Genomic DNA, 144179 nt, shown 5'->3' with positions numbered 1-144179 from the left:
TGACATTCTGGAAAAGGCAAAATTATAAAAACAATAAAAAGATTGGTGGTTGCCAGGGGCTGGGAGGAGAGGGCAAATAGGTGAAGCATAGTGGGGTTTAGGGCATTGAATCTATTCTGTATCATACCATAATGGTGGATACATGACCTTATGCATTTGAGAGTACTCACAGAACAGTAGAACACAAAGAGTGAACCCTCAGTTAAACACACTTTAGTTAGTAACAATGTATCAGTCTTGGCTCATCCATTGTAACAAGCATGCCACAGTTAGTTCAGTTCAGTTCAGTCCAGTTGCTCAGTCATGTCTGACTCTTTGCAACCCAATGAATTGCAGCACGCCAGGCCTCCCTGTCCATCACCAACTCCCACTCAAGCTCATGTCCATCAAGTCAGTGATGCCATCCAGCCATCTCATTCTCTGTTGTCCCCTTCTCCTCCTGCCCCCAATCCCTCCCAGCATCAGTCTTTTCCAATGAGTCAACTCTTTGCATGAGGTGGCCAAAGTACTGGAGTTTCAGCTCTAGCATCATTCCTTCCAAAGAACACCCAGGACTGATCTCATTTTGAATGGATTGGTTGGATCTCCTTGCAGTCCAAGGGACTCTCAAGAGTCTCTCCAACACCACAGTTCAAAAGCATCAATTCTTTGGCGCTCAGCTTTCTTCACAGTCCAACTCTCACATCCATACATGACTGCTGGAAAAACCATAGCCTTGACTAGACAGACCTTTGTTGGCAAAGTAATGTCTCTGCTTTTGAATATGCTATCTAGGTTGGTCATAACTTTCCTTCCAAGGAGTAAGCATCTTTTAATTTCATGGCTGCAATCACCATCTGCAGTGATTTTGGAGCCCCCCAAAATAGTCTGACAGTTTCTACTGTTTCCCCGTCTATTTCCCATGAAGTGATGGGATCAGATGCCATGATCTTAGTTTTCTGAATGTTGAGTAATGCAATGCTATTAATACTCAGGGACAGACTTCCCTGATGGTCCAGTAGCTAAGACTCTGCACTGCCAGTGCAGGAGGCCCAGATTTGATCCCTGGTCAGGGAACTAGATCCCACATATTGCAACTAAGAGTTTGCATGCTGCCGCTATTTATAAAAAATACCACATGCCACAACTAAAAAAGAAAAAGAACCTGCATGCTGCAACAAAAACCAAAGATTTTGCATGCCTGAAAATAAGACCCAGTGTAGCCAAATAAATAAATAAATAAAAATAAAACAAAAAAATGAGGGAAATTGTACGGGAAGGGAAAGTTGGCATACTGGAGTTCTCTACACTTTCTGTTCAAGTTTTCTGTAAACTTAAAGCTGCTCCAAAATAAAGACAATTAACTTTAAAAAAGTTGCATCTCCTCCTAACTCCTTCTTGTAAACCCAGAGTTCTTTGGAGAACATCATGACTACTTGAGATGGGATCTGGAAAGACAACATCCTGCTCTTGAATCCTGGGAGCTCCAAGAGAAAGTTGGATCAGAATCTCATTAACACTGGAAACCAAGAAAATCTGGATGTGTGATTCAGAGTGAAAGAGAAGCAAGTGACTCAGAATGCCAGATAGGGAAAAAAGTCTATTTACATACTTGATGAATTTCTATTGAGTGCCAGCTATATGTCAGAAACTGATTTAAAGGCTTAAGAGACAACAGTAAACAGATGAATTCCCTGTCTTTGTGGGGCTCGTGTTCCAGTGCGGGGAAATAAAAAATAAATATGTAAATGATGTTAATCTATAGTAGATCATCAGATGGCAATACATCCTATGGAGATGAATATACCAAGTGGAGATTATGGCAGAAACTTTTAACTATTCCACAGAATTCATTCCCCTTTTCATTTTTTAGAAACAGAACCCCTATCTCAGCTTTTAACTGATAACATGGCCATGGCATTAGAGTCTGCATTTCCCCTGCCTTCATTTTGCACCTGGATATATAGTGCTGTGACCAAGTTCAGTTCAGTGGAGTATGAGTGGAAGTGTTTTGTGTAACTTTCAGGTCATTAACTGAAGGATAAAGCCACTTGCCTCATATCCTCTCTTTCTCCTTCCAGCTGGCTAGATGACACTGACTGGAGCATCCTTGGAAGCCAACTATGGAAGATGACAGAGCACCCAGATTTAGAGTGCTCAATTACTGACTATTACACAAGAAGGAAGTAAACTAACATAAGCCACTTTGGGTTTAGATCTCATTTCTGGGCCAGGAAGATCTGTCGGGCTACTTACTCCAGTATTCTTGGTCTTCCCTGGTGGCTCAGCTGGTAAAGAATCCGCCTGCAATGTAGGAGACCTGGGTTCAATCCCTGGTTGGGAAGATCCCCTGGAGAAGGAAATGGCTACCCACTCCAGTATTCTGGCCTGGAGAATTCCATAGACTGCATAGTCCATGGAGTCGCAAAGAGTCGGAGATGACTGAGCAACTTTCACTTTCATTGCCGCTTAGCTGGTACTTGATTTGGAGAGCACCAGAGCAAAGTGGGGAGGATTTGCAATGTTGTATAAGGTAATCGGGGAAACAGAAGCATGAAGGAAATAGAGGGAGGGAACCATGGACATGAAGACAATTCCAGGCAGAAGAACAACAAGTGCAAAGGCCCTGAGGCAGTATTGAGCTTCAGTCTGGTCCAGGAATAGCCAGAGGTCTAGCATGTCAGGAACACAGCAAGTAGGAGAGGAAGTCAGAGGGTTGAGGAGCAAGCAGATCGCATATAGCGAGTTATAGATCATACTAGGAGATTGCTGAAATGGCCTCTTAAGAAAGAGTGGCCAAGGTCCAAGGGCAAGGACAATGAAAGAAGACCCATGGAAGAAGAAATCACCAGATGTCTTATAGGAGCAGTGAAAGAAGACTGCTATGCATTTCTCGATCAACTATAAGTTGATTTATGCTTATATTCATGGGGAATTATAGAGACAAAGACAACTCTTGGATGTATTCTATTAAACAGATACTGTATTTGTAATCAAATGCTGTCTGGGCAGGTGTGTTTTCCAGAGATCCAGTGGGGATTTAATCTAAGTGGTGAGTAATCTTCCACCAAGAATAACCACAACCCAATGCCCAGGAACATCTTTGTCACAAGAGCTATGCAGTCACATTGTTACAGGCATTCCCCATTTTACAGGCTAGGGTAACCCAGAGAAAGCATATGACTCATTTGAGATGACACAGGAAATTAATGGCAGAATTGGGAACTAGAATCCAGGTGTCCTGACCCCCAATTTAATACGCTTCCCATTACAATTAACTTTACTTCATGCTAACTACAAAAGGTGATGGTGGATTTGGCAGTATTCTTGCTTGGAAAATCCCATGAATGAAGGAGCCTGGTGGGCTTGGCGGGCTACAGTCCATAGGGTCGCAAAGAGTTGGATACAACTGAACGACTTAACAACACTTTGGTTGAGGAATCCATTATTTTGTCAGCAACGGATTTTCTTCCTCTAATGATTCTTTGTCCAAAGCACCGTGGAATGAAAAACTGCCTTGATTGCACACAGTTAGATAATCTTGATGGAGATAGTGTTAATAAGGCCTTTTATTTATAAAGGACTTGAAGATTTGTAAAGAATTTAACATCTGTCAACTCCTCTGATCCTTACAGCATCCCTGCAATGTAAACAGGGTAGATATAAGTTCTGTCACATTACAGATGAAATAAAATAATCCCAGAGATGAGAAGTGACTCAGCTGAGGTCACGCATCTCTAACTGATGATGCCAGATTTTCTCCTCCAGGTTCAAAAGACTTCTTGCAACATGTATCCACCCAGATGGTTAATAGCTGATACTTTACAGCTCTTGCTATGAATCAGGTACTCTTCTGTGTTTTGCATATTATGACTCATTTACTTGTCTTACAAGGTAAATTTTATTGTTATTCCCATTAGTGATGGGAAAACTGAGACTGAGTTACTTACCCAAAGTCACAGTTTCATAAAGCAGTCAGAGCTGGAACCCAGATATATGTAGACTGTATCCAGAACCTGTGCTTTTGGCCACTGCACTGTGCTGCCTCTCCAGTTACGACTCTGAAGCAATTTTATGATTCAGGTAGTTCATGGGCACACATCAGGAGTCTGTGAGATGAAATTAAGATACCTCATAGTTCAAGTGACTGTCCTAAGCCCTTCTTTAATGTGAATGGCCTCTTGATCATTACCTACTTATATGATAGATGTAATCAAGATTTGATTTGTAGACCATTCTTCTGGGTGGGATGGAAGAAAACTTGTGCCTAACAATAGCTATTTTGGCATCAGTGTTGAAAAGTTTTTACAGATAGAGAACCACATATATTCTGCAAAAGAATGAGTGCTGAGAAGTCATTGCTTCACTCTCTTTTTCTTTAATTCATTAGTAATATGAAGGAGTAGAGAAGAATATAGACAAGTACAGAAGTCTATTCAATAGAATACAGCGGAAGTAGCATGTGACAGTTCTGAACCTAGGTCTTGCACTGTTCCAGGCTCTCTCAGGCCTCTACCAGGGCCATCAGAAAGCCCAAGCTAGCCTTTTGGGTGATGAGAGACTACATGAAGAAAGCCTTGTAGCCAAGTCATCTAAAGCCAAGGCCATGCACGCATACATGCTAAGTTGCTTCAGCCGTGTCTGACTCTTTGCAACCCTGTGGACTGTAATCTGTCAGGCTCCTTTGTCCATTGGCTTCTCCAGGCAAGAATACTAGAGTGGGTTGCCATGCCTTCCTCTAAGGGATCTTCCTGACCCAGGGATTGAACCTGCATCTTTTATTTCTCCTGCATTGGCAGGTGGGTTCTTTACCATTAGTGCCACCTAGGAAGCCAAGGTCATGCACAGTATTCATTAGTCTTTTGATAGCACTACTTTACTTTTCTTTTAGGGAACCCCCTCTTTATTTATTCTCAGTCCATGTGTTTTTATCACCACCCCATCTCCTATCTCCAGGTTGGATGAAAGTGATCCAGACCCAGGCACAGTGTATCACCCTAAAAAAACAAAGTGGTTGATCAGGGATAGGTGTGTGATCCTAGTCAGTCCAGTGAAAGTTGTCCCTCATATGTTTACCTGAACTATTAGAATATAGGCATCCCTGGTGGCTCAAGCCATAAAGAGTGTGTCTGCAATGCAGGAGACCCAGGTTTGATCCCTGGGTCAGGAAGGTCCCCTGGAGAAGGAAATTGCAACCCCCTCCAGGACTCTTGTCTGAAAAATCCCATGGACAGAGGAGCCTGGTGAGCTACAGCCCTTGGAGTCACAGAGTCAGACACGACTGACACACACACACACATTAGAGAACAGAAACTCTCTTTCTACTTAACTAACAGAATATAACCTAGAGGCTGCTGGTGGCCATCCTGATCCATGAGGGAATATTTGCGTGAAAATGAAACTAAGACAGATAAAAGTAGAGCCAAGAGTGGAGAGAATCAAGTTCCCAGTGACAAACTAGGGTATCTAGATCTAGCTGTGTCTACTCTTGGACTTTTAAATAATGTGTGTGCATGCTCAGTCATGTCTGACTCTTTGCGACTTGACCCCATTGACTGCAGCTCGCCAGGCTTCTCTGTCCATGGAGTTTTCCAGGCAAGAAGACTGGAGTGGGTTGCCATGCCCTTCTCCAGGGGATCTTCCTGACACAGGGGTTGAACCCATGTCTCCTGTGTCTCCTGCATTGATAGGTGGATTCTTTACCACTGAACCACTTGGGAAGCCCATATGAACCAATAAATTCCCTGGTGTGTTTAAGCAAATCTTAGTCAGATTTCTGTCACTTGCAACCTAGATTAATTTTCCTGATTAACTGTTCTGGTTAATACTGGCATAATTCATACACTAGCCTTTCTGCTTTGCCTGAAAGCAAACTGTGTCAGTTAACTATTGACACAAGAAAGCTGCATAAAAAACAGCCACAGTGGCATGCAACAAGCTTATGGCTGGATGGTTCTCATGTTCTGGGTTGGTTGTGGCTGATCTTGGCTGGGCTCGTTGGTGCTGGTGGTCTGCTGACCAGTTAGGGGCTGGCTAATCTAGCATGGCCTTGGCTTGGATGACTTGGCTACATACCTCTGCTTCATGTGGTCTCTCTTCATCAAGCAAGCCGGCTAGCTTGGGCTTGACGCATGGCCAAGAAGAGGCCTGAGAGAGCCTGAAAGAATGCAAGACCTAGGCTCAGAACTTGACACACCACTGTCACCTTACTCTGTTTGGCAAAGCAAGTCTCAAGAATAGCCCATATTCAGTGGGTGGGGAAATAGCTCATCTCTTGATGGAAAGAGCTACAAATTCCCATTGCAAAGGGCAAAGCTACAGGGAGGAGCCAAGGAATACAGCCATTTTTGCAGTCAGTCACCACACTCGTCCTTGTTACATTTGATACAATGGTAGTAGAGAGATATGGAGAAGGCAATGGCAACCCACTCTAGTGTGCTTGCCTGGAAAATCCCAGGGGCGGAGGAGCCTGGTAGGCTGCCGTCTATGGAGTCGCACAGAGTCAGACACAACTGAAGCAACTTAGCGGCAGCAGCAGCAGTAAAGAGATAAAATAAATAAATGGGGACTGGCACTTACCAGTTGCTCACCAAAGGTAGCATGTTCTTTCAGTACAGGAGACTATGCTCCCCTGTCCTAACTTCACTCATTTAGCATGTGTGATTTTTCTGTAAGTTGGAAATAGATACAGCAACTGTATTCTGAAGAGATTTTGAAGGTCATCTGGCCTAACCACCACATTTTTTAGGAGAGACAGACTCCAAAGTTAGGGAACTTCCTGGGGGTCCTGCAGAGGCAGATGTAGACCCTTATCTGGTGACAGCGGCAGGCTTTCCATCATCTGTGCTGTTCCCTTCCCCAGGACAGTACAAGCGTGAACTCTGGAGTCAGTCAGCATGCGTTCTAAGCCTGGCCTTATTACTTATGAGCTGCAAGACTGGACAAATTATTCAACCCCTCACTGGATGATGGCAGTAGCGTGCACCACATAGGGTTGTCACGAGGGTTCAATGAGAGAAGGTAAATAAAAACACATTATTCTTCAGTCACCCAGTCATGTCTGACACTTTGCGACCCTATGGACTGCAGCATACCAGGCCTCCCTGTCCCTCACCATCTCCCAGAGTTTCCCCAATTCGTATCTATTGTGTTGGTGATGCCATCCAGGTATCTCATCCTCTGATGCCCTCTTCTTCTGCCCTCAATCTTTCCCAGCATCAGGGACTTTTCCAATGAGTTGTTCTCATCAGGTGACCAAAATACTGGAGCTTCAGCTTCAGCATCAGTCCTTCCAATGAGTATGTAGGGTTGCTCTCCTTGCTGTCCAGTGGACCCCCAGGAGTCTTCTCGAGCACCACAGTTCGAAGGCATCAATTCGTCAGTGCTTTACCTTCTTTATGGTCCAGCTCTCACAGCTGTATGTGACCACTGGGAAGACCATAGCCTTGACTACATGGACCTTTGTGGGCAGAGTGATGTCTCTGCTTTTCAACACACTGTCTAGGTTTGTCGTAGCTTTCCTGCCCAGATGGTAGCAGATCTCTGGCTCTGAGGCAATGAAGTTGAAAGTTAGGATCCCCCTGAATTTTGCTTCTCAAGTCTTTCTGCCAGTTCCGTGAACACACAGTTTCCTGTATTAAATACCCTTCTGCTTGAAATATCTAGAGTGATATCTGTTTTCCCTATAGGAATCTACATGATACAAACTTCAAATTCTGGACTCTAAACGGTCATCTCTCACATTTGTTAACCTTATTATTTTCCACTTTTTTCATGTTCCTGGCCTGCTGGCTCACAGCCTACCCTCTTGCCCACACACCTAGCATACCCTTAGGAAAAGAGCTCTGCTTCTTATTGCTGAGAAAAAAGAAGATGTTAGGTATGACCTCCTTCAGCTATTCTGTCTATCCACTTGGAACTGTAGCTACACTTTTTGGTTCCTTCTGCTCCATCTGTACTTCTGGGGTAAAAAAAGGATAAGACTTTTGTGTGGTACATGGCACCTTTTATTTACCATTTAAACCTAATTTTCTGCCATTTTTCATATGTGCCTATACTAACTATGGTAGACTGACTGCACTGAAAAATAAAAAAGATGGAAATGTTTCTGTAACAAAAGACCCAAAAAGCTGTAGTAGCTCAAACACAGTAAAAGTTTATTTCTTGCTCAAATAACAGTGCTGGGCACATGAATAATCAATGGGACAAGCCCTCTTCTATTTAGGGACCCAAATTGATGGAGACCTAACCATTTTCAAGATGTGCTTTTCAATGTCACCTTTCCAGACATCCAGGAGGGGAAAAGCATATGAGGGATATATATATATATGGAGTTTTTTGTGGGTCATGTCTATAAATGTCTTTTCTATTCCCATTCCATTAGCTAGAATTCAGTCACATGGCTACATCTAACTGCAAAGGAGGTTGGGAAATGTAGTCTAGCTATGTGAAAACTGAGTGCTGAATAATTGATGTTTTTGAATTGTGGTGTTGGAGAAGACTCTTGAAAGTCCCTTGGACTGCAAGGAGATCAAACCAGTCAATCCTAAAGGAAATCAGTCCTGAATATTCATTGAAAGCTCCAATACTTTGGCCACCTGATGTGAAGAACTGACTCACTGGAAAAAACCCTGATGCTGGGAAAGATTGAAGGCAGGAGAAGAAGGGGACAACAGAGAATGGGATGGTTGGATGGCATCACTGATTCGATGGACATGAGTTTGAGCAGGCTCTGGGAGTTAGTGATGGACAGGGAAGCCTGAGGTGCTTCAGTCCATAGGGTCACAAAGAATCAGACATGACTGAACCAATGAACTATGTGTCCAGGAGGAAGGAAAAAAATGGATTTTGATGAATATCAGTTTGTGCCATTAAGGCTTAAACCTTGGAAAACTTAATTTTTCAACTGTTCAACTTTGTCTCTTCTAAATTAAGGATAATGAAAGTATCTCTTTAGGGCTGTTGTAAGAATTAAGTGTATTATACTATAATTCTTAGAATAGGGCCGGCACATAGGCAGCATCCATCCATAACCATCAATGTTACCTGTTGTCATTGTTATCATTATCATCATCACCATCCTTAGAGACTCAGCTTAAATATTACTTCCTAAGTAAAGCCTTGGTTCTCTCCTTCTTCTCCTGCCCATTTCTTGCCCAGAGTTACATTGTATTATAACTGTTTTATGATTGGTGCCTCCCCTACATGCTTCTTGAGGGCAAGAAGTGTGTTTAGTTCTTTTTATATCTCAAGTATCTAGCATAGTCCCTGGGGTATGATAGACATTCACTAATATTTATTGAAGGAGGAAAAGGGGAAGGGGAGAGAGGGAAAAAAGGGAGAAGGAGGGAGAAAGGGAAGGAGGGAGGGAATAACGAAGAAAGGAAGGAAAACCATGCAAGGGTCAACATCTTGCCAAAGGTAGATTCATGAAAGGGCAGCCTGGTACACTGCATAGCGGCTTTAGTTGCTACCATATCCCAGATCCCAGTGACTCTCAGCTCCTGCCAGCTCAGTGTCCAAGCTTCACACCCTGTGCTGGCTGCCCTGTGAACCACCTCTCGTTCTCTCAGCCCAGCTTTACTCCAGCCATTGCTGCAGCCCTCAGGCTGCCAGAGGTATGAGCCTACCGTCCCTCATCTCAGATGTTTGCATCTCATTCTGCCCTGGGCCTGCTGTCCGTTTCTTTCTTGGACACCCGCAGAAATGTGTTTTGACTTTCACATATGCAAACAACGCAAGTGTGAGGGAGGTGGCATCTTGTGAGGCAACTTAATCATCGAAGGACAGGAGCTGGTGGATAAATGTTCCTTTTTTCCAGCTCTTGGGCAGTTGATTCTGGTAGGGTGACCAACTTGTTCTGATTTCCCTAGCACTTTTCTGGTTTTTACTCTGAGAGTCCCACGTGGCAGGAACCCCCTAATTCTGAAAGGAATTCTACAACACTCTTCATGAGGTTCCAGTGGGGATCAAGTCCCAGGTGCCCAGAGCTCAGTAACACACCTGGACTGCCTTTCCCTACTTCGATGCAAGCCCTGTCTCAGTCTCTGCTTTCTGTTGGTGTTTGAATTGGGCAGCCCTGAGCTTCCCTGTGTAGTGATGTGTTCCCAGCTCTAGAAAAGTAAACAGGGCAGGGCCAGAGGAAATGAGTCAGGGCCCCAAACAGCCAAATTATCACTTTCCTGATGTTGCTACAAAATTAATCTGGAAGAGATGGTATCATTTAAAGATATCCTGAAACAAAAACAAAAAACCTATTCATTCAGTAAAAAAAAAAAAAAGGAAAAAGATATCATCGTGAAGTGTTTATTAATTGTGCAAACAGCAGGGTGTTGGAGAGAATATCAGAAGACTTGGCTTTCCTTTTTTTAAATATTTTTTATTTATTTGGCTGCATTGGGTCTTAGTTGCAGCCTGCTAGATATTTGTTTCATCATTCAGGACCTTTTTTTGTGGCACATGGGCATAGTTACCCCGCAGCATGTGGGATCTTAGTTCACCAGCCAGGGATCCAACCTGCATCCCCTGCACTGCAAGGCAGATTCTTAATCACCAGACCACCAGCGAAGTCCTGGGAGACTTAGCTTTTAGCCCCACTTGAAGCCCCTCCTTGTGGCTCAGATGGTAAAGAGTCTGCCTGCAGTGCAGAAGACCCAGGTTCAATCCCTGAGTTGGGAAGATCCCCTGGAGAAGGAAATGGCAACCTACTCCAGTGATCTTGCCTGGAAAATCCCATGGATGGAGGAGCCTGGCAGGTACAGTCCATGGGGTTGCAAAAAGTTGGACATGACTAAGCGACTTCACTTTCACTTTCTAGCATCATAATCCTACATGACCTTTGTTGCTTTTCTTCTCCTTGGGCCTCAGTTCCCCATCTATAAAATGAGGATGCTGGACTTATCCCTTTTTGCTTTTACAGTTGTCCTGTCCTTGGCTGTTGCAGTTACTCGTGGGGTTCTGTGGGGAGGACAGAGGCTCCAGGGGTGTCAATAGGTCAAGCAAATAGAGAAGGGGACAGGAGCCGAGGTTCATACCTGCATCAATAGTTGAGTACCTGTTGCAGAAAGACTATATAAATGGATCACGGTGGATGGTGAAGGTCCCCTAATGAGTGTCCCTAAAGCTCTGCAGCCATAATATTAAAAGACGCTTACTCCTTGGAAGAAAAGTTATGACCAACCTAGATAGCGTATTCAAAAGCAGAGACATTACTTTGCCAACAAAGGTCCGTCTAGTCAAGGCTATGGTTTTTCCAGTGGTCATGTATGGATGTGAGAGTTGGACTGTGAAGAAATCTGAGCACCGAAGAATTGATGCATTTGAACTGTGATGTTTGGAGAAGACTCTTGAGAGTCCCTTGGACTGCAAGGAGATCCAACCAATCCATTCTGAAGGAGATCAGCCCTGGGTGTTCCTTGGAAGGAATGATGCCAGAGCTGAAACTCCAGTACTTTGGCCACCTCATGCGAAGAGTTGACTCATTGGAAAAGACTCTGATGCTGGGAGGGATTGAGGGCAGGAGGAGAAGGGGAAGACAGAGGATGAGATGGCTGGATGGCATCACTGACTCGATGGACGCGAGTCTGAGTGAACTCCGGGAGGTGGTGATGGACAGGGAGGCCTGGTGTGCTGCGATTCATGGGGTCGCAAAGAGTCGGACACGACTGAGCGACTGAACTGAACTGAATGTTCTTAAGATTTATCAATTAATCAAAAACCCTCTACCTACCTAGACAAGATTTCAGGGCCAAGAAGATTTGCCTTTAACTTTTTTTTTTTTTTGGCCATATCTCTTAGCAGGAGGGATCTTAAGTTCCCCAACAAGGGATGGAGCCCGTGTCCCCTGCAGTGGAAGTGCAGAGTGTTAGCAACTGGACCACCCAGGGAACTCCCTTCCTTTAACTTTTAAGAAAGATCTTCATAAAAACTGAACAGCTTGAGGCCATGACCTTGATAGCCAGATGGAAAACCCAGCCAGTGGTGTGCTAGAGTACCTTGTACCTACTTGTAAGAGGTGATTGTGAAATATTCAGGAATTCTGTGAGCCTAACAACTATTGGTAGTTTGAAACCAGTCTTGGGAAGAGCACTGACACCATAGAAATTGGCTGATGCTAAAACTGGGGCTCTCTCTGCCCCCTGAGTTGTTTTACCAGCCCTTCACTGCATCCAGCTTTGATCACTGTTAGCTTCTTATCCAGGATTGTGTTTTTTTTTCTCCTGTGTGTCTTTTTTTTTTGGATTGTGGATACAGTGATTAGAGTCATTAAAACCTGTCTTTCTCTCTCCCTTCACAGAGGTTTTCTTTATAGATTCTGTGAATTTGAAAGATGCGAATCCCTGCAGAGCTGTCTGGCAGGATTCCATACCCCCAAGACCTGCAGATCCTGGCAGGGCCCAGCTCTGCCTGTGCTCCTCAGAACCACATCAGGGTGTCATGGTGGTGCTTCAAGAGTGTTTGTCCTCATGTATTGCCTCTTTGGGGGCTTTGGGCAATTCTTGAAGGACTTTGAAAGCTTGATTGGCATCCTGGTTGTGCCACTTTGTACTTTGAAAGTTTGGTTGGCATCCTGGTTGTGCTACTTGGTAACTCTGTGACTGGGCAAGTTACCTAACCTCACTGAACTTCCTTATATGGAGACTGAAAATGCCTACTTGAATTTAACTTCTGGGCTTAACTAGAAGCTAAGGAAGTTTAAGTGTTGAGGTACCTCACTTGTGTGAGCCTCTCATGGAGGAGCCTTAGGCATGTTGTCATTCTTTTTAATATTTATTTGTTTGGCTGCACCTGGTCTTAGTTGCGGCATGCAGGATCTTCTACCTTCGATGTGGCATGCCAGTTCTTTAGTTGCCACATGTAGAATATTTTAGTTGCAGCATGTGAACTCTTAGATGTGGCCTGTGGGATCTAGTTCCCTGACCAGGGATTGGACCCAGGCCCTCTGCACTGGGAGCACAGAGTATTAACACTGGGCCTCCAGGGAAGTGCCTGCATGTTCCATTTTAATCTCGTCATCTAAACCCAACCCCTCACCCCTACCACAAAGTGCATCATCTTCAGAGATTCACACAACTTGGATCAGCTACTGCTTGTGGAAATGAATCAGGCAACACATGTAAAACGCTTCACCCAGCGTCTGACCCATTGGAAGAGCTTCATTAACAGTCCCTATCGTAATGCAGACGCTTTCCCTCTATCACCACACATCCCATGTCATTTTTCTCCTGTCCCGAAATGTCAGCACTCGTCCACATTCTGTTCGTAGTTTGCTTCTACTCCACCCACCACACTGGCTTCTTGCCAGTTACTTGCCACTTGGCCAAACTTATTCCAAGAGGTGCAACATGCAGCGTCTCACTGCCGCGATTGTAATGGTGAGAAAACAATGTTTAGCAATCACGTTCTTCATCTCCTTGCGATGTGATGGCAAGGAGAAACCATAAGTGAATTGCCCGAGGCTCCTTGGTGTGATGGGGAATCAAAGACATATTAATACTTAACAAAACATCCAACAGGACAGGAAAACAAAGGGCAATTGAGGCAAGGCTCTGATGCTCTGCCAGTTGTTAAAATAAGAGGCTGATTGTCAGTCCACCATGAGGTAGAGAGCTTCCCTTAACAGCATAAGTATCTCATAGTTATCAAAAGGCTCTAAGTCCCCATAATGATCAGTTTTTATCACAGGTAGAGGGAAGGTAAACCACATTTAGTGTATTTGGCACTGCAGGTGTAACAAGAATTTCAGAGCCATGTCTTTACTCATGGTGAGTTAGGGAGTGGTTGGTGTGCCTATGAGCCCGATGTGCACTCCTTCCCTGAGCTGGAAGAAGGGACCTTGAGTCAGATGAAACTTAGGTGCAGCCATTACTGACAGACTGTTGTTTGCAAGGCACCTGGAGGGGTGCTTTCTATTACACAGTGTTGAAAGCTGTCTAGTCAGGCAGAGAGAGTGAGGCCATTGGGATCAGATGAATCTGATTTAATCCGGCACTGCTTTGTGTTGTTACATGATTTAGACTATTTCTGCAACCTCTGATCCTCAAGTTTCCTCATCTGTAAAATGGGAAAAATACCACTCACCTTGAAATATTGCTAAGTTTGTAATAAATGTTCATTGTCTTACCCCCTTCTGAAAGCATAGAATCCAAGTGCAATTTTGGTATTCTCACAATCTGTTCATGTAGCTTTTCTGAGTCTTTTATTATGTTAGTAGTTGAAACATTTTGTCCTGTTATATTTTTGTGGCACAAGAATTAGAATATTTAGATGAGTATGATAAAGAATCTACCTGCATGCAGGAGACCCGGGTTTGATCCCTAGGCTGGAAGATCCTTTGAAGGAGGAAATGGCAGCCCACTACAGTATTGTTGCCTGGGAAGTCCCATGGACAGAGGAGCCTGGCAGGCAACAGCCAGTTGGGTTGCGAAGAGTCAGACACGACTGAGCAACTAACACTTTCACTTTCTTTCAAAAGAGATTACACATAATTCCAACATGTAGTTATAGCTTCTGTTAAAACCCTTGGAGGTAACCTTCCAGAATATTTTTATGCATATAAATACTCGTATTATTGAAATTTAATTATATAATGCATATTATTCTATAACCTGCTCTTTTAAAAAAGACGATAGATCTTATTTATAGGAATCCTTGGGGAAAATCTCTTCCCTGACAAGCCAGGTAACAACTCTTCCTTGTCATGGGAAACAGTTGAGATTAACACACTATTACAATTGTCTACCATTATTAAATAAGTTATAGTAAAACTTCAGTGCCTTTTTCCCAGAGAAATGCCTTCCCAGAGAAAGGCCATACAGCTGCTATAATGAAGGAAAACAAGTGACATTTACAAATCCCACTGCTGAAACTCCTTGGTTTAGAAATCATGTTGGTTTTTTTTTTTTTTAACAATTTTATAAAAACTAGAAAGAAACTTATCCCTTTGTATTCAAAACAAGGCAAAAAGAGATTTGTAATTGGATATCGTCCTTGATCAGGCTGCTATATCAAAATACCATGGACTGGGAAGCTTAAACAATGGACATTTATTTTCTCACAGTTCTGGGGAATGGAGGTCTGAGATTAGGGGACCAGCAGATCTGGTTCCCAATAAGAATGTCACTCCTGTCTTGCAGATGCCCAGCTGCCTTTCAGCTGCAGCCCTGCATGGTGGAGAGAGAGTGTGCTCTGGTGTATTCTTCTGCTTATAAGGTCATTAATCTTAACTGTGGGGCCCTACTCTCATGACACTCTCATGACCTCATCTAAATCTAATTACCTCCAAAGGCCTGCCTCCTAATACCATCACACTGAGAGTGAGGGCTTCAACATATGGATGATGGGTAAGGGTAGAAACAAGTAGAACAGAACAAATATTGTTACAGGCCCATAACATCTGCCCTAAAGAAGATAATGGACTTCTCTGGTGGCTCAGATGGTAAAAGAATCTGCCTGCAATGCATGAGACCCAGGTTCGATCCCTGGTTCAGAAAGATCCCCTGGAGGAGGGAATGGCAATCCAATCCAGTACTCTTGCCTGGAGAATTCCATGGACAGAGGAGGCTGGCAGGCTACAGTCCGTGGAGTCAGAGTCTCACATGACTGAGCAACTAACGCTTTCACTTTTCTGTAGGGAAAATAATAAAAGGGAGCAAATTACCTATACCCTAACACTGTACTGGCACTTAGAAAATGCTCCATGTTTGTTAGATTCCTGTTCTGCCCTCGTTCCTCATGACAGTGATACAAAACTTCCACAGGCTTTGGAATCAGACCAGGGTTTGAACACTGGCTTATCACTGAATACTGGCTTTATTTATCATTATCACTGGCTTATTTGAACACTGGCTTATTATTTGGTGGAGCATCTCGAATCCTCATTTTATATTTGAGGATGTCTCTTTCTGGGATAGGGTGACTATCCACTCTTCTTTTAGGCCTCTGGCCCATACCTCAAGGATTTCAGTTCAGTTGAGATGCTCAGTCATGTCCAACTCTTTGCAACCCCATGAATCGCAGCACGCCAGGCCTCCCTGTCCATCACCAACTCCCGCAGTTCACTCATACTCGCGTCCATCGAGTCAGTGATGCCATCCAGCCATCTCATCCTCTGTCGCCCCCTTCTCCTCCTGCCCCCAATCCCTCCAAAGCATCAGAGTCTTTTCCAATGAGTCAACTCTTCGCATGAGGTGGCCAAAGTACTGGAGTTTCAGCTCTAGCATCATTCCTTCCAAAGAACACCCAGGGCTGATCTCCTTCAGAATGGATTGGTTGGATCTCCTTGCAGTCCAAGGGACTCTCAAGAGTCTTCACCAACACCACAGTTCAAAAACATCAATTCTTTGGTGCTCAGCCTTCTTCACAGTCCAACTCTCACATCCATACATGACCACAGGAAAAATCATACCCTTGACTAGACGGACCTTAGTCAGCAAAGTAATGTCTCTGCTTTTGAATATGCTGTCTAGGTTGGTCATAACTTTTCTTCCAAGGAGCAAGCGTCTTTTAATTTCATGGCTGCAATCACCATCTGCAGTGATTTTGGAGCCCCCTAAAATAAAGTTGCTTTATAAATTTGGCATTTCCTGAGCAATAGAAATTTCTTAGACATGTAGTTAACTGCAGCTGCTGCAGCTGCTAAGTCGCTTCAGTCATGTCTGACTCTGTGCGGCCCCATAGATGGCAACCTACCAGGCTCCCCCATCCCTGAGATTCTCCAGGCAAGAACACTGGAGTGGGTTGCCATTTCCTTCTCCAATGCACGAAAGTGAAAAGTAAAAGTGAAGTCGCTCAGTCGTGTCTGACTCTTAGCAACCCCATGGACTGAAGCCTACTAAGCTCCTCCGTCCATGGGATTTTCCAGGCAAAAGAGTACTGGAGTGCGGTGCCATTGCCTTCTCCAGTTATCTGCAGAGAAAATTTTAAATAAATATGCAAAAAACTGAGTTTGCACGTTTTGTTATTTCAACCTCTGTAAAGCTAGTGGAGGTGATGGAATTCCAGTTGAGCTATTTCAAATCCTAAAAGAGGATGCTGTGAAAGTGCTGTACTCAATGTAAATTTGGAAAACTCAGCAGTGGCCACAGAACTGGAAAAGGTTGGTTTTCATTCCAATCCCAAAGAAAGGCAATGCCAAAGAGTGCTCAAACTACCACACAATTGCACTCATTTGACATGCAGGTAAAGTAATGTTCAAAATTCTCCAAGCCAGGCTTCAACAATACCTGAACCATGAACTTCCAGATGTTCAAGAAAACATCTGGATTTTAGAAAACATCTCTGATCTTAGAAAAGTCAGAGGAATCAGAGATCAAACTGCCAACATACACTGGACCATCGAAAAAGCAAGAGAGTTCCAGAAAAACATCTATTTCTGCTTTATTGACTATGCCAAAGCCTTTGATTGTGTGGATCACAACAAACTGTGGAAAAATCTTCAAGAGATGGGAATACCAGACCACCTGACCTGCCTCTTGAGAAATCTGTATGCAGGCCAGGAAGTAACAGTTAGAACTGGACATGGAACAACAGACGGGTTCCAAATAGGAAAAAGAGTACGTCAAGGCTGTATATTGTCACCCTGCTTATTTAACTTATATGCAGGGTGTATCATGAGAAATGCTGGGCTGGATGAAGCACAAGCTGGAATCAAGATTGCAGGCAGAAATATCAATAACCTCAGATATGAAGATTACACCATCCTTTTGGCAGAAAGCGAAGGAGAACTAAAGATCCTCTTGATGAAAGTGAAAGAGGAGAGTGAAAAAGTTGGCTTAAAGCTCAACATTCAGAAAACGAAGATCATGGCATCTGGTCCCATCACTTCATGGCAAATGGATGGGGAAACAGTGGAAACAGTGTCAGACTTTATTTTGAGGGGCTCCAAAATACTGCAGATGGTGATTGCAGCCATGAAATTAAAAGACGCTTACTCCTTGGAAGAAAAGTTATGAGCAACCTAGACAGCATATTAAATAGCAGAGACACGACTTTGCCAACAAAGGTCCATCTCATCAAGGGTATGGTTTTTCCAGTGGTCATGTACGGATGTGAGAGTTGGACTATGAAGAAAGCTGAGTGCCGAAGAATTGATGCATTTGAACTCTGATGTTGGAGAAGACTTTTGAGAGTCCCTTGGACTGCAAGGAGATCCAGCCAGTCCATCCTAAAGGAGATCAGTCCTGAATATTCATTGTAAGGACTGATGTTGAAGCTGAAACTCCAATTCTTTGGCCAATTCTTTGATGTGAAGAGCTGACTCATTGGGAAAGATCCTGATGCTGGGAAAGATTGAAGGCGGGAGGAAACGGGTATGATAGTGGATGAGGTGGTTGGATGGCATCACTGACTCAACGGACATGAGTTTGAGTAAACTCCAGGAGTTTATGATGGACAGGGAGGCCTGGCGTGCTGCAGTCCATGGGGTCGCAAAGAGTTGGGTATGACCAGGCAACTGAACTGAACTGAACTGAAAGTGTCAAGAGATCCTAGACTAGGATCCCTTTCCTACCCCTGTCCCTGAAAGTAGTTTCTAAAGTCCTGCCTGAACAGCAAGCAGCTTTTCCTTCATTGACATATTCAATAGTTTGAAAATCAATGATACCTGAAATAGTGGTAAAATCAAAAATGTGACCTAACAAAGTCAAACTTTGTGAGCTGAAAAATGTGGCCTCAGAGGTCTGAGTGGGTATTTGGAGAGCACTGATGTTCCAGTGGTCAGTGAGAGAAGCAGAGAGGATTAAACCAAGTTTCTGTGCTTACGTCTTTAGTAAAATGAGAGTTGGCATGGTTTTCTTTGGCTCTGAATCCCAGCTGTATCCTGAAAACAAGGTGGAAGCCACTGCCAAAAATAACCTGCTTTTTGTTTGACCATTGCACATAAAGTAACATAATACTTTTTGCAAATGTCACAGGACTTCTAATCTCATATGGGTCTCCTACTGTTTGGGCTGAATATGTCCCTTTAAAATGTATGTGTTAAGTATGTTGAAGTCCCAGTCCTTAGTATCTCCGAATGTGACTTCATATGGAGAAAGAGTATTTACAGAGGTGACTGAGTCAAAGTGACATCATTAGGACAGACCCTAATCCAATATGACTGATGTTTTTGTAAAAAGTTTGAAAATTTGGGACTTCCCTGGTGCTCCAGTGGTTAAGAATCTGCCTGCCAATGCAGGAGACACAGGTTCGAACCCTAGTCCAGGAAAGATTCCACATGCCACAGAACAACCAAGCCCAGGTGCCACAACTACTGAGCCCATGTGTCCTGTAGCCTTTGTTCCACAACAAGAGAAGCCTCCACAATGAGAATCCTTCACATTGCAGCAAGAGACTAGCACCTTCTGGCTGCATCTGGAGAAAGCCCATGCTCAGCACCAAAGACCAAGCACAGTTTAAAGAAAAGAAGGGCCATCCCTGCCAACACTTTGATTTTGGACTGCAGCCTCACTCAGTTTTTTTATTTTGTTACAGCAGCCCTAACAGCCTAGTATATCTGCCTAGATGGACTCTTACCCATTCCCCACAGAGGCAGTTATAGACTCTATGGGAGGGGTCTTCTGGTAGTAGGTGATAGAACTGAAGTGAAAAGTGAGAGTCTATTGTAATGGCAGATGGTCATCTTAGAAAAGCAAGGGCAGAGGTATGGGATGGGCCTCAGCCAGGGACAAATTGGAACCAGGGACTCATTTTCTGTCAGGGCTGGTCACATCTCTGCCAATGGACTGATTCTGAGCCTCCAGACCTTATAGTAGGACAGACAGATAGATTCTCATACATAGTTGAGGTCCAGTTACTTAAGAACCTCCAAAACGATCTGGGGGAAGGGACACTGGCTCAGCTGCTATTGCTGGTTTAATTTCTGGTGTCCCTGTCTCAGAGCAATCATATATCTAAAACTTTGCCAAAAGCATCCTGTGTAACCATGGAGATTTTGGAGGGAAAGAGTTAGACCAATTAGTTCACTATGGTGTAGTCTCCCAGGGCTGCTGTAACGTATGACCACAGACAGAAATTCATTCTTTCACAGGTCTAGAGGCTGGAAGTCCAAGATTAAGGTGTCAGAGGGCTCCCGCTCCCTCCAATAGCTCTAGAGAACCCTTCATTACCTCTCCCTAGTTTCTGCTGGTGCCATCAGTGCTGGCATTCCTTGAATTGTAGCTGCAGCACCCTAACCTTTGCCCATGTCTTTACATGCATTCTCCTCTCTGTGTTCAAATTTCCTTCTTATAAGGATGCCAGCCACTGGATTAGGGCTCACACTAATCAGGTATCACTTAATCTTAACTTGGTTACATCTGTAACAACCACATTTCCAAATACAGTCACATTCACAGGGACTGGCGCTTAGGACTCGAACAGATATTTGCAGGGGATGGGTGATGGGTGGGACACAATTCAACCCACAACCAATCAGTATTCACTACACAAACTGATAACAATTTTACTAGTTCTCTTCCTGCTTTGACTTTTTTTATCCCTGAAGTTTCACTGGGGACCTTCCTGAGTCAACAGCCTAACTTTTTCTACCCCAGATGTGCTGTGCAGCATGTGGGATCTTAGTTACCCCACTAAGGGCTGAAACTGTTCCCCAGGCAGTAGAAGCATGGAGTCTTAACCACTCGACCACCAGGGAAGTCCCATATAGGCGAACTTTTCAACTCCTCTGTCTGTATTGTCACTCATCTCTACCTTCTTCCTTCTTATCTTGGAAGAAGTGTATAAACAGGGTTGTCAGATAAAATACAGAACACTTGATTAAATTTGAATTTCGGATAAACAATGAGTAAATTTTTAGTGTTAGAATTTCCCAAATATTGCCTTATGTCTTGAACTTTTATTTGCTAAATCTCGCAGTCCAAGTTATGCTCCTACTATAAAGATCTGGAAGTTCTTTAGATAAAGTATGGATTTTCCATTTGACCACCACACCAAAATATCTACACCTGACTCACTTTATTTAATTAAGTTTTGTACTTGGCGCCAGTGGATGTTTCAGTTTGCAGCCCCTGTTCTGGAATTAGTGGTCAGTTAGAAGGTTGAAAGTCAGGTGAAAGATGACCAGAGGCTGAACTAAGGCAAAAACACAGAGGTGAAGAGGAGAAGGATGGATTTGAGAGCGGGTAGGATGCAGAATAAAGAATTTTGATATCTGTCTGAATGACTCCAGCTTTATAACCCAAGCTACCAAGTGAAATTAGTAATTGAAATGGGAATACAGGAAGAAAGGGAATTGTAAGGCAAAGTGGTAGCTTTGTAGTTGGACATGCTGGGTTTGGGATGTCCTTTAGATGGTTGGCTATGGGGCACTCAGGAAAGAGGTAGGAACTGAAATGTAAATTGAGAGGTGTAAGCATGTGGATAGTAATTGAGATGTGAAAGTAGTTGAGATTTCCTATAGAGAAACAACAGTATTAGAAAAAAAATAATAAAACCCTGTGGAAGACCAAATTTTAAAGTGCACAGTGGAAGGAATCCAGGAAGGAAATAGACATGGTTAGGAAGTAAATGATTTGGAGTCAGCAGTTTGGGCTGGGTTCTGTGGGGTGGCTATTCTGCTGGCCTCACCTGGGCTTACTGCGTCTGCAGACAGATGCCGTTCCGTCAGGTGCTCTGCTTCTGCAAGTGCTCTACAAGCATCTGTCACATTTGATGCTGTGTCACATTTGCCATTGGTGCATTGGCCAAAGAAAGTCACAGAGCCAACCCAGACTCAAGGGTTGGAGAAACAGATTCCACATCTATGCAGAGGCAGAGATGGAGGGAGGAGAAGAATTTGTGGTCATCTTAACAATCTACAAGATGGTCTTATTGCCTCCATTTTATAGAAGGGATACTGAAGCACAGAGAATTTAAATAACTTGCTTATGCTCACAGGGCTCCAAAGTAGCAGATCCAGAATTTGAACCCAGCGACTTCACTTTCACTTTTCACTTTCATGCATTGGAGAAGGAAATGGGAACCCACTCCAGTGTTCTTGCCTGGAGAATTCCAGGGATGAGGGAGCCTGGTGGACTGCCTTCTATGGGGTCGCACAGAGTCAGATATGACTGAAGTGACTTAGTAGCAGCAGCACCAGTCTATCTCCAGTCTATACTCTTAACTGTGTGACACTATCTGACATAATAAACACCTTGCAATAATAGGCACTCAACAAAAGTTGGCTCTTCTTTTCATAACATAAAAGGCAGCATAAAGAAGGACCTCAGAAACCCTTATTAATAGAAATGTTTGTGGAAAAACACTATGCATCCCTGTCAACGGTGGTTGTCATTGATTGATACTGATGTTTTTAAAGAAACAGCATTAACTGTTCTACACTTTATTTGGCCAAAGGCATAGAACAACAAATGTTGCTCTCAGACTGCAAGAGTTGTATTAAAATACAGAAATTAAAACCAATGCTAAACTGAGGAAAACAAGACAAGTAGCACTTTGAAGATAAGTTGGTTATTTATTTACCCAGTAATCATTTATGACCTATACTTCATATATTAACTTGGAACTTGCAAACTGACTCAATTGTAAATCAGTTAGTTCAGTTCAGTTCAATCACTCAGACCAGTCTGATTTTTTATGACCCCCATGGACTACAGCACGCCAGGCCTCCCTGTTCATCACCAACTCCCAGAGTTTACTCAAACTCATGTCCATTGAGTTAGTGATGCCATCCAACTATCTCATCCTCTGTTGTCCCCTTCTCCTCCCACATCTTTCCCAGCATCAGGGTCTTTTCAAATGGGTCAGCTCTTTGCATCAGGTGGCCAAAGTATTGGAGTTTCAGCTTCAACATCAGTCCTTCCAATGAACACTCAGGACTGATCTCCTTTAAGGTGGACTGGTTGGATCTCTGCAGTCCAAGGGACTCTCAAGAGTCTTCTCCAACACCATAGTTCAAAAGCATAAATTCTTTGGCACTCAGCTTTCTTTGTAGTCCAACTCTCACATCCATACATGACCACTGGAAAAACCATAGCCTTGACTAGATGGACCTTTGTTGGCAAAGGAATGTCTCCGCTTTTTAATATGCTGTCTAGGTTGGTCACTGGAGAAGGAAATGGCAACCCACTCCAGTACTCTTGCCTGGAGAATCTCATGGATGGAGGAGCCTGGTGGGCTACAGTCCATGGGGTCGCAAAGAGTCAGACACGACTGAGCGACTTCACTTTTCACTTAGGTTGGTCATAAATTTTCTTCCAAGGAGTAAGCGTCTTTTAATTTCATGGCTGCAGTCGCCATCTGCAGTGATTTTGGAGCCCCCCAAAATAAAGTCTGACACTGTTTCCACTGTTTCCCCATCTATTTGCCATGAAGTGATGGGACCAGATGCCATGATCTTCGTTTTCTGAATGTTGAGCTTTAAGCCAACTTTTTCACTCTCCTCTTTCACTTTCATCAATAAGCTTTTCAGTTCTTCTTCACTTTCTTCCATAAGGGTGGTGTCATCTGCATATCTGAGGTTATTGATATTTCTGCCTGCAATCTTGATTCCAGCTTGTGCTTCATCCAGCCCAGCATTTCTCATGATGTACTCTACACAGAAGTTAAATAAGCAGGGTGACAATATACAGCCTTGACATACTCCTTTTCCTACTTGGAACCAGTCTGTTGTTCCATGTCCATTTCTAACTGTTACTTCTTGACCTGCATACAGATTTCTCGAGAGGCAGGTCAGGTGGTCTGGTATTCCCATCTCTTGAAGATTTTCCACAGTTTGTGGTGATCCACACAATCAAAGGCTTTGGCATAGTCAATAAAGCAAAGGTAGATTTTTTCTGGAACTCTCTTGCTTTTTCAATGATCCAACGGATGTTGACACTTTGATATCTGGTTCCTCTGCCTTTTCAAAATCCAGCTTGAACATCTGGAAGTTCACGGTTCATGTACTGTTGAAGCCTGGCTAGGAGAATTTTGAGCATCACTCTGCTAGCGTGTGAGATGAGTGCAAGTGTGTGGTAGTTTGTGCATTCTTTGGCATTTTAGATTTTTCACATTTACAAATGTACAAATTTTACATTTTAGTGTGAAATTAAAACCTTAAGTAAAGACCACATCCCAAGACTTGCAGAATACAACTTAGAGTTCAGCTGTGCATTTCTCTTCTAAGTCACAGCAAAACAGTGAGAGGGAAGTCAGTGCTCTAAGTGAATTTACAGAAGACAAGCAGCATTCAGGGATTCAGAGGAGGGCACTTATGCCCTTGAAGGGGCCTCAAGGACACAGGTAATATTAGCCACAGTGAGGACTTTGTGTACATATGAATTATGACTCAAGGAGGAGGCAGTTGTCTAAAATGCATGTTCCCAGGCCCCATCCTTACATATCCTGATTCATCAGGTCTGGAATAGGCTCCAGCAAGCCAGATTTTCTCATCCTCACTCCCACGTGATTCTGATACAGGTAAGCCACAGAGCAGGTTTTTTTGCTTTTGTCTTTCTTAAGAGCCACAGTATTTTTTTTTTAATTAAATCATTTATTTATTTATGGCTATACTGCTTTTTGTTTTTGTTTTTGGCTTCACTTGTTTCAGTGCTCAGGCAGGCTTCAGTAGCTGTGGTACACGGGCTTAATTTCCCCATGACATTCATGTGCAATCTTCCCAGACCAGGGATCAAACCTGTGTTCCTTGCATTGGCAGGCAGATTCTTAACAACTGGACCACCAGGTGAGTCTATCACAGAGGACATTTTAAAAATAAGTGACAGTAGACACAGCCTTGGGGGAGTTGAACAACAGAAAGGAGGCTAGAAAAAGATAAGGCTATTGTAGATGGGTACTTGATTACAAAGTTCTTTTAGTTGGGTCATATTTCCTACATTATCAAAGATAATTTCATGTTTTGAAAGGGGGGGGAGTCTTTGTTTATTAGCTCCTAAGAAAGGCAATGCCAAAGAATGCTCAAACTACCACACAATTGCACTCATCTCACACACTAGTAAAGTAATGCTCAAAATTCTCCAAGCCAGGCTTCAGCAGTATGTGAACCATGAACTTCCAGATGTACAAGCTGGATTTTGAAAAGGCAGAGGAACCAGAGATCATATTGCCAACATCCATTGGATCATCGAAAAAGCAAGAGTTCCAGAAAAACATCTATTTCTGCTTTATTGACTATGCCAAAGCCTTTGACTGTGTGGATCACAATAAACTGTGGAAAATTCTGAAAGAGATGGGAATACCAGACCACCTGACCCGCCTCTTGAGAAACCTATATGCAGGTCAGGAAGCAACAGCTAGAACTGGACATGGAAGAACAGACTGGTTCCAAATAGGAAAAGGAGTACGTCAAGGCTATATATTGTCACCCTGCTTATTTAATTTATATGCAGAGTACATCATGAGAAATGCTGGACTGGATGAAGCACAAGCTGGAATCAAAATTGATGGGAGAAATATCAATAACCACAGATATGCAGATGACACCACCCTTATGGCAGAAAGTGAAGAGAAGCTAAAAAGCATTTTGATGAAAGTGAACGAGGAGAGTGAAAAAGTTGGCTTAAAGCTCAACATTCAGAAAATGAAGATCATGGCATCCGGTCCCATCACTTCATGTGAAATAGATGGGGAAACAGTGGAAACGGTGTCAGACTTTATTTTGGGGGGCTCCAAAATCACTGCAGATGGTGACTGCAGCCATGAAATTAGGAAACACTTACTCCTTGGAAGGAAAGTTATGACCAACCTAGATAGTATATTGAAAAGCAGAGATATTACTTTGCTGACTAAGGTCCGTCTAGTCAAGGCTATGGTTTTTCCAGTGGTCATGTATGGATGTGAGAGTTGGACTGTGAAGTAGGCTGAGCACTGAAGAAGTGATGCTTTTGAACTGTGGTGTTGGTGAAGACTCTTGAGAGTCCCTTGGACTGCAAGGAGATCCAACTAGTCCATCCTAAAGGAGATCAGTCCTAGATGTTCATTACAAGGACTGATGCTGAAGCTGAAACTCCAATACTTTGGCCACCTCATGCAAAGAGTTGACTCATTGGAAAAGACTCTGATGCTGGGAGGGATTGGGGGCAGGAGAAGAAGGGGACGACAGAGGATGAGATGGCTGGATGGCATCACCGACTTGAGTGATGTGAGTCTGAGTGAACTCTGGGAGTTGGTGATGGAGGCCTGGTGTGCTGTGATTCATGGGGTTGCAAGGAGTCTGACACGACTGAGTGACTGAACTGAACTGAATGTTCTTCAATAAGTTTTCTTTACACAAGTAAAAGGATTGATGGCATATTTGTACATTGTAATATTGTAGGAAATGAGAAAATTATGGGATAGACAAATACTCATCAATAGGGCATTGTCAAAATAGGTTTTGCAACATGCATACAATGGAATATTTTGCAGCTATGCAAAGAATGAGGAAGCTTTTTATGTACTGATATGGAGGAAATTCAAAGGCATAATGTTTTTCGTTTCTTGTTTTGGCTGTGCTGGGTCTTTGTTGCTGTGCAAGGTCTTTCTCTTGTTACAAAGCACACACTCCAGAGCACACAGGCTTCAGTATTTGTGGCACACAAGCTTAGTTGCCCTGTGGAATGTGAAATCTTCCTGGACCAGGGATCAAACCTGTGTCCCTTGCATTGGCACATGGATTCTTAGCCACTGGTCCATCAGAGAAGTCCAAAGACATACTGTTACCTGAAGAAAGCAACACAGAGGGATATCTATAGGATGCTGTGAATTTAGGTATAAGGAGGGGAGATATATATTGGTATTCACTTGTATATACAGAAAAAAATTTCTAGAATATTCCTCAAAGAACTAGTGAGAGTGGTCATTTATTGGAGGAAGGTGGGAACTGGCTGGATGGGGGGCAGAGGTGGGAGAGAGAATTTTGACTGTAATTGCTTTTAGATTTTTTTGTTCAGGTGAACACATAATGATATATAATCTCTTTGAAATGTTAAATGAGCAGAAGGAAGGAAGGGAGTGCCATGTGTAGATTCCAATAGGATGCGGGTTCAATTCCTGCACCAGGAAGATCCCCTGGAGTAGGAAATGGCAACCTGCTGCAGGTTGTAAGTCTACAAGGTTGTGGGAAGGCCATTTGGTTCAGGGCATGACATTCAAAAACAATCTCAAAATTCTACCTCCAAATGAGATTTTATGTGCATTCACAAAGACTGCATTTACCAACAACTAACAACTTTCAACTGTGTCTCATTATTGAGTCACATCATCTATTGTGCATCTTGAACTAATATTTTTATAAACTCTACCCTGGACAAAAATTAGTTATTTGGCTCTTCTGGGTCTTAGTTGTGGCCCTCAGGATCTTGATCTTCATTGTGGCATCCAGGTTCTTTCATTGTGGCATGTGGGATCTAGTTCCCTGACCAGGGATCGAACCCAGCCCCCTGCATTGGGAACATGGAGTCTTAGCCACTGGACCACTAGCTAAGTCCCAAACTCTATCTTTTAAATAACATGATTTGTACTCCATATTATATTCTGTTTAGAAATTAACTTGTTAAATTATTAACTTGTAAATATTTAAGATCAAGTGGGGCTTCCCAGGTGGCCTAGTGATAAAGAATCCGCCTGCCAATACAGGAGATACAAAAGATGCGGGTTCAATTCCTGCATCAGGAAGATGCCCTGGAGTAGGAAATGGCAACCTGCTGCAGCGTTCTTTCCTGGAGAATTCTATGGGCAGAGAAGCCTGGAGAGCTACACAGTCCACGGGACCCTAAAGGGTCGGACATGACTGAGCAACTGAACATACACATGTAGACATCAAGTAACCATGTGTTTGCCTTTCTTTACTGTCTTATACTGTTGGGAGCTTCAAGATGTAGTAGTAACCTGGACTTCTTTCTATATGGCTCTGTATCAGCCCACATCTGTTTGGAGTTAATGACTGCAGTCAGGAAGGCAGTCTAGGGTCTTCCATAAATTACATTTATGATTATTCTTCATAGTAGGTTCTCAAGCCAAAGTCTGGTTCATGAATTTCTATGTGTGGGTAGTATGTAAATGTGTGTATATTAGTTTGGACTGTGAGGTTTTTTCCTCCCTAATCCAGTTGAAAGAGGCTGTATATTGGGTTGGTTAAAAACTTTGTTTGGGTTTTTCCATAACATGAGTGAACTTTTTGGCCAACTCAATATTTGTAAATTCTGTACCCCTCATAGAAAATAAGTGTTAGTTATCATTCTCTTAGTGTTCTAACAGGTCTGTCAAACAGAAGTGGCAGTTTTCCAAGTGACACTTTTAGTTCATTCATTATTCAGACAACACACAATATCCTGATGCCTGGACATGTCAGGTATTAGGATGGGCTTTGGGCAACGTCCATTTTTCTATTTCCTTTAAAAAGAAAAGCTGACTCTCCCTGTTTTCTCAAGAACCTTTGTGACTTGGCATTCCTGGAACTAGAGCGGGAATCCTGGGAGTGTGGCCATGCTCTGTGGCTCACCAGCAGAGACCTCTGTCCCTGAGCAAGAATCACCTGTGTGGGGAGTGGACTGGGATTGCCCAATGCCAGCTCTTTCCTAAATCCACATCTACATCAGCCCTGCAGTGGTCAGGACTGCCTGTTCTGACAGTGTACGGTGACATCAGGCTGGGGCTTGGTGTGTGGGGACACAGAGTTCCTGGCATTTGTCCTGATGGTCTTCCATGAGGTGTCATCTGTCTTACTTTCCAAACCCTTTCCTTCAGGTAATCCAAAGCCAGGATAAGGAGGTTACAGATTATTTACTCTGAAAATTCTGACTCTCTTCCAGCTTCATACATGTTCAATGGCTTGCGTTACGAGAAAAGCCAAGGGACTCTAGCAGTGCATTTCTTTTCATTTTATTTAAAGAGAAATTCATGAGGCCCTTTCACTTCACATTAAGGATGAGAAGGTGGAAAGGGGAGAGTGGTAAGAAAACTCACATTTATTTAGCACTTGCTCTGTGCCAGGAAGTTTATATATGTTGGTTTTTGGGGAACCTGAACTTGACTAAGGTCTGCAAGGTCAGGGGCCATGGATGCCTTTATTTATCTGTTAGCGTAGTTCCTTATCTCATGTTACTAAATGAAATGAATATATATATATATTGTGAGCCCATGTCTATCTGTCTATCTATCTGTTTAATCTTTGCCAAAGCTCACATCATTTAAAAATTACATTGACCTTTGTCAACCGGAAAAAAAAAATGTACATGACAGCTGTGAGTTCACTTCTATTTGGGGCTTACTGTGGACTATAGTCCAAGAGATAGCCTTTCTGGTAGCTCTGAGAACTGCCGCACAAAGAGGAGTAGAGAGGGGGAGGTCAGTATATACACATGGTTTGGCCAAGGGGCAGGGGGAGGTCTGTGCAAACAAGCATCAATCTTATTGGAAGGTTGCTGCCAGTCACAGGAAGGTTGCTGCTAGTCACAAGGAGCAGATGATTTTAGTGCCTTTCTAGGAATGAGAAGATGCAAGAAATTGGATTCATAGAATTTTCTCCTGAAAATATCTGAGTGTCTGAAGACTATTCTGTTTTTCCCAAAGCACATTCCTGAGTCTCATTCCTGATCCTTGCCTGAACTCTTCTCAGGATGCCTTAAAAATCAGCAACTGCAGGGCGAGTGACTTCAATTCTTTTAAAAACCAGATGGCAAGTGACATTCTTTAGTTTGCACTTTGGTCTGAGTTGAAGACCATCTCATCATTTCTATATCCAATATTTGGTTTTATATTTCTTATCATATAAGCACAGAGCTAATTAACTTATTGTTATAGTCTTTTGAACCTGAAGATATTTTCAGAAGTGTAAATTGAATACCTCTATGGGTTTGATGAAACTGTTACTTTTTAATTAAAATGGTTACATTCATCTTATTTTCACTTGGCTTCCCAGGTGGCACTAGTGGTAACGAACTTGCCTGCCAATGCAGGAGATGTAAGAGACACAGCTTCGATCCCTGGGTTGAGAAGATTCCCTGGAGGAGGGAATGGAAACCCACCCCAGTATTTTTGTCTGGAGAAGCCCATGGACAGAGGAGCCTGGCGGGCTATAGTCCATGGAGTTGCAAAGAGTCAGACACAACTGAATTGACAGCACAACCTAAAACAGAATTCCTCTGTCTTCTTACAGTGACATTTTAGCATTAAGAGCAGCTCGAAGTTGAATGGGGAGGGAGAGAGAAAGTGGAATCAGAGGAGGGAGCAGATTGGCTTAGCATTCACCCTCCCTACACTTCTTAGATCTTTAGTCAGGATTTAGAATTAAGATGAACTAATTGGAAACATCCTTCTTGGAATTGTTTATGCTTTGTAATACTTTAAATATATTAGGTCACTGATTCTCAAAGTTTAGTTATTCTGCAGGTTTGCTGTAAATTCACAGTATTTGCTATGTTTTTGTATCACCTGTACTTGTATTGATATTTAAATCAACTCACTTTTGTGTGTGTGTGTGTAGCAGAGTTTTATTAAAGTGAAAAAGGGACAGAGAAAGCTTCTGACATAGACATCAGAGGGGGGATGGAGAGTGCCCTGCTTACTAGTCTTAGCAAGGGAATTATATACTTTTTAAAACTTCCCTGGTGGTTCAGATGGTAAAGCCTCTGTCTACAATGAGGGAGACCCGGGTTCAAGCCCTGGGTTGGGAAGATCACCTGGAGAAGGAAATGGCAATCCACTCCAGTACTATTGCCTAGAAAGTCCTATGGACAGAGGAGCCTGGCAGGCTGCAGTCTATGGGGTCGCAAAGAGTTGGACACGACTGAGTGACTTCACTTCACTTCACTAAATTGGTTATTACAATAAATCAAAAGAATGTCTCAAGGTTGTAAAAATTTTACTAGACCCACCCCCACAATTTACGTTTTAAGATGACAGGATAAGAACTAACAATACAAAGATTTTACCAGACCCACTCCTATAATATGCATTTTAAGATAACAGGATTAGTCAGGTTTTCAGGAAGGAGAAACTGCCCTCAAGCAAGATACATTGTTGTTATATAATCTTTAGTACAAAGTTTGAACTGAGTTGTTTGTTGTGTAGTCATCAGTTCCAGGCTTAAAGAAAAAAAAAAAAACACATAAGACTAAGACTAAAAAATGTAGAGAAGAGAAAAAAAAAAAAAAACCCTTCTGTCATTTCCTCCTCCTTGAGAACTCCAAACCCCTTTCTCCTCCTTGGTGACACCGGACTTCTTATCAATCTGCCTAGGAACTGACTCTCATTCCCCCCTTTTCTTTCAGGAGAATATGGCTGCCAAGGGAAAAGGGGCGTCTCTCTCATTCTGTAACTACTTCCTGCTGTGATGGGGCACTGTCCCTAAATTGTTGAGGCAACATATTTTCCTAACCCTAATAATGAGGGTCTCTGATCCAGGGGCCCCAAGTAATAGTTGGAAGAAGCTGTGGTACTCATAGGAGCCTGGACAACCATTTGTAACTTAAAAGCTTTCAGATGGTTAGAAACAAACCCATTTATACAGTTACAGATGTAAGGCAAAATAGTCATTAAACCAAGTTAGAACATTATCAAAATTAATTCACATTATGTCCATAGTTAAGGTACAATATGTTATACCAGTCCATCTTAGGATTGTTAGATGTCATTGAAGAACCTAAGCTACCTCATTTTGTTAACAGAAAAACTCCATTTTGTAAGGTTCCGGGAAGAAGAGATAAGAACGCCTTCTTCAGCGATCAATGCAAAGAAATAGAGGAAAACAACAGATTGGGAAAGACTAGAGATCTCTTCAAGAAAATTAGAGACACCAAGGGAACATTTCATGCAAAGATGAGCTCAATAAAGGACAGAAATGATATGGACCTAACAGAAGCAGAAGATATTAAGAAGAGGTGGCAAGAATACACAGAAGAACTGTACAAAAAAGATCTTCATGACCCCGATAGTCATGATGATGTGATCACTAATCTAGAACCAGACATCTTGGAATGTGAAGTCAAGTGGGCCTCAGAAAGCATCACTATGAACAAAGCTAGTGGAGGTGATGGAATTCCAACTGAGCTGTTTCAAATCCTGAAAGATGATGCTGTGAAAGTGCTGCACTCAATATGCCAGCAAATTTGGAAATCTCAGCAGTGGCCACAGGACGGGAAAAGGTCAGTTTTCATTCCAATCCCAAAGAAAGGCAATGCCGAAGAATGCTCAAACTACCGCACAATTGCACTCATCTCACATGCTAGTAAAGTAATGCTCAAAATTCTCTAAGCCAGGCTTCAGCAATACGTGAACCATGAACTCCCTGATGTTCAAGCTGGTTTTAGAAAAGGCAGAGGAACCAGAGATCAAATTGCCAACATCCGCTGGATCATGGAAAAAGCAAGAGAGTTCCAGAAAAACATCTATTTGTGCTTTATTGACTATGCCAAAGCCTTTGACTGTGTGGATCACAATAAACTGTGGAAAATTCTGAAAGAGATGGGAAGACCAGACCACCTAACCTGCCTCTTGAGAAACCTGTATGCAGGTCAGGAAGCAACAGTTAGAACTGGACATGGAACAACAGACTGCTTCCAAATAGGAAAAGGAGTACGTCAAGGCTGTATATTGTCACCCTGCTTATTTAACTTCTATGCAGACTACATCATGAGAAACACTGGGCTGGAAGAAACACAAGCTGGAATCAAGATTGCCGGGAGAAATATCAATAACCTCAGATATGCAGAGGACAGCACCCTTATGGCAGAAAGTGAAGAGGAGCTAAAAAGCCTCTTGATGAAAGTGAAAGAGGAGAGTGAAAAAGTTGGCCTAAAGCTCAACATTCAGAAAATGAAGATCATGGCATCCAGTTCCATCACTTCATGGGAAATAGATGGGGAAACAGTGGAAACGGTGTCAGACTTTATTTTGGGGGGCTCCAAAATCACTGCAGATGGTGATTGCAGCCATGAAATTAAAAGACGCTTACTCCTTGGAATGCAAGTTATGACCAACCTAGATAGCATATTCAAAAGCAGAGACATTACTTTGCCGATTAAGGTCCGTCTAGTCAAGGCTATGGTTTCTCCAGTGGTCATGTATGAATGTGAGAGTTGGACTGTGAAGAAGGCTGAGGGCCGAAGAATTGATGCTTTTGAACTGTGCTGTTGAAGAAGACTCTTGCGAGTCCCTTGGACTGCAAGGAGATTCAACCAGTCCATTCTGAAGGAGATCAGCCCTGGGGTTTCTTTGGAAGGAATGATGCTAAAGCTGAAACTCCAGTACTTTGGCCACCTTGTGGGAAGAGTTGACTCATTGGAAAAAACTCTGATGCTGGGAGGGATTGGGGGCAGGAGGACAAGGGGACGACCAAGGATGAGATGACTGAATGGCATCATGGACTCGATGGACGTGAGTCTGAGTGAACTCCGGGTGATGGTGATGAACAGGGAGGCCTGGCGTGTTGCGATTCATGGGGTCGCAAAGAGTCGGACACGACTGAGTGACTGAACTGAACTGAACACCCCACCACCCACGAGCCAATCGGACCCCAGACTAGAATCTCCTGACTTAACGTTCAGGAACTTGTGGTCCTTCTAGGTAATAGGGACCAATCAGAAACCAACACACAACTCTTTGAAAGAAAGTGACCAATCAGACGTCCCCCTACCTAGAAATTCTTTTTTCTTCATGAACACTCCCTATATACGCAATGTAATCCGAAACCCAGGGCTCCTCCCTATAGCCGCTGCATCAGTAACGGTGGGAGCCCCAGCTCAAGCTTGGTAATAAAAACTCTCTTGCTTTTGCATCGGATATTGGCTCCCTGGTGGTCATTGGGAGATTTCGCGACTTGAGCATAACATCATCAGATCAAGAAGAGGTGTCACACATGATTGTTGTTGGTGAAGGTATTTTCAGAGCTGAAGAAAGTCCTTTCCTTGAAGCAGAGAAACCCACCACGCAAAGCCTTCAATTGATGAGGAGGTTGAAAAGCTGAAAGCTGAGTCACATAGTTAATTTTAAGGCTTCAGGATCTATGACAATGTCAGTCAGTTCAGTCACTCAGTTGTGTCCGACTCTGAGACCCCATGGACTGCAGTATGCCAGGCTTCTCTGTCCATAACCAACTCCCAGAGCTTACTCAAACTCATGTCCATTGAGTTGGTGATGCCATCCAACCATCTCATCCTCTGTCTTCCCCTTCTCCTCCCACCTTCAATCTTCCCCAGCATCAGAGTCTTTTCCAATGAGTCAGTTCTTTGCATCAGGTGGCCAAAGTATTATCTGTGCACAAATACAGTCTGCCATAGAGACAGTCCTTTCTTCTTAAGAACAGTTCGAGCTCTCATTAAAGCTATGGGTAAAACTTTAAACCAACTGTCTTGTTTCCTGAGTTAGCTTACACAGATATCTTTTAATAATGTCACTAGCCTTTTGAATCTTTCCTGAAGATTGGGGTCTCAAGGAGCAGTGTAAATGATATTCTATTCCTAGAACTTTTGACACCTCTGGAGTTACAGTAGATTTAAAGATGGAGCATTGTTGCTCTGAACTTTAGAGTTTAAGATCCCTCTTACATCATGAGAAGTCAGTACAGGAAGATTTTGCCCATTAGTAAACTTGTGAGCTTTAGGCATTAGCAAAACAGTAGTAGCAATTACCCTCAAACATTGTGGCCATAGCCTTTTTTCAGTAACAAACTAAACTCTGATCCTGTGGGCAAGCTCAAAGGTGAAGCCTACAGGAGAGCAGTTTGAAGAGCTTCAGAAGCCTTTTGAGTCTCTGGGGACCAAACCAGCTTGTTGGTTTGGGCCTGCTGAGTCACAGTTATAAGTTTATATAAAGGCTGGGCAAGTTCCCCATAACCTGGAATCCAAATATGGCAGTGGCCAGTAATGCCCAAGAATCTTCTCAATTTTCTTAAGGTCATAGGTAGAGTATGATTTATGATAGGTTTAACTCTAGAAAGTATCCTTCAAATCAGTGACTGAAAAATATTTGGCTCCTTTAGGAATTTCAGATAATAAAGTATAAGGATTAGGTACTTATTATTCATATATCTTGAACAAGTCTCCATTTATCATTTGACTTTTTTTACACCCAAAATAGGAGTGTTGCATGGACTATTAGAATTAATAGCCCTTGTTCCTTTAAATTTTCAATGATGGGTTTTAACTCTTCCTTAACCTCAGGCTTTAGTGGGTACTGCTTTTGATGTGGAAACAGGTGAGGGTCATTGAGCTTGATAACCACAGGAGTAGCACTTTGTGCTCGACCCACAGTTTTTTCATCAGCCCACACTTTAGGATTTACATTTTGTTCAATTAAAAAGAGCAGGTTCCATATTCATGAAAACAGAAGCCTGGACTTTTCTCAGTGTATCCTTCCCCAGAAAGGGTGAGGGAGACTCTGGGACAATTAGAAACCCGTGAGAAAAATAGCACAGAGTCCTAGCTGCAGCTTAAAGGATGACTGAAATAATAGCGTTTGGCTCATCCTGACAGTCCCATTACAGTAGTGGATCAGGAGGAAAGTGAATTAGGGGCTTCAGTGAGCACAAAGTTGCCCCAGTGTGGCAAAGAAAATGGACTTATTGGCCCCTCACAGTTATTAATACCTTGGGTTTCTCAGGTGTAATTAGGATGGGGACCCCTGGGCACCTTCAGTCTCGATTGTCTTGAGAATCTGACCCCTGGGGCCTAAACCTCAGAGGGCAGTCTCTTTTCCAGTATGGTCCTTTGCAGACATGGAGCCTTGGGTGGCTTAGAAGCCTGAGGGCAATCCCGCTTGAGATACCCCTGCTTTCTACAGTAATAACAAGTCCTTCCATTTTCACCTGGGTCCCTCTGGGCATTTTTCCTCAGGCTGTTTCAGAGTGGATGTAGCAGCTATTGTAGGGCCTTTAGTCTTTTGTCTGGTTCTTTTTTTGCCTATTTGCCTCCTCATATTCTCTACCACAATATACCATCTGAGCCAGCTGCAACAGTTTTTCTAAAGACTGATTTGGTCTGAAAGCCTGTTTTTGTATCTTGAGGCAGATATCTGGAGCTGACTGAGTAAGAAATCTATCTTTTAAGATCATTCCCCCTCTGCACTTTCTTCTCTCTCTGTTCTATATCAGCCAACTTAGTATAGTCTAAAGTCTCAGCACGCACTTGCTTGAGTCCTTCAAGATTACTTCTAGCAAAGTGGTTCTGATATGGGAACTGCTTGCCTCCTAGTAGGGAGGAGAGCTATTTCATGTTCTCTCTTTCCCCTTATCTCATGTTCAAGCCATTCATCTCCAAAAGTAGTAGCTTCCCCCAAAACTCAAGCTCTCGAGTCAGGAGTCAGTGTCTGTCCCAAGACATACATCTCTCCAAGCAAGGTCATAAAGTAAAGTTAGTCCTGTAAAGTCTTCTGTGTACTGTTGGGATCTTCTTAATAGTCTTGACCACAATTGGGACTGTTTGAATTTCTACCTAGACTGAGGTAACTCCTCCTGGAAGGGTGCCCTGATTCTCAGCCTGTTCAGTTGGGAGCCCCAGATACAGGGGCAAAGTAAGTGGATAGGAGGCCGCTGAAGGCTTCACACCCACATCTGCACCCTTAGGACATAAGTTCTAGCATGTCTGCAGAGAGATAAAGAGCAACATATACGTCACTTATACTCACTTCTCTTGTTTTCTATAGAACCGGTCTAGTTGTAAAACAGTATTGTAAGTAAGATCCTACAACTGGCCAGCATTCCTTGTCTTCCAAAGGATACTGTGGCATTCAGTATCACAGAGGAATATCAGGCATGTATTTTTAAACTCTGGGGATCAAACTTGTCCTGGTTTTTAAAAAATACATTGTAAAAAAAAAAAAACATTGTAAAGGAATGGTTCTGGAACTGCTAGCTCCCATCTATAAAAGAAAAAACCAGCATCCACAGCCGTGGCTTCTTTACACTAGAGGCATCCCTCCCTGCTCTAGATGGAGGTGTAGACAGACTTTCCACTGAAGCTTTCCTTCCCTGGTCAGACTAGTCTGTCTCTTACAGATGCAGGCATCTTACTCATCCCTCCTGGTTCTACGACCAAGGTGGGGTGGAGATACACCAAGGGTAGACCTGATGGCATCTCAGGTTGATTTTTAGTTCCTTATCACCAATATGCTACTGGAGATCAGTGGAGAAATAACTCCAAAAAGAATGAAGGGATAGAGCAAAAGCAAAAACAAAACCCAGTTGAAGATGTGACTGGTGATGGAAGCAGGGTCCGATGCTGTAAAGAGCAATATTGCATAGGAAACTGGAATGTTAGGTCCATGAATCAAGGCAAATTGGAAGTGGTCAAACAGGAGATGGCAAGAATGAATGTCAACATTCTAGGAATCAGAGAACTAAGGTGGACTGGGATGGGGGAATTTAACTCAGATGACTATTTTATCTACTAGTGTGGACAGGAATCCCTTAGAAGAAATGAAGTAGCCATCATAGTCAACAAAAGTGTCCAAAATGCAGTACTTGGATACAATCTTAAAAATGACAGAATGATCTCTGTTCCTTTCCAAGGCAAACCATTCAATATCATGGTAATCCAAGTCTATTCCCTGACCAGAAATGCTGAAGAAGCTGAAGTTAGACAGTTCTACAAAGACCTGCAAGACCTTTTAGAGCTAAAACCGAAAAAAGATGTCCTTTTCATTATAGGGGACTGGAATGCAAAAGTAGGAAGTCAAGAAACACCTGGAGTAACAGGCAAATTTGGCCTTGGTGTACAGAATGAAGAAGGGCAAAGGCTAATAGAGTTCTTCCAAGAGAACGCATTGGTCATAGCAAACACCCTCTTCCAACAACACAAGAGAAGACTCTACACATGGACATCACCAGATGGTCAACACCAAAATCAGATTGATTATATTCTTTGAAGCCAAAGATGGAGAAGCTCTATACAGTCAGCAAAAACAAGATGGGGAGCTGACTGTGGCTCAGATCATGATCTCCAAATTCAGACAAATTGAAGAAAGTGGGAAAACCATTGATTTATGACCTAAATCAAATCCCTTATGATTATACAATGGAACTGAGAAATAGAGTTAAGGGACTAGATCTGATAGAGTGCTTGATGAACTATGGATGGAGGTTTGTGACATTTTACAGGAGACAGGGATCAAGACCATCCCCAAGAAAAAGAAATGCAAAAAAGGAAAATGGCTGTTTGAGAAGGCCTTACAAATAGCTGTGAAAAGAAGAGAAGTGAAAAGCAAAGGAGAAAAGGAAAGATATACCCATTTGAATGCAGAGTTCCAAAGAATAGCAAGGAGAAATAAGAAAGTCTTCTTCAGTGTTCAATGCAAAGAAATAGAGGAAAACAATAGAATGGGAAGGACTAGAGATCTCTTCAAGAAAATTAGAGATAGCAAGGGAAAATTTATGCAAAGATGGGCTCGATAAAGGACAGAAATGGTATGGAAGCAGAAGATATTAAGAAGAGGTGACAAGAATACACAGAAGAACTGTACAAAAAGGTCTTCATGACCCAGATAATCACAATGGTGTGATCACTCATCTAGAGCCAGACATCCTGGAATGTGAAGTCAAGTGGGCCTTAGGAAGTATCACTACGAACAAAGATAGTGGAGGTGATGGAATTCCAGTAGAGCTGTTTCAAATCCTGAAAGATGATGCTGTGAAAGTGATGCACTCAATATGCCAGCAAATTTGGAAAACTCAGCAGTGGCCACAGGACTGGAAAAGGTCAGTTTTCATTCCAATCCCAAAGAAAGGCAATGCCGAAGAATGCTCAAACGACTGCACAATTGCACTCATCTCACATGCTAGTAAAGTAATGCTCAAAATTCTCCAAGCCAGGCTTCCGCAATACGTGAACCATGAACTTCCAGATGTTCAAGCTGGTTTTAGAAAAGGCAGAGGAACCAGAGATCAAATTGCCAACATTCGATGGATCATCAAAAAAGCAAGAGTTCCAGAAAAAAATCTACTTCTGCTTTACTGACTATGCCAAAGCCTTTGACTGTGTGGACACAATAAACTGTGGAAAATTGTGAAAGAGATGGGAATACCAGACCACCTGACTTGCCTCTTGAGACACCTGTATGCAGGTCAGGATGTAACAGTTAGAACTGGACATGGAACAACAGACTGGTTCCAAATCAGGAAAGGAGTACGTCAAGGCTATATATTGTCACCCTGCTTATTTAACTTCTATGCAGAGTACATCATGAGAAACACTGGGCTGGAAGAAGTACAAGCTGGAATCGAGATTGCGGGGAGAAATATCAATAACCTCAGATATGCAGATGACACCACCCTTATGGCAGAAAGCGAAGAAGAACTAAAGAGCCTCTTGAGAAAGTGAAAGAGGAGAGTGAAAAGTTGGCTTAAAGCTCAACATTCAGAAAACTAAGATCATGGCATCTGGTCCCATCACTTCATAGCAAATAGGTGGGGAAACAGTGGAAACAGGGTCAGACTTTATTTTTTTGGGCTCCAAAATCACTGCAGATGGCGATTGCAGCCATGAAATTGAGACGCTTATCCTTTGAAGGAAAGTTATGATCAACCTAGACAGCATATTAAAAAGCAGACACATTACTTAGTCAACAAAAGTCCATCTATTCAAGGCTATGGCTTTTCCAGTCGTCATGTATGGATGTGACAGTTGGACTATAAGGAAAGCTGAGAGCCGAAGAATTGATACTTTTGAACTGTGATGTTGGAGAAGACTCTTGAGAGTCCCTTGGACTGCAAGGAGGTCCAACCAGTCCATCCTAAAGGAGAGCAGTCTTGGGTGTTCATTGGAAGGACTGATGTTGAAGCTGAAACTCCAATACTTTGGCCACCTGATGCAAAGAGCTAATTCATCGGAAAAGACCCTGATACTAGGAAAGATTGAGGGCAGGAGGAGAAGGGGACAATAGAGGATGAGATGGTTGGATGGTGTCACCAACTCAGTGTACATAATTTTGAGCAAACTTTGGGAGATAGTGAAGGTTAGGGAAGCCTGGTGTGCTGCAGTCCATGGGGTCACAAAGAGTTGGACATGACTTAGTGACTCATTTTAAAAGACCTTGGTGCTGGGAAAGATTGAGGGCAGCAGGAGAAGGGGACGACAGAGGATGAGATTGTTGGATGGCATCTCTGACTCAATGGGCATGAGTTGGGGTAAACTCCAGGAGTTGGTGATGGACAGGGAGGCCTGGGGTGCTGCCCTTCATGGGGTCACAAAGAGTCGGACATGACTGAGCGACTGAATTGAACTGATCACCAAGACCTTTGTTTGATTTGCCCTTTTACTGATGCCACGCAGAGTGTAACAGAATAGCTCTCCTGGAATGTTTCCCAAGCTAGGACTACTAGGGGAACCATCCATCTTTCATGTGCCTTTGGACATCCCTGAGTACAATCCTGACCACAGTAGAAGCAGTGAATCACTGCCACATAGTATATGTGATAGTGAAAGTGTCAGCCAGTGAGGAAAAAGTGACTTTGTCCTCAAGCTACTAGGGCCAATCCTTCCATTTGATTTCTGGAAGTCTTGAGTTCAATTTCTGGAGGGGTCTGGAATATCCCTTGGAGAAAGAAATGGCAACCCACTCTGGTAATCTTTCCAAGAAAATCCCATGGACAGAGGAGCCTGGTACGCTATAGTCCATGGGGTTGCAAAAGAGTTGGACACAATTAAGTGACTGAACACACTGTCAGGGACAACCATTGTCCTGATCTGCTAGCAACATTGATTAGTTTCACCTATTTTAATATTTTATATTAAGGGAACAACACTACATGTTGTCTTTCCTGTTTGGTTCTTTGGCCAACATTGTTTTTCTTCTTTTGTAAAGATATTTATTTACTTGGCTGCATTAGGTCTTTGTTTCAACATGTGAACTCTTAGTTGTGGCATGTGGGATCTAGTTCCCTGACCAGGGATTGAATCTGGGCTGCCTGCATTGAGAGCACAGAGTCTTAGCCACCAGACCACCAGCGAAGTCCCTCAACATTGTAGTTAAGATTCATCCATATTGTTGTCATAGTCATAAATCACTCATTCACATTTCTGCATGTAACTTCACTGTGTGAAATACCACAATGTGTTTATCCATTCTGCTGTTTGAGGGTGTTTGGGAAATTGCCATTCGAGGGCTGCTATTTAGAGTGCTGGGGCTTCCCTAGTGACTCAGAGATGCAGATTCAATTCCTGAATTGGAAAGATGCCCTGGAGAAGGAACTGGCAATACACTCCAGTATTCTTGCCTGGGAAATCCCTTGGACAGAGGAGCCTGATGGGCTACAATTCATGGGGCTCACAAAAGAGTTGGACACAACTCAGTGACTAAATGACAACAGTTTAGAGTGCAGCTACAAACATGCTAGTGCCTGTCTTTTGGTGAACACATGGATGCATTTATCTTGTATGTATACATAGGAATAGAATTACTGCATCTTAGGGATTGCCTCCATTCTTTTGTTTGGTAGAACAGTTTTCCAAAGGATTGCACCAGTTTATACTCCCAACAGTGTTGTATGTGGATTCTGGTTGCTGTATATCCTTGCCAAACCTTGGTATTTTCCATCTTTTTCATTTTAGCATTCCTGATGGGTGAGTAGTAATGTTACACTATGGCTTTTAATTTGTAATTTTCTGGTGACTTATGAAGAAGAATACTTTAAAATATTTCTTAGCTATTTGTATATATATATTTAGACTATTTTGGCCTCTGTTCTATTAAGTATCTTTTCTTATTGATTTATAGAAGTTCTTTATATATTCTAGATCTGATCAGGTATCTTCTCCAGCTTTATAATTGCTTTTTCATTCTTATTTATGTGTTTTGATGAAGTATTATCAATTTTAATATAACCTAACATTGATTTTTTAAAAACTTTTGTCCTTAATGGTTTTAATATCCTATTTAAGAAACCTTTGCAAACTTAATTCAGTGATGTTTTATCATATCACAGTGCTATTTGAGGGGCCACAAGTTTAGGTGACTTCTCATCAATACTAGGCATCAATTTGGGTTGATATTTAGGTAACTTTTGAAAGATCCTTGAGTTTTTTGTTTCTGTGTAGAATCCAGTAGCCAACAAATATGTCTTGGGATGTTGAACGTGTGCTCAGTTGTGTCTGGCTCTTTGTGACCTTATGGACTAGAGTCCGTCAGGCACCATTTCAGTAAAATATTGTGTTCACCTTATATTTTGGAGGGTTATTTTTTTAACCCTCAAATTGAGAAGAGAAGAAAATTTAAAATGTTGTTTACTTAAATTTTCTTTTCCAAAGTCAGCTTGGCCTAAAGAAAAAAGCATCCATTTAGTGCAATGGCCTTTTGTCTGGTGCTTTTTAGTAGCAAATTACCCACTCTCTCTGAGCCATAGTAATCTCTTCTGGAAAAGCTGTGAAATAATTCCTGCCATGTCAGGAATAATTCCTATCATGTCATAATCCTGTTATGAAAATAACAAGATGATGCAGTGCCTATAGTACACCAGCACTTTTGTGGAGTAACTACCATACTTGGAGGACATATATGTAGTCCTTGGCAGACTACATAGTTCCTTATAGTCTGAACTTTGGCAAATAACCGAGAATATGACACAGAATTTGAGATTTACTGTCTACCAGGAGTGACCAAAAAGTATCACAAATGATTGACATTTTTATTGTAGAAAGTTACAGCACCAGGGAATCAACTCTTTCTCTTGAGAAATGTTCTTATTTGTACAGCTCCTTTCAAAAGACAGCAAAAGACTTTAACAAGTTAAATACAAACGATAAAACCAATACAGGACTTATAAAGCCAAATACATAAAATTTTCAGTAGCTGAGTGTGAATCTTTAATCTGTGGATTTCATTAGTGTGTTAGTTGTTCAGTCCTGTCCTACTCTCTGCGACCTCATGGACTGTAGCCTGCCAGGCTCCTCTACCCATAGACTTCTCCAGGCCAGAATACTGGAGTGGGTAGCCATTTCCTTCTCCAGGGGATCTTCCTGACCCAGGGATTGAAGCCGGGTCTCATGCATTGCAGGCAGATTCTTTACTGTCTGAGCCACTAGAGAAGCCCACCAATTTCTTACACTGGTAAACAGACCACTTCCTTGCAACCTCTCTAAAATCAGCCTATGCTTATTTAATAAGTCAAATCAACTGTTTATCTTTAAAGAAACCACTTTAGTGAGATCTGATTGGCATGTAAAAAGCTTTACATATATAATGTATGTAACTCGAACAGTTAGGGCAGATCAACTAGTTTTATTAAAGCATCATAAGGAACAATGAATAAAACAAACAGAAAAGTTTCATGACCATAGCAACAGATGAAAAGGGGAATTCCCCACCAAGAGACTGGCCTTAACTCTGGCTAGTTCCTGGTCTTAACTTTGTTTCCTCTGACTTCAGTGGTGAAGAAGTATGAGGATTTCTCAGGGAGCACCCCAGTGCCTCATACTTTTGTTTACCCATCATCTAGTGATGGCAACTTGTCATTAAGAACCCAAGCACGCAGATGGCTTATAGAAATGAGAGGGCTAAGGCTGTGTATGAGGCATACGGTCAGGTGTTTTGTATCCTTTCAAGTATTTTAATAACGCTTATTATTATATAATCAGTGTTTCCTGACACAGTATGCCTTCTACACTCAACATGAGTTTTCTTTGAATCATTTTTCTTTGTGCTTGCAGTAGTTTCCAGTTTTATTTTTAAAAATAAAAAGTTACTTTTCTGTAGAAAGAAATCAGTAGAAGAATGTGGCCAGAAAGCAGGAAAAGCAAGGAGTCTTTTCTTATTCTATCAAAAGGCAATGTCTTGTGGCGAATTCATGTCAATGTATGGCAAAACCAATACAGTATTGTAAAGTAAAATAAAAATAAATAACTTTTAAAAAAGTAACTTCCCTAAAAAAATAAACAAATAAAAATGTGGACTTTCTTTGGTTAGCCAATTATTGTTTTACAACAATTATATTTTACTAATTACAAAACATGATGTCTAAAGTTGGAAGAAAGTTGAGAATTGTTACTGCTTTTGCAAATCTGAATCTTGGCCTAAGGATAGAAAGTAACTGAGATGTTAAAGATGAAAGAATTGCTAAGAGGTTTAAAAAAAATGAAAAAGAAAAGAGGAGGAGATAATTAACTCTAAGAAAAGCAATAGGTTATATAAGAAAGTCAATTTCTTCTTAGTACTCTATGTGACTTGGCTGTGAATAATATTTATACATAATACATACTGAATTTTCCCTAACACAAATCATGGTATAGTTATATTAGGAAAATTGGGGACACGCAGTGTGTGTATATGTGTGTAAAGGTGAGGAAAGAGGGGTTTCATAAGGGTGCTAAATCTTCAGTTTCCCTGGCAGGAAGGTGATAGAACATACTTAAACTTTAGAACATTAGAAAGTAGAAATCTGGAGGTCAATACTAAAAGAAACAGCTAAAAAAATATAAAGTGGTTTTTCTGGAGAGTGAGAATTAGGGGTGAGGACACTTGGGAGGGAGCATTGATGGTTTGTTGAAAAACTTTGTAATATGATTGACATTTTCACCCATATACACGTACTCTCTCTTTTTGTCTCTGCTTAGTTGCTCAGATGTGTCCAACTTTCTGCAACTTCATGGACTGTAGCCCACCAGGCTTCTCTGTCCATGGGATTTCCCAGGCAAGAATACTGGAGTGGGTTCCCATTTCCTCCTCCAGAGGATCTTCCTGACCTAGGGATCAAACCTGCATCTCCTGCATTGGCAAGTGAATTCTTTACCCCTGAGCCACCGGGGAGGCCCATATACACATATTAGTTTAATAAAATAAAAACTTTCATAAAATCAAGGACCTCTCCTAAAACTAAACTAATGTCAAAAATTTTAATAATGATAAAACAAAAGGAGGAGATGACTGGGGGCAAGGTGTGGAATATATTCTCAGTTCCAAACAAGTCCCATAAATAAATAAGACTTTAAGAACATAACCTGTTCATAAAGACAGGCCTTTCTACATTTCAAACCCAACCCACATGGCATGAGCTCTGCCTTTGGAGGTTCTAGATACAGCCTGGCTTCCACCACCTTGTCTCCTTGTTCAGTTCTTTCCTGCTTCCTGTTGGGAGTGAACGGGTATTACCTCTTAGAGGAATGCAAAGTGCCAACCTAACAAAGCTGATGTTCTCAGTTCAGTTCAGTTCAGTTGCTCAGTCATGTCTGACTCTTTGTGACCCCATGGTCACAGCAGGGAGCATGCCAGGCCTCCCTGTCCATCACAAACTCCCGGAGTTTACTCAAACTCATGTCCATTGAGTCAGTGATGCATCCAACCATCTCATCCTCTCTTATCCCCTTCTCCTCCTGCCTTCAATCTTTCCCAGCATCAGGGTCTTTTCAAATGAGTCAGTTCTTCACATCAGGTGGCGAAAGTACTGGAGTTTCAGCTTCAACATCAGTCCTTCCAATGAATATTCAGGACTGATTTCCTTTAGGATGGACTTGTTGGATCTCCTTGCAGTCCAAGGGACTCTCAAGAGTCTTCTCCAACACCACAGTTCAAAAGCATCAATTCTTCAGCACTCAGCTTTCTTCATAGTCCAACTCTCACATCCTTACATGACTACTGAAAAACATCTAGGTCCATCAAATTCAGTTTTCCTAGAAATGAATGTGGAACTGAACTTTTGAGGCCTAACAGCCCTTTTTGGATCTGAGAATGAGCTGGGGAACTCAAACCTCTTTCCTTTTTTTTTTTTTTCTTGCTCTTTTAAAGGAAGTAAAGTGACTTGCGATGACACTTAAGGGGGAGGGCTTTTTGCAGGTTAGGCACACATGGTGCCATGGGAAAATAAATGAGGCTGACAATAGATTCAGCTTAATAGGACTTTGCAGACTTCCAGAATTGTTCAATCAGATATCAGATTTCTGGGGAAAAGAAAAAGCTCTTAGTCTACTCAGTATAGACTTGGGTTTAGATTGGGTTGCAGGTACTTTCCACTTGGCTAGCAAAATCCCAACTGCTAGAATTTGAAGAGCAGCTAGGGCTGAGCTGAAAGCACTTCTCATGTTTGTGCTGTGCCAGGCATCCCCCCAGGAGCCAGTTATTTTTGGGCATCAAGCACTCATTGGTCAGAGAAAGTTGCAACATATCACCTGATCCCAGCAGCTGCCCTGAGAAGAAAGGAGCAGAGGGGATACTCACAGAGTCACTAAGCAGGGCTCTTGCAATGTAGGGACACGCTCTTTCCCTTCTCCATTACATTTAGGTTGCTTCCATGTCCTGGCTATTGTAAATAGTGCTGCTATGAACATTGAAGGGCATGTATCTTTTTTGAGTCATGGTTTTCTCTGGGTATATGCCCAGGAGTGGGACTGCTGGATCATATGGTAGTTCTAGGTTTAGTTTTTTAAGGAACCTCCGTACTGTTTTCCATAGTGGTTCTTTCAGTTGACACTCCCACCAACAGTGTAAAAGGGTTCCCTTTTCTCCATGCCTTCTTCAGAATTTGTTTGTAGATTTTTGATGATGGCCATTCTGATCAGAGTGAGGTGACACAGCACTGTAGTTTTGATTTGCATTTCTCTAACATTAATAAATAGTAATGTTGAGCATCTTTTCAGGTGTCTGTTGTCCACCTGTGTGTCTTCTGTGGAGAAATGTCTAGTTAGGTTTTCTGCCTATTTTTTGGATTGGGTTATTTGTTTCTTTGATATTGAACTGCATAAACTGTCTGTATATTTTGGAGATTAATTTTTTGTCAGCTGCTTCATTTGCAAATATTTTCCCCCATTCTGAGAGTTGCCTTTTTTCCTTTTGTGCACTTAATAATTTTTCTACAATGGTTGGGGATGGAGGTGAATTTCTGCCCTCAACAATATTCAAAAGAGCCACAAATGTATTTGAATGTGATAATAAAACAAACAAAAATGATGAAAGCTAAGTATTGAGCACTTACTATATGTTAGGAACTGCTTTAAGCTCTTTACATGTGTTATCTCATTTAATTCTAGAAATGGTTCAGCTAATCACACTGTCTCAACATCATCTTAAGAAGCATCTTGTGCTAAAAAACTGACTTTATGCAAACAGAGTGACATACTTACCATGCAATCCTGTTTGTCCCCTTATTATGTGTTACAAGCAGAGATGTAAATGAACTAAGAAATTGTTTCTTAAGAGTAAAGATTTTGAAACTGAGAGTCTACTGGGTCTCATATCACTGCCTCATGGTGTAAAGACTTACTCACTAGATGAGAATTCTCCAAGTACCACCCTGACTAATTCATCTTATGAGGCGTGGATCTCACAGGCATTCAAAATGACTCCATTTAAAGTAAATACAGCCTGTCACATACAGAGTTTTCAAGGTTGGCCTTCTAGACCCAAGGATTCCCCCATCAGATGGGCCATGGAAGCTAGCTTACCCCACCTACAATTTGCTAGTGTTTCCAGGGAAGCAAAAACCATGCGTAAGGAAAGCAGAGAAGTCTATGCCAATCGAGAGCCAACCCATCACTCCACCCAAACCAGAAAGTCAGGAGCCTAATGCCATGGAACGTGCTGTGCTTCTCCTTCCCACCAGCCACCAGCTGGATGCAGGACTTCCTGACATGTTCCTGGAACTCAGGGAGGATAGAATTGGGAGAACAGGCCATACCATCACTGCCAGAAACTGGGCAGGTACAACAGAAGCTATTACATTAAAGAAAATAATGATGATAAAGACTGCTGGTTCTGAAAACTATTTCACCTATTTAGATCAGACTACTGACATTCTGTCAGGTGGCTCAGTGGTAAAGAATCTGCCTGCCAGTGCAGGAGATGCAGGAGACAGAGGTTCGATCCTTGGCTTGAAAAGATTCCCTTGGAGTAGGAAATGGCTGCTAACTCCAGTATTCTTGCCTAGGAAATCCCATGGACAGAGGAGCCTGGTGGGGTACAGTCTATGGGGTCCCAAAAGTTGGACATGACTGAACGTGCACACGTGCTTACACATGTGCACACACACACCACACTGACTTTCTAGAGCTTTTTAACCTTCAGGTCCAGAGTGAAGGACACCCTCAGGACAGAGTGAAGGAGTGGAAGTGACTAATGTTGACAGAAAGGAGAGTCAGAATTTTGGAACTGAGAAATTCTGAGTGTCCATTTCCCAAAGAAGAAACAGGGGCACAGAGAAACTCAGTGACTTACTTAAAATCACACAGTGTAGTCAGTACTATTGGAGTCTAGATCTCTGTACTTCTGGTTCAGTGTGCTTTCAACAGAGATACCCAGCCCCATCTTTTTTAAAAAATAAAACAATGAAGCAGTTTAGAAAACTGGGAAATTTTAGCCCCTTCCCCCAACTGCCCATAATTATAACTTTCCAATAGCTATTATTGTTTTTGTATACCTTTTTCCTACATATTTTTATTTTCATATTTTTAATATTACCATAATCATTACCATATGTGTTTCAGATTTTTTGAAACAAAAGACATTTTTTACAATTTCAGTAATTCATATGTCCATTCATATTTCTTTATTAAATGTCTACGTGTACCAGGTACTGTTCTATATAAAACAATGTCCCTGCCCCACAGAACTAACACCCTAGTGGGATGGACATAGAACATATAAATAAGTAATGTACGATATTCCCCAACTAATGATGATAATTTGTTCCTGGAAAAGGGTCCTTGTGGAGTGAATTTTCATAGGCTGAAAATGTAACTAACATTAATTTCAGTAAGCAAAACATTTTTTCTTGAGTGTCCCCTTTGTTAAAAACAATATCAAACCCATCAAAACAGACACAGTTATCTCATAAGTAAATAATTATCATAGGACTTACATCTGTGATGGGCTTCCCAGGTGGTGCAGTGGTAAAGAATCTGCCTGCCAATGCAGGAGAGGCAGGAGATGTGGTTTCTATCCCTGGGTCAGGAAGATTCCCCAGGAGGAGGAAATGGCAACCCATTCCAGTATTCTTGCCTGGAAAATCCCATGGACAGAGAAGCCTGGCCGGCTACAGTCCATGGGGTCACAAAGAGTCAGACATGACTGAGTAAACACACACACACACATACACACACACACACACACATCTGTGATACCCAGAGTGTATGTAATTATATGTTTACTGCAAAAAAAAAAAAAAAAAGAAAGATGAGCAGTGAAGACTAAAAATATGGATGAAATGATGCACGAGATGAATACTTCCATGAGTCCTTTAAAAGGAGAAACTTAGGGCATCCTGTATCACTTTCAGAACTGCAAGGATGACACATGGGTGCTTGTGCTGAATGCACTCAGAAGCTTCCTAAATCCCAGAAATCCAAATCCATCCTCCTGAATGTCAAGAATGACTCATAGCAGAAATGGCGGTATTAAATAAAACTGATTGAGTCTATTTCTTCCCCTCCAAGTACTAACCAGGCCTGACCCTGCTTAGCTTCAGAAATCAGACAAGATTGGGTGCATTCAGGGAAGTATTACCATGGACAAGTCTGTTTCTTGAAATACCACCTACCCCTGCAACATGGTTCTCTCCAGGGACTAACCAGTACAATGGCAGGTAGTGATCAGTCGCAGGGGGGTAAACGTGTGTGTGTGTGTGTGTGTGTGTGTGTGATTTCCAGATAAAAGGGGATAGGGAATGATGAGGAGCAGAGATGGGGTGAGGAGGGTCACATCTTACACAGAATAATCAGAGAAAGAAAGGTCAAACTGGTCAGAGGTGACCTTCCAGCACAGCTGTGAATGACATGAGAGAGTGAGCCATGCGACCATCTAGGAAAAGGCCATGCCGAAGAGGAAACAGTAAGTGCAAAGGCCCTTTTGCAGAGCTTGCTGGATGTGCTCAAAGAATGGCAAGAAGGCTGTTGTGAGGGAGCCCAGTGTGGGAGGCAGGGTTGTAGAAGCTGATGGCGTCCAGGTGGAACACCTCATGGAAAAGCCTGATAGTTGCCAAGCCTCCATCCATTGATTCATCAAGTATGAGGGAGAAGAAAGGCTTTTTCAGACATGTGAAATCTCGAAAGAATTACTTCCTGTGGACTCTTTCTCAGGAAGCCTCTGGGTGGTATGCACAGCCCAGACAAGGGAATATATGAAGAAAGAAACCTGAGATTCAAGTAATAAGAGATCAACAGGGTAAAGACTGGCAAATTTCTTGGAGTATGATAAACTGAGATCCCAGGGCAACAAGTGTGCAGCGAGTCTGGAGAGCAGTAAGTCCACAGTGATTGCATGATGTATTGAGACATACTGGTGGAGATTTACACTCTGGGGGAAGTCTGGGAATGAGATGACTGGGGGAAGGAAGCGCGGTGGTGGTGGTCTCTTTTCGCGAGTATGAATACACTCCGTCAGTCTCTCAGTCTTCAGTGTAGAAGCCCAGTCTCAGTTGTCCCCAGGGGCCTCTGTCCACAGTTTCTCTGGTTTAACCTCTTCTGTGAGTGAAACTTCAGTTTTCTGCTGGGATGGTGGAGAGACAGTTGCTCAGCTTTGCTAGGGGTGGGAGGTTGAGGAATTGGGATAAAATTTCTTTATGTATACATTTCTGGACCCCTCTTCATCAGCTTCTCCCTCTTTAAGAACTATTGCTACTTCCAAATCCTGATCCTTCTAGGGGCTTCTGAGGTACAAATAAACCTACTTCTGGGCCTTCTCTACCACTGGCTAGAATTTCAGCTTCCTCTCATTTTCTAAGTAGGTTTCTACATAATGCATCTGCTTTCCAGCTTCCAAAATTTTATCCTAGTTCTTTCACTCTCTGTTTTATGATTTATGCTGTTTTTATTCCACTACAGTTGATTTTAGTGAGGTTTGTGCTTATTTTCTCTCATGTCCGGCCCTATGCGACCCCATGGACTGTAGCCTGCTGAACTCCTCTGTCCATGGGGATTCTCCAGGCAAGAATACTGGAGTGGGTTTAGTGAGGTTTGGGAAGGAACCAAAAGTAAATATATCGTTCAATCTGCCATGCTGTTTGAAAAGTAGTTTTCTTTTAAATTGTAAAATATTTGCATAGAGCTTAGCGAATAATTATAAAGTGAACAATCATTAACCAGTACTCAAGTCAAGAAATAACACATTGATAGCACCCTAAAAGCCCTCCAGGTATCCTTTCCTCGTGACAACTAGCTACCTCTCCCCAGAGGTAACACTATACCACCTTTTATTATTACAACTTCCTTCTTTTTCTTTATTGTTTTACTACCCATGTCTGCATTGTGAAACAACACAGTTTAATTTGCTCTGTTTTGAAATTTTTATGTAAGTGGAGTGAAAAGTGTGTATTCTTTACTGTTTAGCTTCTTTTACTCAACCCAATAAAATTCAGTCATGGCACGGTTCACAACCATCTGGATTGGCTGAGTATGCCCCCAGATATTTATCTGTGTCTCTGACCGTGTGCTTTTGGGTTGTTTCCAGTTTGCAGTAAGTCTCATTTCTGGGACATTCTTGTACACAAAACTTGGTGCACATATACACAAGTTTCAAGCTGCAGGGAGTAAACATTCTGAGTCCCAGTGCATGGGTATCTTCATCTTTATATTACCCATCATTTGCCAAAGTGCTTCTACCAATGTTATATGCAAGTTCCCAGTGCTACACATTCTTGCCAACACTTGGTATTATTTGACTTTAGTTTTTGCCAGTTTGGTGACTGTGCAAACCTAGCATATACAGTGGGAACTATTATGCTTCCTTTTCCCTGTACTTGCATCACTTTATCACCATTCTTTGTAAGTCTTAAAAAATATTTTTAAACTTATTTGGCTGCATTGGGTCTTAGTTCCAGCCCTCAAGATCTTCCTTGTGTTAAGCAGCATCTTTCGTTGCAGTGTGCAGGCTCAGTAGTTGTGACTGGCACTCGGGCTCAGTTGCCCTGCAGCATGTGGCATCTTAGTTCCCTGACCAGGGATTGTACCCACATCCCCTGTATTGCGAGGTCAATTCTTAACCTCTGAACCATCAGGGAAGTCCTCATCACCATGCTTTTTGAAAGGATCACTGAAACTTCTTTCTCATGAAGGTCAAATCTGTAAGACAATGCTCCATCGTTGCTTCTTGAAGTTGTTCCACATGGAGCCTTCTGACCTGCTCCCATCTGAACTAGCTGCTTATTTGTACTCGTGGATTTGCTGTTTCCTGTCATACCTTTCTGCATTTTCTCCCTTTTTTCATGGAGCACATTCTCCAGAAGCTTCATGAGAGATGGTGTGGGAACAGCACTTTTGATGCCTTGTCTATTTGAAAACATCTTTATACTCCTCTCACACTTGGTATGATAGTTTGATGATTTCCTAAAGAATTTTCAGTTGTAGTTTTTCCTAAAAGAACTGTGAAGGCATTGTTTTATTGCCCTCTAGCTTTCTACACTGGAGAAGGCAATGGCAACCCATTCCAGTCCTCTTGCCTGGAAAATCCCATGGACAGAGGAGCCTGGTAGGCTGTAGTCCATGGGGTCGCGAAGAGTCCAACATGACTAAGTGACTTCACTCTCACTTTCATGCATTGGAGAAGGAAATGGCAACCCATTCCAATGTTCTTACCTGGAGAATCCCAGGGACAGGGGAGCCTGGTGGGCTGCCGTCTATGGGGTCACACAGAGTCGGACACGACTGAAGCGACTTAGCAGCAGTAGCAGCAGCAGCTTTCTACACACTTGTTGAGAACTTTCACCCTGAAGAATCATGTTCTTAAGATTTTTAGAAATTTTCCTTTGTAAGTTTCGTTCTCTCCATTCTTTCTCTTGAATTCCTATAGTTTGTGTTTTAGACTTCAAGAATTGAACTTATAAACTTCTTTTCTTTTAGCTTTTTTTTTGCATCTGTCTGCATTTTTGTCCTCAACTTTATCTTCTAATTCTTCCACAAATTGTTCATTTCTGTTCTTCTACTTTAATTTCCAGAACCTCCATATTCTTCCCTAAATGTGAAATTTTAACAGCAAACTCTTCACATTTCATAAATGTGGAATTTTCCTTGTTTTCTCAGGAAATAACTCCAGTGTTTTTTTGTGCGTGCGTTCGTTTTTAAGACTTTCCTTAGTTTTTTTTCAGTGACACTGTTTTTCTTCATGTTTCTTTCCCCATTTCTTCTGGTTTCTGTCTTTTGCATGAAAGGTTTTTCCCAAGTGGAGAGTGATCCCTGGAGGTCCACTCAGTTAAACAGAGAGGCACCGCAAGCTAATTGGAAACTGTGTGAAGGCTGGGCTTGTTGAGGAGAGGGTCTCACTTTAGGGTGATCAGGTGAGAGTTCTTTTTCTTTAATTAATTAGTTAATTGTTTTTCGCTGCTCTGGGTCTTTGTAGCTGCAAGTGGGCTTTCTCTAGTTGCAGCAAGTAGGGGCAACTCTTCGTTCTGGTGCAAGGGCTTCTCATTGAGGTGGCTTCTCTTGTAGTGGAGCACAAGTTCTAGCTGCACGGGCTTCATGAGCTGCAGCTCGTGAGCTCTAGAGCGAGGGCTCAGTAGTTGTGGCACATGGGCTTAGGTGCTCTGCAGCATGTAGGATCTTCCTTGACCAGGGATCGAACATGTGTCCCCTGCATTGGCAGGCAGATTCCTATCCAGTGCACCCCCAGGGATGTTCAGGGTCCTGTCTTTGTATAGAACTCCTAGATCCCAGTGTTCTCTTGAGCTGGTTGGTTTCCTCAGAAAGGAATCCTCTCCAGTCTTGCCTGAGAGAGTAGAAAAATCTGGTAACAGTGGGATCCGAGTGTTGAAAGGCTGGGGCAGGGTCTCCTCATTCAGTAGACAAATGGGTCCTAACCTCTATATTCTAGGGAAATATCTCACTCCAGGCCTTAGCAGTGATGGGTTCCTCAGCCAGAGTTTCTGTAGTTTAACCTTTTCAGAAAGGGTGATTTTCATTTTTGGCAAGAAAAATAGAAAGGCAATTGCCTGGCTGCCCAGAAAAGCCTTCTGGCTTTTCATTTTACCTCCTACCCTTACCATTAGGTGGACATGGAGTGAGTTTAAGCAAACTCCAAGAGATAGTGACGAACAGGGAAGCCTGGTCTGCTGCAGTCCGTGGGGTCGCAACGAGTCAGAGATAACTCAGCAACCGAACAACAACTTATTTTATAAGTATACGGCACTTCTGGTTTCTGACTCTTCCTGGGGGGTACTGTGCTACAATAGGTTTTGTTCTGTTGGCTTCTTTCCCTTAAGGTATTTAACAGGTGAAGAAAGCTGAAACCCAAGTCAATTACCACTTGCATTCTTCCAAAATTGTACTAAACCTTTTATTGGCAGCCATGTCTTCTCACCTTCTCTCTCTTTTTTAATTCCTTTGATGTCATTTTAGTGCTGTTCCAGGAAGTAGTGGAGTATGTGCAATCAACATATTTTCCTGGACATCATTCCTTCTTTGTGTTTAACTTTCTATATCCAAAAGAGGAGTTGAGATTGTTTGCAATAAAGGATACATAGGAGGAAGAATGGGAGGAAGAGATAGTTAGGGAGTCTGGGATTGACATGTACACACTGCTGTATTTAAAATAGATAATCAACAAGGACCTACTGTGTAGCACAGGGAACTCTGCTAAATGTTATGTGGCAGCCTGGATGGGAAAGGAGTTTGGGGGAGAATGGATACATGTATATGTATGGCTAAGTCCTTTTGCGGTCTACCTGAAACTATCACAACATTGTTAATCAGCTATACTCCAATATAAAATAAAAAGTTTAAAAGAAAAAAAAAGATACATAGGCAAAAAAGATTGAAATAGGGGGAGAAAAACAAAAGTCAAGCAATGAAAGAAGGGAAAAGTGTGTGCCAGAAAACCCGGCTACGGATGTGGGCTGTGATAGCACGAAGGTTGGCCTTACTGAGCTGCTATAGCAGTTCTGCTAAAAGGAGAAACATGAGGAGTTTCATAGCCTTCATTACCTAACAGGAAACACACCAGGGCATCAGATAAAACTCCTCCTGCTAAATTTATTGAGCTGTTGACCCATTGCTTAATAAAGTACCTAGTACTCAATGCAGAATTGATTACATTGAGTTGGTCAGAGCGAGACTCAGGTAAGAGAAAAGAAAAGAAGATGTGTGAGGGTAGTACTGAGTCATCTACACTTCTCCCAACTCAGCCCTTGTGGTGACTCTGTGGGCCGAGGACTGTCACTGGCCATTTCAGTAGACAAAGGATGCTATTGCTGTCAGCCACTGCAGCCACCTCCAGCTGTGTACCCTGAGTGGATTCAGGACAGAGAAAACAGGATACTGGTCCTAGACAGTTAAGGTGCATATCAAAGGAATGATTTCAGTGAGCCCAGACTCTTTCATCTTCCCTCCAAAAAAAGCACTAAATTCATTAACTTGAGATATCTGTTTTTTCTTTAAGTAACAGTAATCTTTTGAGGTTCCAGCTACCTGGTTTTTGTTGCCAAGACTCCTATATATCCTGGTTCCTCCCTTACCTCTTCAGAACAATCCCTCAGAGCTATCTGAGAGGTTGTCTCCCGAGCTTAATTCCTCAGTGTGTCCGCCAAGTAAAACATAATCCTCAACTTCTAGATTGGGCATTTTTTTCAGTTGATAGCACTGACTCTTGTACTGCCTTAAATTTCTAACTGTACTCAGTGTTCCTAGTTGAAAGGTCATTAAGAAAGTGCTCGTAGGAATTCTTATACTCTTATCTTCCTTTGCCATGTTACAAGGATATTTCAGGACTCCATAGCAACCGTGATTGTGATTTCAAGGTAAAGAATAAGCAGACAGTAGGGTATTAGATGGATAAGGCAATGGCAACCCACTCCAGTACTCTTGCCTGGAAAACCCCATGGACAGAGGAGCCTGTAGGCTGCAGTCGCGAAGAGTCGGACACAACTGAGCGAGTTCACTTTCACTTTTCACTTTCATGCATTGGAGAAGGAAATGGCAACCCACTCCAGTGTTCTTGTCTGGAGAATCCTAGGGGCGGGGGAGCCTGGTGGGCTGCTGTCTATGGGGTCGCATAGAGTCGGACACAACTAAAGTGACTTAGCAGCAGCAGCAGCAGCAGGGTATTAGAACTGGAGTATATTTTTCTCTAAATTTCCTCTCAAAAATTAGAGGAAAGAGACTTTTTTCCTGATAAGAAAGCGTAAGTCTAGATTCAAGATCCAATGAGATCACTCTCAGATTTCCAAAATTCACTTCCAATCAAAAAGTGGGCCAAAGAACTAGACATTTCTCCAAAGAAGACATACAGATGGCTAACAAACACATGAAAAGATGCTCAACATCACTCATTATCAAAGAAATGCAAATCAAAACCACAATGAGGTACCATTTCACATCAGTCAGAATGGCTGCGATCCAAAAGTCTACAAGCAATAAATGCTGGAGAGGGTGTGGAGAAAAGGGAACACTCTTACACTGTTGGTGGGAATGCAAACTAGTACAGCCACTATGGAGAACAGTGTGGAGATTCCTTAAAAAACTGGAAATAGAACTGCCTTATGACCCAGCAATTCCACTGCTGGGCATACACGCCAAGGAAAACAGAATTGAAAGAGACACGTGTACCCCAGTGTTCATCGCAGCACTGTTTATAATAGCCAGGACATGGAAGCAACCTAGATGTCCATCAGCAGATGAATGGATAAGAAAGCTGTGGTACATATACACAATGGAATATTAGCCATTAAAAAGAATACATTTGAATCAGTTCTAATGAGGTGGATGAAACTGGAGCCAATTATACAGAGTGAACTAAGCCAGAAAGAAAAACACCAATACAGTATACTAACACATATATATGGAATTTAGAAAGATGGTAACAATAACCCTGTATGCAAGACAGCAAAAGAGACAAAGATGTATAGAATAGTCTTTTGGACTCTGTGGGAGGGGGAGAGGATGGGATGATTTGGGAGAATGGTATTGAAACATGTATAATATCATATAAGAAATGAATCGCCAGTCTAGGTTCGATGCAGGATAGTGGATGCTTGGGGCTGGTGCACTGGGATGACCCAGAGAGATGGTATGGGGAGGGAGGTGGGAGGGGGGTTCAGGATTGGAAACACGTGTACACCCGTGGCGGATTCATGTTGATGTATGGCAAAACAAATACAGTATTGTAAAGTAAAATAAAGTAAAATTTAAAAAAAAATCTTAGGAAATTCTTGACGCCAATAGGCATGGTAAAGTAGGTCAATACCATAGCATGTTTAGCATTTTTTTAAGGCAACAGACAGTGCTGGATTCTGGGGATTCATGATGATGAGCAAGCCCATTCCTTTTTTCCAAGGAGTTTATTTCACTCTCACAGGGGATAACAGAATGGCACAGATGTTTGGTAGAGGAGGTCCCTTTCAGAGCATCTTGCCAGCTCTCCACCCTTCCACATGGGAAACTAGTCCCCTTCCCCACTTTCAGGGTGAATCTGTGCAGCCACGGGGGGAACCCTGCCCTTCTGGTCACTGCTGATAGGATTAATGGTCCAGAGACATGGGACCCAAGTTGCACCAATAAGACTTCCTCTGCATGGGATTTAGAATTAAAGTTCAAAGGTGCTAATTGGTCTCTGCTAGTTAGTGAATTAAGGGCATATAAGCATAGGCTTCAACATTTCTGATCACATACCTGTGGCAATTCAGAGAAAACCCAACCGGAGAGAGGGGGAAATGAAGCAGGTGTGTAGAGTGGCTTTCCCGTTCCTGCTTTGGGACGTACGGAATCCATGAGATTATCCTGCATCAACAGCCTTGGTTAAAACAGCCTTGATTAAACCACAATACCATGTCAGTATGAAGGCCAAAAATGCAGTGCAAACATGCGGAAAGAGCTCCAGGCCAGGAGAGAGTGGGCAAATAGTAGTAAAACATTCATGAAAAATGTTGACAATTCAGTCCCCATTTAATGACAGGTGAGACTCTTTATCACCCATCTCACTAGGAGGAGGTGGGGTGAGGGTATTTATACAGAAAAGGAACCACATAGGGGAGAGAAAACTTGGGACGGGGATGTGCCAAGATGAGTGGGGATAGTGGTCTTCTTGTGAAAGTTTGAGCTCTTTGAGCAGCTCTGATCCTCTTATGAGCTGTGGCACATGTCAGCACATTCTAGGGTTCTTTTTCCACTTGAGTATAATTACCAGTAAGTGTCAGTCTGTTCTCAGTGACCTCCCTAGCCACTCTCCTTAAAAAAAATTTAAAAGGCCATTCAGAAAAACTCCTGTGTTTCTACAGAAGACAAAAAGATATGAAGCAGCTAGTCATGCAAAGCTGTAATTTTCAATGTGAATTTCTTATTTCCTTGTTTCAGAATAAGTGGTAAATAACATTTCCCAGCACTGTGAGGTGAGTAAGCAAATAGCAAATATTATTTCACCCAAAGGGAACCTGTTTGGCTCTGTTGACCCTCTCCTCAATATCTGTATCTAGGACGTTCAGATGTAGCAGGCCACCAATTTACAGGGCCACCATTTACTTTTCTGGGAAAAAAGTTATTTTGCCAAATTTTAAAAACACATCATAAATAGGACTGGGGAAAAGGTGTAATATATACCTATTGTGGGTTAAGTTGCTATTTTTCACAAAATATTAAGTTTAAATATACTTCTAAAATGAATAATTATGCATTTATAAGGCACTGCATAAATAAGCTTATTATATGTTTTTACATGTTTATAAATACACTAATTAGGGGGTAAAAGTGAACTCAGTAGGAAAGTTCTGGAGATAAACAAAAGAAGTGAGAACTTGTATCTTATAGCTAATATCATTTATCTTATTTAGTAAGAGATCTGGTTTATAAACTAAAATAACTTTTAGGTCAAGTCAGTGATGTTTTAACCTTGATGGTAGCCCATGTAACTTTCTTAACTTCTGACTTATTAACAATTTTAAATATCATTTGTTCCCAAACCAATCTTTATCCTAGCCTTGTATTAAGAACTTCCATGAGCTTGAAATCTTGTCCTTCCTTCACCAAGCATCTGACACAGATATATTCCCATTACAGCAGATGTCACTGCAAAATTTTCTGTATCACGGGAAATGTTTCCTACTCCAGCCATGACTCTTCCTTAAAAGAATGTAGTCCCAAAACAATTAGGATAGTGCCTGTACCTAATTTTAATGAACTTTGACTTTACTCCGTCCTATGTACTGTGTTCCTAAAATCAATGTACACTGATTTTTAAAGCAGCCAATCGCATGTCAAAATGCACAGGAGAAATGCTTTCTCCAAGGGCTATAGGCAAATGAGTGAAGGGTAGCCCACTGTGAACTGGCACCACAGTGTTCTTCTGTGTCTCCCGTTCTGACTCAGCCACTTCGCTGCTTCTATGTGGCCCTAGTGTTATGGGTCTTCTGAGTGGGTTCTTGAGGAGAGAACAGCTGTTTGTCAAAACAAAAGGAAAAACCAGAGACTGACAACTTTACGTAGAGAAGGGTAAACTGGGAACCAGTCATTGGCGCAGTTGATTTGTGTTTTTAAACCTGAGGATGTCTAACTTTGTCAGCTAAGGATAACCCATGGGGAAATAGTAAAACTTCCTGGGAAACTGGCATCTGAGAAAGAAGTCTGTTTTGGTGCTTAAGTTAGATGTGGCAGAGACTGCTGGTGATCTCCCAGTGTCTATTCTTCTCCTCTTCTTTAGAAGCAGGACCCCCAAATTTAGTTTGGCACATGGCCCCTTGGTGTGAAAACTTCATTTCCCAGTCTCCCTGGCAATTAGATGTGACCATGTGACTAAGTTCTATTCAATGGGATATAAATGAAACTGTCACTTAAAATTGATGAGAAATGTCCTTGAAAGATGTGGATGTACCTAAGCAGTCCTTTCCTTCTTCTCGATGAAATGGAAACTAAATCTGAGTATGGTAGAACTGTAGGAGAGGAGTTTGGATCCCAAATCATTTCATGTAGACTCACCCCTCTCCAACTGATCCCAATTCTTGCTACTTGTCTGTGAACATCTTTAAATGTGAAAGGAGATATTTATCTTGTTTAAAGCATTGTTATTTTGGTTCCTGTCATTCTCAGCCAAATGCAGTATTAACTGATACAACGAGTAAAGAGAACATAATGATAAATTAAACTGCGTCAGCTCTAAAGGCAGCTTTAAAATAACAAGTAGTTCCTACTGTAGTTTCTCTCATTTTTTTCCTTCAAAATGCCTATGAAACACAGAAAAAAATGAAATTTGCAGCATTAGAAACCAAGACTGAGCCAATTTATTTGCAAGTATTTCCTAATAATTCCTTCCTTTGTCTATTCACAAGTTCAACAAATATTTTTTAATTTTTAATTCATTTTTAAATTAATTAATTGATTTGTCTGTACCAGGTCTTAGTTGCAGTATGTGAGATCTAGTTCCCTGACCAGGGATCAAATCTTGGTCCCCTGCATTGGGAACATGGAGTCTTAACCACTGGATCACCAGGGAAATCCCAACAAATATTTTTAAAAATAACTATTATGTATCAGGTTCTACACTCAGGGAGTATAATGGTGAACAAAGAAATTCCCTGCCATGATGGTGCTTCTGTTCTAGTGGGAGGAGACAGACTATAAGCCAGATAAACAAAGAACTATGTCAGGCTGTTTTGTGTATGAAAAAAAGCAAAACAAAACAAACCCAAAGTAAGAGAGTAGAGAATGATAGATGGAGTGGTCAGAGAAGGCTTTTGGAGGAGACAACATCTGAGCAGACACCTGAATGAAGTGAAGGTCAGAGTCATGATGATATCTGGAGGAAGAGCGTCCAAGGCAGAGGACGCAACACAAGCGAAGGCTCTGAGGCAGAAACAGGCATGGCCTATTCCAGGAGCGCTGAGAAGGTAATGTGGCTGGGAACAGAGTAAAAGGGGAAAGAAGTGGCAGCAAAAGATGCCTGAGAGCTGATCAAGGGGCAGATAATGTAGGATGAATTACTAGGAGGTCGCTTTTAACTGAACAAAAAACATACATTGTGGCCCATTATAGATTCATTGTAATCCCTATCAAGCTACCAATGGTATTTTTCACAGAACTAGAATGAATAATTTCACAATTTGTATGGAAATACAAAAAACCTTGAATAACCAAAGCAATCCTGAGAAAGAAGAATGGAACTGGAGGAATCAACCTGCCTGACTTCAGACTATACTACAAAGCTACAGTCATCAAGACAGTATGATACTGGCACAAAGACAGAAATATAGATCAATGGAACAAAAGAGAGAGCCCAGAGATCAATCCATGCACCTATGGACACCTTATCTTTGACAAAGGAGGCAAGAATATACAATGGAGAAAAGACAATCTCTTTAACAAGTGGTGCTGGGAAAACTGGTCAACCACTTGTAAAAGAATGAAACTAGAACACTTTCTAACACCTACACAAAAATAAACTCAAAATGGATTAAAGATCTAAATGTAAGACCAGAAACTATAAAGTTCCTAGAGGAAAACATATGCAAAACAATATCTGACATAAACCACAGCAGGTCCCCTATGACCTACCTCCCAGAGTAATGGAAATAATAGCAAAAATAAACAAATGGGGCCTAATTAAGCTTACAAGCTTTTGCACAATGAAGGAAACTATAAGCAAGATGAAAAGACAGCCTTCAGAATGGGAGAAAATAATAGCAAATGAAGCAACTGACAAAGAATTAATCTCAAAAATTTACAAGCAGCGCATGCAGCTCAATTCCAGAAAAATAAACAACCCAATCAAAAAATGGGCCAAAGAACTAAACAGATATTTCTCCAAAGAAGACATATAGATGGCTAACAAACACATGAAAGATGTTCAACATCTCTCATTATCAGAGAAATGCATATCAAAACCACAATGAGGTACCATCTCACGCCAGTCAGAATGGCTGCTATCAAAAAGTCTACAAACAATAAATGCTGGAGAGGGTGCAGAGAAAAGGGAACCCTTTTACACTGTTGGTAGGAGTGCAAACTAGTTCAGCCACTATGGAGAACAGTGTGGAGATTCCTTAAAAAATTGGAACTAGAACTGCCATACGACTCAGCAATCCCATTGCTGGGCATACACACTGAGGAAACCAGAAATGAAAGAGACACATGTACCCCAATGTTCATCGCAACACTGTTTACAATAGCTAGGACATGGAAGCAACCTAGATGTCCATTGGCGTAAGAATGGATAAGAAAGCTGTGGTACATATATACAATGGAATATTACTCAGCTATTAAAAAGAATACATTTGAATCAGTTCTAACAAGATGGATGAAACTGGAACCTCTTATACAGAATGAAATAAGTCAGAAAGAAAAACACCAATGCAGTATACTAACACATATATATGGAATTAGGAAAGATGGTAATGATGACCCTATATGTGAGACAGCAAAAGAGACACAGATATAAAGAACAGACTTTTGGACTCTGTGGGAGAAGGTGAGGGTGGGATGATTTGAGAGAATAGCATTGAAACATGTATATTAGCATATGTGAAATAGATCACCAGTCCAAGTTCAACGCATGAAACAGGGCATTCAAAGCTGGTGCACTGGGACAACCCTGAGGGATGGGATGGAGAGGGAGGTGGGAGGGGGGTTCAGGATGGGGGACACATGTACACCCATGGCTGACTCATGTCATTGTATGACAAAAACCACCACCACAATATTGTAAAGTAATTAGCCTCCAATTAAAAAAAATAGTAAGTGGGAAGACCTCTTTTTCCACTTACAACTACTACTATGGTGGGTTCAATGTCATAACATCCATCCCCTTCAGAGAACTGGGCAGCCCATCCTCTGTTGTCTGAGTGTTTTCCACCAAAATCCCTTTCTCTATACAGTCAGGGGCCAACACCTCCAGAGAACATATAATCTCACTTAATCCTTTGACAGGACACAAATGGAGTAGAGTACACAGGCATTGCACAGTGAAGTAAAGCACTGTAGTTTGTATAGAGATGGAAGAACCCCAGATTCAGTGGATGCTATAACTTTTATGATGCAATTTTATGCTGAGAGTTTGAGCACCAGGCAGTGACAGCAGAAGAAAAATGCTGTCTCTGAAATATAGTAAATTTCATACAGGAATTAATTTCAAACCATATAGTTGTTTAAATAATGGAATTACTTGGATTTATCTATTTCCTTCTTTATTTCCTTTCAAGAGTGTTATGCAAATGAATGTTGTTGTTTAGTCACTAAGTCACATCTGATTGCTTTGCCACCCCAAGGACTGTAGCCTTCCAGGCTCCTCTGCCCGTGGGATTTCTAAGGCAAGAATACTGGAGTGGGTTGCCACTTTCTTCTCCAGGGGATCTTCCTGACCCAGGGATTGAACCTGAGTCTCCTGCACTGGCAGGCAGATTCTTTACCACTGAGCCACCAGAGTAGCCTTATGCAAATAATGCCAGTTTACAAAAGAAGTGACATAGCTTTCTTCACATGCCAGGCTGGTCTAAATGCATTCTGTGGATTGTCTACCAAGAGTCAACAGGTAAATTATAAGCATTTAAGAAAACAAACAAGGATGGCTTGAAATAGACCTATGCCAGGGCATATTTGGCTAGAGGGCCTATTTTAGAAGAAGAATTTAGGAATCACATTGCTTTACAAGCATGACTCATGTTGTTAGTAATATTTCAAGACAAGCCACTTAAAATACTGAGTGCTAATACTGAAAATGATCTTGTCTTCCACATGCTTTCAAGTGTCTTCATGTAAGTGTATATAATTGTGCCTACATTTAACAAGTGTCTATATTTGAACTCTACAAGGTATAGTATTGTGATTAAGAGAACAAATTCTGTATCAGACCTGGATTAAAAATCTTAATCTCCACCATTTTCTTGGGCAAGTGTTTTAGCCAGTTTCCTTATTTGATAAGTGGAGATGATTTCTATATGAAGGGTAATGGTAAGAATTACACTAGTTAATGTACAAAGTGCCAAGCATGTTACATGTCACACTGTAAGACTCATTAAATTGTAGGTATTATTAATCCACCTGCCAGTGCAGGAGACACAAGAAATGTGAGTTCAATTCCTGGTTCAAGAAGATCCCCTGGAGTAGGAATTGGCAACCCACTCCAGTCTTCTTGCCTGGAAAATTCCATGGACAGAGGAGTCTGTCCTGCTATAGTCCATGGAACTGCAAAGAGTCAGACACCACTGAGCAACTGAGCATAACATGTACACACACACATATATATTATAGCAACTATTATTACTAGGAAAAACTGCTAGGGATGAAAATTGTTCATTGAATAAAAACACAGGCAACCAATAGCACAGATTCGTTCCTCTCCTTTATAGCTGCTTACCTGTCTAAGAACTGGGACCTCAGCTCACTGCACACTGTCACAGAAATCACCCATCAATTTATCAAATAAGTCAGTCTAAAAACTCCAGCTGTACCTTCCCGTAAGGACCCGGTCTGTTGAACCGGAAAGCTTAAAGGCGTGACAATTACCCTTCGACCCACACTCCGCGATCGGTCACCTGCTCATTTAAATAGTGCGTCCCCTCGGGTGCCACTTGATAAAAATTTCGCTGAGCGCTCCTTGAAGGTTCTCCAGAGGCGGCTGGAAGCTCCAGTTCTCACCTGCCCGGGTATCCGCGGCGCCGGGCGAGCCACCTCGGTCTGGAGCCCAGTGAGAGCTCAGCGCCGCGTGGGTGGGGTGTCCCCGAAATCTCGTTTCGGAGGGCTCTGCTGGCTGCGGTGGGCGCAGAGGCCGAGCTGGGCGCTGGGGGGCGGACGGACAGACACCTGCCAGACGCCTCTCATCCCCGCAGGGCGCCACACCCGCTGCGTGCGACTGGGGAATAAGTGAGTGCCCGGCACGCAGAAAAGCTCCGGCTCGGGCTGCGCGCCGCGGGGCCGCCAGTTTGCGCGCAAGACCCCGGCGACCGCGCGGCCATGGGCGCACCGAGGGACATCGGCGCCTTCGTGGTGTGGGACTACGTAGTGTTCGCTGGGATGCTGCTCGTCTCGGCCGTCATCGGCATCTACTACGCCTTCGCGGGCGGCGGCCAGCAGACTTCCAAGGACTTCTTGATGGGCGGCCGCAGGATGACCGCCGTGCCCGTGGCGTTGTCCCTCACCGCAAGCTTCATGTCGGCCGTCACCGTCCTGGGCACCCCGTCGGAGGTCTACCGTTTTGGAGCCATATTCGGCATCTTTGCCATCACCTACTTCCTCGTGGTGGTCCTCAGTGCGGAGGTCTTCCTCCCCGTGTTCTACAAACTGGGCATTACCAGCACCTACGAGGTACAGGGTGAGGGGTCACGGGGAGAGGTGATGAGGGGGAGAGGGGGACTTTTCAGACTCCTGGAGGAGTTTTCCTGGGGGCGGACTAACCGCCACGTCGAAATCTCTCCCCGTTCACATCCATCACTTCTGCTGCCCTCCCGTTTCCGGGAGAGGTGCTCTGTAAAGGAGGGGAAAAAAATCTTGGGACTTAACTTTCATGAGCTTGAAGGAAAAGAGAGGCTTCTGAAGTAAACGGAGTTATTTTCGGCTAGTGTTCACTGAGGTGATTTCTGCTTTAACATATTTGATTCCAAGTCAAGGGGAAAGATTTTTAAACTTATCCTGGGGGAGGGTACGTTTTTCAAGTCTCAGCTCCCCCTCCTTGAAATAAATCCCCTTATTCCAGGTCCTCGGACTTCATTTACTTTTCCAGGATAGCAGGAAAGTGTGTGTACTCTCCCCTGCCTTCCGCCCAGGGGCAGGCACCCAAATGGTTGAGATTCTAAATTTCTTGTCCCAGCACCTGCATTTGAGACGGGATTCTCCACTTACTCACAGGAGAACCTGTACTGACATTTAACCAATTGTGCCTCTTTCTTAATCTCAAAATGGAAATAATTATACCACCTACCTCATCTGGTTGTTGGGAAGATTAGAGGAGATGATGCAAGGACAGCGTTTAGAATAGTGTCTGGCACAGGGTAAGTGCTGAATAAATGTTGACCCTAAATATTGGGGTGATGATGGTAGAGGTGGTTCCACTGGGATCACTAGGAAAATTTGGCCACAAGGTTCCTCATCAGCTCTGCCTTCTCCCTCTGTGGAAAGATGATTCAGGAAACTGGCTTTCCAATTGCACAGGTCCACTGATTGATTGTAGATTCTCTTAAGTTGTCTGCCAGAAAGGGCTTTGCAAGGTAGTGTGAATGTTTGGTTTAGTTTAAAGAGCTGTTGAATGGGAGTGTCCAGGGAGAATAAAAGTTCAGGGCAGGGGTCGGGCCTAGTTCCCTGAGCTCCATGGGAGAAGTGTTTGATTCCAGAGGATGCTGAGCCTCTCAGCAGCCACCTTGTCCTTGAGTTTATGGAATGTTTGCCCTGATCCAGCCACTCAGTGAGGCTGCTTCAACTGGTGCTGGGGAAGGGCCTTAATGGCACAACAAGTGTTGGTGACAAACTGCCTGGGCTCCAGTGATGTCATTCAGGGCGAGGTGCCCCTGGGGTAGTGTTGCCTTCTTTCCACTCTGGTCATTGTATTTGAGAGTGTTTAGTCATCACCCCAGAAATGAACAGGATACAGTTTGTTTTGCTCAAAAGTGACAAACTGATTGCCCCAGGCCAAACTCAGTCTTAAGTCTTTTTGGTTGTTGCTGATCCTTATAATGCCTTGAAAAAAGTGAAGTGAAGTGAAGCTTGCTCAGTCATGTCCGACTCTCTGCTACCACATGGACTATACAGCCCATGGAATTCTCCAGGCCAGAATACTGGAGTGGGTAGCCTTTCCCTTCTCCAGGGGATCTTCCCAACCTAGGGATTGAACCCAGGTCTCCCACATTGCAGGTGGATTCTTTACCAGCTGAGCCACAAGGGGGAAGTTAATTTAGCATTTAATGATGATGATGAGAAGTCAAGTAAAATTCCAGATTCTGGCTTCTTTTGAAACTTAAAAGACTAGTGACTCAGGGCTCACATTCCCTGTGGTGACAGGAACTTCAGTTTATAGCCACTGCTCTAATTCACAATTAATTTCTGTATTGAGGCCTCTTCGCTATATCTGCATGGTTACTTTCTTATGGTAGAAAAATCTATCTGCATTTAAGTCTTTATCAAATGTGCAAAAGAGAAGATAGAAAGGTGTGAAGGGAGTTCTTGTTTGGAGGGGGATGTCAGAGAACATATTTCTTAGTGGATATGAGGAATATTTCAAGCTGGTTCATATATGAATGCCTGGTTGATTGACTTATGTACTTTACCTGATGAGATCTTCAGGCATTTTGAGTCTGTGAGCTCTGATCTGTAGTTAAACAACTCCAAAACCCAGAAGGGGTTTGAAGAACCTGGCATGAGGATTTCAGTCACCATAGATGACTGCTCCTCTCATAGTCACTGACCCGTACCTCTCCAGGGCAGCAACATTAACTCAACCAGAAACACATTTCCCACACATCCGCAGTGGTGGAGGCTAAGTTAGCAAGGCTCCAGCTAGAAATGGCAAAAAGCTAACATTTGCCAAATGCTCAGTACAGGCTTGGTACTGGGCTGCCTGTTTTACATACGTTTTCTGTTTCAATACTCAAAATAATCCTTATACTGTGACAGCCTCATTTTGTAAACAAAGAGAACTGGAGTAAACTAAGTTACACAAAAGAGCCTGAAACAAAGTGGGTTCATGCTGAGAGGCTCTGCAGTGGTGCACTGCTGGCTGCCTCTGAAGGCTCCTGTGAGTGTTACAACCCCAAGCGGAGCTTAGAAGGGCTAAGGCGAAAGGGACGTGGTGTAGGACACAAGAGCTTGTGGGCACACAGGGGGTGTCCATGACTAGTGGATGCCAGGCCGCTGGGGACAGAGAAGTTAGGTTTCATGCTATGTCCCTTCAGTTGGTCATGGAAAACTCTTTCATGTGGTGTATTTTGTTTGTTTTATGCTGACAGCTGGAGTCAACTATGCAGAATAAGAGGTCCAGCATTGAGAACCCTGGCATTCTTATACAAGTATAAAATTTCTCCCTAGCTTCCATTCGTTAGCTATGATGCAATACAGTGGGGCTTCCCTGGTGGCTTAGATGGAAAAGAATTAGCCTGCAATGCAGGAGACCCGGGTTCCATCTCTGGGTCAGGAAGATGCCCTGAAGAAGGGAATGGCAGCCAACTCCAGTATTCTTGCCTGAAGAATTCCATGGACAGAGTTGCCCGGTGGGCTACAGTCCATGGGATTGCAAAGAGTTGGACACAACTGAGCGACTAACACACACATACAGAATACAACAGGCTCTTCAGAAACATTTGTGATGTCTATCACTGCTTTCAGGGTATAGTCCTGAGAGGTGTTTAACAACTTCCAGACCCACAGAAAAAAATATCGTGCAGGAGCCCAACTACATTCCCCATTTCTTTAGGATCTTTCTGGATTCAACAAAATCTAAGTGTTTAAACTACATTGCCCTTACTCTCTCTCTCTCTTTTTTTAAAACAAAATTCAATAGGAATCTTAGTGTCCCTAAATCATTCCAAGTACCAAGAACCATGAGAGATCTTGACTGACAATAGGTGATATCAAACCAAACTTGGGTCCACTTGCCCATACACAGGAATGCCGATTTACTGACTCTGGGTTGTGATGAAAGAAACTACAGCTTTTATTATTAGTCTGGGGCAGCTGATTATCAAAAACTCAGACTCCCTGATGGGTTTTAGGGAAGCATTTTTAAAGGCAAGGTGAGGAAGGGGAGTTACCAACTATGTGATTAACTTGGGCACAATTGTCTGATAGGTTTATAGTGAGGTAACCAGGCAGTGTTACAGGGGTAAACATTATCAGTCCTCAGGCTCCAGTGGTTCTGGGGGCATCAGTTAATTAGCTTCTTCCATTTGGTGGAGGTTTTAGCATCTGTAAAGCAATTGGGAAAATGCACATCAGAGACTGTTATCTTGGTACTTCCGGAAGGAACTAAAGGTTCTGTGACTGCTATATGGCTGATTTACTGTTTAAATTGTTACCAGTTCTTCTGGCCCAACTGCTAGTTTTGTCACTATGTATTCAACATCTTTTCAATCATTAATTGTTGGGCCAGACTTTTGTAACTCAGGGAGGCCTGGGAGTCTACAGCTTTTCTATAAACAAGAGGCAGTGTGAGGACATGGGGGCAGGAATCTGTCCTGGGAAGGTCCCATAGGGTCCTGCTTGGTTACACAGATGCCTCCTGTTACTCTGTAGTTTTGTCAAGAAATCCTAGAGCTACTCTCTGAGCCTACAAATCAGTGACTTGGTCTTTAAGTATTTCTTTAGCAGCCCAGTAGCTGAGGTGGACAAAGAATGTCTCTGCCATTGCAGTAAACAAAGAATATTGTGGCCACAAAGCCATCAGCCACTGCAGCTGCTATCCATGGTGCACCCTGAGAGAGTGGAGACAAATAGGATCCTGGCCCGAAATAGCTAAGATGTATATGAAGGAAGGATTTCAGGAAGCTCAGACTCTTCCATCTTTCCATACACAGAAAAGGGCTAAAATCATTAACTTGAGATATCTGCTTTTTTGTGATTAGCAATAATCTGTTGATGTTAACTACATATTCTTCCCTTGCCCCTAGTAAATGCTCCTCTATATCCTGGCTCCTCCCTTAACTCTTTGGAACAGTTCCTCAGAGCTATCTGAGAGGCTGCCATCCTGGGCTATAGACAAGACATGCAGCAAATACATTACAAATGTTATCCATAATTATGGAGCAAAAATATCTAGTGTCTTTTCCTCTGATATTTACCTAATATCAGTTTTTCTTTCCTTCTTTTTTCTTCTGTATTTGAAAAGACTACTATTAGCTTTAAAATTCTCTGTATATTATAGTAACACTATTCAAGTTAAAGAATGTCTTGGACCCCAGCTTCCTCCCTCATAGCTCAGTGGGTAAAAAATCTGCTTGCAGGGCAAGTGACCTCGGTTTAATACCCAGGTTGGGAATATCACCTGGAGAGGAAATGGCAACCCACTCCAGTATTCTTGCCTGGAGAATCCCATGGACAGAGGAGCCTGGCGGGCTAAGTCCTTGGGGTCACAAGAGTTGGACCCGACTTAGTGACTAAACCATGTACCCCAGCTTCCTTCCAGCTCTAACGTCCTAGGATTCTAACTCTGTGACACATTATTATATATAACATAGGAGATAGGCACACTACTGACCTGCCTCAGAGATATGGCAGGTTTGGTTCCAGACCACCACGATAAAGTGAATATTGCAGTAAAGCTAGTTGCATGTTTTTTCTTTCTCAGTGCAAAGAAAAGTTGTGTTCACACTATGCCTTGAGCTCTTCCCTGGTGGCTCAGATGGTAAAGCGTCTGCCTACAATGTGGGAGACCTGGGTTCGATCCCTGGGTTGGGAAGATCTCCTGGAGAAGGAAATGGCAACCCACTCCAGTACTCTTGCCTGGAAAATCCTATGGAAAGAGGAGCCTGGTAGGCTACCATCCATGGGGTCACAAAGAGTCGGACACAACTGAGTGACTTAACTCACTCACTTAGTCTATTGAGTGTACAATAGCTCTTTGTCTGAAAAACAATGTACATACCATAATTAAAAAATACATTATTGCTAAAAAATGCTAACCACCTTCTGAGCCTTCAGTGAGTTGTAAGCGTTTGCAATAGCAACGTCAAAGATCACTGTAACAAACATAACAATAATGAAAAAGCTTGAAATATTGGGAGAATTACCAAAGTGTGAAACAGAGACATGAAGTGCAGTTGGAAAAATGATGCCAATAGACTTGCTTCATGGAAGGTTGCCAGAAATTTTCCATTTGTAAAAAATGCAGTGTCTGTGAAGAACAATAAAAAGAAGTGCTATAAAATGAGGTATGCCTCTATATTATAAGCTATTGCAGATGTCAAGGTTGGCTCTGAATAGAAAAATGGACTTAGGCACTGGGATGACCCGGAGAGATGGTATGGGGAGGGAGGTGGGAGGGGGGTTCAGGATGCGGAACATGTGTACGGCTGTGGCAGATTCATGTTGATGTGTGGCAGAACCAATACAATATTGTAAAGTAATTAGCCTCCAATTAAAATAAATAAATTTAAATTAAAAAAATTTTATTGTAAGGATATGGGCATAGCTCACAGAACAGGAGGAAAGGCTGAGTAAACAGACTATGAAAAGGAACAGAAGCCAGGGCAGCCTCTTCAGGCCACGCTGTCAGGATCAGTCTGCTTTCTGCTTCAGTCATTTTCTGTCTTTATATCTTGCCTCTAAGAGTCACCTATTGAGAAGAGAAACTGACTGGCTGAACATAGGTCATGTGACTGCCTTTTAGCCCAGGCAAGGCACCTTGATTGACAGTTCTGCCACAGTTGCCTAAAGTGGGAAAGGGTTGATTCCTTAAGTGTATCAAGGGAAATTTATTGGGTAGATGCCAAGAGAAAGGGGAGGACCACACTTTGTTCATTCTAAAAATGCAGAAAATAATTGCATTGGTATGACATTCTACAAAAGGCAAAACTTTTAGGGATGGAGAATGGATCAGTGATTGCCAAGGTTTAGGGATGGAAAGAGGATTTGACTACAAAGGAGCAACATGAAGGACTCTTCTGGGGGTGATGAAACTGTTCTGTGTTAAAACCATTGAACTGCGACTTAACCTAGCAGTCGAGTGGTTAAGATTCTGCATGCCCAATGTAGGGGACACAGGTTGCATCCCTGATCGGGGAACTAAGATCCCACATGCCACACAGCGTGGCCAAAAGCAAACAAACAAGCAAACAAAAAAATTTTGAACTGTACTCTAAAACAAGGGTCAGTTTTGCTATATGTAACTTAGAATACTAAGTTAAATAATTTGTACACCTGTGGCTGTACATATGTACACTGGTAACGTATGTACACCTATGGCTGATTCGTGTTGAAATTTGACAGAAAACAACAAAATTCTGTAAAGCAATTATCCTTCAATTAAAAAATAAATAATTTTAAAGATAAAATATTAATTTAAATAACAACTTTTAAATAATTTAAATTAAACTATTAATAGTGAAATAGAAATGCAGGATAAAAATTAGCTATGAAGTTTCTTTCAAGTTTTAGCTCCTTTACTTCTCAAGCTGCTGGTTTTTAAAAAATGTCCAGAAGTTTTATATATTAACCATTTTTCCTTTTTTTGGAAACAGTACTTAGAACTTCGATTTAACAAATGTGTTCGTCTCTGTGGAACAGTCCTCTTCATTGTTCAAACAGTAAGTAGCCATCAGTTCATTTATTTTATCTTCTTTTCATCTACAGTGTTTTTTAAACAAGGCACCTGGGTCAAGCTTCTTTGATAAATATGTGAAAGAAAAGAGGTTGAACATAGGAGGAAACACAAAAGGAAAAACACCTGTCACCACATAGCATTAATCCTTAAGATCATTAAACCTTGTCTCAGCAAATGCATTATTTCCTGAGAAAACAGTGAGTTAAGTGAACACTGAATATTATATTGAACAAGCAACAGTTATGGTTAGGAAAATATGATTTTCCTCTTATGTCTCCCTCTGTCCCTACCAAAGTGACAGTAAGGGCATGGCTTAGATGACAAAGATATTTGAAGGAACTGTACTAGCTGATAGTAGGAATTATAATAAAGGGAAAAGAAGTTGTATATTTCATAGTATTTTTCAGTGTGTTAAGTAATAGATTTAATAGAAAATATTAGCTGACATAGGAAGAAAAAATTTGAAAATAATTTTCTTTGAAAGCATACTTTAAAAAAATGAATCAATGCACTCTTTCAGAGATTGAACTGTAAAACCTAATTGATATACTCACTGAGTATAAAGCAACAACATCATGCACTCAGGAGGAGTTTTTAAAGCCAAGTGCACAATCCAATGGGCTTCCCAGGTTGCTCAGTGGTAGTCTGCCTGCCAAGCATGAGACTCAGGTTCAGTCCCTGAGTTGGGAAGATTCCCTGGGGAAGGAAATGGCAGCACACTCCAGTATTCTTGCCTAGGAAATCCCATGGACAGAGGAGCCTGGTGGGCTACAGTCCACGGGGTCACAAAAAAACCAACAAATCCCGTCACAATCCAATACTTCAAAAATATGCAATTATAGATTTACTGATTGGTGCAAATGGAAATCAAAGATTTGCCAAGTCATCAGTGACAGAGATTGCTTCCCACCCATCATCTTGTCATGATCATTGTCACATAATTTAGACCTATCTCCCTTTTGGCAGCTAAGTCTTTCATGAATGAGTTTGATAATGGAGGTCGAGGAAGGAGTTTTCAGTCTCATCCCTATTTATAATTTCATTTCTCCAGTCAAAAGCTACCCAAGCTTTTGCGACAGCAAGACAGAGTGCCTCTGTAAATTATTTAACTTAGCTTCATTTTATATCTTTGCTAGCTATGTAGCTTAAATTGTATTTGCCCTTAACACTTGGAATATGAAAGAAAAGAGCCCTCTGGGGTCTGGTAGAGATTCTGACCCAGAGCTGAGGCTAGTAGCTTGCATTCCACCATGGAGTTCAGTCCCTCTTTGGATCATCATTAGAAGTGCCAACAGAAATGTAAGAGTGGGGACAAATGTTAAGAAGATGGCTGGGTCACATTTTCAAATCTTTAACTTGGACAATATAATGACTGGAAAGCTAGTGCATTCCTGCAAAGGGAGGGGAGCTTTAGAATCCACTGTTTGAAGGACTTACTTCTGTAATCTACTCATGCAATTTAATCAAACATTCAAATACTGAATAATATGTTTTTTATAGTATGTTTTATAGCATAATCATAGAATTAGCCTCTATGTATTTGAAAGATCAGATGCAATGAAAATGATATTTTGAGAAAAAGAACATATTTATCTTACTGTTGTACCCCAGATTAACAGATATTTGTTAAGTATATGAATGAAAAAGAATAATATTAAAAAGGTAGAGTAGAACTTTTGTTGGCCCTCAGGAAATTTTAGGGCAAATTTACACTTTTGTTTAATTAGTGGTCATGCCAGCTTTTGCAAACAAAGTTTCCAAAGTTTTCACTGCTTTACCACTTACATCTTCAGTGATTGACAAAAGTTTGAAAGCATATGAGCGAGCATCGCCCTTTTACATCTCTTCCCTTTCTTTCTTCCAAATTGTTCCAGATCTAGGAAAGTTGGTTTCAGAGTTGAATTGATGGATTAGTGACTATCTGCACTAAGCACTGCATGAAAAGTCCACATTTTACATAAAATTGGTCATAACCAATTTTGTAACCTATGACCATACCCCAAATAGAAAAGGAGAGTCAACTTCACTTAAATAACATTTTCAAGTTGCAAACAAATTTTGTTAAAGTATATTAAAACTATGTTTTTTAATTCCTAAGTAAATTTATAGAAAAATATCAATATTTCATTTTGTAATTCATACTATTTATTCATTTTCTTTTTTCCTCTAGATTCTGTATACTGGAATTGTTATTTATGCCCCTGCCCTGGCTTTGAATCAAGGTACATTTTGGAGTTAATATGTCACTCACACTTGGAGGTTCACTTTTTTTTTTTTGGAGGTTCACTTTTAACAGACTTTATTTTCTCTTTGGGGAGATGGGGAGGTGGAGGAATGCTTCCAGTAGCCTGCATCAGCTTGAATCAGATCTGGTGGGTTTCAGTGTCTACACTAGCAGCTTCTCTGGGTTCCTGAATCATAGCTCAGAAAGGTCTGTAAATTAGTAGAAGGTTAGAACACTGGGGGCTTCCCTGGTGACTGAGTGATAAAGAACATGCCTGCCAATGCAGGAGATAAGGGTTCAATCCCTGGGTCAGAAAGATCCCCTGGAGAAGGAAATGGCAACTGACTTCAGTATTTTTGCTGGGAGAATCCCATAGACAGAGGAGCCTGGCAGGCTACCATCCATGGGGTTGCAAGCGTCAGACATGACTTAGTGACTAAACAACTACAACAGGCTTCACTGGGCTGTGTTTCTCTGGGATGTGCCAACCAGCCATTCTCCACTCCTTCAGAATGAACGCCCCCTGTAGTCTAAATCATGAATGGACTGCACTTGCTGCCTTTGTTTTTGTAACCTGGAGCCCATCTCCAACAGTTCAGTTCAGTTCAGTTCGGTTCAGTCGCTCAGTCGTGTCCGACTCTTTGTAACCCCATGAACTGCAGCAGGCCTCCCTGTTCATCACCAACTCCCGGAGTTTACTCAAACTCATGTCCATTGAATCAGTCTTCTGCTGCCATCCAACCATCTTGTCCTCTGCCGACCCCCTCTCTTCCTGCCTTCAATCGGTCCCAGCATCAGGGTCTTTTCAAATGAGTCAGTTCTTCGCATCAGGTGGCCAAACTATTGGAGTTTCAGCTTTTGCATCAGTCCTTCCAATGAATATTCAGGACTGATCTCCTTTAGGATGGACTGGTTGGATCTCCTTGCAGTCCAAGGGACTCTCAAGAGTCTTCTCCAACACCACAGTTCAAAAGCACCAATTCTTTGGTGCTCAGCTTTCTTTATAGTCCACCTCTCACATCCATATATGACTACTGGAAAAACCAGCTTTGACTAGACAGACCTTTGTTGGCAAAGTAATGTCTCTGCTTTTAATTTTGGAAAAGACGCTTACTCCTTGGAAGAAGTTATCTCCAATAGGCTTCTGTGTTATTCAGCTCAGGTTTGGTCCCATTGTGAAATTGGGCAGGAGGAGAAATTTTTTTTCTCCCCACTTTGAATGTGATCCAAAATATAAGAAAAAGAGGTCTGTGTGATTTGAAATATTAGATTGCTCCTGGTGACCAAAGGACAGATGGCTATAGTAGCCTTATAAATAAATATGTGACAATTTTATGGATCAACAAGTTACTCTCTAGATTTGGGAAGATAATAGCTGTGAAACTGGGATTGTTTATTGAGGCAAAGAAGTGAATTAGTCATACCCTCAAAAGGCTTCAGGGAAACTACATACTTTAAATTCTTATCAGTTAGAAGCAAATTTATCTCTGAAACTTCCTTCTAAAATGGACAAGTGGAGTCTGTGATGGGAAGAATGTGATGCAGTTCCTCAAATTAATATAAAATGGAAAACCTCAAAGAAAACAAGAAAAGAAGGGAAAACTCCTTCTAACTGCAGATTCTAATTTCTTGATTTCATGATACATAGATAATAGTTGTCATCTGTATTTATAAAGCACAGCAATATCATTGCAAAGATGATATCCATTATATAATGTGATTGAATTCTGAATGTCTGGCATGTTTCTTGTAAATATTACCAACATCGTGAATGAATCACTTCATATGTAAAGAGCTGAGCTATAAACTTCATAAGTTACCTATTGGAGTTAAGTATAACTGAAATGTTGGCTTTAGAGTTTTAAAGTGCAGTTCTGGGAATAAGAAAGCCCTACTTTCAGTGCTTCAAGGACTGTTCTTATCAGTTTATTGAGCCACTCCCTGGAAGTAAATTAGGATTCGAGGCATTGCATTTTGACCTCTTTAATATCAGCCATGTATTTTACCATGGGCTTCCCACGTGGCCCAGTGGGTAAAGAATCGCCTGCAATGCCGAAGACACAGGAGATGCCAGTTCAATCCCTGGATCAGGAAGATCCCTTGGAGGAGGGCATGGCAACCCACTCCAGTATTCTTGCCTGGAGAATCCCACGGATAGAGGAGCCTGATGGGCTATAGTCTGTAGGGTCACAGAGCTGGACCTGACTAAAGCAACTGAGCATACATGTATTTTACTGTAACAAAGCAGTAAACACAGACACAGAGAGAGTACTTGGTATGCAACAGATGCTCCGTAGAAACATTTTTAGCTGAATTGGAACTTAACGTTCTCTACGTGCAATCTTTTTAATCTTTTTTTTTTAATCACAGAAAACTTCAATCATATGCTAAAATAGAATAGTGTACTGAACGCTAACATACCATTAACTCTACACTAATAATTATCGACTCTTGATTTATTTCACTCCGTATTTCCATCACTAGTTTATTTTGCTGAAAATCTGAGATATTTTATCATTTCATCTGAATTCCATATGTCTTTTACATACTTTTTTTCATTGAGGTATAATTGACATATAACATTATATTAGTTGCAGGCTTACTGTAATGATTCAGTATTTGTATATTACAATGATCACCACAATAGGTCTAGTTAACATACATCATCATGGTGGTGGTGGTTTTGTTGCTAAGTCGTGTCCAACACTTTTGCAACCCCTTGGACTGTAGCCTGCCAGGCAACACTCTCCAGTATTCTTGCCTGGGAATTCCCATGGGCAGAGGGCTGCCATTTCTTTCTCTAGGGAGTCTTCCTGACCCAGAGATCAAACCCAGGTGTCCTGCATTGGCAGGCAGATTCTTTACCGCTGAGCCACCAGGGAAGCCCTGTTAAATGCAATACATGAATTGGATATAATGTGCAAATATCCACAATTCCTAAATGTGGGAGGGTGGATTTTAAGGGACGTTATAGGATTGTAATTGCTTCCCTGGTGGCTCAGATGGCAAAGGATCCACCTGCAATGTGTACTCTTCAGAATAAAGACTGAGTTTGGTATAGAGGCACCTGTAAAAGATCCAAGGTAATGAAACAAAGGACACTGAACAGATTAATGGTTCAACCCTTCATAATTATGAGATTAATGCTTCCTTTTCAGATACTAAGCTCACCAAGTTACCTTTTGAACAGACTTTGGCTTCCCACATTGACATGCTAATCAATAGGAAATTATGTGATCATGAACTAACAATTACAACAAGTCTGCTTATGACTCCTATTCCTCATTGTATATTAGTAAACTTTAATGCTGTTTTATAGCAATGCTTATAGTTTACCAGTCAGCATGACTTTATCCCCTATAACCCATTCATCTTTGCATTTCTAAATCTACAAAGTGAAAAGCCAAATTCTGGGAATGTAAAGATAGCATTAAGGTATAGATACACCTGGCCAAGCAGCATCTGTCTCTCTCTCTTTTTAAAATATTCAAATACCATTAACGCATAGGATTGAGATTCAAGAAGGATTTTTTAAAATTCATGGCAGTTGTTGTTCTTCAGTAGCTAAATCATGTTCAGTTCTTTGCAACCCTATGGACTGCAATACACCAGGCTTCCCTGTCCTTCACTTTTTCCTGGAGTTTGCTCAAACTCATGGCCATTGAGTCAGTAATGCTACTTAACCATCGCATCCTCTGCTACCCTTCTCTTCTCCTTCTGCCCACAGTCTTTCCCAGCATCAGGGTCTTTCCCAATCATTTCTTCATATCAGGTGGCTAAGGTACTGGAGCTTCAGCTTCAGCATCAGTCCTTCCAATAAATATTCAGGGCTGATTTCCTTTAGAGCTTGCGTCACATATTCAATTATCTTTCCATTAACTTTATAAGGACCAAGTAAGTTATTTGGCTCTTCAAACTTGTTTTTTGTTTTTGTTTTTAGGAAAAAGCCTTTGACTAAATAGCTTTTATAGAATCAAGTTTTTCTCTAGGCCTGTGGAGAAAATTGTCTAAAATAAAATGACATTTCTAGCCTATAGTTTGAAGGACTGTGCTTACAAAAGAAACAAAATCATATCCAGTGACATGTTAGAGAATTTACATTCAGATATCCTGGATTTAAAAGGAGCATTGAAAAAGTGATAGCAGGTAGAAACATAGCTATCAGCAAATAAAGAAATTTTTATTTAACAGTGAACACTGCTTCTGTGATAAAAGCATGAGGTAGAATAAAATTATGTAAAATATCATTACCCTTCAGATTTTCAGCTAATTTTTTATAAATGTCTAGAAAATGCATATAGTGTTAGAGATGATTTGAGATGAACAGGAAGAATTAGAAGAGAATTTTGAAAAGCTACCCTGGAGGTTATTTGGTTGATTTATTATTATCATATTTATTCCTAAAGGCCCAGTCATGATAATAGGAACTAGATTCCTACATATACAAAAGCAAAATGATCGAGAAAAAACCTACAATTCCACTTAGTTAAATATTATGACAATAGCATGAGGTCTAAATATATGTAGAAGAAAATACACATCATTATGTTAACAGTGACCACATCTGAGCAGTCAATTTTCTGATGCCTCTTTCCTCACATTGAATGTAAAATTACTTTTTGGGATATGCACTGCTCATAGTTATGAAATCTTTTTCTTATGATGAGAGCTTTTAAGATTTACTTTCTTAGCAACATTTAAAATATGCAAGACAGTATTATTAACCATGCTGTACACTGCAGTCTCATGGTTTATATATTCTGTAACTGACAGTTTGTACCAAGGTGTGTTTTTAAAATACAATTGTAACTTCCATCGTTTCTAAAATGTTAACACTAATTGCTTGCTGCTGCTGCTAAGTCGCTTCAGTCGTGTCCAGCTCTGTGCGACCCCATAGATGGCAGCCCACCAGGCTCCCCTGTCCCTGGGGTTCTCTAGGCAAGAATACTGGAGTGGGTTGCCATTTCCTTCTCCAATGCATGAAAGTGAAAAGTGAAAGTGAAGTCGCTCAGTTGTGTCCGACTCTTAGTGACCCCACGGACTGCATCCTACCAGGCTCCTCCATCCATGGGATTTTCCAGGCAAGAGTACTGGAGTGGGGTGCCTATCATCAATAATGCTCAGTGATAAAGAATTCACCTGCTAATGCAGGAGACGCAGATTCGATCCCTGGGTCGGGAAGATTCCTCTGGAGAAAGAAATGACAACCCATTCCAGTATTATTGCCTGGGAAATGCTATGGACAGAGAAGCCTCATAGGCTACAGTCCACAGGGGTGCAAAAGAGTTGGACATGTCTTAATGACTAAAAAACAACAATCGCCAATATGAGGTCAGTGCTCAGAGATCCCTGATGTTTTCTCAGTGTTTATTAGAATCAGGATTCAGATAAGTTTATATATCTGTAATTAGTTCAGTTGTTTCTTAAGGTTTTCTTTCTTGCTTTTTAAAATTGAAAGCCATATTTTATTGTGACATGGTGTATATACAATAAAATGAGCAGAACCTAAACACACAGTTGATTGACTTTTGACAATTTTGTGTACTTGTGACAACCATTTAACTCAAGATGTAGAATATTTTTATCTTCATTTCCCAGAAATTTTTTGTGTTTCTTTCTAATGAGTTCCCCTCTCTATTCCAAGCAGCGAGCTTCTATTACCATAAATTACTTTCTATGTTCTTAGATTTTGTATAAGTGGAATCATATTGTGACTTTTTTGTATCTGGTTTCTTTTGCTCAATAAAATGTTTTTGAGGTATTCTTTCATGTTGGTACATGTATCAGTAATTCATTCCTTTTTATTGCTAGTATTTTATCATATGCATCTACCAAAATCTGTTTATTCATTCTCTTGTTGATGGATTTTGGGTTGTTCCAGTTTTAGGCTATTTTGAATGAAAGCTGCTAAGAACATTCTTGTACAGGTTTGATGAAAGCTGCTAAGAACATTCTTGTACAGGTTTTGCTTTTTGACATGTTTTCATTTTTAATGGATGAATACCTGGAAGCAGTATAAAGTTAAATATACACCTGTTCTGACCCACATGTTCAAACCCACAGGGTAGTCACATGTACAGAATTTAAGAGAAACTACCAAATAGCTTTTCTAAGTTGTTGTATCATTCTACATGTCCACCCTACAACCTATAAGAGTTTCAGTGATTCCATGTCCTTGCCAACATTTTGTATTTGTCTTTTTAATTATAGCCATTCTAGTTGTACCATCTATTATCTTACTGTGATTTTATTTTGTATTTTCTTAATAACTGTTGAAGTTGAGCTTACTGGCTCATAGAATAACAAAATCAATGGAAAAAAGACAAATAACCTAACGAAAAGTGGGCAAAAGACTTGACCTGTCATTTACATGGTCTATCTATCCATTACTTGGCCTATTTATCTGTTTACCCAGGCCTTTTAAAATTTCTCTCAGTAATGTCTTTTCATCATTTGCAAGTATGGAAAAATACAATTGCCTTCTATATGTTGATCTTCTATCCTGAGAACTTGCTAAACATACTTACTAATTCAAGTAGACTTTTGGAAAATTCTTTGTGGTTTTCATGATGTTTCTGAATAGAAACAAAGAACATAATCAATCTGGTTTCAGTATTGACCATCTGGTGATGTCCATGTGTAGAGTCTTCTCTTGTGTTGTTGGAAGAGGGTGTTTGCTATGACCAGTGCATTCCCTTGGCTAAACTCTGTTAGCCTTTGACCTGCTTTGTTTTGTACTTCAAGGCCAAATTTGCCTGTTACTTCAGGTATCTCTTCGCTCCCTACTTTTGCATTCCAGTCCCATATAATGAAAAGGACATCTTTTTTTGGGTGTTAACTCTAGAAGGTCTTGTAGGTTTTCGTAGAACTGTTCAACTTCAGTTTCTTCAGCATTACCGGTCAGGACACAGGCTTGGATTACTGTGATATTGAATGGTTTGCCTTGGAAACAAACAGATCATTCTGTCGTTTTGGGGATTACATCCAAATACTGCATTTTGGACTCTTTTGCTGACTATGATGGCTACTCCATTTCTTCTAAGGGATTCTTGCCCACAGTAGAGAAACAATGGAAACAGTTAGAGACTTTTTTGGGCTCCAGAATCACTACAGATGGTGACTGCAGCCATGAAATTAAAACACGCTTGCTCCTTGGATGAAAAACTCTGACAAAAATAGACAGCATATTAAAAAGCAGAGACATTACTTTGCCAACAAAGGTCTGTCTAGTCAAAGCTATGGTTTTCCAGTAGTCATGTATGGATGTGAGAGTTGGACTGTGAAGAAGGCTGAGTGCCAAAGAATTGATGCTTTTGAACTGTGATGTTGAAGAAGACTCTTGAGAGTCCCTTGGACTGCAAGGAGATCCAACCAGTCCATCCTAAAGGAAATCAGTCCTGAATGTTCATTGGAGGACTGATGCAAAAGCTGAAACTCCAATAGTTTGGCCACCTGATGTGAAGAACCGACTCATAGGAAAAGACCCTGATGCTGGGAAGACTGAAGGTGGGAGCAGAAGGAGATAACAGAGGATGAGACTGTTGGATGGCATCACTGATGTGATGGACATGAGTTTGAGTAGGCTCTGGGAGTTGATGATGGACAGGGAGGCCTGGTGCGCTGCAGTCCATGGGGTCACAAAGAGTAAGACTGAGAGACTGAATCCTGACTGATGAACAGAAACAGTTGTACTACTTTGTTCTCTGTCTGTATGCCTTTTACTTCTCTGTCTTCATTCACTGTTAATGTAGAAAATTATATTGATTTTTCAAATGTTAAACCAATTTTCCTTCTTGGGATAACATTTACTTGGTCATAATATATTAACCTTTTAATATATTGATGAATTTGATTTGCCAGTATTTTGTAAAGGATTTTTGCAGCTTATGAGGAGTATTGACATGAAATTTACTTTTCCTTAAATGTCTTCGTCAGGGTTTTTGTATTAATTATACTGACTTTGTATGGTTCAGAAAGTGTTTCTTCTTCTGTTTTCTGAAAGAGGTATAAGACTGTTTATTTATTTCTTAAATGCTTGAAAAAATTCACAATGAGGGCATCTGAGCCTGATACTTATTTTTGTAGAAAAGTTTTAGTTTATGGATACAGTTTCTGTAATAAATATAGTCATTTGGATTTTCTAGTTTTTATTCAGTCAGTTTTAGTTAACTGTCTTTTTTAGGACTTTAATTCATTTTATCTAATTTGCCAAATCATTGGCATAAAGTTGTTTAAAATATCCTTTTGTTATCCTTTTAATGTTTATAGAATTTATAGTGATGTCCCTTCTAATTGTTCCTAATATTGATATATTTTTTGTCCTTTTTTCCTTGATGTATCTTGCTAGTCTTTTATTGGTATTTTAAATTTTTTCTAAGAACTAGTTTCTGGCTTTGTTGATTTTATGTATTTGCTTTCTATTTCATTAATTATGATTACTGTTTCTTCTACTTAACTTTTGGCTTAAATTTTTTAGCTTTTTAAGGTAGAAACTTAGACCATTGATTTTAAATCTTTCTTATTTTCTAAAATAATATTTAAAGCTATAAATTCTATTGTAAGTACTGCTTCATTTGCATTCCCCAGGTTTTGATACCATGTGTTTTTTTTAATCATTCAGTTCAAGCTATTTTCCAATTTCTCTTATGATTTCTTTTACCCACAGGTTATTTAGAAGTGTGTTACATAATTTTCAAATATTTGGTGATTTTCAAACATACCTTTTTGTTATTGGTTTCTAAATTAATGCTGGTTTGGTCAGAGAACTACTATGATTTTAATTCTTTGAAATGTATTAAGATTTGTCTTACAGCCCAGGATATGGTCTCTGTTCCTGGACATTCCATATATTTTTGTACAGAATGTTCATTGTGTTGGGGACAGTGTTCTATAAATGTCAAAATTTCAGCTCGTTAATTTTCCAGGCTCTTGGCTTTATTGATTGCATTAGCATGGGGTCATTTAATGTTCCCTAGTCCTCTGTATTAGTTGTGAAGTATATCTAGAAGCATTCTCAGACTTTATTTCAACTTTTTGGAGACTATTTCGTAATGCAGTTTTCAACTCTTTTGAGTAAATGCCAAAGGACACAATTGCTGAATTATATTACAAGAATATGTTTAGTTTTGTAGGAATCCACCAAACTGCCTTCTGAAATGGCTCTTGCCATTTTGCATTCTTACCTGCAATGCATGAAAGACATATGTTGCTCCATGTCCTTGCCAGCATGTGATGTCAATGTTCCAAATTCTGACTATTCTATCAAGTGTATAGTAGTATCTCATTGTTTTAATTTGCATTTCTTGATGACATACGATGTGGAGCATCTTTTCATATGCTTATTTGTCATCTATATATGTTTTGTGAGGTATATGTTAAGGTCTTGGTATGGTTTAGAATCAGTTTTGTTTTTTTCTTTTACTGTTGAGTTTTAAGCATTTTGTATGATACGGGGAACAATCCCTTATCAGATATCTTTTGTAAAATTTTCTTTCAAATCTGTGGGCATAGAGTTGTTATCTTTCCATTAAAAAATATAATCTGACCCACTGCTTCTTTTTTTAAAATTTGAGTGAATTAATTAATGACACATTAATAGCTGCAGCTTATTACTGCAAAAAGTTGAAGTCTGAGAATGCTTCTAGATCTCATTCACAAGAAGTACAGAGGACCATGGAACATTAAATGACCCCATGGTGATGGAATCAGTAATGACACTTCAGTAGTTGCAGCATGTGGGCTCTGTAGTTATAGCTCCCAGGCTCTAGAGCACAGACTCAGCAGCTGTGACACATGGGCTTAGTTGCCCCAAGGCATGTGGGATCTTCCTGGATCAGGGATCAAACCCATGTCTCCTGCACTGGCGGACAGATTCTTATCTACTGAGCCACCAGGGAAGTTTTGCCCCTCTACTTCTTAAATAAATGGTAACAAATGATATAAGCTTTTCTCTTTCTTGGTCCCATTTTAGTAACATGGACAGCTTGTCTTTCAAGGACTGGTAGAAAAATGTGTTTATTTGAGCCATGACAACAAATATTCTAAGATGGCATTCAGTTTAGATAACCACTTCCCGATATCAAGCAGTTTCTCACCTTAATTATAATATCAGTGCTTTTTCATGTATTTGATTTAGCCAACGTTGGATCCTGTATAGTGTCTGAGGATAGACGCCAGGTCTATTTAACTCATCAAATAAATTTTGAACTCTATTTGTTTTGGTACATTTTTTGAGATTTGGGTCTAGTTTAGGGTAAGAGGGTATAGAGGTAGGTGCCCAATAAGTGATATAGCCTCCTGCTGATGATATTTTGAGAAGTACTGGTATATATTTCACAGTCAAACATGCGTTTTCTTTTCTTCTACAGTCACGGGATTTGATCTGTGGGGTGTAGTAGTGGCTACTGGTGTGGTCTGCACATTCTACTGCACTATGGTATGTCAAGAACCTTATTTCTCCTTTTACCCTATACACTTGCTTTGCAAAATTAAAAGTTTCAATCAATGCATGCTGCAGTCTGAGTTGTTTATATTTCCTTCCCCAAATAACTTATTTTTTATAAGGAATATTCAGTCCAGGGTAAAATTTGATCCTTTGTAAAACATTGATTGTAACTGATATTTTTTTCTTCATTTGAACCATGCAGTGGTCCCCAGTATCGTTTCATAATTTGCTCGTGTTTTCGTCATGTTATTATAGCTATGCTCACACTATTCCCTAGCTTAGTAACCTGAGATAATTTCCCATTGCCTTTAGGCAGGTGTGACAGTCAAAATATATAAGAACCAGTATGGCATGGGCACTGATATTATCACTGATGCTAATCCTTAGCAGTGGTGCAAGTCTTGTGCAACCTGTGATACTCTAAGTCTTAATACTTTGGTTGCTCGATGATGTAGAAGACAAGGTCTACAAAGAGGGACTCAGTCAGGTTCTGGAGGGGTACCCTTGGGCAGTGACTAGTACAAAACAATTTTATTTTTTCACTAACTGGTATGTCCTTCTTTGTGCTAATCCACTTGCCAATACAGAAGATGTAGGAGAGGTGGGTTTGATCCCTTGGGATGGGATGATCCACTGGAGTAGGAAATGGCAACCCACTCCAGTATTCTTGCGTGGCAGATCCTGTGGATGGGGGAGCCTGGTGGGCGACAGTCCAGGGGATCACAAAGAATTGGATCCCCTCAGAGCATACATGCATGCCTTCTTTGTGCATACTGTTTGACTATCAGTCCTGCCTATAGGATAAAATCTATGATACTGCAATTTGACTCCAAGTTTTCTTCCTAACAATATCCCCACACCACTCCACTTTGCTCCAAAATATATATCTGGACACACTAAGCATGCCATGTAGTTTGAATTCTAGGAGCCTAGCAGGCTACAGTCCACAGGGTTACAAAGAATCAGACATGACTGAGTGACTAAGCACAGGCTTTTTGCCCATGCTGTTTTCTCTGCTGGGAGGACCTTTCATTTTGGATTCCGTTTATATTTGAAAGTTTGATCTAAGTACTACCTTCCTGACTATCTCCCTTGGGTGCACTTCCTGGCCAAGATTTGTGTTTTCCTTATCTTTGACCAGAAGAGTGTATAAGCATGTAAGTGCTTAATAATGTCTGGTAGAAGCATTAATCCTAATGTACTTTTTCCTCAAAGGGTGGTCTTAAAGCAGTTATTTGGACGGATGTTTTTCAAGTTGGAATCATGGTGGCTGGCTTTACATCTGTGATTATAAAGGCTGCATTGATTCAAGGTGGAATCAGCACTATTATAAATGATGCCTCCAATGGAGGAAGATTAAACTTCTGGAAGTAAGTTGCTTTTTGGTTAAGTATTTACTTCTTGGTTAATAGAACGTTCCTTTTTTTTTTTTCTGTAAAAAGTCTCTTCACTGAAATAATAAATTTACATTAGAAAACAAACTAACCATTAAGGTCATGGTACAAAAATTTGAAGCTGGCATATAAATGTGTAAGGAGTTTTCACTTTAAGGGTGGAAGCAGTCAGGTGGTATTTAGTTACTCAGTGCTGAGGATGGTGCTTCCTCTCAAGAAGGGATTTATAGCAAAAAAGTATTTTCTTCCAGAAATTAAAATCTGAGATAGGTTGAAAGGTAGGGGTAGGGAGAGAAGGGAAGATATAGTGGAGAGGTAAGGAAAGGAAACCTTTTAAGAGAAAGCACTGAAAAATAGTGATTCCATTTTGACAGTTCTTTGTTTCAAGCAGCCTAGACAATTCCTCTTTTAATATGGCCCTGGAAATATATAGTATATTATTATTATATGTGTATTTTATATGTGAATATTATTTAATGTACATTATATAATATTAAATCTTATTTCTAGAATATTGACTAGAGAAGTTATGGCCAATGCCTCAGGTATCAGCATTACATAAGATAATGTCTTCAACAACTATTCAACTTTCTTAAAGAAGGCTAATGGAGAAACTAGATATTTCATCACAAATATATCACACAATTTAAAAGACTATTTAAAACACTTTATCTTTTGGATTGATAGTGTCTTCCTTATACATTATGTTCAATGTGCAGGGGGGCTCATTTTGACATGAACCAGCTAGTTTTCTTTTTAAGCAGCCCTCGCCCAAGGTAAGGAGCAGCGGCTGTCTTTGCTGGAGCAGCCGTGAAGAGATACCCCACGCCAAGGAAAGAGAAACCCAAATAAGATGGTAGGTGTTGCAAGAGGGCATCAGAGGGCAGACACACTGAAACAATACTCACAGGAAACTAGTCAATCTAATCACACTAGGACCACACCCTTGTCTAACTCAATGGAACCAAGCCATGCCTGCGGGGCAACCCAAGATGGGCGGATCATGGTGGAGAGGTCTGACAGAATGTGGTCCACTGGAGAAGGGAATGGCAAGCCACTTCAGTATTCTTGCCTTGAGAACCCCATGAACAGTATGAAAAGGCAAAATGATAGGATACCAAAAGAGGAACTCCCCAGGTCATTAGGTGCCCAATATGCTACTGGAGATCAGTGGAGAAATAACTCCAGAAAGAATGAAGGGATGGAGCCAAAGCAAAAACAATACCCAGCTGTGGATGTGACTGGTGATAGAAGCAAGATCCAATGCTGTAAAAAGCAATATTGCATAGGAACCTGGAATGTCAGGTCCATGAATTAAGGCAAATTGGAAGTGGTCAAACAAGAGATGGCAAGGGTGAATGTCGACATTCTAGGAATCAGCGAACTAAAATGGACTGGAATGGGTGAATTTAACTCAGATGACCATTATATCTTCTACTGCGGGTAGGAATCCCTCAGAAGAAATGGAGTAGCCATCATAGTCAACAAAAGAGTCTGAAATGCAGTACTTGGATGCAGTCTCAAAAATGATAGAACGATCTCTATTCGTCTCCAAGGCAAACCATTCAATATCACAGTTATCCAAGTCTATGCCCCAACCAGTAACACTGAAGAAACTGAAGTTGAACGGTTTTATGGAGACCTATAAGACCTTTTAGAACTAACACCCGAAAAAAGATGTCCTTTTCATTATAGGGGACTGGAATGCAAAAGTAGGAAGTCAAGAAACACCTGGAGTAACAGGCAAATTTGGCCTTGGAGTACAGAATGAAGCAGAGCAAAGACTAATAGAGTTTTGCCAAGAAAATGCACTGGTCATAGCAAACACCCTCTTCCAACAACACAAGAGAAGACTCTACACATGGACATCACCAGATGGTCAACACCAAAATCAGATTGATTATATTCTTTGCAGCCAAAGATGGAGAAGCTCTATACAGTTAACAAAAACAAGACCAGAAGCTGACTGTGGCTCAGATCATGAACTCCTTATTACCAAATTCAGACTCAAATTGAAGAAAGTAGGGAAAACCACTAGACCATTCAAGTATGACCTAAACCAAATCCCTTATGATTATACAGTGAAAGTGAGAAATAGATTTAAGGGCCTAGATCTGATAGCAGAGTGCGTGATGAACTATGGAATGAGGTTCGTGACATTGTACAGGAGACAGGGATCAAGACCACCCCCATGGAAAAGAAATGCAAAAAAGCAAAATGGCTGTCTGGGGAGGCCTTACAAATAGCTGTGAAAAGAAGACAGGCAAAAAGCAAAGGAGAAAAGGAAAGATATAAGCATCTGAATGCAGAGTTCCAAAGAATAGCAAGGAGAGATAAGAAAGCCTTCCTCAGTGATCAATGCAAAGAAATAAGAGGAAAACAACAGAATGGGAAAGACTAGAGATCTCTTCAAGAAAATTACAGATACCGAGGGAACATTTCATGCAAAGATGGGCTCGATAAAGGACAGAAATTGTATGGACCTAACAGAAGCAGAAGATATTAAGAAGAGGTGGCAAGAATATATGGAAGAACTGTACAAAAAAGATCTTCATGACCCAGATAATCATGATGATGTGATCACTAATCTAGAGCCAGACATCTTGGAATGTGAAGTCAAGTGGGCCTTAGAAAGCATCACTATGAACAAAGCTAGTGGAGGTGATGGAATTCCAGTTGAGCTGTTTCAAATCCTGAAAGATGATGCTGTGAAAGTGCTACACTCAGTATGCCAGCAAATTTGGAAATCTCAGCAGTGGCCACAGGACTGGAAAAGGTCAGTTTTCATTCCAATTCCAAAGAAAGGCAATGCCAAAGAATATTCAAACTACTGCACAATTGCACTCATCTCACATGCTAGTAAAGTAACGCTCAAAATTCTGCAAGCCAGGCTTCAGCAATACGTGAACTGTGAACTCCCTGATGTTCAAGCTGGTTTTAGAAAAGGCAGAGGAAGCAGAGATCAAATTGTGAACATCCGCTGGATCATGGAAAAAGCAAGAGAGTTCCAGAAAAACATCTATTTCTGCATTATTGACTATGCCAAAGCCTTTGACTGTGTGGATCACAATAAACTGTGGAAAATTCTGAAAGAGATGGGAAGACCAGACCACCTGACCTGCCTCTTGAGAAATCTGCATGCAGGTCAGGAAGCAACACTTAGAACTGGACATGGAACAACAGACTGGTTCCAAATAGGAAAAGGAGTACGTCAAGGCTGTATATTGTCACCCTGCTTATTTAACTTCTATGCAGAGTACATCATGAGAAATGCCGGGCTGGAAGAAACACAAGCTGGAATCAAGATTGCCGGGAGAAATATCAATAACCTCAGATATGCAGATGACACCACCGTTATGGCAGAAAGTGAAGAGGAGCTAAAAAGCCTCTGAGGAGAGTGCAAAAGTTGGCTTAAAGCTCAACATTCAGAAAATGAAGATCATGGCATCTGGTCCCATCACCTCATAGGAAATAGATGGGGAAACAGTGGAAACAGTGTCAGACTTTATTTTTTGGGGCTCCAAAATCACTGCAGATGGTGATTGCAGCCATGCAATCAAAAGACGCTTACTCCTTGGAAGAGAAGTTATGACCAACCTAGATAGTATATTCAAAAGCAGAGACATTACTTTGCTGACTAAAGTCCGTCTAGTCAAGGCTATGGTTTTTCCAGTGGTCATGTATGGATGTGAGAGTTGGACTGTGAAGAAGGCTGAGCACTGAAGAATTGATGCATTTGAACTGTGGTGTTGGAGAAGACTCTTGAGAGTCCCTTGGACTGCAAGGAGATCCAACCAGTCCATTCTGAAGGAGATCAACCCTGGGATTTCTTTGGAAGGAATGATGCTAAAGCTGAAGCTCCAGTACTTTGGCCACCTCATGCGAAGAGTTGACTCATTGGAAAAGACTCTGATGCTGGGAGGGATTGAGGGCAGGAGGAGAAGGGGACGACAGAGAATGAGATGGCTGGATGGCATCATGGACTCGATGGACGTGAGTCTGAGTGAACTCCGGGAGTTGGTGATGGACAGGGAGGCCTGGCGTGGTGCGATTCATGGGGTCGCAAAGAGTCGGTCACGACTGAGCAACTGAACTGAACTGAACTGAAGTGAGCCCTGGTATGAGATAAGCAAGCTGAAATCACTGGCAAGAGTAAAGAAAATCACTTTACACTTGGTGGCTCTCTTCTGGTTATCTGAAGGAAGGTGTTAGTTTTTGAGAATAAAGTTAGGAATTGGACAGGTTCAATGTCTTAATTTGCAAGAATGAGTTACAGTGAATCAAATCCAACTGTTCTCAATATTTTTAAGGAAAATAGAGCCTCTAGTTGGGCTAGCTTAGGCTTGATTCCATCCATTAGCTAGGACAGAGTAGAACATTTTAATTGACCATCATTTAGACTATTTAATGGAGAGATGTTTATTTTCCCAAGGCAAATCTAGGTTGCTGTTACTAGAAGTGTTAATTTCTCAGTCATGTCCAACTCCTTGTGACTCCATGCACTGTAGCTCACCAGTCTCCTGTGTCCGTGGGATTCTCCAGGCAAAAATACTGGAGTAGGTAGAAGAGTGGGGAATAGATACCAAGAGGCAGAAACAACCAGTGGCCACTCGGTAAACCTGGATTACTTCCAAATCTCTTCCTAGTCAGCTAGGTTGAGGGGAAAGCGTATGGAGTCAATCAATTTTTCTGCAAAATAACTGTCAGTTTATACAAAGGGTAAACACATTGCTGCATTGAAATAATAACTTATAACCAGTAAGAGATTCCAAAAAGTAAAAGATTAGATATTTTTATGACCCTTACAATGTTTCCAACAATCAAGGAATAATGAAAAGCCTTATTGTATACCCCTTGTTATTAAAATATATTTTGAGAATATGATGGTGGGCAATAAATCTGCTCTGGGTAGGATAAACGAAGAGAAGGATTTTGTATTGATATTTTCCATATGGTCTATAGTTGGCATATGTATTCTGTATTGCAAAAACCAAAAACCCACTAAAATGGGTGTTTTAAATCTTGTCTTACTTTCGTCCAGTAACTCACAGAACCCTTTAGCTCTTGACGTTTATTAGCTAGTATAGTAGCCACTTTCTTTATGGGAGAAAGGGCCAACACCCTTGAAACTCTTAGCTTTTGATATTAACTATTAGAGAATGGAATAGAGGCTCTCATCTTTCCATTAGAATGCTGAAAACACATAAAATTGTAGCACTTTACCCAAATGATCTCAAATATAAACTTTGAAGTGAAATTGCAGAATTTCAGAAATGCAGAATGTTTCCATTAAAGCTAATTTTGCAGAAAATTTTCAAGCTTATATTGTGTATCAGAGATGAACAGGCTTATTCCTTCCAAGATGATACAGTAAGAAGAATTAAAAGATGTATCGAATGTGGAAGTTGAGATTTCTTTGTAGTCGTGTTTTGTTTAAGTGCCGTAATGTGACTTTCAACTGTGAGTATGTAGTTTGTGCAGACAACATTTTAAGAACATGATTATAATGACATGGTAGTTTTAAACATGAAAACCTTTAAACTGCATTAATTGAATTCTTCAGCTTGAATATAAAGTAGAACTGGGACTATAAATGTTCCGGGAGAGGAATTACACACATGAAATGTGTCAATATTATGTTTATTTCAGTACCATATCTGTTGCTCTAGTGTACCTAGGAATTGCTTGCTCTCTCTTTCTTCAGCTTCGTGCTCTTCTCTGATTACAACATGGCAGACTTGTTTAAATAATTCCCTGTGGCCATGAGAGAACAGTTTCTATAAATGTTCACAACGATTGAAACAGTCGTTTTGCCTCCAGTCCTATCCAGAATTTCCAAATCTCTGAAAGTATTGATTTTTTTATTTCACTGAACTTAAGTTAGAAATATTTCTACCTTTTATATTACTTAATCTGTACATATTTGTGTGTATATATATTTGTTTATATTTATGTAAGTATACATAGCTTGCTTCCAAAACACTCTAGAAAGATTTCTGTAATAGTTTACTGAGAGTTCAAATTTGTTTTCTGTTTGTTTTCTTTTAGCTTTAATCCTAACCCTTTGCAAAGACACACATTCTGGACGATTATTATAGGAGGGACCTTCACGTGGACCAGCATCTATGGTGTGAACCAATCCCAAGTGCAGAGATATATTTCCTGTAAAAGCAGGTTCCAGGCAAAATTGTAAGCCAAACTATGGTATATGAATCATGAATAACTATCAACTGTCTTTGTGGATGCTCAGAAGTCAAGCTTTGCTGGAGTTTGTCTTTTGTATCATGAAATTCTAAGAGATAAATGATATACTTACAAAAGGATCACATAGAACAAAGTGGTACTGTATGTTTTGAATCAGATACTTTAAAATATTTATATCAAGGACCTCTGTTTCTTTTGTCTGCCTTCTGATGGATGAGGATAAGAGGCTTGTGAAAGCTTCCTGATGGAGGGACTAGCTGTAGGGAAGACTGGGTCTTGCTCGTGGGGGCAGGGCCACACTCAGCAAATCTTTAATTCAGTTTTCTCCTGATGGGTGGTGCTGTGCTCCTGGTGGTCCAATGGTTAAGACTCTGTTTCCACAGCAAGGGGTGAGGGTTTGATCCCTGGTTGGGGAAATAAGATCCCACATGCCACATGATGTAGCAAAAAGAAAATTTATATCAATTATTAAGTAAAACAAACCTTATCAAATAAATAGGCATTTATTTTGTATTTGCTTGTACAAGGAAATATAAGGAATAAAAATTATAAATATGTGGCTCTTATCATAAAGGACAGAGGATAAGATGTTTGGATGACATCATTGACACAATGGACCTGAGTTTGAGCAAACTCTGGAAGATAGTGAAGGACAGGGAAGCCTGGTGTACTGCAGTCTGTGGGGTTGCAAAGAGTCGGACATGACTTAGCAACTGAACAACAATCATGAAGGAACATAGCATCAAATTGGGAAAATATATACCACTATGTGAAAAATGGAATAACACTAGAGGTATAACAGTTCCCTGAAACAATGTGACAGTAGAGGAAATGTTCTAGAGCGTTGTACTGCCAGATGTGTTGTTTCATTTTATATTCAGACACAGTTATGGGTTTATAACCTGATTCTAACACCTGCTACTTGAGTAATGGGTGAGTTCCTTAGACTCTCTGAACTTCAGTTTCTAAACTTATACAATGAGCATATCACACATCTTGTGGAGGAATTATAAAATACTGTGTTTGTCACGCATGTGGTAGGGATCCAGTAAATGTGAATTCCCTTTTCCACCTCAAATCCTGGGATGTGAAGACAGGGATGAATGAGGGATTCCTGTTGAGCAGGCAGGTCCTGCAGGAAGACCACGTGTGGGCCGGTGGAGAAGAATGGGAGAGCATTCCAGGTGGGAAGAGTGATTTGCCCAAAGCACACAGGTTGGCTTCCAACCTCTTATCCTGAGCCCTCTGGAGGGCTTCCCAGGTGGCACTAGTGGTAAAGAACCTGCCTGCCAAAGCAGGAGACATAAAAGATGCGGGCTCAATCCCTAGGTCGGGGAGATCCCCTGGAGTAGGAGATGCAACCCACTCCAGTATGCTGGCCTGGGAAATCTTGTAGACAGAGGAGCCTGACGGGGCGGCTCCATGGGGCGGCAAAGAGTCAGACACGACTGAAGTGACAGCACATGCATGTACAGAGGTCAGAAGGACAGCATGGTGAGGGGAGTCTCCAGCCCATCTTGGCTTACGCAGAGTGTGAGCAGTGGCTGGTTTCTTCTCAGGAGGCCTCAGATAAACCTGGTGACCAGCATTCTTAATACTGATAAATAAGGCCTAGTTGGCTTTCAGGCTTTTTGAAGTTTTAAAACTCTAACAGGAACAAGGTGATTGCAGTAGGAGGAGTAGCAACTCTATTTGTATTAAAGGAGAATATTAAAAATACGTGATGGGAGGAGGAGGTGGAGGAAGCAGCGGCGCTCCCGCCCGGCAGTAGAGCGGCGCTGGGACCCACGCGGCCGTGACGCCGCGGCTCCGAGGAGGGCTAGTCCTCCGGCCACCACGAGACTCCCGGCGCCGCGGGGCCCGCGCTGTGGGGCACCGGGGCGGCCCGCTAGGCCAGCGCTGCGTCGCTCGGCCCGCAGGTCCCGGCCTGCCGCCCGGCCCGCAGGCATGGGACGGCCCGGGCGCCCGCGGGGCCGCCTGCCGCCGCCCCTTCTGCTGCAGCCGCTGGCGCTGCTGGGCGGCGGGGCCGTGGCGCTGTCCCCGGGCTGCAAGCACGACGGGCGGCCCCAAGGGGCCGGGAGGGCGGTGGGCGCCGCCGAGGGCAAAGTGGTGTGCAGTAGCCTGGAGCTTGCGCAGGTCCTGCCCCCGGACACGCTGCCGAACCTCACGGTCACCCTATGGTGTGAACATTGATACCCGCCACATCCCCGTTAATGTGACGCTGCGTCGAATAGCGCATGGAGCAGATGCTGTGGCAGCCCAGTGGGATTTCGATTTGCTGAATGGACAAGGAGGCTGGAAGTCCGATGGATGCCATACACTCTATTCGGATGAAAACATCACTGCCATTCAGCGCTACTCCCTTAGTAACTATGCAGTTTTAATGGATCTGACGGGATCCGAATTCTATACCCAGGCAGCCTGTGGTCTACACTGCTGCTGTCGTTCTTCTCTTGTGCCTCCTAGCGGTCTTCGTCAGTTCCATATACCATCACAGTTTGATTAGAATCAGTCTCAAAGGCTGGCGCATGCTTGTGAATTTGTGCTTTCATATTTTTCTGACCTGTGTGGTCTTTGTGGGAGGAATAAGTCAAACTAGAAATGCCAGCATCTGCCAAGCAGTTGGAATAATTCTTCATTATTCCACTCTTGCTACAGTACTATGGGTGGGAGTGATAGCTCGGAACATCTACAAATAAAAAAGCTGAAAAATGCCAGGACCCTGATGAGCTGCCCCCTCCACCAAGACCAATGCTCAGGTTCTACCTGATCGGTGGTGGTATACCTATCATAGTTTGTGGCATCAGTGCAGCAGCAAACATCAAGAATTACAGCAGTCGGCCAAATGCACCCTATTGCTTGAAGGTGTGGCAACCCTCCTTGGGAGCCTTCTACGGGCCGCCAGCTTCATCACTTTCGTAAACTGTATGTACTTTCTCAGCATATTTATTCAGTTGAAAAGACACCCTGAGCGCAAATATGAGCTGAAGGAGCCCACCGAGGAGCAGCAGCAGCTGGCAGCCACTGAAAACAGAGAAGTTAGTCATCAGGACTCCGCGTCTCTGTCCCTGATTTCCACATCAGCTCTGGAAAACAAACACACTTTCCATGCTCAGCTTCTGGGGGCCAGCCTTACCTTGCTCTTGTATGTCGCCCTGTGGATGTTTGGGGCCTTGGCTGTTTCTTCGTATTACCCTTTGGACTTGGTTTTTAGCTTCTTTTTTGGAGCCACGTGTTTGAGCCTCTGTGCATTCATCGTGGTTCACCATTGTGTCAACAGGGCGGATGTCCGGCTCGCATGGATCATGACTTGGTGCCCGGGACGGAGCGCCTATTCAGTCCAGGTCAACGTGCAGCCCCCCAGCTCCAGCGGGCAGAGTGGGGAGGCTCCCAAGTGCACCAACAGCAGCGCAGAATCTTCATGCACAAACAAGAGTGCTTCGAGCTTCAAAAACTCCTCCCAGGGCTGCAAATTAACCAACTTGCAGGCTGCCGCGGCCCAGTGCCACACCAATTCCCTCCCTTTGAATGCCACGCCTCAGCTCGACGATAGTCTGACAGAACATTCAATGGACAACGATATTAAAATGCATGTGGCGCCTTTAGAAGTTCCATTTCGAACAAATGTGCACCCAAGCCGCCATCATAAAAACAGAAGTAAAGGGCACCTCTTTACATAGAACACAGGCTTGTATAAAATATGATTGATTATAATGAAAGAAATAGTTTCTATGACTACAATTGGTCCCTGTGAAATGTCCAGTCCAAGTCCTAAGTTCCTCAGTGCTTGCAGCTAGTTTCCAGATGTCTCACTGTTTAGGCCCAATCTGTTTATCAAGGACGATTCGAGGATGGGGGGGTGCCATTCCACCGTCAAGTCGCCCAAGAAGTCCTCTGTCATGGTCATGTTCCATTGTAGTATTAGTAACCTTCTATGTTATTTGAGTAACATAATCACACACAGTGTTGTTAATATCATTTGAGCAGTTACCATATGGTTACCATATGGTTGAGTATAACCATATACTATGGGGTCCCCAATCAACAATTGTATGATTCAGTTCAGTTCAGTCGCTCAGTCGTGTCTGACTCTTTGCAACCCCATGAATCGCAGCACGCCAGGCCCCCCTGTCCATCACCAGCTCCCGGAGTTTACTCAAACTCATGTCCATCGAGTCAGTGATGCCATCCAGCCATCTCATCCTCTGTCATCCCCTTCTCCTCCTGCCCCCAATCCCTCCCAGCATCAGTCTTTTCCAATGAGTCAACTCTTCGCATAAGGTGGCCAGAGTATTGGAGTTTCAGCTTTAGCATATGATTAGCCATAAACATCAATTTTCCTGATTTGGCCTGACATTTGTCCCAGTGAAAGAATATATTTAAAGTTCTTGTTAGTAAACCCTTTGCATAGTGTTCTTTGTTCTTTCCTTAACTCTTTCCCTAAAGTTTCAGTAGTATAAACATGGTTCACGGACGAAGAAAGGGTAGTAAATACTCCAAGCAGTGTCCGAAAGTCCTCTTTTAGAGGCAGGGCGAAAGCCTTTTGTCGGGTAACATTTATGCATAATTCTGTTGGGCCCATATACAAAGGAAGGACTTCATAACCTAGAGAGATATTAATTAGCTTTTCTCTTTTTCAGGATGAGACAGCCCCTCCAAGTTCCAAGGAGGGGGCATCTGTGTTGAGTCATTAGTGGATACAATTGCTCCTATATCTGTCCATTCTATAACCTACAATAAAAAAGGGGTGTTAGGTCAAGTCACCCTGAGCGGGAGAAGCAAAAGCAACCAAAGCAAGCATAGCGAAGAAAAATATTTTCAGGATTAGGATTCCGAGGCATTCCCTGTTGAGAAATCAGATTTTCAGTTTGATTAGTAAGGGTTTTTATCTGCCCCCAAGTAGGGAGATCATAAGGTCGATGACGTTGAGTGCGGTGTTTTTTGGAAATTTTTAAAGTTGCCATGGCTTGTATTGGAATTCCTTCCTCCTGAGGTTTTTGTTGTATCGTTTCTAGTCTGAACATTGGGGGCCCCCTTAAGTTGAATCTTCTGAAGAGGAAGTTATATGAGTTCGTTGGATCCATCTGGAAAAATAAAAGCATATCTCTTTCCCTGTAAGATTAGTTTCTTAGATTTCCATAGATTAGTTAACCTGTCTCGATATCAAATAGGCAAACGTTTCAAAATGCTTTTCTGCTTTTGTCAAAATATCTCCTTGCGGTAAGTTTAAAAATTTTAAAATAAATGAGGCTATATTAACAATAGTTATAGAAAGAAAGGAAAGTGATAATGATGAAAACATTCTTAGGAAATACTTCAGTCCAAAAGAAAAAAAATCATCTAGAAATCTGTTTGGGACTGGTATTTGGCTGTGGTTTTGAGTTAATGGGTTGATTTTCTCTTCATTCAGTATATACATTTTTCCTGATATAGTAAAAAAAAAATGGGATCTGACTGTGTTTTAAGTGGCTTGTGTTATTTGGGGCAAAGGATTAGGAGCAAACACTAAAATAAATTTTCCTAAGTGAAATTATTGAAAGTTGATGCAGAACAAGTTGATAAATGAAATGTTCAGTTCGGTTCAGTTCAGTCGCTCAGTCGTGTCCTACTCTTTGCGACCCCATGAATCGCAGCACGCCAGGCCTTCCTGTTCATCACCATCTCCTGGAGTTCACTCAGACTCACGTCCATCGAGTCTGTGATGCCATCCAGCCGTCTCATCCTCGGTCATCCCCTTCTCCTCCTGCCCTCAATCCCTCCCAGCATCAGAGTCTTTTCCAATGAGTCAACTCTTCGCATGAGGTGGCCAAAGTACTGGAGCTTCAGCCTTAGCATCATTCCTTCCAAAGAAATCCCAGGGTTGATCTCCTTCAGAATGGACCGGTGGGATCTCCCTGCAGTCCAAGGGATTCTCAAGAGTCTTCTCCAACACCACAGTTCAAAAGCATCAATTCTTCAGCGCTCAGCCTTCTTCACAGTCCAACTCTCACATCCATACATGACCACAGGACAAACCATAGCCTTGACTAGACAGACCTTAGTCAGCAACGTAATGTCTCTGCTTTTGAATATACTATCTAGGTTGGTCATAACTTTTCTTCCAAGGAGTAAGCGTCTTTTAATTTCATGGCTGCAGTCACCATCTGCAGTGATTTTGGAGCCCCAAAAAATAAAGTCTGACACTGTTTCCGCTGCTTCTTCATCTATTTCCCATGAAGTGATGGGACCGGATGCCATGATCTTCGTTTTCTGAATGTTGAGCTTTAAGCCAACTTTTTTGCTCTCCTCTTTCACTTTCATCAAGAGGCTTTTTAGCTCCTCTTCACTTTCTGCCATAAGGGTGGTGTCATCTGCATATCTGAGGTTATTGATATTTCTCCCGGCAATCTTGATTCCAGCTTGTGTTTCTTCCAGTCCAGCGTTTCTCATGATGTACTCTGCATAGAAGTTAAATAAGCAGGGTGACAATATACAGCCTTGACGTACTCCTTTTCCTATTTGGAACCAGTCTGTTGTTCCATGTCCATTTCTAAGTGTTGCTTCCTGGCCTGCATGCAGATTTCTCAAGAGGCAGGTTAGGTGGTCTGGTCTTCCCATCTCTTTCAGAATTTTCCACAGTTTATTGTGATCCACACAGTTAAAGGCTTTGGCATAGTCAATAAAGCAGAAGTAGATGTTTTTCTGGAACTCTCTTGCTTTTTCCATGATCCAGCGGATGTTGGCAATTTGATCTCTGGTTCCTCTGCCTTTCCTAAAACCATGAACATCAGGGAGTTCACGGTTCACGTATTGCTGAAGCCTGGCTTGGAGAATTTTGAGCATTACTTTACTAGCATGTGAGATGAGTGCAATTGTGTGGTAGTTTGAGCATTCTTTGGCATTGCCTTTCTTTGGAATTGGAATGAAAACTGACCTTTTCCAGTCCTGTGGCCACTGCTGAGATTTCCAAATTTGCTGGCATATGGAGTGTAGCACTTTCACAGCATCATCTTTCAGGATTTGAAACAGCTCAACTGGAATGCCATCACCTCCACTAGCTTTGTTTGTAGTGATGCTTTCTAAGGCCCACTTGACTTCACATTCCAAGATGTCTGGCTCTAGATTAGTGATCACATCATCATGATTATCTGGGTCGTGAAGATCTTTTTTGTACAGTTCTTCCATATATTCTTGCCACCTCTTCTTAATATCTTCTGCTTCTGTTAGGTCCATACAATTTCTGTCCTTTATCGAGCCCATCTCTGCATGAAATGTTCCCTTGGTATCTGTAATTTTCTTGAAGAGATATCTAGTCTTTCCCATTCTGTTTTTTTCCTCTATTTCTTTGCATTGATTGCTGAAGAAGGCTTTCTTATCTCTTCTTGCTATTCTTTGGAACTCTGCATTCAGATGCTTATATCTTTCCTTTTCTCCTTTGCTTTTTGCCTGTCTTCTTTTCACAGCTATTTGTAAGGCCTCCCCAGACAGCCATTTTGCTTTTTTGCATTTCTTTTCCATGGGGATGGTTTTGATCCCTGTCTCCTGTACAATGTCACGAACCTCATTCCATAGTTCATCACGCACTCTGTCTATCAGATCTAGGCCCTTATATCTATTTCTCACTAACACTGTATAATCATAAGGGATTTGGTTTAGGTCATACCTGAATGGTCTAGCGGTTTTCCCTACTTTCTTCAATTTGAGTCTGAATTTGGTAATAAGGAGTTCATGGTCGGAGCCACAGTCAGCTCCTGGTCTTGTTTTTGTTGACTGTATAGAGCTTCTCCATCTTTGGCTGCAAAGAATATAATCAGTCTGATTTCAGTGTTGACCACCTGGTGATGTCCATGTGTAGAGTCTTCTCTTGTGTTGTTGGAAGAGGGTGTTTGCTATGACCAGTGCATTTTCTTGGCAAAACTCTATTAGTCTTTGCCCTGCTTCATTCTGCATTCCAAGGCCAAATTTGCCTGTTACTCCAGGTGTTTCTTGACTTCCTAGTTTTGCATTCCAGTCCACTATAATGAAAAGGACATCTTTTTTGAGTGTTAGTTCTGAAAGGTCTTGTAGGTCTTCATAAAACCGTTCAACTTCAGTTTCTTCAGTGTTACTGGTTGGGGCATAGACTTGGATAACTGTGATATTTAATGGTTTGCCTTGGAGACGAACAGAGATCATTCTGTTGTTTTTGAGACTGCATCCAAGTAGTGCATTTTGGTCTCTTTTGTTGACCATGATGGCTACTCCGTTTCTTCTGAGGGATTCCTCCCTGCAGTAGTAGATGTAATGGTCATCTGAGTTAAATTCACCCATTCCAGTCCATTTTAGTTCGCTGATTCCTAGAATGTCGACATTCACCCTTGCCATCTCTTGTTTGACCACTTCCAATTTGCCTTAATTCATGGACCTGACATTCCAGGTTTCTATGCAATATTGCTCTTTACAGCATTGGATCTTGCTTCTATCACCAGTCACATCCACAACTGGGTATTGTTTTTGCTTTGGCTCCATCCCTTCATTCTTTCTGGAGTTACTTCTCCACTGATCTCCAGTAGCATATTGGGCACCTAATGACCTGGAGAGTTCCTCTTTTGGTATCCTATCATTTTGCCTTTTCATACTGTTCATGGGGTTCTCAAGGTAAGAATACTGAAGTGGCTTGCCCTTCCCTTCTCTAGTGGGCCACATTCTGTCAGACCTCTCCACCATGATCCGCCCATCTTGGGTTGCCCCGCAGGCATGGCTTGGTTCCACTGAGTTAGACAAGGGTGTGGTCCTAGTGTGATTAGATTGACTAGTTTTCTGTGAGTATGGTTTCAATATGTCTGCCCTCTGATGCCCTCTTGCAACCCCTACCATCTTACTTGGGTTTCTTTTACCTTGGGCGTAGGGTATTTCTTCATGGCTGCTCCAGCAAGGCACAGCCGCTGCTCCTTACCTTGGACGAGGGGTATCTCCTTACTGCTGCCGTTCCTGACCTTCAACGTGGGATAGCTCCTCCAGACCCTCCTGTGCCTGCGCTGCTCCCGCTGCTGGCCCTGGCCTTGGGCATGGGTGGCTCCTCCCAGCTGCCGCCCCTGGCCTTGGGCGTGGGTGGCTCCTCCCAGCTGCCGCCCCTGGCCTCAGGTTCGGGGTGGCTCCTAAGGGTCATCGCCCCTGGCCTTGGATGCAGGGTAGCTCCTCTCAGCCGCTGCCCCTGACCTCGGATGCTCATACGTTGCTCATATCCAAATATAGTTGACCTTGTCCTTGGAAAAGAAATGCAGCCTGTCAGCTGTTAAATCTCTCTGTTGAGTGTGTCATGGAAGATGATTATGCTTTCAAGACAGACCTGAAAAGAAGGTGAATGTTTTGCACTTTTGATATTCTTAGGAACAAATAACTAATTTGGCAAATGGTGCCCCTTTTATGTTGTTTTTGTTTTGTATTGTGAAACAGACATTGAAGTTGATGTTATTTTGTTTTAAGAATCTTACAGACTGGAAATAGAAATAAAGCTATATTAACAGTAGTTATAGGCTTAAAAAATATATTGTGTCAGAATCTAGTAAAGTCTGCTCTGGATAAGGAAGATAAAGTGTTCCTGTGAATTTTTCTTTATTTAATTTCCTATTTGTAGTTACAGTTTGTAATGTGTTTGTTTAATTATGTCTTGTGTTTGTGGATTATAAGGAATGTTTGTAATCTGTTTAATAGAGAATGAATGTAAAAATTGTTTGAATTGTTTAGAAATATAGGTAGGGCCATTGTCTGTTTTTATAGAGTTAGGCGTTCTCATTATTGCAAAGTAAACTAATAGGTGGGTTATAACATGTTCTGTAGTTTCACCTTGGAGAGGTGTGGCCCCTATAAAAGAAGAATTTGTATTGATTGAGACATGTAAGAAGGAAGAGGAAGAAAGTTCAGGGTAATGAGTTAAATCCATTTATCATAAAATTTTCTTTAATTTGTCATAAACCCTGTTTATATTTTGTATTCATCATTTTATTTCCCATTTCATGTATCTTTTTTTTCTTTAGCAACTATGAAGTGTCTTGTATGTTAGTATTTTTATAGATTGGTGAATATATTTATTATATTATATATTATAATATATATTTTTATATAAATATATATATGTATTTATTAATAGTTCAAAGTCTCTTTAGTTTTTCTGTAAGAAAAACTTTTTGTAAGAGGAAGTTAGTGTTCAGTAATTAATGTTTTAAAATCTTATTTCATTTGGAAATGACCTAGTTATTTAATAAACTTTTATTATTTAGTTTAGTATAACTCTAGAAATTTGTTACCCCAATCTTAAGAGATTATTTTAGATTATAATAACAGATTATAATAATAGATTATTTTATTAAAAATATAATTATTTTAATAGAGTTTATCTAAAAATTTTCATTTCATTTATATATTTATATATATATAAAGAGTTACCTTTTTGTTGACAAATTTAGTTTACCTTAAACCTAGGCATAATAAAAGTATTACATAATGTTGATGATTTAAGATATGTCTTAATTAGGTTAGCAAACAATTATATTTAAATTATATATTTATATTTAATTAATCATTATATTTATGAGGAGAGCAAAAAAGTTGGCTTAAAGCTCAACATTCAGAAAACGAAGATCATGGCATCCGGTCCCATCACTTCATGTGAAATAGATGGGGAAACAGTAGAAACAGTGTCAGACTTTGTTTTTTTGGGCTCCAAAATCACTGCAGATGGTGACTGCAGCCATGAAATTAAAAGACGCTTACTCCTTGGAGGAAAAGTTATGACCAATCTAGATAGTATATTCAAAAGCAGAGACATTACTTTGCCGACTAAGGTCCGTCTAGTCAAGGCTATGGTTTGTCCTGTGGTCATGTATGGATGTGAGAGTTGGACTGTGAAGAAGGCTGAGCACCGAAGAATTGATGCTTTTGAACTGTGGTGTTGGACAAGACTCTTGAGAATCCCTTGGACTGCAAGGAGATCCAACCAATCCATTCTGAAGGAGATCAGCCCTGGGATTTCTTTGGAAGGAATGATGCTAAAGCTGAAGCTCCAGTACTTTGGCCACCTCATGAGAAGAGCTGACTCATTGGAAAAGACTGATGCTGGGAGGGATTGGGGGCAGGAGGAGAAGGGGATGACAGAGGATGAGATGGCTGGATGGCATCACGGACTCAATGGACGTGAGTCTGAGTGAAGTCCAGGAGATGGTGATGGACAGGGAGGCCTGGCGTGCTGCGATTCATGGGGTCGCAAAGAGTCAGACATGACTGAGCGACTGAACTGAATTGAACTGAACTGAATATTTAATATTGAATATTTTTCAGTTCATCTTAACTTGAATTTAAATAGAGCTTATTAACTTCATATTATCCAAAAACAAAGACATATATTGAGACATAGATAATTTTAGATAGATAGGCATAGCTTTCCACTTGAAATTTAAAATATCTTTTTGTTTTATTTTTTTGTTTTATTTTATTTTTTTTTAATTCCACCAATTCGTTTTTGGCTGGAGTCCTAGATAGAGTGGGCTGGGTATCCCAAGGACATGATAAGAGTTAATTTTAGGTTTTTTCTTAGACTTGTTTTTGTTTCCCAGGCAGAATTGGAGCTCCAAAAACGTATTTTAACAAGTTAACCTTTTCCTAATTGCATGTGTAAGAAGAATCAGTTTTGCAATTTCAAAAAAGATTTTAATCAGTTTTCTCTGGAGTCTAAAGAATATCATGGCCATTCAGTGTCAAAAATATCATTTTTCTCTTTTGTACTTACAGTATATTATTAATGATACATGCATGAGGGGATTGCTGTCATATAGGAAGTAAAGCCTTGGGTATAAATTTTTGACAACTATTAGGACTGTTAAGCATACCTTGAGGTAACATAGTCTATTGAAATCTTTTATGAGGCCCGATGTGATTAGGATAAAGGAGAGATAAGGTGAATTTCTCCTGGTCTAAAGAGTGTAAAGGTATATTTAAAAAGCAATTTTGTAAATCAGTAATAATAATGTGCCAATTTTGAAGAACAGTAGTAGGTGATGGGATCCCTGGTTATAATGCATCTATAGGTTTCATAGATGCGTTAACTTTTCTAAGGTCTGTTAAGAGACACCATTTGTTAGATTTCTTCTTTATAATAAAAATAGGAGAGTTCTAAGGAGAGTAAGATTCCTTGATATGTTTCAATTCTAATTGTGTGTCTATAGGTTCTTTAGTAGCCTGTAATTTATCTTTCATAAGGCCATTGCTCTGTCCAAATAGGCTCGTCATTCTTCCAAGTTATTTTAATAATTGCTTTGTTTGTTAAATGAGCAGTGGCCCCTAGGAAAAATGTGGAATGTATATCTGAGTTTGCCATTGCATAAGTAAGTCTCTTTCTATTAGATTGAGGGGTGCATTTATCACATAAAGTCTTAATGTTGTAGGTTGGCCTTTTGGCCCTTGATATGGGGTCGCTAAGAGTCAGACACGACTGAGCGACTTCACTTTCACTTTTCACTTTCATGCATTGGAGAAGGAAATGGCAACCCACTCCAGTGTTCTTGCCTGGAGAATCCCTGGGACAGGGGAGCCTCATGGGCTGCCGACTATGGGGTCGCACAGAATCGGACACGACTGAAGCGACTTAGCAGCAGCAGCAGCAGCATGGGTAGATCTAAACATTTTGATAAATTTCTTGTACTTTGGCTTTGAGAAATTCCTGCAATTTGGCAAGAGACCTTTTGTACAGGCAAGGATTTGGGCCATAAGTGTTTGGAAATAATAGTAATACTAGATCCAGGGTCGAGGAGACCAGAAAATCTTTTGTTATTAATTTTGATATTTATATTTGGTCGGGCATAATCAGATACCAATGATGTCCATAAGGATTGGTTTTGATCTGTATTGCCGAATCTGCCTGTCCGTACATTATTAGAGGAGTTAGCAGAAATGTAAGGCAAAAGAAGTAATTGAGCAATTTTGTCCCCCTTTTTGAATTGCCATGGAATCTGAGATGACATCATAATTTGAATCTCTCCGGAATAATTTGAATCAATTATTCCAGGGTGAACAGTAATTCCTTTAGAAGCCAAACTAGATCGGCCAAATAAAAGATTGAAGGTTTATGGGGGCAGGGGTCCAAGAAGTCTGGTGGGTACTCTAGAAGGGACTGCTTAGGGTAAAGGAAAAAAATCATATAGGGCTGGTATATTAACAGTACCATTGGTGGATGTGGAGGGTTTGAAGGAAAAGATAGAATTTGCCCCTGGTTTTTGTTGTAGGGAACTGGGGTGTCCCCTGTTTGGAGTTCCCTGGAATAGGTTTTCCATCAATATCAAATTTAAATTTACAATCTTTGACCCAATGCATTCCTCTATGGCAGTGAGGGCAAATTCTTGGAGGTTTTTTATTAGCCTTCTTAGGGCAGTCCCCTTTTAAATGGTTTTTCTCTCTGCATGTAAAGCATCCTTTATTTCCCTTTTTAAAGACAGTAGCCATTGTTTTAGCTACCATTTGCATCTTTTGAGTTTCTGATCCTAGATTGTAACGAGCCTTCAAATAATCAATAATAGTACCAGTCTCACAAATTGCAGCGATAGCTCTTTGATATTCCTGATTTGCATTCTCATAAGCAAGTAATTTCTCTAGCTGTTTCTTGGTTTCTTCTCTGATTACAGTACGGGAAATAGCAGTTTCTAATCTAGCAAAAAAATTAGCATAACTTTCATTAGGTTCCAACAAAGGAGAGACTTTTGGAGTTGCGCCTGTTGGCAGAGGAGGAGCATATGGAGCAGCCAGGACAGGGCTAGTAAAAAAATTTTGAAATATTTTATGTTGTTCTAATTGGGCTTTTTGTAAAGTTTCATCGTCTAATTCATATACATGCAATAAGTTTTCTGTCTGTGTTTGAATATTAGGAGGGCTAGAATCTACCTTGAAATGGCCAGAAATCAATTGGAATATTTTTTCCTTGCTTGGCAGCTCATTCAACATTTTCTTTGACCTGGTGCCAACTTTCTAAATCAAAACTGCCTTTATCAGGGAACCAAGGATTACATTTAACCAGTGTTTGAAAGCAAGCCTCTATTCATTGGCATGAAACCAAAAGTCCCTGAGCTTTAAACAAATGGTGAAGTAAAGTAGAGAAATGATGGGGCTTTCCAGCCATTTGACCCATGTCTTAGTACTTACCAACCTCAATATGTCCTGACCTCAATAGGTCCCGAGTCCCTCCGACCAAAGTGCCATGTATTTCAGGGACCCAAGAGTCCCTGTTCTGGGATGCCACTTGTTGGGGTCCTTTAATGGACCAGGACCTGGTGGTCCGGAGGAGGCGATGATAAGAAAGTGAAAGAGAGAGAGGCTGATACTCCCTGGTTTACGCAGAAAACCAATAAAGCCCTGGACACAGGACTTGTATCTCTCACAAAGGCACCGGGTGCCCTCTAGAGGGGGGTGAAGGCATGGGGCGCCTTCTCTAGAGAGTCTTAGAAGCCTGGGCAGGAGAGTGAGCAAGACGGGTCTCTGCGCTCCAAAGAATCAGCCGAGGAGAGAGAGAGAGAGAGAGAGAGAGAGAGAGAGAGAGAGAGAGAGAGAGAGAGAGAGAGAGAGAGAGAGAGAGAGAAAGAAAGACATGGGGACCCAAGCTCTGATGGAGCAAAGGTGCTTTAATGATTTCTCTGTGAGTATATGAAGGCTGTGGTACAAGAAGTTTCTTTCGACAATGATAAAGATCAGAAAACCAAATGTACAGCAACTGTCACCAAGGGAACAAGGGATTAATAATGGTCACAAGGTCAAGAGACAATCCATATCTCAAGGAAGGGGATCGAAACTAAGCAGTCTTGTTGTAAAGAGAATGTTTACTAAAGGAGATTCAAGCCTGTCTCACACAATGACCTCAGTTCCGGGGAGCAGCTTGCTGTTCCACTTAAAAAGAAACAAAGGACTTGTGAGAAAGAGCAGGTAGGAATCCTCCTGTTAAACATTCCCTGACAATATAGCAAAATGACTCAATTATACATATACATGTATCTATTATTTTTCAAATTCTTTTACCACTTAGTTTCTTGCAAAGTATTGAGCAGAGTTCCCTGTGCTATACGGTAGATTCTTGTTGGTTATCCATTACTTATTAGGCAGTAACAAAACACACAGTGGATGTAGTCAATCAAGGGAAAAGACTAGCAATCTGTTGTTTGGGACTTCTTGCAGGTTAGGTTCTCCTGGAAGCAGACTTTGAGATGGAGGTTAGCATGCCAGAGTCTCCTAGGGAATTACCACTGTCGAAGAGAAGGAAGGGGAGATTGGCCAGAGGGAGAAGGTAGACTGAAATGCAGTCTCAACAGAGGCCTCAACAGGAGCTTTCGAGCTGAGATGACCCTTCAGGCTGTTCCAGGTTGGCTTGAGGGAACTCAACCTTTAAACCTCTGAATCTAGTCATCATTCTGTGCAGGCTGCCCTGGGGAAGGAGATAAGAGTTGGTGGTGCGGTGGGCACCTCTCTTCAGTCCAGGAGTCCACTATAGTACCCTTGGGGGAAAAAACCATAGCCACCTTAGTGGGAGAAATATTTGCTATCAATTGCTTATTAAAATAGGGCTTCCCTGATAAGACATAGCATTCAATGATATTAACACTAGTAATATCACTAACTTCCATTTAACAAGTGGTTATTACATGCTATTGTATTACATGATAGACACTATTTAGTCTTACATATAACTCAGTGAGGTATGCATTGTTATTTCTAGCTGTCAGTGAAGAAACTGAAGAAACTGAGGATCAGAGAGGTTTATTTACTTGCCTAACGTCACATATGGTAGAGCTAAGATTTATGCTCAGGACTGACTCCAGTGCTATTACAGAAACCTTTACATTCTACTGGAGCACATGCCATGTATTGAAATGCTGAACATTATTTTGGAAGATACCTGTCTAGGGACGCAGGTTTGCCTTTCCTATTTAATGGATGGCATCACAAACCGCATTTAAACAACTTTGGTGAGTTGCTATGTAGATGCTAACAATGTTACACAAAGGGAAAATGAATAAGTCCCTGCTCTGTTGACTATTAGAGTCTCTATTTCATGACAAAAGGTCCTGAAGTAGTGTAATTTTGTTACAGTTGTTCTTTAGTCGCTAAGTCTAAGTCTTATCTGACTCGTTTGCAACCCCATGGACTGTAGCCCACCAGGCTCCTCTGTCCGTGGTATTTCCCAGGCAAGAATACTGGAGTGGGTTGCCATTTCCTTCTCCAGGGGATCTTCCTGACCCAGGGATGGAACCTGCATCTCCTGCATTGACAGGTGGACTCTTTACTGCTGAGCCACCAGGGAAGCCCAAAGTAGTGTAGTTAAACAACATTATAAAGCTAATAACGCCCATGGAACTCCGACCAGGAGGATACATTCATTCAGTGGCAAAACCCCATCTACTCCAAATATTTCCAAATGCAGTGTTGATTGACCTTATAAACAGAAGGTTATGCCAGAATAAAGAAGTAGCATTTCTGACACCCAAAAGAGAATGCATGTCTATTGAATATAGTCATGAAAGTCTCTTCTGTTTTACAATTTTCCTCATCTTTGAGATGGAAATTAAAATTGTCATGTACTTGTTTGTTTTCACTTTATTAGGTCTCTCTACATCAATCTCGTGGGACTCTGGGTGATCCTTGTCTGTTCCGTGCTTTGTGGGCTTGCCCTCTATTCCAGGTACCATGACTGTGATCCTTGGACAGCCAAGAAAGTGTCTGCACCGGACCAGGTCCAGTATCATGTCTTTCTTACGTGCAGTAATGACGTTCCCGAAGTTTATTAGCTGGGAGGAGAGAGTGTTCATGTTCTTGTAAAGTAATAGCAAATAGGCACATTATTCATTTTTAGTTTCTATAAAGCATTTGGAAAATTTTTATTTTAGTAGACATAACAAGAATGAAGAATGGTGAGATTTCCCTAGTGGTCCAATGGTGAAGGATCTGCCTGCCAATGCAGGGGACATGGGTTCTATCCCTGGTCCCGGGATGATCCCATATGCTGCAGAGCAACTAAGCCTGTGTGCCACAACTACTGGAGCCCATGCTCTAGAGCCCATGCTCTGTAACAAGGAAAGCCTATGCAATGAGAAACCTGCACACTGCAGTCAGAGAGTGGCCCCTCTCACGGCAACTAGAGAAAGCCCAAGTGCCCTAAAAAAGACACAGTGTCAAAAGTAAATAAGTAAACAAATAATAGAAAAATATATGGAAATACCTGGGAACATTTTCAAGGCAGGTCATGCATTGACAAAGAAGCTGCAGTATGATTGCTTAACTTGTGAAAGTGAAAGTTGTTCAGTCATCTCTGACTCTTTGTGACCCCATGGACTTTACAGTCCATGGGATTCTCCAGGCCAGAATACTGGAGTGGGTAGCCTTTCTCGTTTCCAGGGGATCTTCCCAACCCAGGAATAGAACCAGGGTCTCCTGCATTGCAGGCAGATTCTTTACCAACTGAGCTATTTGTTACCTAGGGTAATTGATATGATTACTTCATGCTAGCCTAGCCTATACCCTAATGAATGAATTGTTATAAAGTCTTGATGGCATACAGTATAATAGTCATATTCATAATATAGTGTTAGAAGCATTGTTGTGTGTTTTTTTTATCACTTACTTGGCGATGATTGGTTATTGCAGTTTCTGCAGTTATTAGAGAGAGACATACTGTGCAGTAACACAATTCTTTGAAATCAGTAATAAAACAGTAAAAAAAAACTAACATGTTGTTTTCATATTAAATATCACTCACATCATACCTGTGTAGGGATAGGTTATCCACTTCAACAAAGTCATGCATATGATGTTCTACATGTATATTTTTCTATATTAAAAAAAATCCACATATAAGCAGACCCACACAGTTCAAACTCATTTCGTACAAGGGTCAACTGTATAAGCAGCGCTAATTACATTTTCACTCCCGAATAGTGATTGAAGTTCACAGGTATAAACTTGAGTCATCAAGTGAAGTTAAATTAAATGAATGCTTCTTACTTAAGCACAGAGGTATGTAAAAATATTTCCTTTAAATTGATTTATTATTTCAAAAAATGAGAACAGCTGCCTATTACTGAGCCTTTACTATATTCTGTCTTCTAAGAACTTACATAGATGATCTAATTTAAGTTTTGTAGTAACTCTATGAGGTTAGGATTACTATTCCTATTTTACAGATGAGGAAACTGAGGCTCAGAGAAACTAAATAACAAAAGCCACATGTATCTGAACCCAGAGCCTGTACCCTTAGCTACTATTCTATTCATTTATTTAAATGTTAGCAGGTAAAGAGTTTAATTTTTCATATTTGGACATTTCAGTTGTGTGGAATATCTTCCTTTAGTTCTTGAATACCACAAGATAAATGAGATGTTAATTGATTTTACTTCATAGCCAATAGTATTCAAGAGTAAATTTTGGAATTTTTCAGCTCATGCCTTATTTGGTACTGGATATTCTGCAAGATTATCCAGGACTTCCTGGACTTTTTGTGGCCTGTGCTTACAGTGGAACATTAAGGTATGAACTAGGACTCTAATAATACAAGTTTTCCCTCTTGGGATGTTTCTTTTATTATTGGATATTTGGGGGGATAAAGTTGAATTCTGGACATGGGCACAAATAGCCCTAAATAGGTAATTATTCCATGTCTCCTTTCTGTCAGTCTGACTCTTCTCTCTGAGGGTTGGCTGTCTGTTGTCATAAGTCTTTGCTTTTATCTTTAGTCCCTACTGTCTAAAACATCATCACATACCCCATACAGTCACAATAATGATAATCAGTCAATGGTGAATTTTGCTGATGGTAAAAAATAAGGACCTACAGTCTTAGTTTAAAATATGAATGTAACTAAAGCATGGTCAAATGGAAAACTCAGAGTACAAATCTCCTATTACAGGCTGAATAATATATACTGTCCAAAGAATCTTGTTTTGTGTTTGAGCTTATTCATTGCACTTTGTTCCTGTGTTACACTTATTATTATCGTGTACAACATATGTTAGTGAAGATCCAGCAAATTAATATTATTAATATTTATGGTGAATGTTAGTGAGGACTCATGATAGTCCTTTCTATGCATAAAGAAAAATGTGCTTTAAAGTCATTATCTAGCAATACTGCATGATCTAAGAGATTCTTTCATGGATAATAAGGATTAATTGCAAAATGGAAGCAACATTAAATTATCCATTCTAACTATTAAGCCTATGGATTTGCCTGAATCATTCTTGGATGACAGCTTCCAGAAAGAGGATGATGTAATTATAAAAAAATAATGTAGTAGGAAAAATAGATTAAAAAAACCCCAAAGTCCTACTATATAACATAGGAAACTACTCAATATCTTATAATAAACCATAATGGAAAATAATATGACAAAGAATATATATATGTATATACATATACATATATACATATTAATATATACATATATATACTGAATAACTTTGCTGTATGACAGAAACTACCACAACATTGTACATCAACTATACTTCAGTAAATAATTAAGAAAATACTGTAGTAGAAATCTGGTTATATTTCAGAAGTGACAATGTTTTCTTTTTCTTATACCCAGTTAAGGTATTATTAAGTTTACATATACACTAAAATTTTGATTTCCCTTTACAGCACAGTGTCCTCCAGTATTAATGCCTTAGCAGCAGTGACCATGGAAGACCTAGTGAAACCTCGCTTCCCATCTCTCTCGGAAAAGTCTCTCTCTTGGATTTCACAAGGAATGAGTAAGGTTTCATTTCACAATTCCATTTTAACTCTGGGACATCATTTTTAGAGATACCAGAAATTATTTTCCATGGAAAACAGTGTGAGTGTATGCATGCATGTGACTTAATGCAGTCATGGCCATATTTGCAATCAAGATTTGGGATATACTTGAAACAATTGTCCAGTGACCACAAAGAACAATTTCCAGGGGTCCTATTTGGCTAACTTTCTTTTATACCTTCTTCCTATCCCAAATCTATGTTAGAATTCTTAGCTACAGTTAAAAATTCAACCCCTTTCCATCAACCACAGTTTTAAGAGATATCCTTAGTTTGGAACCAAGAGTTACACTTTTTCTCTATTACCTAAGAGGGCACTGACAGTTTAAGATATATAGTCTTATGTGTATGGATTGACGATAAAGAAAGAGTGTTGTGATTCTTTTAAACCAGTCTTGATTGTTCTATCTGCATGTGTAGGCTGTCCAGGAGATAGTCAATAAAATTGTATGAGGAATGCTCAACTTTATTCAATATGAATTCTCAAATTCATAGATTGTAGGATCTTCAGTTCAGTTCAGTTCAGTCGCTCAGTCGTGTCCGACTCTTTGCGACCCCATGAATCGCAGCACACCACGCCTCCCTGTCCATCACCAACTCCCGGAGTTCACTCAAACTCACGGCCATCGAGTCGGTGATGCCATCCAGCCATCTCATCCTCTGTCGTCCCCTTCTCCTCCTGCCCCCAACCCCTCCCAGCATCAGAGTCTTTTCCAATGAGTCAACTCTTCACATGAGGTGGCCAAAGTACTGGAGTTTCAGCTTTAGCATCATTCCTTCCAAAGAAATCCCAGGGTTGATCTCCTTCAGAATGGACTGGTTGGATCTCCTTGCAGTCCAAGGAACTCTCAAGAGTCTTCTCCAACACCACAGTTCAAAAGCATCAATTATTCAGCGCTCAGCTTTCTTCACAGTCCAACTCTCACATCCATACATGACCACAGGAAAAACCATAGCCTTGCCGACGAATCTTTATCGGCAAAGCAAGGTCTCTGCTTTTTAATATGCTATCTAGGTTGGTCATAACTTTCTTCCAAGGAGTAAGCATCTTTTAATTTCATGGCTGCAGTCACCATCTGCAGTGATTTTGGAGCACCAAAAAATAAAGTCTGACACTGTTTCCACTGTTTCCCCATCTATTTCCCATGAAGTGATGGGACCAGATGCCATGATCTTCGTTTTCTGAATGTTGAGCTTTAGGCCAACTTTTTCTCTCTCCTCTTTCACTTTCAACAAGAGGCTCTTTAGTTCCTCTTCACTTTCTTCAGTAAGAGTGGTGTCATCTGCATATCTGAGGTTATTGATATTTCTCCTGGCAATCTTGATTCCAGCTTGTGCTTCTTCCAGCCCAGCGTTTCTCATGATGTACTCTTCATATAAGTTAAATAAGCAAGGTGACAATCTACAGCCTTGATGTACTCCTTTTCCTATTTGGAACCAGTCTGTTGTTCCATGTCCAGTTATAACTGTTGCTTCCTGACCTGCATGTAGGTTTCTCAAGAGGCAGGTCAGATGGTCGGGTATTCCCATCTCTTTCAGAATTTTCCACAGTTTATTGTGATCCACACAGTCAAAGGCTTTGGCGTAGTCAATAAAGCAGAAATAGATGTTTTTCTGGAATTCTCTTGCTTTTTCAATTTAGAGGTTAAATATCCTCTTGAATGGAAAGACATTTAACCTCAATTGCTATATGTCCCAGGTGCAGTATTTGACTCAGAGAAACCTAGCTAGTGCACTTCTTCATTTTCATTTGGGTATACTTGTTTCAGGATGAATGACTAACAAATTTGTTTCTTTAAAAAGAAACTTTAACCTCAACTTAATAGCACTAGTAGACTGTCAAAGAAATAGTAAATAATATTCTGTTTTATACCACAATTCTGTATGTAATTGCCATAACTGTAGCCTGGAATATGTACTTAATTTATATTCATCAGTGTCCCTTAAATTTAAATAGCATTGAATTATTTTATTATGTACCTGATTTTAATCCTAGAACATAATTTAAAAAAAATGAGATAATGCTTCCTTAAAGGATATTTTAGATGGGCTCATCATGGAATTGTTGAAGCTTTGTGGTTTAGTAGAATAAATAGAAGCTTTTGAAGCCAGACAGACTTGCTGGCCTCACCAAACTGCTTCACTAATTTACTAACTGTTAGCCTCGAGCAAGGGCTTCCCAGGTGGCTTGGTGGTAAAGAACTTGCCTGCAGTGCAGGAGATGTGGGTTCAATCACTGGTTTGGGAAAAATCCCTTGGAGAAGGAAATGGCAACCCACTCCAGTATTCTTGCCTAGGAAATTCCATGGACAGAGGACTTGGCAATAGAGGAGGCTGGCAGGCTGTAGTCCATGGGGTTGCAAAAGAATAAGATATGACTTAGTATCTAGGCAACAACAAAGCCTTGAGCAAACCCAGTTGAGCCTCTGTTTCTTTACATGGAAAATGAAAACAAAAATTATTCGCTTTGTAGGTACTGTGAGATTTAGAGATAATCCATGTAAAACAAGAGGTACTAGCTGATACTCAAGGAGTGATGTTGATGATGATTAATAACAAATTGACTCCACTAGTATAGATGAAGCTTTCATTCGTTTTGAAGGGTTGAATATAATCATTATGTTGGGGTATGTAATATGGCAAATGACTTGAATGTTTCTGATAATCTGAGTACAAAAAACCCACAATGGTGACCATTCATGAGTTACCAAGTAGAGAAGAATTTAGTATGTTGGAAATACTATTTATATTAGGATTTAGAGACATGGAGAATCATTGCAATAAAGCTCTTTAAAAAAAATTAATGTAAAGTTTTCCATTCAGGCACAATGAGATTATTTACTCACTTTGCTTAATGAAGGTGTGAGTGCCTTTGTAAATAAGATAGAAATAACATAAGGAATGCACTAATTTATGAACAAATTTATCATTCATTTTATTTTTTTTATTTTGAAGTTTATATGTGGGAAATTATATTAATGGATTTCAGGTGAGTTTTGTTGAATGGAAATCTTTTAAAATAAAAATAGGGAGTGGAATTTTCTTATGTATGTTAGTTGCTCCGTTGTGTCCAGCTCTTTGCAACCCCGTGGACTATAGCCTACAAGGCTCCTCTGTTCATGGGATCTCCCAGGCAAGAATACTGGAGTGGGTTGCCATTCCCTTTTCCAGAGCTTTCCTAAAGCAATTTCAAAAGTGAAATATGTAGTTAGAGAAAACCTGGGAAATACTGAAAGCCAAAAGGCAAAAAAAAAATTCCATAAATTGACCACCAATGATAGCTTGAGAATTTCTATAAAGAAGTTTTGGGGAAAGAGTTTGGTAGAGGGAAAAATATAATACTTATCTTCAAGTTGCCTTTCTTTGCTTTTGTTTAACAGGAAAGGCTTGTGAATATTGATGGAGATTATAAGCTAAAGGTCCTAAAATACTCTGGTGTGGATTGCCACTTCCCAGGAGAAATGAACACTTAAAGTCAGAAGACTCTCTGATATTTATTACTCCCTTCCCTCATCAGAGCAGAGCTAAACTGTGTCCTGTTTTTGGCAAACTGAAAAGAGAGACCTGAGCTTTCCTTTACAAACAAATGTTTATGGAGGATTAGTAACACAATGGTTTTTAGTTTTAAAATACCTATAGTTAATTTTAGGGATTCTTTACTTATATAACCTAATGTAATAAATCCTGGGACACGACATCAGGGTTTTCTTTCCTCTTTGCACACTGCTGATGCTGTAGAAAAACAGCCCATTGCCTTTTTACCTGACTCTGAGGTAGGTGGCCATTCTTCATTATAGTCATATTATACACTTTGAATCAAGGTGTGGTAGCTTCTTCTATTGAGAATTCTAATCCTCTGAGTCTGGATTTTGCAATGGCTTTTATGTCATCCATATAGGTGTGCTGTTTGGAGCCCTGTGTATTGGCATGGCTGCACTGGCTTCACTAATGGGAGCTTTGTTGCAGGTAAGAGCTAATCCTCAAAGGTTTAAGTCATAATCACTAAATTCTTTTTTTTTTTTAAGTTGATGTGATCATCCTTCTAGACTTCCCTCTTTATATATCTACCCATAGACATACTAAGGAACAGATATGACTAAAGTCTTTAAAATTTTTTTTAATTAAAATTTCTATTTTGAGAAAATCATAGGCTTACCTGTAATAATAAAAAATAATACAGAGAGACTCCACATATCCTTTAGCCAGTTTCCTCAATGGTGAGAGACTTAGGTTACTTTCCCCTGTGGATGTCCAGTTGCTGTAATACTACTTGTTGTAAAAACTATCTTTCCTCCATTGATTGCCTTTGCACTTATGTGAAAAATCAATGGAGCATAGTTGTATGGGTCTGTATTTGGTTTCTTTGTTCTATATCATTGATCTGTGTGTATAACCATTTGCCAAGATCACACAGTCTTGATTACTATCATGTTGTAATAAATCTTGAATCCAGATTTACTGACTCCTTCCATTTTATTGTTATTTTTCAAAATTGTTTTAGCTATTTTAGTTCCTTTGCCTTCCTATAAAGTTTAGAATAATCTTCTCTCCATATATATATATATATATATATATATATATATATATATTTATATATAAACACTGCTTTAATTTTGATAATATTGCCTTAAACCTATATAACAACTCAGGAACATTTTTACCACATTGAATCTTTTAATCCATAAATGTAGTATGTCTCTTCATTTATTTAGATCATCCCTAAGTTTTTATAAGTCCCATTTATATTTAATTAGATTTATACCTAAGTATTTCATTTTTTGAGTAATTTAAATGATACTGTGTTTTTAACGTTGGTGTCCATGTGTTTGTTAATGTATAAGAGATACAACTGATCTTTGTATATTTCTATATCATATGACCTTGTTGAGTTTACTTATTAGTTTCTGGGATTTTCTTCAACTTTAGATAGGGACAGTTTCATATCTTCTCTTCCAATCTGTACATGTACCTTTTGTTTCCTTATTGCTTCAATTTGTTATTATTATTATTGTATTATTCCTGTGGCTTCAGTTTCCACATCATGTTGAATAAATGTAGGAGGGTGAACACTGTTGCCTTGTTGCCCAGTCTGAATGAGGAAAGTGAAAGTGAAAGTTGCTCAGTCGTGTCCTACTCTTTGCAAGCTCATGGACTATATAGCCCATGGAATTCTCTAGGCCAGAATACTGGAGTGGGTAGGCTTTCCTTTCTCTAGGGGGTCTTCCTAACCCAGGGATTGAACCCAGGTCTCCTGCATTGCGGGCAAATTCTTTACCAGCTGAGCCACAAGGGAAGCCCCTGAATGAGGAAAACATTTAGTAATTCATTCTTGAGTACATTAGCTGTAGGAGTTTTGTATATCCCCTTTACCAAATTAAGGAAATTCCCCTTTACTTCTATTTTCCTGAGAGTTTTTATCATGAATGAGTGTTGAATTTTGTCAGATGATTTTTCGGCATCATTTAATATAACAATATGATTTTCTTCTTTAGTCCTTTGACATGGTATATTATCCTGATTGATTTTCAAGAGTTGATCCAGCCTTGCATTTCTGGAATAAACGTCACTTAGTCATAGCATATAGTTATTTTTATATGTTGCTGAATTCTATTTGGTGATATTTTATTAAGAATTTTTACATCTATATTCATGAGAGATACTGATCTGTAGTATTATTTTTTTGTAATGTCATTGTCTCAATTTGGTATTAGGGTCATACCAGCTTCATAAAATAAGCTGGAAAGAATTTTCTCCTTTTTTCTGGAAGAGATTGTGCAAAACTGGTGTTAATTCTTTGTTTGGTATAATGCTGTTTGGTATAATACTCTAGTGAAACCATCTGCTCTTGAGGGTTTCTTTTTGGGGGAATTTAAAATTATGAATTCAGTTTCCTTGGTAGTTATAGCTATTCAAATTACCTGTTTCATATTGGATGCATTATAAAATGAATCAAGGATTTCATATATTTCACCTAAGTTGTCAAATTTATGTTTGTGAAGTTATTCATAGTATTCCCTTATTATGCTTTTGATATCTGCAGAGTTTGTAGTGTTAGCTCTTGTTTTATTCCTCACACTGGTAATTTTATCTTTTATGTTTTTTAGTCTTGCTGGAGGTTTGTCAATTTTTATTGATATTTTCAAAGAATTAGCTTCTTGTTTCACTGATTTTTCCATATTTTTCTGTTTTAAATCATTGCTTTTTGTTATTATCTTCATTATTTTCTTCCTTCTGGTTACTTTGGATTTTGTTCTTGAGGTAGGACCTTAGATGATTGATTTCAGAATTTTATTTATAACTTATGCACTAATTGCTAAAATATTCCCTCTCAGCACTTTTAGCTGTGTCCCACAACTTTTCATATTTTGTATTTGTATTTTAAAATTTCCTTTGATATGTCCTTTTGACTCAGGGATTGTTTAAAAGTATGTTACTAAGTTTCTAGGTGTTCGGTGATTTTCCTGTTATCTTTCTGCTATTGATTTCTAGTTTCATTCCAAGGCGGTCATTCTGAACACATTCTGTATGATTTTAATTCTTTAAAATTTGTTGAAGTCTGTTTTATAGCCCAGGATATAGTATTTTGGTATCTGTTACAGGGGAACCTGAAAGGAATGTATGCTCTGCTGTTGTTAAGTGTATATTCTACAAGTGTCAATTATTAATAGATCTTCTCATTGATGGTTCTGTGTTCTTCTGTATCCTTCTGATTTTCCGTTTAGCACTCTTTAACTGTTTAAGTCTTATTTTTCCTTCAAGTTTCAACTTAAACATTATTTTCTAAAAAGGCTTTTTCTGTTACCTGGATAGGTTTGAGTTCCCCTCTATTATGTTCCCAGAGCACCTCATATTTCTCTTATCATCACCATTATAATACTTTATTGCAGTCATTTATTTAGTGTCTGTTTTACTAAATAGGTTATAATTTCATGAAGGTGAGGATTATGTCATTGTTCTTTGATACTGTACCAAATATCTGGTACAGTTCCTAAGACAAAATAAATATTTTATACATTCAGGTTGAATGTAACTATTTATGTATTGGTTCATAAATATCTGCTTATCTGATCACCCCCAAGTGGTCCATGAAATTTCCATGGCCACCTGGGTCTGACTCTGGGACTCTGGGACCTCAGCATGACCCAGAAACTTGAAGGTTAATGCTAGGCATAGCAAGTCCTCCAGACTCCTGCTTCAGGCCTAAGATTTGGTTCCTTTCTGGCTGGTTATTGCTTAGTGTATACCAGTTGTTAAAATAGTGTGCTCTTATTCTGATTATATGAAGGAATGAATGATTTAGGTCTAGAAACTCTAACCCTGTCTGGTACACCTAAGTGATAACCAACAAAACTCCTGTTAGTATGCTTTCCTTCACAGTCTGAATTATTATTTAGAGCTCTTATTATGATTGATTCCCCCTTTTCCCCCTTTTTCATATACCAGCTCTGGCCTGAGTATAGGTAATGAGATTCCAGGAGAGTCATCATTAACTTTAAGACCGCTCTTCCCTGCTTCATCTCTAACCGAGGTCTTATTTCCTGAGACAGGTATTTGGTGGGGAGACTATTCCTGCATCTCCAGAACTGGCTCTAGGTCACATTGTCACAGTGACCACTACATGTGCCAAGTGACCTTTCACATTTTGCAGTGAACTCTACTTTCCTTCCAACTGGACTCTGGTTCAAGAGACATTGTGAAATGATTCCTTAGGACCATTTTCTGAGTCCATATTCTCCTTGAACACTCGTTCTTCTCTGTCATCATATCCTCACTCCTTCCCTAGTCCACTAGGTAGGGCTCTTTTCTTTCTTTTTTTTTTTTTTTTTGGTTTGTTTTTTTGTTGTTGTTGTTTGTTTTTTAACCCAGAGCTGCAGTCTATACCCTCTAAAATTTTTTTGACTGACATTTTTTCTTTAATGTATTAATTCTGTTCCATCTGTCCCTTTTACTCTGTGAATAAACCAGTGGGTCCCTGATTCTTCTTTGATGGTTCTATTCACTCTCAAGAATTAGCTGTCTGAATATTGTGAACATATATCTCTTGAATGTTTTAGCTATTTGCACTTTTGCATTCTTCACACTGTAAACTTTTTTCACTGTCATGAGTTTGGCATCTGTCCATCAAAGCAAAGGTTGCAGTTAGCCAATCAGGTTAAAACTTTCTGCGTGATTTGATCAATCTTTTTTTTTAAATCACATTTCTTATTCTAGTTCTATCCTCAGGAAATCAAGGATAGCATTGGGTTTTGTTGCCATCTCTAGTCACTTAGTAGTACTTAACCACAATCTTGTTTTGCAGAGCATTTTCAGACTACCAAAGCACAAAGGAGTGATGTGATTATTACTATCTACAAGAATAATGCTAGGAGGAGTAGTGTCCCCCTTGCCTCATAATTCTCTGTCCTCTTTATAGTTTGCTTCTTGTATTGAGGATACTTAATGAACAGATAGAACCTGAGCTTGAGATGCAGAAGCTTCCAGATTCTAGTTATCTGTTTGTCAATGGCAAGGCTGCCATGATTTTCAGGAGTCTTAAGTTTAAATCTTCGTCTAGTGAAATTACTTTTAAATGTTTTAACTTTGGATTTCCGATTGCTGATTGATGACTTCTTATTAATTTTGTAGGCAGCACTCAGCATATTTGGCATGCTTGGTGGGCCACTTATGGGCTTGTTTGCTTTGGGGATTTTGGTTCCCTTTGCCAACTCAATTGTAAGTATAAAAGATGAAAATATGTAAAGTCTACTTTTCCAACTACAGTAGCATTTCTACAATTTTTCTCAATTGTAAAGTTATGGTTCCTTTGATACTTGTCATTAGTGGCTTATCTTTATGACTTAAGTTTTTGTATTGACTTTGCTGGGACACACAAGGAATGTACTATGCACTGGGACCCTGCATGTGTGAAACTAAATGGAAACTGCCAGAACAATATATATTGTGATTGCTGCTGCTGCTGCTGCTGCTGCTGCTAAGTCGCTTCAGTCGTGTTCAACTCTGTATAACCCCATAGACGGCAGCCCACCAGGCTCTCCCGTCCCTGGGATTCTCCAGGCAAGAACACTCGAGTGGGTTACCACTTCCTTCTCCAATGCATGAAAGTGAAAAGTGAAAGTGAAGTCACTCAGTCCTGTCCAACTCTTAGTGACCCCATGGACTGCAGCCCACCAGGCTCCTCCGTCCATGGGATTTTCCAGGCAAGAGTACTGGAGTGGGGTGTCATTGCCTCCTCTGATATTGTGACTGTCACATAATTATATAAAAATATAATTATAACTAAAATATAATATTGTTGTTTAGTCACTATGTTGTGTCTGACTCTTTGTGATCTCATGCACTGTAACCTACCAGGCTCCTCTGTCCATGGAGTTTTCTAGGCAAGATTACTGGAGTGGTGGTGGTGGTAGTTTAGTCACTAAGTTGTGTCCGACTCTTGCGACCCCATGGACTGGAGCACGCCAGGCTCCTCTGTCTATGGGATTTTTCCAGACAAGAATACTGGAGTGGGTTGCCATTTCCTTCTCCAGGGGATCTTCCCAACTGAGGAATCGAACCCAGGTCTCCTGCATTGCAGGCAGATTCTTTACTGACTGAGCTATGAGGGAAGCCCATTTCCTTCTTCAGGGGATCTTCTTGACCCAGGGATTGAGCTTGTGTCTCCTGCATTGGCAGGCAGATTCTTTACCACTGAGCCACTGGGGAAGCAAAAAAAAATAATATTAAAGAGTATCATAAAGCACAACTAAAGGATATATATTATGAAATAATACATAATACAATATATAATATAATACAATATATTATGAATATTGGCTTCCCAGGTGGTGCTCAAGGTAAAGAACCTGCCTTCCAATGCAAGAGATGTAAGAGACGCAGGTTTGATCCCTACATTGGGAAGATCCCCTGGAGGAGGGCACAACAACCCGCTCCAGTATTCTTGCCTGGAGAATCCCAAGGACAGAGGAGACTGGCAGGCTACAATCCCTATGGTCTCACAGAGTCAGACATGACTGAAGCAACTTAGCATGCACATTATGGATATTATATTATAAAACTAAAGAACAACATTTTGTTTTTATTTAATTTTTACCCTTCATTAAAATTAATCATTAAGATTTAAAGGAGATTGACAGCCTTGGATATGAAAGATTTCAGGGCAGGAGAGCCAAGGATACCTGTGAATAGCCAAAGTACAGTAAAGAGAAGCAGTAAGATAAATTCTTTGCCACTTTGGTCAGAAACTATTCTCCTGATATTTAAAGATGTAGCTCCAACAACGTGGTTCTGTTCCCAAAGGGGTAATCATAATTTAGAATTGAATTCAGAAAGAAGTAATAGCTCTGTTTTTCTATATAGACATATCTATGCTTTGAGGTGTACTAAGTTTTGTTTAGAATAAATGAAATTGAAGTAATTTCTCTGAAAGTCAGGCGGAACACTACTAATTTAGTTCTGCTATAAAGCTGAAGTTTAGCAAAAGCTTATAATGTATATGTGGTTGTTTCAGACAGATGGAGAATAACTGCAGAACTTTATACTTAGAATTCCATTTTCCTCATGAGGCATTAGGAATTGATAAGACAGATACAAATAAGGGCTATTATCATTGTTATTATTGTTAATAATAATTCTCAATGAAGTGTCATATGAAATGCTAGCTTAGTAGATATGAATCATAAAGAAAGAGGGCAGTTCATGTCCACCTCAGAATGTTGAAGTTTTGATGAGACTCTTTGCATTATGAAATGCAAGTGGTTGGTTGAGTGCCTAAAATATTAAAAGAAGATTGACTTTTGATTTTTGACATTTATTGCCACCATGAGTTGCCTCCAGAAATGCTATAGCTGACTAGGTCCAACTTGTCCTTAGCAGAGGAAGTAAGATACTGTTGTTTCTGTTGTAATAATCTGATCATTATTCTTACAGTGAGGGGAGGAACTTCACCACAGAGAAAGGGGCTTTCCAGCAAGATTTGCTTCCAACTGCATCATCTGGAACTGGGGCTTAAATCATTCAAGAAATGACTGACTATCAAAAACAGTTCGATTGCTGGTGAAAAGTAGGAGCAGGGTAACCCAAGTCTTTCAAAGATTGTGAAACCAAGTGTCTTTAGAGAGGACATTTCCACTTGTCTCTGGAAGTACTTGGATTGGTTATATGTACCATTGCAGTCATTTGTGAAAACATCTTGCTCTTGTCCCCTAATTTACAATCATGCATGTTGCTAAGTAAAGGAGTAAATTCTGTGGATGCTTTCTTCTTCATAGCCTGCTGCTCATGCATGCGTGTGTGCTAAGTCACTTCAGTCTTGTCTGACTCTTTGCAACCCTAGAGACAGTAGCCCGTTAGGCTCCTCTGTCCATGGGATTCTCCAGGCAAGAATACTGGAGTGGGTTGCTGTTCCTTTCTCCAGGGGATCTTCCCAACCCAGTGATCGAACCTGAGTCTCTGAGGTCTCCTGCATTGGCAGGCAGGTTCTTTAGTACTAGTGCCACCTGGGAAGCCCCTGTTGCTCATATGACATGCCTTTTTTTTTTTTTTTTTTTTGTAAATTAAGTAAAAGTGGAGGGAACTTTTACTTGTGGCTTGAAGTCAACTGCATATCTGTCTGTTGTGGTCACTGGATGTAAAGAGATGAAGAGACCAGAACAGAGTGCTGGCCATGGAGACAGAGTGGAAGGCGTGGAACTATGAGATATGTAAAGAAAAATGAAAGGAATTGGTGATTGGCAAGATAGAAATATAAAATAGGGGTTGGGGGTTCCAGGGACAAGGGCTCTGGGCTGAGGGACCTGGGACCCATGCTGCCCTTGGTGAGAGGCAGGGAGCTTGCAAGGGAGAAGAGTTTTAGGAAGGAAGCTGGTAAAATTGACTTGGATCGTGTTGAGCTTAAGCTCCTAATATTAACTTCTATTTCAAAGCAAACTGTATTATTTGTTTTGAAAGATACTTCTGTTTTTTTTGCAGGGAGCACTTGGGGGTCTGCTGGCTGGATTTGCCGTTTCTCTGTGGGTCGGAATTGGAGCTCAGCTTTATCCCCCACTTCCTGAGAGAATGATGCCATTAAGACTTGAAACCTATGGCTGTAACAGCACGGACAATGGAACAAATTGGATGACAACCACAGAAATGCCATTTTCTACCAGTGCTTCTCAAGTACATAGCATTGAAAGGTAATGAATTGAGCTTTGTAATGTCATATTTAAAAAAAATGAATGTGACAGATAGAAAACCTCTGTTGCTCTTTGTCTTGCCTGCAGTGCTGTGATTTTGCCTAATTCTGAAATGAGGACAGTGCATGTGGCTTTCTGGCTATTATATTTTGTTCAGAAATAGCAAAAAAAAAAAAGCCATATTTCTTAATTTCAATAAAAACTTCCACTTCATCTACAGATGCAGAGAAGACTTGAATAGTAACAAAAAATTCTACTATGGGTAAATGCTGACAAATATTAGTTCCACTTGAATGAAAAGTTGTCTTTGTCCACTGAAAAACCTTTAAAATGAAAAGCAAAATTATGAAAGACTCATTGCATATATAGCCTTTGAAGTATAACTTTTACCAACTAGAAGCTGCAATTCATTGAAATACATTGGATAATTGCTATTCGTTCAGTTTTAAATATTCCAAATCTTTAGAGCATTGGCAATGAGTTGCAGCTGTGATCTTCCTGTTAGAGTTTTCAGTTATGCAGTACATTTTTGAGCTTCTGGCTACTGATGTCATCTGATTTAATGAAATAATGCAGACTTTTGGTTGGAGAAAGAAATGGCAACCCACTCCAGTATTCTTCCCTGGGAAATTCCCTGGACAGAGGAGCCTGGTGGGCTATAGTCCATGGAATCACAGAGAGTCAGATATGACCGAGCGAGTTTCACTTAGTGACTAAACAGCAACAGACCTTTTGGTACATCCCTGTTACACTGTACAGTGGATGTGAGAGCGAGACTACCCTTAGTGGGTATATACATCTTCAGTTTTAGAGCGCAAAACCCATGGATGCATTCAAGGAATGCAAAGATGAGGGCACTTCCCCTAAAGTATTGCCCCAGTTCCAGCTTGCCTAGAATGAAGCCACTGGAGAATCATTTCTTTTGAGACAAGACATGGCATCTCCCTCTTAAAATGGGACACACTCCTGGGAGAAGGAATGTGACCATACATACAAACATCATTGGTGATTCAGAGGGAATTCAGCTATGAGAATACTTGTGTGGGAGTCAGCGCTGGTAATCTGCATGGGTAAAGAGAAAAGGTAGTTCTAGGGCCTGAGGCATGTGTGGAGGAAGGTTTGACTAGATGGGGATGCTATGGAGATAAGGGCACAGAAATACAGGGAATATTCTGGATAAGAATGAATGCATTTATGGGGTGGAGCTCAGGAAGTCATTAGAGAGAAGGGAGAAGTGATGAATTAGTTAAGGGAGAAGTGATTAAGGGTAAATTGGAGGATGTTGAAGTTGTACTTTTCATTTCACAATTTTTCTTAGTGTTTGTCCTGAATATGTAGATGTATCTTTTAATTTAAAGGCAGATTGGTTATTTGGATTTCCAAAACACATAAATTAGCTGAGGTTTACCAGGTGCCTGGTGCCATAAATAATCACTGTTCTATGTTAGCTTATTTATAAAATAGCTCAGCTAATAAATCAGAATTTTTTGAGCATGAACTAAGTACCCACAAGAATGATTATAAGCAAAGCTGAAATGTAGATTAGCACAGACTTCAGGGATGTACTAATACTTGAAGAATGCAGAAGTTGGCTAGAAGAGAAGGTCTGGAAAGTTATTCTTGTCACAGAAAATGACCCAAATGGAAGTTGGACAAGAGAATAAACAAGTAACACACTGTGAAAAGTAGTATTCACAGTCTATCATGACAACCAGAAGGAGGAGGAGCCTAGTGATTCCTGAGTGAAAGATTCTTTTTAGAGGAGTGTAACATGGGTGAAATAATCCGGTGAACAAGATCAGGCGGGGGAAAAAAGGAAGGAGGAGTGTATGTTGCAGAATGGAGGCAACATATGCAAATCAGGAAGGCCTGAAGCCGCATGGTGTCTTAGGACATCATGCACAGTTCAGGATGACTCGAGTCCAGGGGGAGTGAACACACAGCTAAAGGTGAAGTAGGGTACTCTCGTTGCCTAGATATTAGGTTTCAATTACTCAGATTCAGTTTTTACTTTTTAAGTTCCTAATACTTGATGGGTAGTCAAGTATTAGTCAAGTATTGCATTTCCCTTATGACTAATGAAGTTGATACCTTTTTACATGTCTATTGGGCATTTGTATGAGATGGCTGGATGGCATCACCGACTCGATGGACGTGAGTCTGAGTGAACTCCGGGAGTTGGTGATGGACAGGGAGGCCTGGCGTGCTGCAATTCGTGGGGTTGCAAAGAGTTGGACACGACTGAGCGACTGAACTGAACTGAATTTGGCATTTGTATAACTACTCTTGTGAACTTTTGTGACTTTATTGAAATCTTTGGTCCATTTAAAACTGAGTTCTCTGTTTTTATTTATTTAAGTTTTCTTGATATATTTTAGATAAAAGATAAGTTTTGAAAATATTTTTCTCCCACTCTGTAGCTTACCTTTTTACTCTCTTAGTGATTCTTTTTAGTGGTCATAATTTCTTAATTTTAATTGAGTTCAATTTATCAGTCTCTTCCTATATGGCTAGTCTTTTGTGAGTCCCATTTAAGAAATCTTTGCCTACCTTGAGGTCATAAAGATATTCCTCTAATTTTTTTTATTTAAAAGCTTTCTTGTGCACCATTTCCATTTGTGAATTGTAATTCACTTTCGAATTGTTTTCAAGTGATCAAGATTCATTTTTTTCCCCATATGGATATTCTATTAGCCAAAAACCATTTATTGAAAATATCCTCTTTTTGCACCATTTTGCCATGCAGTGGCAACTGTGACATAAACCCAATGACTATTTTTTATGGGTCAGTTTTTTGATTTTCTATTCTGTTCTATTTTGTCTGTCTTTGGCCCAATATATCACATTATCTTAAGTTCACTAGCTCACCTCTGTTTCCCTTCTCTCTGGGATATTGACCCCTTAAGTTCTAATTGCCATGATCTCTCTGAGGTCTACAAAAACCTGCCTTGTCGCATCTCCAAGTTTTCAAATACTACTTTTGGCTGGATGGTGGGTCTATCAAAGCTGAATGTGGAATCCTAGAGCAGTTGTTTTAGAAGCAGATCAGGTCATGTCACTTCTCCATGATATGTGGAGAAATACTTAAAATACTACAATGTGCCTTCCAGGTCTATCCATATTGCTGGAAATATAAGTGAAATCAGTCAGACAAACACAAATACTGTATGATACCTCTTATATGTGGAATCTAAAAAATACAACAAAATAATGAAGATAACAAAAAAGCATAGAAGTGGGGAGGGGCAATATAGGGGCAAGGGATTAAAAACTATTAGGTATAAAATAAGCTACAAGGGCATGTTATACAACATAGTGAGTATAGCCAATATTTTATGAAAACTGTAAATGGAATATAACCTTAAAAAATTGTGAATCACTATATTTTACACCTAAAATGCCCAGCTGGATGAATCACAAGCTGGAATCAAGATTGCCAGGAGACATCATTTAAAAGTGGACATTTAATTTCCAAAATTCATGGAATTTTTAAAGTATCTTTGACTTTAATTTCTCATTTTGATATTAATGTCTCATTTAAATGCTTTCTTCTCTACAATCAAAATGGGAATTATTATGTTTATTAATTTGTTTACTTAATCACTACATATCTCTTTTAGAATGTAAACCTCCTGAGGGCAGGAACCCCCTTGTCCACCTTTTCAATGGCAGACTTGTCAATGACAAGAACAGTGCCTGGGACACAAAGCAGAGTTGAATGAATAACATGAACAGAATGAATAAACATGGACATTAGTATTATAATAAACATTATTGGTATTATGAGATCAAGGTTCAGTTCAGTTCAGTTCAGTCGCTCAGTCGTGTCTGACTCTTTGCGACTCCATGAATAGCAGCACGCCATGCCTCCCTGTCCATCACCAACTCCTAGAGTTCACTCAAACTCATGTCCATTGAGTCGGTGATGCCATCCAGCCATCTCATCCTCTGTCGTCCCCTTCTCCTCCTGCCCCCAATCCCTCCCAGCATCAGAGTCTTTTCCAATGAGTCAACTCTTCACATGAGGTGGCCAAAGTATTGGAGTTTCAGCCTCAGCATCAGTCCTTCCAATGAACACCCAGGACTGATCTCCTTTAGGATGGACTGATTGGATCTCCTTGCAGTCCAAGGGACTCGCAAGAGTCTTCTCCAACACCACAGTTCAAAAGCATCAATTCTTCAGCACTCAGCTTTCTTCACAATCCAACTCTCACATCCATACATGACCACTGGAAAAACTATAGCCTTGACTAGACGGACCTTTGTTGGCAAAGTAAGGTCTCTGCTTTTTAATATGCTATCTAGGTTGGTCATAACTTTCCTTCCAAGGAGTAAGCGTCTTTTAATTTCATGGCTGCAATCACCATCTGCAGTGATGTTGGAGCCCCCAAAATTAAAGTCTGACACTGTTTCCACTGTTTCCCCATTTATTTGCCATGAAGTGATAGGACTAGATGCCATGATCTTCGTTTTCTGAATGTTGAACTTTAAGCCAACTTTTTCACTCTCCTCTTTCACTTTCATCAAGAGGCTTTTTAGCTCCTCTTCACTTTCTGCCATAAGGGTGGTGTCATCTGCATATCTGAGGTTATTGATATTTTTCCCGGCATTCTTGATTCCAGCCTGTGTTTCTTCCAGCCCAGCATTTCTCATGATGTACTCTTCATATAAGTTAAATAAGCAGGGTGACAATCTAAAGCCTTGATGTACTCCTTTTCCTATTTGGACCCAATCTGTTGTTCCATGTCCAATTCTGTCTGTTGCTTTCTGACCTGCATATAGGTTTCTCAAGAGGCAGGTAGTCTGATATTTCCATCTCTTTCAGAATTTTCCACAGTTTATTCTGATCCACACAGTCAAAGTTTCAGTTCAGTTCAGTTGCGCAGTCGTGTCCGACTCTTTGCGACCCCATGAATCGCAGCATGCCAGGCCTCCCTGTCCATCACCAGCTCCTGGAGTTCACTCAGACTCAAAGGTTAGGTCACACTTAATTTCTGATCCAATAAGGTAAAATTGGGACAGCAAATTTGGGCATTAGAAACATGATTAAGTATTATATTCTGACTTTGCCATGAGGCTTATTGATACATACTCTTAGTTACTGGTAGAATGCATAAAACCTTACAGTTATGCTTTTGTTCTTTCTTAGGACTCCACTGATGGATAACTGGTATTCTTTATCATATCTATACTTCAGCACTGTTGGAACTTTGGTAACATTATTTGTGGGAATGCTTATCAGTGTATCAACAGGTAACATTAATAATGCTCTATTTAGTATTATCATTGCTCTATTTAGTATTGCTGTATTTACCTCTGTATTAGTTTTTACTGTATCTGTTTTATAGCTATTTATGTTATTATACTATATAAAATAGTAAAATACTATTAGTTCAACTATTTGTTCCATTTTACTCATGGGAAATTTTAGGGCCTAGTCTTGAAAACAGAAAACCCATCTCAATTTGAATCTGTTATGCCATTTACTAGCTGCATGAACTTATAACTCTAAGTCTGTATAGCTGCTCCATAGCTACTCAGAGCCTTAGCTATCTTATGTATAAGATGAGGGTAATAGCAATTGACCTGCCTATCTCACAGGTTGCTGTCAGATAAAAATAAAATGCTTGTGTGTAGCTATTACAATGCTAGGAGTTTTATACATACCATTATAATAGCCCTGTGCCAGGATATTCTCATTGTCCAGCACCAACTCTTTGTAAACTGGAAAGAAGATATGTGTACATGTAAGGAGTAGTCTTTATATCTAATTATGGTCTTTATATCTAAACATAGTGTGAAGGCTTTTTTCAGATGTCTGTAAACTTAAAAAAATACATTTTAAATAAAATCAAGCCAATAATACACATGGTATGCGCTGCTCTCTGGGACTGCCTTAGAGCCACTATCCTGGGACTCCGTTTGGCCCTCATTCTGTGACTCCCCTTGCCTCCTTCCTGTGCTGGGTGCTCTGCTGCCTGGATCGCATTCTCCTCATTCTTGTTTACTCCCTTAACTGAGTGGAGTATATGCTATAGCATGTTCTTGAGAAAAGGTGGACAAGAGATCTTGGAAACATTGCATATCTGCTTGATAATTGTTGATAGTGTGAGTAGAGGATCCTATGTTGAGAGTAGCTTTCTTGTTCCTGGAGCCTGTCTTACTTTTCTTCGACTTGTTTTGTTGCTGTTCAGAATAGCAGTACCCTGTCGTGCACTGGCTGTTTACATGTGACCCATTTCACAATGACTGTCCTGCCCTAAACCCTCAGGAGGGTCTGAAGACCTATATCTTTCAGTTCCAGGGAACTTTCCTACATGATTTCTTTTATAATTTCCTGCCATTTTCGATTTTCTCTTTCTGGAAACTCCTGTTAGTCAAATGTTTTAAACTTGGACAGCCCCTCTGATTTTCTTATCTCTTCTCTCTATTTTCCATCTCTATGTCTTTTAGGTCTACTACACGGGATATGTTTATAAATACTTTTCCAATAATGTTCAAAGGAGCGTGCTGATCCAGTTTTGAGAGTAGTCTGTAAGGAAAGGAGGGGGGGTAGAGGCTATTGCACTTATCCAGGTGAGCAGTCGTGGTGGTTTGGAGCGGAGCAGTAGTGTGGAGTTGGGGAGAAAAGCTGGGCTCCCTAATTTCCTATGTTCCCTCACATGTACACATCCAGAGCAGCCGAACATGGGGCAGAAAGCTCCATTGCTTTATCAAATGTGTTATAATCAGTTAGAAATCCTATACTTCATCCAAGTATGTGTGATGTCTGCTTTATGCTACAAATCTACCAGCATGGTGCCCACTTTGTAGAATTCTACCACCTCTCATTGATTTTTTGGCATCTGGATAGCACTGTCTTTGATACTTCTTTGGTACTTGCATTTATAATTAAAATTATATTAATAATGACATTAATATAACAGATTATTATATTAACATTATATACTTGTCATTATTATAGACATTACAATCTATAATTATTTAAGTTTATAATAAAGTTTGTAGATATCTGTTACCTCACAAACAGTTGTTTAAACCATTCTCTTTCTTTTCAAAAAGAACTATGCTATTTCTCCTAAGTAAAATTCCCAGCATGGCACGTTTACTCTCTTATCTGTTGTGATATATTTTAAGACAGATTTTAAACTTTTCTCACCAGTAACCCAACCATTCAGATCTGGAACAAACATCTTTTACTATTTGACTTTTGGTCTTTTTCAACTCATTTTTTTCTTTAAAAAATGGGAGTGCCATAATACTCTCTTTGCTCCTACCCCCCCCCTCCACTAAATGTTTTGATTCTGATAACCATATTGGTTTTCATTTGAATAGTTTATCCAATAATTCACAGTTCCCTACATTTCTTCATACATTCATAGCCACCAGATTAAAGAAGGGAAACTCTGCTGTCTGAAGCAGAGGTAGATGGTTTGACATTTTATTGATAGAACATGAAGAATGCTTTTAAACCAGTTTTCCTACCAGTATTGGGCCAGATGACTCTTCCCTAGCTAATACTGGATGAGGCAGTTGGCTTACATTCAAGAGCCATCTCATTTATCTTTAAACACTAGACTCATATTGATCCCAGTGAGAGGCTTGCAGAATCTGGGACTGACTGAAGGAAGAAAAAGGGTGGGCTGAGTCTCCAGCACTATTTAAAAGACTCTGTATTTTGTAAGTGCATAAAAGTGCATGTGCTCAAGTTAAATGTGTGTATGATGGTCCATCACTGGGTAGTTACAGATATTTTTTTAATGATGTAAATAATGTCTGTTTTTCAGGAGGAAGAAAACAAAACATAGACTGCAGATTCCTACTAACCAAAGAGGACTTTTTATCTAATTTTGACATTTTTAAGAAAGTGAGTTGGCTTTCTTTTTCCTTAAATTCTTAAGACTACTTTTATCACCAGTATAGAATACTTGTTAGTCCTCAGATTCTCCTTGGAACTCTGAGGGACAAGGAAGGTATTTGCCTTCCTCTTTAAAATGATTTATTTCTGTTGTTTATCTGTGCTTCAGTAGACTGTGAATAAGATTTAGAGAAAGAAAAGTAGTAGCGATAATTATTGAGTTGAATGAACAGTTTCTTTCTTCTAATCATCATGTTAACATTTTCTTTTAGAAGAAGCAAGTTTTAGGCTATAAATCTCATCCAGTAGAAGATGGTGGAACTGATAATCCTGCCTTCAACCATTTTGAATTGAATGGCACAGATCAAAGCAGCAAGATCAATGGAACTCGTTTGTGAAGCAGCTGTGACGCTAAATGATCTTAAGCAGTGTGCCAGTTTTATGTCTTCTAAAATACTTGAATCAGGTTTTAGATTTTTTTTTTTTTTTTTGGTCTATAATGAGTACTTTGGAGGGAACTTCGGGGGATCATTTTGTTTAAGCAAAGCCCTGACTTTTTTTTTTTAACTTTCTACACTCATTAACTGATGCAACTCTGGAGGTAAAAGTTTCAGCATCAGCATTTCCCTATAACTCGCTTTTATTTCAGTGAAGCTGTAGTTGTGAAAGTTGTGACTAATATGTGCTGAAAAGCTAATACATACATATAACATGTACTTGATGGTTAAAAGAATATTCTTATATTAGGGCATCATTAAAAATATTTCCCATGCATTTGGTGCTAGCATGTTTTAGAGTTTGCTGAAATCGTAATTGATATTGAAAAAGACCTTTCTCCCTCCACTCTGTTTTTAGGGAGCAATGAAATAATGGGTCTATGCTAACTAAATCTTTGCTTCTCATCAAACCCTATCAGCCCAGGGCACATATTAATCTTGGAATTGACTCTTGCTCAGGAGGGTGGTAATCAAGAAGCATCCTGTTTGGGACAGAACATGGGCCCAATAATCAAGGCCTTCTTGGTACTACACATCTATTCTTAGGCCTTTTTGATTGTTGTCTATAGTTCCTGGCCACTGGCTGCTTATATTGCCTTTCTTAAACTCTGGTTCTTATCTGGATTCCGATTTTCTGACCCATTGACTTTGGTTTTGTTGTGCATTTCATGCTTGCTTGCCTTCCTATTCATAATTTCCCATTCACTCTATTGCCTTGTGCTTGCATATGTCTTAAGACACCCAGTGTGAATCCTGTTACCCCAAATCCTGGTTCACTGCATCCCAGCCTATAAATATAAACTCCCTCCCATGAGCCTTAAAATGACCAGAGTACTGTCAACTAGGTACTTACAGATTTGGTGGTCTAAGAACATACACAGAATTAAAAATGATTAAGCTCCATGGAATTAGAAGATTCCACTGAATACTATTAAGCTGCATTTTTGAAAGTCAACTAACCTGCAATCATTTAAATTTAAAGGTACATACGCTTAGACATGGGTTGCCACCTGGCTCAGTAGTAAAGAATATGCCGCAAGGCAGGAGATGCGGGTTTGATGCCTGAGTCTGGAAGATTCCCTGGAAAAGGAAATGGCAACACACTCTAGTATTCTTGCCTGGAGAATCCCATGGACTGAGGAGCCTGATGGACTAGAGTCCAGTTCAGTTCAGTTGTTCAGTCGTGTCTGACTCTTTGTGACCCATGGACTGCAACATGCCAGGCTTCCCTGTCCATCACCAACTCCTGGAGTTTACTCAAACTCATGTCCATTGAGTCAGTGATGCCATCCAACCATCTCATCCTCTGTTATCCCCTTCTCCTCCGGTCTTCAATCTTTCCCAGCGTCAGCGTCTTTTCCAATGAGTCAGCTCTTTGCATCAGGCGGCCAAAGTATTGGAGTTTCAGCTTCAGCATCAGTCCTTCCAATGAATATTCAGGACTGATTTCCTTTAGAATGGACTGGTTGGATCTCCTTGTTGTCCAAGGGACTTTCAAGAGTCTTCTTCAACACCACAGTTCAAAAACATCAGTTCTTCAGCGCTCAGCTTTCTTTATGGTCCAACTCTCACATCCATACATGACTACTGGAAAAACCATAGCTTTGACTAGATAGACCTTTGTTGGCAAAGTAATATCTCTGCTTTTTAATATGCTGTCTTGGTTGGTCATAACTTTTCTTCCAAGGAGTAAGCGTGTTTTAATTTCGTGGCTGCAGTCACCATCTGCAGTGATTTTGGAGCCCCCCAAAATAAAGTCTGTCACTGTTTTCCCATCTATTTGCCATGAAGTGATTGGGACCAGATGCCATTGGGTCGCAAAGAGCCAGACATGACTGAAGTGACTGAACGTGTGTGCTTAGACATGGAGAAGGAAATGGCAAACCACTCCAGTATTCTTGCCTGGAAAATCCCATGGACAGAGTCTGACAGGCTACAGTCCATGGGATTTCAAATAGTCAGATGACTTAGTGACTAAACAACAATGCTTAGACGTACTGAATTGCAGTATATCCACCTGGTTGAAAAGCTAAATTACATAGACAAATATTACTATTTTTCTTTAGTGTTCTGGAATTACTGAGTATATGCTATGTTCCATGTTTTAAAATTTCAAGTAGCAATCTCAAAGTTTATTTTGTTTCTTTCGCTACGATTCTAGCTAAGACTTTGGTTATAGGCTTTCATCAATAGCTTACTTTTTTCCTATAGTTCAAACATTAGATACTGTTTAGAAGGGTTTTGTTTTTTTTTTTTAGCTTCACACTGTTTTAAAATAATACTGTGCGAAATATTTAGGTACATTAAAATATTTTATAATTAGATAATTTTGCTTATTTTTTGATACTTAGGTGACTATGCTGTGTACATTTAGAGGTTGCCAATTAAAAACATTAATAAATTAAAAAATAGGAAATAACATTAATCTAAAACAAAGAGATTTATACATTTAAATTAATGATATATTCATATATTTTGTATAAGTAAAGTTGTTACTTTTAATCAACATGTTTGTAAGCATATATTAAACTTGTAAACCTTTCTGTAATTTTTTAATGAGTAGAAAGATATAATCTTGTTTCATGTGAGTGTGATTTGAACTATTGTTATTTATTTAATAATTCTAAATGCACATATGTCTAGACTGCTTTAATTTAGGAAATAAAAATCAAGTTATTTAAATAATTTTTTCTTATCTGACTGCCAAGGAGTTATGCAATATATTCTTTTTTTATGCAATATATTCTTAATGAGAGATAATACTTCGATTCTTGTCTACTTTGTTTTAACAAAATATGTCTTTGTGACATTAGGAATTGTAGATATTTTACTTTTATAAACATGAGAGAACCAGATGGAATTCTTAAGAAATAAAAGTAATATTACTATTAAGTATTAAACATTATTTATCTTGTCTAAATCTTTGAGTTAAACCAAATGAAGGTAAAATGTTAATATAATATGAATTTTTAAAAATCAAGTGTTCTTAATTGTTTTGAATCATAAAAGTGCTAATGGGAGCAAAAAGCCATGTAAATTGCCTTTTTTTTTTTTGCCACTAACAAGTTGTATTACCTTGAATTTATCCTTAATCTCTAATGATGGAACTTAACACTAAACACATACCTACCTCACAAAAATATGTATGAGTATCAGAGATCATTTGGCACTTTATTAACTCAAATAGTGTGCTTAAAATTTCAATTGAAATTGGAAATCAAAAGTTGAGACAAAGGTTATTGCTAGTTTTGAAAAAAGTTAAGCTGTTAATAATTTTCAATGTAATGATGTGGTGATAGTTCCTTTCTCTAAAAGATATCTACCATAGAAAAATTGAAATATAGGTAGGAATCAAAAGGCTACAGGCCAATCACATTCACTCCATAGAGAAAAGAAAATTTTATATGTAGGATGTAAAACAAGATACGTGTATATTCATCTATTTAGTTGCTTATGTGTTCATTTTCCCTCTAAACCAGTGGTTCTTCATGGGGCAACTTTACATCTCAGGTGACATTTGGAAAGAATCCGGATATATTTTTGGTTGCCACAGCTGGTGAGGAGGTGCTACTGGCATCTAGTGGATAGAATTCAGAGATGCTGCTAAATGTTCTATGATGCACAGGGCCGCCATCTCCTCCACAGCAAAAGACGATCCTGCCTCAGATAGCAATAGTGTTGAGTTCAAGAAATCCTGCCCTAGAGGCTAATATCAAAATCTTTATTATCCTGAAGTCACATACCTTGGTTATGTTCCTTTAGGAAATGGCCTTGACTTACCTGATTATTCTCATCTACAGGTGAGGATAAAGTATTCTAGCATATGGAATATTATGATGCAGAATAATAACCATATGTTTTTCACAGCATTTTGAAAATATTAAGGCCTGTAGAATTGTGAATAAATATGAAAACAACTCTTAAAAGAGTTTCAATTTGCAACATGGTTTTCAATATTAACATGCACTAGGAAAAGGGAAATATTAATATATGAATATGAAAGTTTCATAATTTTGTTTTATTTATGATAACCCCAGAAAGTATAGAAAATGAATGTCCACAATGTAGGTAACATGGGACAGGGATGTGGTTGAGATGGAGGAAGTAGCTTTTGTATTGATCCTTATAGGAAATTTTGAGTTTCATCCAATAATGTTTGTTGATACAGAGTCAACTAACTGCACGACCTTTTAGTTACTGAAAATTTGCTGTATAATTTAATAACTGTAAAATTCACTTTAACACTTAAGTTACATGCCCATTGTTTGTAAAAAAAAAACTTGAGGAGGTTGAACATTATAATGTAAAAACATGATGGCATTTCTGATATTTCAACTTGATGATTAAACTCTACAAGTGTCTGCAGGTGTCTGTTCTTAGGGACTAAATGTCAACTTGAATATAATTAATGTTATCAGCCTTTATGGAAAGTTATTTCCACCCTACCACACAAGGACTCTTCCTATGTACTATGTGTAGGTTATAAATGTGTAAGCAAATAAACATGTAGTACTTTTGTCACTGGAAGAATACTTTATATTTTAAGCAATTAAGACTGTATGTGAAAATAGAGAGTAGCATATTTAATACTGGAAATTTCTTGGCTGTTCTCCCTTTTAATCTCCCCCCATCTCCCATTTTCTCTATTCCGTAACTCTTAACTCTTATTAGATGAATAGTGTCACTTTTTCTCTCATCCCTTATTTCTTCTAATCTAGTTCATAACTTCTGTATTTTCATATTTTTATAGTCACAGAATTGGACAACTAAAATCTTAAAACATTTTAATCACCCAGAAGGACCAGTCCATCCCCATTTTCTCCCAACACTGTTAGCCTTAAGTGATCATTAATCTCCTTTTGGTCTCCACAGAGTTTCCTATTCTGGAAATTTCATATAAATGAAATCACATGAAAATTGAAAAACCACAGTATGTCTTTTGTGACCACAGTGGTCTTTTGTGACTGGCTTCTTTCACATAGCATAATGTTTTCAAGGTTAATCCATGTTGTATACATCAGTACTTCATTCATTTTTATGGTCTAACAATATTCCATTGTATGGCTATATCACATTTTATTTACTCACGCATTAGTTGATAAACATTTGTGTTGCTTCTACTTTTAGGCTATTATGAATAACACTAATCTGAATGCTGTGTGCAAGATTTTGTGTGGATGTGTGTTTTCATTTCTCTTGAGTATATACTAGCAGGAGAACTCCTGGGTCATATGGTAACCCTATACTTAACCATTTGAGGGACAACTAGACTCTTTCCAGAGTGGTTGTGTCATTTTACATTTCTATCAGTAATGCGTGAGGGTTCCAATTTCTCCATATCCTGATGAACAGTTGTTAACTATATGTTTGATTATAGCTGTAGTATCTTGCGATTTTGATTTGCAGTTTCCCTGAGAGCTAACGATATTGAGAATCTTTTGCTGTTTATTGGCCGTTTGTACATCTTCTGTGGAGACCTGTCTATTGAGATCTTTTGCTCATTTTCCAGTGGCTTATATATCTTTTTATTATTGAATTATAAGAGTTCCTTGCACATTCAAGATGCAAGTTTCTTATCAGATAAAATTTACATTTTCTTCCACTCTGTGGGCTGGGGGAGAGTTTTCTTGTAATTCAAAGTCTCTTGATTACAGAGTATAATGACAAGATCTAAACATATCTCAAGGTTTGAAGCGAAGAACATAAATCCTCCTATTCACATACTTGGAGTAGGACACATGATATTTCAGTAAATAAGGAAAAGTACACTGCAGTTTAAAATAGGGCCAGCTGTGGAGACAGACAGAGAAACAGTAGGAGATAGGTGAAGGAGACGGACAGACAAGCAATAGGAGAAAGATAAATACATAGATTTATCTTCCTGCTAAAGTCATGCATGGGTGGAAGTCAGGATACCCAGGCAAAGACAAGACTGAAAAAAATGGTATGAGAGAGTGATGGAGACTTCCTAGGTGGCGCTAGTGGTAAAGACCCTGCCTGCCAACGCAGGAAACCTAAGATACAAGGGTTTGATCCCTGAGTCGGGAAGATCCCTGGAGGAGGGCATGGCAGCCACTCCAGTATTCTTGCTTGAAGAATTCAATGGACAGATTAGCCTGGTGGGCTACAGCCCATGGGGTTGCAAAGAGCTGGACATGACTGAAGCAATTTAGCACGAACAGAGAGGTAGGAGGCTGGATCAAGGAGGCCGTCTGCAGGGGAAGTGATCAAGTAAAGAAGATATTCAGAAAACTTAACCAATGATCTTCTCCACTCCCTGGAGCATTTGATTGACTACTTGCCTCTTTTTTCACATTCAAATAATTAAGCGTTTGGTGTTTCTAGCTCAGAAAAAGGATGCTTCCACAAATACCAGAGAAAAAAAAGAGATTTCTTCTTGACTTTTGAGAGTCAAAAATCTAACCTCTTGGTTGACAGAGTCAAAATATCTTGGAAGGTAAGAGCTAACTTCTCAAACCCCTAGAATAGAAATGGATTTCTGATGCTGGGAGGGTTTAGAGGAAGCCATGAGAGTCAATATATTAATGAGTCTCTGAGGAAGGACCTGTGTCCTGCTTTATGTAGTGAGCGCTGAAGTGGTCACAGCAAACTGCCATAGGTTTGTGGGATTTGAGAAAAACAGCAAGACTTGTGCCCCATCTCCTGGTTAGAACTTAAGAGTCATAGGACCCAATGATTACATAGCTGAGCTGTGTAATTACCCCAATAATTACACAGGTCAGGCATATGACCTTGGGGTGTTAGAGAGACTCTACAGTGGTTTGTAACCACGAAGCAGAAATGACTGCATAAAGTGTCTAGGTGACTAGGACTTTAGCCTAACAATTTCTGACAACCTGCACACCTAGGGTAGTGTAAGAACAGGACGGATGGAAAGAAGGAAACCAATAGGGGAATTAGGCTCAAACACCTGAGACCTACTGAGACTGACAATCAAGTATTTTTTGGTTTCTGAATGGAATAGAAATATAAGCTTAAATTAAAAAAAAAAAAGAAAAACCTAGGCAGATAGGGGAGTGAGGATGGAAAGAAGTAATATTCTCTTTTTTTTTAATAGCAAGTAGTCAACAATGCATGCATGCATGCTGTGCTCAGTCGTGTCTGACTCTGACTCCCACCAGGGTCCTCTGTCAATGGAAATTTCCAGGCAAGACTACTGGAGCAGTTGCCATTTCCTACTCCAGAGGATCTCCCCACCCAGCAATAGAACCCGAGTCTCTTGTGTCTCCTGCACTGGCAGGCAGATTCTTTACCACTACACCCACCTTGGAAGCTCAATCAATGCAATAGCTAAAAATTGATTTCAACCTCTTAAAGCTTTTCATGAGCTCTTTTCTTAAACTTGGTCATCTTTGTTCACTGCTGTATTCTTAGCGTCTAAAACACTTTGGCCCAATAAATGCTGTTGAATGAATGAATCTGTAAAATCACTGCCTGTTGGGGTTTTCATCCACTTGTTTGTTTTTAAATGAGCGTCACAGGTTTGATTTCCTGGGATGCAGAATCTGAGATGGAGTTTGGTGCGCTTAACGTTTATTAACAGGCGCCTTTGGGAGCCACACCTGGGGCGGTGGCGGGGAGGGGCGTGGTCTTGGACCATGTGATCCTCTTCTATAAGTCCATCCTGAAGAGCTGAGAGCAAGGCTGCAGCAGCAGCTTGCAATGGCTGGCGCAAGACGTCCTTCAGTGCAGGGGATCTCGGCATGTATTACGGTGTCCACTCACAAGGTAACGGCATTTTGGCAACGTTAAATCATTTGTCCAAGGTCATACAGCTTGAATATGAAGTTTAGTTATGTCTGACGCCCATTCAAAGCCCATGATCTTGATATTTTGCTTATTGTACACGTTGATGTAAGCTCACTCTTAAATTGGTGAGCGCTGGGAGTTGGAGTTGGGAGAACTTATTCTCAGGCTTCTGAGATACAAAGTGCCAGTCAAGGTGGCAGACCTTTGAATGGTCCTGACTCAATCTTTTAACAGTGGTCCCCAACGTTTTTGGAACGTGGGACCCGTTTTGTGGAAGACATGTTTTCCACAGACTGGTGTTGGGGGTGGGGGATGGTTTGGGGATGATTCAAGCACATCACATTTATTGTGTGTTTTATTTCTATCATGATTACATCAGCTTCACCTCAGATTATTGGGCATTAGATCCCCTGGGTTGGGTACCCCTGCTTTAGGAAACCCCCATTGCTCTGCTCAGCAAGAAAACTGTAGTGACAGTGTTTTGTATTGAATCATATGATTAACAACTACTACAGTTTGAAGTTGCTACCTGCCTGCCTTTCCATCAGGGTGATACTCTTGAAAACATTATATGGTCATATAAAACTGAAAAGTTTAGCTTGCATTGTATATTCTAATTTTGGCAAAATATTGAGTAGATCAGTGGTTTTAAGTATGGGTTCCCAGCCGAGAGTATTGACACCACCTGGTACTTGTGTCAATTGAAATTCACGGGCCTTCCTTGAAACTCCTGAATTGAAAACCAAGGTGGGCGGGTTCAGGTGATTCTATTGCAAGCTAGAGTTAGTTTGAGAAGTACTGGAACAGATGGTACTGATAATTAGTAGGAAAAACAAGCTGAATTTGTAATTAGCAAATAAGCTGTATATAACTGATTCCTTTTAAAATGGTTTGAATATTTCCTCTGTTCACTGGATTTGCTTTCATGTTGGATCTCAGCCCTCCTAAATAGTCACAACATCCCCTGAGTGAGGTCTGAATTAATGAAAGTTAAAGATGACCTTTAAAGTCTTTTTTCCCGGGGCGGGGGGGAGGGCTGTCTCTTTATATCTTTTGGGTCCAGAATTTGCCCCAACTGCATGCGTGTGGTTATGTTTAGTCCCACACAGTTTTTTTTTGTATTCTGTTGCTCAAGGAGAGGTGTATCCAGGTGTAAGCGTTACAGCACAGCCGCAAAGGATCCCAGGTCACAAGCCTGTTTCAAAGCCAGAGAGTCTGTGTGCGATCTGGGGAAACTAGCTGGACTTGAGTGGGCTTAAATTTTTCATGGATTGTGTGAAGTCGAGGTTTTACACTTAGCTCTTTCATGTTGAAATTTACTTATAGGAAAATGAGTTAACACTGCATCCTGTAAGCACTAAACACTTGACTGTAGGCATCATACACTGTTAGGTGCTGGAGAAAGTGAAGGTGGGGTTCTTTCTTTTATCACTTACAAGCTATCTGAGGATATAAGACAGATCTTCATGCACTGATGGAGGAATAAAACATGGGAAAGAGTCCGAATGAGTAAGGCATATTCTCCAGCAGGAGGCTTCTGGGGGGAAGGAATCCCAGTGGACAGGACGAGATGAGAGGCACACTTACTTAAAAGTTGAAGTCCAAGCTAGACCTTAAAACTAGAGATGATAGGAAAAGGCAAAGAGGAAAGGAAATATGTTTTTCCAGGGTGTATGGTGCCTGAAAAAAGGTATAAGTAATGCTTTGGGAAGAGTGAGGAAATCTGCTTTTCTCGGGGAGTTGAGGAGATCTTGGCTAGCAGAGAGGTTGGTACTAAGATAAAGAAACATTGTTCAGGTAAAGGGGCTGGTTTGAAGGACCAGAATGTAGAATTAGGACTTTTACCAAATCTTCTCTTTGAATCCAGGAGGGTCTGCTGGCCTGGTAGGTGTATTTGCTATATTCTTAATCTGCCTCTACCATACACTAGCGCTTCCCTAGTGGCTCAGATGGTAAAGAATCCACCTGCAATGCAGAAGACCGGGTTCGATCCCTGGGTTGGGATGATCCCTTGGAGAAGGGAATGGCAACACACTCCAGCATTCTTGCCTGGGAGAATTGCATGGACAGAGGAGTGGGGTTGCAAAGAGTCGGAGGTGACTGAGCCACTAATTCTTCACCATGCATGAGACAATATAATGTAATAAATAGTAATAGAGTAATAAGTCATCAAAAGAAGGATAAGTTTCAGTTTCCTTTAGTTAAGAACCCATGGAAAGTATTTTTATAGAACAGTTATATAGAAATTTATTTCTAGAGAGATTTCCATTTAAAAATATCAGCTAAAATAAAATTTAGTCAGTTCCAAGATTAATGCCCACTGTTAACTATTAATGGATAACTTTATATCCACACAGTCTAGATTTTAATGAAGATTATAGTGTTGAAGTTGTGTATTTCCAATATTCTAGTCTTATGAGGACTCAGAAGGTTATATATATTAGAAAATCCTCAAGTTATGGCATACTCATTATGCGTGATATTTAAAATTATTCTCCACCAACACTGGGAAACAGAATTCATCAGAAATATATGCTAATCTTTTGTTGGCTATATTGTTTCTGCATACATTCATCCAATAAACACTTGATTTTTTTTCTTTTCCCAGTTTTATTGAGATATAATTAACATACTGTGCTGTGTAAGTTTAAGATGTACAGCATAATGATTTGACTACATGTATTGTAAAATGATTATCGATATAGGCTAACATTCATTATTTCATGTAAATATAAAAGAAGAAAAACATGTTTTTTTCCCTTGTGAGACTTCTTGGGATCTGTTTTGAAACATGCCATTCAGCAGTGTTAACTATAGCCATCGTGTTGTGCAGTATATCCCTGACATTAATACTTAAATTTAACTTTTCTTGAGCTATAATTGACATATACATTGGCTTCATGTATGCCACATAATACTTAGATATTTCTATGTATTACATTGATATATAGTGTGTATTAGTAAGTGATGTGTATATTAATAAGTGATGACCACAGTATGCCTAGTTAAGATCTATCACAGTTAGTTATCAGTTTATTTTCTTTTGATGAGAACTTTATGATCTATTCTCTTAAAAAATATACAGAACAGTATTATTAGGTGTAATCACCATGCTGTACAACATATGTCCATGAATTAATTACTTATAACTAGATGTTTGTGACTTTTGAGTAAGTACTCTTGCCTGGAAAATCCCATGGACGGAGGAGTGCTGTAGGCTACAGTCCATGGGGTCGCAAAGAGTCGGACGCGACTGAGCGACGTCACTTTCACTTTCCCACATCACCTATTCCCTGCCCCCACCCCTGGCTGCCACCAGTTTGTTCTCTGTATATGTATTCTGTTTAGTCACTAAGTCCTGTCTGACTGATTTCTACCCTTTGGACTATAGCGCACCAAGATCCCCTGTGCATGGAATTCCCTAGGCAGGAATACTGGAGTGGGCTGTCATTCCCTACTCCGGAGGATCTTGCCGACCCAGGGATTGAATCTGTGTGTCCTGCATTGGTAGGTGGATTGTTTACTGATGAGCCACCAGGGAAGCCCGTGTGTCTTCTGAGCACCTTGTAATTGGCTGCCTATGTGTTAGTCCCTGGGACGAGTGAGTCTGAGCATGTGAGCCCTCTCAGAGTCATTTATCAGTTTGCTATGCTCTTTTTTTTTAAACTTGGTTTTTTTTTTTAAACTATTTTTGGCTCCACTGGGTCTTTGCCGCCTGCATACAGGCTTTCTCTAGTTGTGGCGAGCATGGGCTACTCCTTTGTTGCAGAGCATGGGCTCCTAGGGCAGTTCGGCTTCAGCAGTTGTGGAATAGGCTCATCTTCCCGAGAAATGTGGGATTCTCCAGGACGAGGGATTGAACCCATGTCCCCTGCACCAGCAGGCAGACTCCGAACC

At 40.5% G+C, this 144179-nt stretch overlaps 1 protein-coding gene across 1 annotated transcript; it reads left to right on the top strand.

The window, feature by feature from the left end:
• Nucleotides 1-64655: 64655 nt before the first annotated feature.
• Nucleotides 64656-132413, top strand: SLC5A8 (solute carrier family 5 member 8). The gene is made up of 15 exons (XM_068971323.1): nt 64656-65006; nt 71861-71926; nt 74114-74165; nt 84535-84602; nt 85827-85981; nt 92054-92194; nt 108801-108930; nt 110631-110719; nt 111830-111942; nt 115883-115950; nt 120610-120696; nt 123952-124157; nt 129307-129410; nt 131945-132024; nt 132288-132413. Exons 1-15 carry the CDS (start codon nt 64656-64658, stop codon nt 132411-132413), a joined length of 1836 nt encoding a protein of 611 aa, XP_068827424.1.
• The last annotated feature ends 11766 nt before the right edge of the window (nt 132414-144179 follow it).

Source organism: Capricornis sumatraensis, chromosome 4, assembly GCF_032405125.1.
Source record: "Capricornis sumatraensis isolate serow.1 chromosome 4, serow.2, whole genome shotgun sequence".
Lineage (NCBI taxonomy): Eukaryota > Metazoa > Chordata > Mammalia > Artiodactyla > Bovidae > Capricornis > Capricornis sumatraensis.
Note: the sequence above shows the minus strand (reverse complement) of the source record. Positions and strands in the feature narration are given on the sequence as shown.

What these genes read in the sequence shown, in the direction of transcription:
- SLC5A8 (XM_068971323.1), top strand. Translation starts at nt 64,656, where the DNA reads ATGGGCGCACCGAGGGACATCGGCGCCTTCGTGGTGTGGGACTACGTA. An exon ending in TAATGGGAGCTTTGTTGCAG is followed by an intron (nt 115,951 to 120,609) that starts GTAAGAGCTAAT and finishes TTAATTTTGTAG; the next exon opens with GCAGCACTCAGCATATTTGG. An exon ending in ATTTTGACATTTTTAAGAAA is followed by an intron (nt 132,025 to 132,287) that starts GTGAGTTGGCTT and finishes ATTTTCTTTTAG; the next exon opens with AAGAAGCAAGTTTTAGGCTA.